The sequence below is a fragment of the Rhea pennata genome, chromosome 1 (genome assembly GCF_028389875.1).
Source record: "Rhea pennata isolate bPtePen1 chromosome 1, bPtePen1.pri, whole genome shotgun sequence".
Taxonomy (NCBI): Eukaryota; Metazoa; Chordata; class Aves; order Rheiformes; family Rheidae; genus Rhea; species Rhea pennata.
This window is the reverse complement of record NC_084663.1, coordinates 125,226,910-125,348,805: the sequence shown is the minus strand read 5'-3', so window position 1 is coordinate 125,348,805 and position 121,896 is coordinate 125,226,910. Positions and strand designations below refer to the sequence as shown.

The 121,896-nt window shown below is 41.9% G+C and overlaps 1 protein-coding gene across 1 annotated transcript; it reads left to right on the top strand.

The window, feature by feature from the left end:
• Positions 1 to 1,621: 1,621 nt before the first annotated feature.
• On the top strand, positions 1,622 to 107,929 carry TSPAN7 (tetraspanin 7). Its single transcript, XM_062573994.1, has 8 exons — positions 1,622 to 1,763; positions 86,328 to 86,516; positions 88,632 to 88,706; positions 90,939 to 91,034; positions 92,455 to 92,610; positions 97,156 to 97,239; positions 106,464 to 106,536; positions 106,838 to 107,929. Exons 1-7 carry the CDS (start codon positions 1,683 to 1,685, stop codon positions 106,530 to 106,532), a joined length of 750 nt encoding a protein of 249 aa, XP_062429978.1. The 5' UTR covers positions 1,622 to 1,682; the 3' UTR covers positions 106,533 to 106,536; positions 106,838 to 107,929.
• Positions 107,930 to 121,896: the final 13,967 nt, after the last annotated feature.

Here is a 121,896-nt window from a genome sequence, read left to right as displayed (position 1 = left end):
TTACAAATGGACTTGTTCGAGGCCTACTTTTTCTATTTTTAAACATTGTCCCTTGAATGGTAAAGTCCAGATTATCACCTTGATATGGTCTCAGCTGCGGGAACTACATTGTTTTCACAGCTTGAGCAGATATGATGCTTAGATCTGACTTTGTTTCTATTTTAATGTAATAAAAGATGTAGTTTGGAGCACTGCTTTGGGAAGTGGGCAAGCATTTAGGAGGGGAATGCTATGCTCCAGTGTTCCCTCCCACAAACACACAAGGTTTTCCAAAACATGAGCATCACACAGGAAAACCTGAAAACACTTCTGTCATACCTGCCCATGTTCTTCACACAGCAGTTTGGGCTATCAAGGTGCATTTGTGCACAAGATGCACTTGCACACTCATTCTGACCAAATTTTTTTTGATGGGAACTGTGCCAAAAGCCCTGACATCCCCACCTGGGGAAAGCTGCCACAATCTACACTGCTCTTCTGCTGCTAGGGCTCTGCTGGATCAGCTCCCTTTTGTCACCACATTTTCTGGTCTTCTTCTAGACTAATATGGCTATTTCTCTACCATTCATTCATCCCTTGCTAGATATCGCAGTGAAAGGATATAGCTATGGTGATAATGAGAAGTAGGTTGGCTCCAGAGGGACCGTGTTATCTCTCTGCCATGTTTGGTCATTCTAGGCTTTTTTGGGGCCAGCAGAGATGAGCCAGGTCTGCATCATCTGCAGCTCAAAGAAACAGAGAAGTAAAAGTGTTCATGTGAGTTTAGGCTGGGTTTCAATGCCAGGATGAGTTCTAGGGCAGGTATCAGACTTGAGGCTGAGGCAAATCTGAGGGCAGGCTGAGGCTCCAGCAGCAGCCCAGCTCTTGAAGAGCAACATTCACAAACCTTGCCTTCCTCTGCCCCTAGAGCTGACAAAGAGAGAAATGTCAGAGATGGCAGCGCTGGAGGAGTCCTGGCCCCTCAACAGCAGAGATCTTGTCTTTATGTATGTCCTGACTCATCCGTATTTTATGCCTGTTGCTGTCTTTCTTTCGAAACAGCGCTGTTTAGCAGCCAAAACTCGTGGCACTTGCACCCGCTATGGTTTCTGAATCCTTGCAGCTTGACTCTCCGAGGAAAACAAATTTTCACCACCACACTGAAAGCCATTTCCCTCCACAGGGGCAACTCCTTCCTGTCCAATTCCAACTTCCTGGGCCCACTTGAAGTCAAGGCTAGCAACAGCTTCAGTGGGAAAAGCTGGGGCGCAGGTCTTTACCTAAATAAATAAATAAATAAATAAGCAAGCAAGCTTTTTCTCCCTGCGGTGTATTCCAGACAAATTCAGCCCTAGGCAGAGTGCAGTGCGCCGGGCCCGCCCCGCCCGGCTCCGACCCTCGGCCCAGCGGCCATTTCCCCTCGGCCGCGGCCCGCCGGCCCCGCGGCAGGTGCGGGGGCGGCGGCAGGGGGCGCGCTGCCCGCTGCCCTCCCCGCGGCGCCGGCGGCCCGGCCCGGCTCGCCCTGGCGCTGCCGGGGGGCTGCGGGAGGCGGCGGCGAGGCGGGGCGGGAGCGGCGCGGATAAGCCGCACGGCGGAGCGGGCTGAGCGCTGAGCTCACCTCCCTCCTCCTCCTCCTCCCCCTCCTCCGCCCGCCTTCCCTCCCTCCCTCCCCGCGCCCAGCCAGCAGCCGGGATCTCAGTAGTATGGCATCGAGGAGAATGGAGACCAAACCCGTGATAACGTGTCTGAAAACCCTGCTCATCATCTACTCCTTCGTCTTCTGGGTGAGTGCGGCGCGGCGGCCGCCCGCCCCAGCACCCCCGCGGCGGCCGCGACCCCCCACGCCCGCCCCGGTCCCCGCCGCTGTCCGGCGGGAGGGCACGGACCGGGCCGCCCCGGGCGCCGCCGCCGGCTCTCGCTGCGCACCGGCGCCCGGGGCTCCGCGCCGCGCCGGTTTGTCATTGACTCGCCCCTGCAGGGTCACGTTTGCATTGGCGGCGGAATATCTGTGCGCGTAGCTGCATTTAAGGAAAAAAATATATAATCCTGTATTAATTATTTTTGGCCCTTTCTTGCGAGCCGATGCGGGGGAAAGTTGCCGGGTGGCCTCGGCTCCCTGCCACGGCCGCCCCCTTGCCGGCCGCCTCCCCGGGGCGGGGTGGGGGGGCGTCCCCGGGCTGGCAGCGCCCGCTGCCCCGCGCAGGACAGCAGGGCTCCCGCTGGCCGAGGTCGTCGCTTATCCTATTTATTAATGTTAAATTTCCCCCTTCCTCCGCCCCCTCCTCCTCCCCCCCCCCCCCCCAAGCTGGGGCCGGTTGGAGCCGTTGGTGCGTTCGCCCCCGGCCCGGTGCCTGTCGCGCGTTGTGTAACCCAACCCCTGGGCTCCTGTAAACCGTTTTTATGACCCAGATGCATTAATGGAGTTATAATGATCGACTGACAGGGTCCTGGTTTTTCAGGCGGCCCTGGAGGTTAGAGATTTTTTATTTATTTATTTATTTATTTATTTATTTATTTATTTATTTATTGCCCTCGGCGCCCGGGCCTGTTACTCAGCAGATCGCGGGCATAAGCGGCATGTTGTGGCAGCAGTCGGCAGATTAAAGACCTTTCTAATGGCACATGGTGACAGTGTGTGATAATGGCCCCACTGTGTGCCGTTACAGACCACGGTCTGCCCATCACCGATACAATAGGGTGAAGCGAATTTGTCACTTGCTACCGAGGCAAGCTTATTGTGTGTTATCATTTTAATAGCTTTATACCGTGCAAAGTGCCTGTGAAATAAAGTAACTCAGTTTTTCATCGTTCTGCTTAAAAATGTATTCTAAACTAAGATTGACCTACTCGTAGAAATAAAGCTTTACATCTTTAGAGTGCACCTGTGACTTTTGTCTTTCTAAATTCAACTTCATATGTCCTTAAAAAAAAAAAAAAAAAAAAAAGCACACCTAAAAGTCATCCTGCTAATCCATGCTTATGGCAGGTCCCCTATGTTGTTATCTTTCTCACCCCCACCCCTGCTCTTAGACATGCTTTTTTTTTTTTTTTTTTTTTAGGTAGGTAGCTAACTTTGTACGTTTTACCATGGTTTACAGACTCATCCTTTCCAGCGCTCAGCTCTCAGTTGGCTCTAGGCAAATCCCCCCTCATTCCTGTGATTAATGAGCAACTGCAGGGACTCTGGTGAATTCGTGGTGTGTTTTCAAGTGATGTCTTTTTAACAGTGACCGCTGTATCTCTCTTATATCCTGAATAAACGGAGGACTGAAATCAGCACGCCTGTCAAGCTAGCACATTTCATGAACGCTAATCTCATTAAAAAAGAGAGAATTGTACATTGAGACAAGCAGCTGGCTAAGGGAATTTGCAGTCCAGGTTGTACTGATGCCAGGCCAGGTTGACAGCTGTGACATCTTAGGGTAAATGACACAGCTGAGCTCTGGTTTAAGCCATAACAGTGTGTCTGTGTTGGTGGGGTCCTCCAGTGAAAATTCCCTTAGTCTAAACTGGCCCTTGATTGTCACAGTCTTCCAGGAAGGCATGGTCCACTAGCATGGACCTTCTAGGTACTTAACGCTCAACAGCCATCAGAGTGTGTTTGCCTGTTTGTCCTCTTCCTTGTGCCTGGACGAAGAAAAGAAACAGCTGGAGACAGATTACCACAGACATGAGCAAAAGAGAATTGATTCCTCTACCACCATGATTTGTGTTGTGTTTTCTCAAGGTCGTGTGGCACCAACCTAGAGAAACCTAGGCAGATCCCAAAGGGAAGAGTCAACCGAGGATCTGGTAGAGGTCCAGAGTATTTGACGGCAGACCCTATGTCTGTCATTTATTCCCATTTTTAGCACAGGAGTCAAAAAAAAAAAGTTATATTTTTGGCCCTTTCTGAGGTATGAATCACCCCACTGAGTATACATTAGAGTAGGCTAGACTTATTGCCAGGAGTATAGCAGAAATATCGTGTTCTCTCGCCACATCCTCTCCTTCTGTCTGCAAGTTTGAGAGCTGAGGGATGTGTGAAGTTGTCGCAGTCTCCTTCCATTATTTTCTGGGGTGCTGGGGTGCTCTCATGCTCCTGGCTCCAAATGCAGAGTCAGTGTGACTCAACGTTGGTCCCTGTGAATTCTCAGAGCTGAAAATATGAGAAGGAGTGAAGAAAAGGAACTATTTTTAAATTTTAATTTCTTGCATTTATCTAAGTATCAGAAACAAAACATGCCAGTGCCACAGACTATTGGTTTGCAGATTGCTTTGCCTTGTTTGTTTGGGCGGTTGCAAGCTAGTTTGTGAAGGAGAAAGTTCTGCATTGCTCAGCTGCAGTTCATAAGGATTTTGAGGAGTTGTCTTTTTCTTGTAACTGTGGAGATGGAAGTGGCAATATAATGCACACTACTGTATAACTACTTCTCTGTGGCTGAGAAGTAAGTGGTAGAAGTCCTTTGGATATCTTACCAGGAGGTTATAGATTGTGATATGACAAGGAGAGAAAATGCTGGATTGCATCTGGTGAGGTCCCCTGAAAAATCCACAAGAACTGTCTGTGTTTACATGGTTTATAAAAGCAGAAAATCCATGTATGTAGAGCATTCCCATCATGAGAGATAATTTGTCAGAGTTAAATCTTTTTTTGTATAAATGAGCGAGAGGTGTGTAGATGAAGGTTTTCTGTATAAAGACTAAATGAGGCTCTACTAACTGCATGGGAGCTGCAGGGTGATAATGAAGAGACTTACTCAGATTTTCTACTGCGTAGCTTGTTCCTTTCCAAATTGGTTTTATTTAACAGTATTTGTTACTTCTGCTCCCCCCCACCTCACTGTAGCTCCCAACTTCTTTCTGTAAATATGTGAACATGGTAGAAAAATTCTATAAACAGAGATAACAAGCTTTTTATGTGCTCATATATGTTGTTATTCATAGTACACATTAAATGCCTAGAGTTACCTCTTTTAGTCCTTAAGGGATGTAGTAATAAAAATTCAACAGCCATTTCTTTCCTAATCAGACTTCTGTACTAAATGCATCTGGTTTGGAAGTAGTAGATTAAAAAAGGCAGTAAAAGCACTGCTTGACTGTTAGCTATTTTTATTTGTCTCCTTTTGTGTATCGTAAACTACTTGCATAGAAGTCTTAGATATAACCTGCCTCTTATTTAAAGGAATGTGAATTTTGGATTGAAATCCAAAATTCATTTTCTATAGATGAGTGAAATCTTTAAACACCTACTAGTACCTTTTATTTATCTAGTTCTTAAGTTGTCTTCTGTCTTAAAATATATATATTCTTATATCTCAAAGCCTTTGCAGTGAACTCATATTATTTCAATATCAAATTGGCTCAGTTTGTTTTGGGAGGGGGTTTTGAGGGTGTGTGCATTGGTTGTTCGAGTTACAGTGCTACATAAAATGGGTTCTGTCTTATACTCAAAGCTTACTGTTGTCTTGAAAAGACACCATAGCAAGGTGACTTTTTTTTTTTTGGTCCTGTGAGGATACTTCACACTATAATGAATACTTTATACTATTGTGGCTGCTTTAGGGTTGCCTTGCTTTTAATTCATGTAATAAAACCTTATAAGCAGAATTTCCATTTGAATCTGAGAGGGATTGTTGAATTGAAGAACATCTTGCAATCAAGATCAGTTTTTCAGATATTAAACTAGGTTTTTGGTACATGATATGGTACATATTACTTGGCATGCGATAAAATTGAGACTAAGATACCTTTTTGCAATAATAATAGTTTAGTTTTTCCGAGGTTTTTTTTGCTGGGGAAGTGGATCTGCGCACCCTCATGGGTCTCCTTGCGGGTTAGCAGATTGCAGGAGGATTGTAGGCTGACTGGTGGTGTGTGCGTGGCAGGACAGGTAAGTGCTGCTTGGTGGAGCAGAGCTGGGGCTGTGGGCCTCCTGTGGATGGTCTGTCCTCACGCACAGGCTATCTGAATAGCACACACAGAGATGCCGGTGTGGAAAAACAGCTGAAAGTAGGTATTTTTGTGTTGTTAATCTTCCTTTTGGCCATTTTCTCTGATTGCCGTGGAAATGCTGCATAATCTTAATTGAGAGGCGAGATGGTTAGGAGACCATGCTGCATGCTGAGATCTGCCCAGCACTGCATGCAAGAGTGCGCCTCCCCAGCATAAGGGGAAGGTGGGCTTCTGCTTCAGGAAAATAAACCCAGCATCTCCACCTTCTCCTGCGCTCCCAGCAAATGAGGTCAGCGATGGGAGGGGTGAGTGGGGGTGGAGGACCGACTTTTCTTCCCTCCGGTGCCAGGGCTGCTGGCACCGATCTTCCTTGCTCTGTGCTTGGCGATTGAGGGGTCTCCTGCACCTGCATGGGGATGGCTAGAAGGGCAGTTTTTAGGGCAGACAATTTGAAGCCCTTCGGTCCCTCCAACACTTCTGGAATGTTCCTGATACTGGGATTTATAGTGCAAATGCTACAGCTATACAGATGAGCTATATGGCATTTGGTTACAATTTCAAGAGCTCACAAAGGTATTTTCTGGGTAACATTTGAGTCAAAGGATAAGGGTGGTAGTTTGCTCTGTAATGCAAATTTATGGCTGAATTGCTGACCTATCTTCAAATACAGCGTTCAAGCTATGCACTATAGTATGGAATTAACTTTGCATGTCCCTTTGAGTTACTAGTGGCATTAATAATCTTCACTATGAATGTCTGGTTGGATTATTGAAATTATTGTTTTCTCCTCAGAACGTCTTTCCTGTGCTTCTGTGTTATTTTCTGCGTGTGTCTGCTCTTTCTGATACCTGCTACCATGCTTGTGGTTTTCCTTCCCCCCCCCATTTTTTTTAATAACTGTTAGCAGACAGTATTAAAGGAAATATTTCAGGAAACATTTGTGCTTTCCTATGCGCTTAGATTGTTGTATCTTCTGGTAGTTTTGTTGACTACAAAAACATGATTGTTGTACTTTTGGAAAGAAAAGCTGTTGCAGGTACTTAGTTACCTGAAATCTAGCAAAATTGCATTTTGAAAAGCACAGTATTTTTGTTTGAAATTCCTGGTCATGATGGATTTAATGTGCACCACTGTTAAAGGACAAACCTCATGCATTTTTCTCCTTAAATAGGTTATTTCCAGTTCTGTGCTCTTAATGACACACAGGAAAGACAAAAGATAATGGTGTCTTCTTGTGAGCGCAGCCCTGGGTGAATTGTATTGACTAAATAAATAACAGAATTAAAAAAAAATGCCAAGTACTGTTTAAAAACATAGCTGCAGAGTCAGCTTTCTAAATTCACTGTTGGGGTGGTTACCCAACTTGGCTTAGTTTGAGTTTTTTTTTCCCCGCATGGAATGAAACGTGGACAGGAAGGTTGGGGCTGAAAGCTGTGGTGTTACATGCTGACATTGTGTGGATCTAACATTATTCCTTTTCTTAATAGAGAATTGGTTTTATAAGTTTAGTTAACCAGCTATGGAGCAGACACATTGGCAAATCTGTGTATGTTTTGCATTGCTGATGCCCCTTCATATCCTAAAAAATTTTGTGTGTATGATACAAATTAGAATAGTAGGAACAACTTGTTCAAGGGAGTAATTGACTTTGTGGTTGGTTAAATGCTCTGTTTTGTCTTGCTGTCTGTGTACCTGTGATTACATCTTCATGAGATACCTGCTACGCCTTCTCAGAGATGGTATCTCAACAGTTCTCTAGTTTGGGTAGTAGCTTGTCTACACCATGTCGGTTTGGACTGGTGAAGAAGGATAAGTGGGTGATGTGAAGTGTTTGTATTTGGGAGGACATGGGACATATTTGAACAAGCTGTGGCAGAAGTCCTTGCTCCTTGGCAGGTGATGAGAAAGGGGTGTTGTGGAATACTGTTGTTTGTGGGGTAAACACACTTGCATAGTGTCAGTACAAATAAAAGTTCTATGGAAGAGTGCTCAGGAGGTCTTGTTGCTAGCTCCTTTCAGTCAAGAAAACAGTATAGTTCTTTTTTTTCCTGAATGCTAGTATGGTATTATAGACCTTATTTGTCAAGGAAATGTAGAGAATTATCATAGGTAAAGTAAGATAAAATTTAAAATGGATCCATAAGCCTTATTTGATCTCTGATTATGTGACTATTTATCAATTCCAAGTGCTGTCGGGGTATAAATTAGATTACCTGGTACTGTTAGTCATCTCCATCTCTGGAATTTTATCATCTCTTCTTGTGTTGTTTTAACTGTCCTACAGATTTGTGTGCAGATAATAGATGAATATCCAGAAAGGCTATTTGTATATGTGAGCCTGTATAAACTTTTCTTTCAATCTTGCTCATGCTTCTTGATTCAATGAAGTTTCTTATGGAGATGCTGGCTCTCTTACAGTACTGAGTGTCTTCTACATCCACTGAATCAGAGGGTGAAAATAGTGTTGATCTCAGTGTATTGCAAATATAGATGGTTGAGTCTTGAGAAGGAGAGAAGACAGTAAGTCATCTGGGGAAGAAAGAGATGACAATTACTGTAAAGCCATTTTTATTTGAATATTGTCATTTCTTTAGACTCATCACTATTAATTAGTACTTAATCACCTCTCAGAGAATAAATCTTGTATCTGTACAGCAGACCTCTTTTATGTTTTAGCTTTCTTTCACCGTTATGGGCTTGTACTTTGTGCAGAGAGTGCCTTTAACAATTTTGGGGTTATAAGAGGGAAGTATTTAAATTTCTTTGCTACTGAAGGGACTCTGAAGCAAACTGCATTACCATTTTCTCATTGCTGAACTCGTTCTATGAGCTCTAGGAATAGACCACAAGGTTTTTAGGAGCTGTAAAGCACTACAAGTGCTACTGTTTAATTTTTCTGTAAACTCCAAGTAGTATTTTGCAATATGTTTTCCAAACATGCTTTTTTTCTCCCCAGATATCTTGTTTGGGGGGCAGTGCTGAAATGCTTAGCATGAACAACCCTTCCTGCAGCTCCCTGAATTGTCATGCAGAGTTCAAGCATTGGCTGTCCTTGGGTTTGGTTCCTGTTTAGTGTGCAGAGAAGTACTGCATGGGATCTGCAGTTGTGGTGAGGTGTCTCACTGCCCATGGCCACGCTGGGAGCGCCACTAGCATGGAGGATCCTGTGGAATAGCCAGGGCTGGCCAGAAGGCTAAAAATGGGTCTTACGATTAATTACATATATATATATACACACATATACATATACATATACATATATTTTCCCTTCTCCTCTCTCTCCTGGGAATTACTCACTGCTAGCTTTGAGGGTGGATTTGGGCTGTGTGTGACTTTGGTTGTATCAGGTTGAATATTATTTTATTATTAATCCAAGCATTTTTTTCCCAAGAGTTTTATTTGCTAGGAGAGTGTGAGGGCTTTAATAGTGAGGTGTTGCACACTTTGCAGGAGGGGTTCAAGGTAATTTTCTGTTCCCGTGTAATACTTTTTCCAATGTAGCACCTACATTGGACATTGGAAGGGACAAGTTCTTGAAGAACCCGTTAGCTTCATGGACGGCTTCACTCCTGTAGCATCCACAGGTCTGAGCTGTTCATTTATAATCAGCAGTATTAAAGCACTGAGTAGCTGCAAGTCATACAGCAGGGACTTCCTTCAATTCCTAGTTTCAGAGTAAGAGTAAGTGCTCTTCTCCCTGTGTTGTTTACAGGATTTCACCCTCTCCTGCCCGCTCATCCTCTTCTGTTGCACCGTATACACATATCATCTTTTCCTTCAGGTTTGCTCTCAAGATTCACAGACGTTTACTGACCAAGTCCAACACCTCACTATTAAAGTGCGTTTACAACTGTCCCCTAGCATACTAGAAATCAATCGTATTGCAAGGACCTGAGCACATTCCCTGCAACTAAAGTTTCAAGTAAACCTTGCTGATTTAATACTTTGGTAAATTTTAAAACGTTCATAATTTGGACAGAATTTCCAATGGGTTGCTCACTTTCTGGCAACAGCTTTGAAGTTTTTGTAAAATTTCTTATAGCATTTTTGGCAACATAAAATGAAAGAACACTCATCTCTGTTTCTAAAAATAATGGTGAGCTGAGAAAGTTTTTAGATACTCTTTTGAAAACGGAGCTATATCAAAATCTGAAATTCCTGATGGAAGTAGACCTCTCGGGGTGGAATCTTTCTGTGGTATGTGAAATCTTAAAAAACAAAATTTTCAAGGAAACAAGAATTTTCTCCATATGTCAAGTAGTGTCCACATCCATTTTTGTAGTTAGACTTTAAACTTTAAGGGAGTGTGCTCAACCAGTGGGATTAGGCAGAATCAAGGCTTGCTATTTAGTACATAAAGTGTGTTGGCTTCTTAGTCATACTTCAGATGTGTGTGTTGAGGAGTCTGTAGCAGGGATGGGGAACCTGCAGCGTGCCGTGGTGTATGCCTCATGGGGATTTTTGTGCCTCTTAGAAGATAACATGAAGGTGCGTAATTATGTGCAGCTTGCCTGGAGTTGTTCAGATGGCCTGGTCTGATCTGTTTCTAATGGTCATATTTAGAGGGTTGTCTAGAGGTCTAAATACAACCCCTACTGTTATAAAAACATAAGCAGAGGAATTTCAAAAGCTGTTTGACGTTGAGGATTATTGCGATTTTCCAGTATAATGAATGGGGAGGGGGAATGATAGATCTTACAGGTCATATTTTTACTGGGAATCTTATGCTTTCCGTTATAATCCATAATAGTCTCCAAGGTAAAGCATTTTCAGTACAACCTGCTACTGCCAAAAGACCAACAAAATACTACAAGTCTGTCAGGAAGGTTGCAGCTTTTATTTTTGCACAAATAAGATAAAATATAAGACAGAACTCTTTCCAGACAAGTAATAACAGAAGATGGAAACTCAGTCCTCTTACATGCCGTTCACTTCAATAGCACTTGACGTTTAAATGACTCTAATTAGGCTTGGAATGATAACATAATTAAGTGTATGTCACTCCTTTTCCCCTTTGAAAACAAACAGGAGACTGAAATACAAATAAGTCACTCTTGGTATCTTGAAGATTTGTGCATCTCATAGAAGTGATCAGTTTTACTGTTTCAGCTGCATTGGGCTGGATATAGAACTTCCTGTTTGGCTGTAGGCACTGACTGCAGACATAGCATGATGACATCTGCATGCAAAATGTAAGTCTTATAGGAACCCAACAGCTATTTTTTTTATAAATATTTAAAAAAAAATTTTTAACTTCCACTCCTTTTCCAGATGATTGATACTATTTTTGCATTTCATCAGAGCTGCTTTTTTGTATAGCTGTGTTTTTTAAGTTGGGTGAAGCAGACACAGTTTGCAGCAGCTAGTTAATATTAGCATCACCTTACATACTTTCTGGGACTGACCTTCTTCTAGTATTTTTTAGGAAAAACTGTTAAGTTAAATTACACAAGTGAAATGACATAGAGGCTTAAATTGATGTCTTGTCCCAGAACTTGTTACAGATTGTTTGTGTGTTACCTGCAGATTATAATTTTTATTAACATGCAAATACGGTTGAGAAACTAGTAAAGAAAGAACCAGAATCTCACCATGTCAAGGAACTGGCTATCAAGAGCATTTCAGTATTATTTTTTGGAAAATACAAGCCAAGCCCAAGTTGATTCCTTACTGCCTGTTCCCATAAAACAAGGAGTGATACAAAGTGATTGGATCAGGATTTACTAACAGAAAGCAGTTCCTAATGGAAGGTCACACCTCTCAAAAAGAAGAAAATGTATTTCGTGGGGACAGGATTACTGGTTTGTTTTTATCGTGGTTGGTATGATCAGGTCAGTGTACAATCTTTCTAGGAGGCAGCAAGGCCTTGCTTTATTTGCTTTTATTTTGCATATATTTTATATATGTAGGATCTTTGCACAGTTTTCAGAGTGTTTGGTGTTTGTGCAAGACTCTTGCTAACAGGATAGCATAACTGTCTCCTTTGCCCATGGGTTTGTAGGTAAATACTTTCTTACTGAAAACCACTTAAAAAAAAAAAAATCTCCCATTTGTCCTCCCTGCTGTGAAATGATGTTTTTGCTGCGTGTCCTTGCAGTGTGGTCTGAATTGCAGCTCAGTGCCCTCTGTCCTGCTGCATAGTGCTGAGTGGACGTGCTGTTGGTGGTGCGTGCCGGCGCGCTCGCTGGGGCAGGCGTGCGAGGCAGTCCTGGTCCCGGCTGTGAGTCGGTGAGCAGCCTGCCCGGTCCTCTGCGAGAGTCCTGCCCTGGCGGGAGCAGGCACAGAGAGGGCTGTCACGCTGTGCTTGCTGTCCTGTAAAATTACATACTGCGGGAAACATGCTGGATAAATGGAGTGTAGTGATAAACTGAATATTTCATCCAGCAATTGCTTTTCTTTTTTTTTTTTTTTTCTTTTTTTTTTTTTAGGGTGAAACCAGCAATGAAAATAAAACCTTCCACTTCCACAACTGTTGTGTTTTGTAAGCAACAGCCAATTGCTTTCTTATGTGAAAGATAGTCATCATACTTAAATAGATATATCTGTGGGAGAGCGAATTTTCAGCTAGTGAAATTGCCCCAAATGATATGGAAAAATTGCCTCAATTTCCATGAGCTTGTACTACATACCTGTAATATTAAAGCATATTCTTTCTCAGTTAAAGCAAACCTGATCCCTGTCTTACTGAAACTTGATCATGCTGCACCATAGCTATTTTTTAACAGAAGTGTCAGATTTAAAGTATTCCCTTCCCCCTTACTTGCTGACCTCAGATTGCCAGGGGACCAAAAAGGATTAATCCCTCTACCCTGAAGAATATCCAATATTAAAGTAAGGAGCTGGGCTGTTTCCTAGAACAGTGCAATCCCCAAATGATCAAAAAGATAGCTGAGCCACAACCGCTTAGATGATTTATTCTTTTAATTTCATGAAGTGTTCAGCTTCACAGTTTTGTGCCAGGTGTTGGACTAAAATTACTTCCTACTTTTTCTGCCCCTGCTACATATATAAAATACATAAGATGGCAGACCTCTGAATCTAAAGGGCACTGAGAAGATTCTTTTCTTTTTTCTTTTTTTAATTTCATGCTAAATCTTTACTCTTAGGCACTTTTTAAAGCAATTAATGATACAAAATAAAAGTTATTTCATCAGTGAGAATTAGTTAAATATTTTTTTTTCTAGAACCATCACGTGTCAAATCAGTTGTATACCCAAGCCTGAGTCTGGTGGCAGTAACATTTGCCTTCTGAAACCATATATTTTCTATATCAGATATGAGTGCAGTATTAGTAAACAAAAGAACATGATGAGAAATGGCGTTATGAGAAGGATGAAATTGACTGATGTTGATTACATGTGGGTAGGTCTGAGCTTTGTCCATCCAAAATATATGAAGTATTTTGCAGAGTCATCTTGCTCTTATTAAAATCATTAGAAACCATATATAACTAGGCTGTCTTATGCAACTGAATGCAGCAACAAACAATTTTTTTAAATTCGTTCACGCTTAATCAAGTGGAGTTTTCAAACTTGTTTTCTGTAATATTCAGGTCTGGTGAAAACAAGACTCTTCTGACTTGTATAGCATTGAATTACCGTAGCTTGCTCTTATTCTTTTCCTTTTTCTCCTCATTGCTCAAAGTATGACTGGTAAATGTAATCTTATGCCTGCATTGCCTATTGGTACCTAGTCTTACTCAAACTCAGACTATTTTGTGTTATCTAAATAGTTTCTAAGTGGTAGAGAAGTTTCTTTCCTGTTCTCCTCTCTGAGTGAAAATTATTTGGAAATCATATTAGTAGGTACAGAGGAAAATCTCTCATTTAAGATAAAGCAGCATGGGCATTATGGTTAGTTTAATAGTGACAGAAATAGCAAATGGAAATGTATGTTTATTTATTCTTAACGTTATTGGGTCTCATTGCCCAGTTTGCTGGGGCTTGTGATGCAAAGGTTCTTGCACCAAATATTAATTTCCTTGATAAACTGCAGCAGAGACCTGTGACTTGCTACAGGTTGACTCGAGTTAGTGGCAGGATTAGAGTTGGGAATGGAAGGGTTTCTCTCTCATTTGTGTGCTGTATATCTCAGCAGGATAGACCTTTTCCCACCTTTCTATGTGAGGACGGAAGACCTGTTAAGTTCTGTCTGCTGTCTCTAGATCTGCTTGTTTTAGTTGTCCTTTGATTTTGCAACAGCGTCATTCTGCAAGAATCACAGAATCACAGAAAGGTTGAGAGTTGGAAGGGACCTCTGGAGATCATCTAGTGTAATCCCCCTGCTCAAGCAGGGTCAAGGAGGCATGTCCTTTTCCAGTGTAGTGATCCACTGACTTGACCCCAGATACAGAATTGCTTTTAAAATACTGATGCTTTTTTTTTTTTTTTTTTTTTTTTTTTAAAGCCTAACTAAAGAACACGAGACTGAAATACTTTGTAGATGTGTTGAGGAGATATGGTCCTGGGAGGTCATATGTGAGTCAGCTGATAGGTGAATAAGTGCTGAGTACTAGGAGCAGAATTGGAGGGCATGGCAGAGTGCATGTTTTTTGGATTAAGATCGGAAAAGAAACGGAACCTGTTTGCTTCCTGTATGTTAATGAAAGAAGTTACTTTTGATATTGACAGCCATGCTTAATGTTGCCTCTGTTCTTTAAATTCTGTTGCTCTTAAGAAGCATTGTGTAATTACAGGAAAACTAAATCTTCAGATTTAAGTACCGGTGTTGAACCTCAAAAAATAATAGTCATTGTGCCTATTTTATAGAAGGAGACAGTTCAGTGGTCAAAATGGGAACAGTTTTGAATCCCCCCCACCTTTTTTCAAGTCTCTAACCGCAATCACTTTGTGTTTCTTTCAATTGCAAGAACAGCAGGTTGAAATAAAACTTGCATTTTACCTGCTATTAAGATAGCTTGTGGAGTAGGAGAGGTTTTTTTGAGAAATCTGGTGAATACTGTTTGTGGAGAGGAATTTTTGGGTGTGGAGCATTTGCCTGTATCTGAACATTCTTCTTTATGTGAAAGTTGTATACACATATCCACTGCAAAAAGCACTTTTTGCTTCTTGATACCTTGGGAGAGAGGAACACAGCTGGCAGTCCGTGATGACAGGGGATGTTCTGAAGTGCCCCAGTTGAGACTGCTTCCTTAAGTGGAAACCTGCCAGTCACCTTTCTTAACTTCACAGTTTGGGCATGCTGTGCTGTGGCAGAAAATCAGTTTTTTCTCACACAGAGCATAAGGATGGTTTCCTTCAAGGAAATTAGTGCACATTTCTGTAGATGGATATCCACCTCTCTTTTGAAAGGCCATTTGTCTACAGAGCAAGAAGGTTTTGTTGACAGGCTCACTCTGAAGGAAGGAAGGTTGATACGCTTACTTAAAAATGTCCTCATCCTCTTTGTGCTAAGTACTAGTGATCCATTACCTTCAGAGCAGTCTGTCCTAAGTGTGGCAAGCAGGCTGAAGTTTAAATGCTGGCTTCCAAAACAAGCTAGGTTGCTTAGTTCTACCTTCCTTTGGACATTAAGATATGGAGAAGATTTGCTATCATGGAGCTCTGGCTACAGACCAATATGCAGTATTTGGTGATTTATGGATTCTGTCACAGATTCTATGTATGAGATTGTCAAGTGCACCTAAGGGTTGCATTTTCTTAGTCAAAGAAGAATTTGTCTCTAATTTACTTTTGAAGTAGATGCTGTGACAGTTATGGAGACTTCTTGGTATTTTTCTATGATAAATTTGAATGCAGACAATCATGAAGTATAAGCTGTCCTGGCATGGCAGCTCTCAAGAGTCTGCTGTAAAGCATGAGAAGTGTATTAGCACCCACTGGGGCTCAGGCTGAGTTGTGCTGGGAAGGGCAGAATGAGGTTTCAAACCTGCTATTTAAGATTAGAATAGGCTGTAGGATGAGGGTTTCAGATAAGTTACTGGTTGGAGGAAGAATTTAGTTCTGGAATTTCTTCAAATTGAAGGGAATCTGATCATACTGAGAGCTTGATTTTTTTTTTTTTTTCTTTTTTCTTTTTTTCCACTCACACCTGTAGAGAAGCCTTTCTGGAAGAAATTAATACTCCGTGTCACTAGCTTTACATCAGAGTTAATCTATGGCTATGAAAAGCCTTAAGTTAAGTTGTATTTTGTCGTTTGGCCAGGGTGTGGTGGTGGGGAGGAATAGCTCTTGAAAGTGATGATCACTTCATCCTAGTACTCATTTCAAAACAGAGGAGATTTGGATGAATGGCAGCCTTTTTCTTTGTTTTTTTTCTTTTTTTTTTTTTCTTTCTTTTTTTTCTTTTTCCCTAATGGCCCCTTCTGCTACCAAGGTAGCTTTATCCTGAAGTCTATTGTAGTTTACTATTAGTTTATTTTTAAGTTGGTTAGACTGAAAAAAGAGCAGCCACTGTTTTGTTCGTACCTTCTTGTATGCTCTGGTGAACAAGAGGAAAAAAGTGTTCAGCAGGGACTCTGTTCAATTTGCAAAAGGTCATTAATTTCTCTGTCATTCTGGATGTTGCTACCTAAAGAGGAGAATTTGATGTAAGCTGCAGCACACTTTGTTTCCCACTCCTTTTCCATGAGCAGTGTCATGTATGTAGTAATGCAGACTGGCCTGTGGCTTAGTTCATGCTTTCGTATCTTTATCACCTTATTTGGTATAGTTTAAATTATACTTTTCCTGTGAGTGAATTACTAGTTGCTGTTCCTGTAGTTTAGACCAAACCTCTTAATGGTATTTTTGCTGGCAGTTTATTTCCTCCTTCTCACATAAGTAGGCAGGACTAATCTAGTATTTAGTAGAGACTTCATGCTAAATAGTAACAGATGGCCCAATGCTAGCTAGGACTGGGAGTATGCTAAGGATAGGAGTTACTGTTGTCTACATACCTGTTTTGGATCTGGATACGAATGTTTCACAGGAGGGAAAGCTGCTGGCACCAGGGGGAAAAACTGCTGGCAGTGGAATTGTGGAAACTTGTTTAGGAACATGGTTTTTGGTATTCCTTTTTCCAAGTCTTGATGTACTTGAAAATTAAAGTATGTGGTTTATGTTGGGCTATATCAATAATATTGAAATTATATCCCTTCTTGGATAAAATTGCTGTGTTTGCTGGTTTTCCCCATTTTGGTTTATCCTGTAGTTAAAAGTACTGTGTGACAAAGTAAGAGTATAGAAGAGAAGAGCCAGTTCCATTATGTAATCTTATTTCCATTTATGCTATACCATGTGATAACCTTAAAATGTTATAAGTAGTGCAAAGCTGAAAGAGAAGAAACAGAATTAGTTGTAGAAATTTCAGACCAGTTCTTTCATCTACTATCCCTGATCCTGTCCTGAAATGCTTAGATAGCCATAGCGGGCAGAAGGCCAAGTGGGAGAGGGTGAGGTATGAACTAGTGGTACTTCTCACAAAATGCCCTGAGGAATCTGATTCTGGGACCGTGTCTTAATGTTGGGCAAACAGCGTTGTCCAGACTCCAATGACTTTTTTCATGTGCAGCATCAGTAATTGGAGTGGGGTGAGTGTAGGGAAAGAAAGATCAGGCCTTTGTTGGGGCTCTGTCAGTATGTATCTTAATTGATGTCTGACTCATGGTCTACCATTTTTATTCATTTTCATTTATTCATTTCATTTTATTCATTTATTCATTTTCAAATGAATAAAAATGGTGGAAACTTTTTACTGAAAAATTGCTTATTGGACATGGGAAAAACTTTACTTTTTGTCCCGTTCCCTCTCCGCCTGTGGGAGCATCCCATGAAAATTCAGTTTCGAACATAAAACTTACTGCAGCAGGGGGAGAACTGCATGATAGAATGTAAATCCTCTGCCTTCCTTCTGGGTGGACAAAAGTGATGGGGTCCTTGCTTCATAAAGAATAACTAGAGCTTAAGTCAACTGTAGGATAATGTAAGGCTGTGACTTCTTTTCTCTGCAGTAAGATGATAACTCATAGTAGATGAAACGAGTTAAAACTACCCAGAGAATGATGATGCAGATGACCAAAGATGATCCTATCAGACCGACATCTTATCTTTGGGCAGCTGAGCAAGGTGAAGATGCTTTACCTCAGCCTGGCCTGGAAGCATTTCTGGCTCACAGCTTTGCTTTTGAACATTGGACTTTCATAGTGCTACATTGCTGAGGTGATAAGTAAGCAACTCCTGCTGTCATGATCTCTCTCTCTCTCTCTTTTTTTTTTTTTAACAGGAAGCAGGAAAAAGTTGGCTGTGTGTTGTGAAAAGATCCATGAGGACTGTCTCGTAGTTTTCATGGGAGAGGAGACAGTCAGTCAGTGAGAAGTACTTTTTTTTCTCTCTTTCCCCCATCCTTTCCCTCTATCCCAGTACTTGTTTGGGTTGATGATAAAGCCGAATTCTGCAGTTAGAAGTTATTGCAGTCATTCGTAGAGAATCGTATGATCATTCAAACAGAGAAATACAAATGGTGCATCTGGAGCCTCTTGCCGTATTAATGAGCGACTTCTTATTTTGGGAAACTACTTTTCCTCCATTAAAAACATTTTTATTGCCTTATTTACTATTAGAGTTGTCTCAAGGGCAACTAAACTCTTCTTTGGGCCATTATGTGTTTCTGAACTTGTTTTCTACCACAGAAGGTCATTTTCCCTGAGGCAGTAATTTCAGTGCCTAGAAATGAATAGCTTTCAGGACTCAAGTGGTCTTGTTACCTCCTACTGAGTTTTCAAGATGAAGGAAGGGCTGAGATACTTAAGAGATTTCTCTTCCAGGTGATTTAAGATTTTCATCACGAACAGTCCTTGTTCTGTCAGCTTTCTTCCCAAACCTGCTTGCTTGCCCTAACAAGACTCTTCTCCATGTGACTGGCCTTACGACATTAGTCTGTGGGCAGTGTTGTCACAAAATTAGCCATATTTAACTTTTTAATTTCATATCCTTTCACTTTCACCTATCTGGTATGAGACTGGAAGGTCATATCAAGGCTTGTTTTGTCTGAAGGAGAGTGGCCTCCATCAGCTGCCTTAGAACTACTCTCATTTTGGGCGCAGGCCAGACGACTAGATGGTCTTTGTGCCATACAATTGCAAAATACTATTGCTGGGTAGAGCCTTTAGAAAGAAATTCTATGCCAAGCTCTTTGTTTGGCAACTCTGATACAAGGAAGAGCAGAACTTGGAAAGTAGAAGGACTGACTGCACAGCCCAGTTCTGTGTAAAGACAGTGCAGTTGTGTCTCAGCTAGACCTAGCCCAGTGTAGTAGTGTTCAGAGGTCCTGGAAGTAACACAGTTGTGATTAAAGACATGCTGTTCCTTGCTTCTCTGGAGAATTCATTAGCAGCAGACCAGGGATGCATAGATTTGACTGTATGGTTTTCAGTTATATGACTGCTTCATGGTGCTGTATTGTGCACTGTAGATGTGCCGATGTCCGTAATCTAAATTATCCACAGTGTTTGAACTTACAGTTCTGTGAAGGCACCTTATAGACAGTTTGGAATGCCTCTGTGGTGTAGTGAAGTGATATTCAGCCATTTAGGGAGATGAGTTGTTCATATATATATATTTATAGATTTTCTTCCCATAGGCAAGCTATCCTCCAGCTCATTTGATAAATTATAGAATATTTTTGTTTTTTCATTTTTGCTATATGTAACTTTTGTACTTTATTTTTGCTATATATAATTGTGTTGAACATAGAACAGAAGAATGCCTGCACTATTCTCGCTTGGAATTGATTTTCTCTTATGAACTGACCAGATTAAGAATTCTGATGAGTTTGTCTCTCATGAAAATGCTAGAACACAGATATAGCACAAGATATTCTCAGAGCAGTGAACTTAAACGATTACCCCAGTCCCATGGCCTGCTGTTTCACTGATGGCCTCATTTGTGGAGATGGGACTAGAATTGCATCATTGGTATTTCAAGGGAAGAAAAGATGAGTTTTTCCTTACTTTCCCCAGGAACCACTGAACATATGGATGTGCAGAATGGTCCAAGGCACTTGCCCTTGGTGGAGGTGACAGCTGAGTCTTTTCTGGGTTTCTTATTTGTTAGGTATGTGGTAGAGTGCCACAGCATACCTTCTGGAGAACAACAAAGAAGGGAGCACTAGCTTTTGTTCCCACCTGAACTGCTGAAGGGATCAAAGTATTTAATTCCAGCTTTCCCTTGCACTCCCCCTCTCAGCTCTGCTCTTAATCTGAATATGTAAAATCCTTTCTTGATGGACATATGAAGTTATCTAAGAAACTCTATAAGCGCTCTGTACCTAACACAGATTCCTGATTTAACCCCTGCCTTCCTCCCAAAGCTTAAACCCTAGAGTCCAAATATAGCATCTTTTGTTTTCAAAGATCTCACTGCATATTAGAAGTTGTCAGGCAAAAAGATCTTTATAATAATACTCTAACCTCATAAGTCAGCCTTCCAGGTAGATAAAAATTGGCAGGTTCTTTTTTTGTGTGGACTTAGTTTGCTTAACAGGCAGTGCTAGAGAAAAAGACAGTTCATTACCTGTTTAGAAAGGAGAATATCAGTGTCATAACACTGTCCACTACTGATCTTTTCTCTAGCTCACTAGGGAGGTATTTTACAATGAACAGTGAGCTTTTTACCTGACTTTGAAACTGGCAAGAAAACCACAGGGTAACTGTGTGTTAAGATTTACTCTTGCTTTCTGTTGTAGAAAGAGGTTATGGATTTTCACGTTTCTAATGCATATTTCAAATAAGGTGTAGCTTTGGGCAAAGGAAGTGAGGATGCCTATAAAACTGAAAAATCTACTATGTTTGTGTTCCTGCAAGCAACAATGTGAAAGATGGTTCATCTAGAAAAACAGGAAGACTTTTCCTTCCTTATGTAACTTGATCTCTGGTGATGTAATAAGATTTTTTTTTTCTGTGGAGAGAAAACTCCAGCATCACTTACTTTGAAACTCTCATTATGAAGTGTCGTAGTTACTCAGGAATATCATACTACTGAAGTTATAGACATCTTTGTTCCTGACGTACCTGCTTGTGTTTCTGCAGCACACTTGAGTTGCACCTCCAAGGATGCCAATTTCAGTAGCGGAAAGAGAAATCTTAAACAGGTTGTCCTGAAACACTTAAAATGTTTTGGTTATGTATATTTAACCTAAATTATTGTATCACTAATTTTTAAAGAATGTCCTGGGAGTGATCTTGAAGTTCAGAGTTCACACTGAATCTGATATTGTGAATGTCTTTTGCTTATGTTCTGGTAGAGTAAAGCAGCAAAAGATGTATCACATTCTTTACACTTCTCTTTCACTACAGGAAAGCTCCTTCTGTCCTATTAGATCGTCACTTCCCCGAAGCCTACCAGAAAGGCCAACCTGGTGGCAGTGGGGCTGGGATGGATCTGTAGCATTTGTGCTTGTGATATAAGAGTAGCCACAGAGGTTCATCTGACTTTTTTTTTTTTTTTTCATGGTGACTGTTTTCTTTCAGTCTTTCTGATGCTTTAACTGATAGGTAGTATGCATTTGCACTGTACTTCCAGTTGGATGTATTAAACAGTCTTCCCACCATCCTCAAAGGTATCACCTTTAGTGCTTCTTCTTCTTTGTGGTTTCTTTTAAAACAGACCCCCATGGTTTGAGGTCATCATTCTTCCAGGTAACTAACGTTAGTGGATTTTTTTGGCTTTTATGGTGGACACTGCTACAGAGTGAATCTTTGGTAATAACATTGCTAAAGTAAGCTCTGAGCTCTTTCTGGTCCCTGCCTGCCTAAACTTGGGGCTTCAGTCTGGAAGAATGATGTGTTCATTACTTATTTGAGTGTTTTTTGCTTTGGTTGGTTGGTTGGTTGTTTTTAATCAAATAATAGCATTTCTCCACTGGTATGATCCAGTCTGTCTTTCCTGGGTAATTAGTAGCTTGGCTCTATGGAGTTTCCATTGCTATTTTTCTTTCACTTAATCCCTGATGCTGCGAATGTGTTTATATCCTCCTTTAAAACCAAACATTTCAGCTGCCTGACACCTTAGTCTACGTGATGCATTTTATACTTCTACCATCTTGTGTTCAAGTATACATAAATTCTGGTTCCCTATTTTCCCATGTCCTGTTTAAACAGGCCAGTTTATTCAGACTTCCCTGTCTTTTTTCCTCTGAATTTTGCCAGCTTCTGACCTGTCTCTAGCTTGAGGTTACAGAGCTTTTGTGTCTTGCTCTGTGGGGACTGCATCACCATAAACACTGTGCTATTGTACTTCTCCCTTATCTTTAGTTTAAAAAAGTCTTAATAAGATCAATCTCTCTTGCTTTCTCTTTATTTTTCTACCCAACTTAAAGGGTTAGCATCTAATTCTTGGCTTGGTTTAGATTAATCTGTTTTCCCCATGTGGGCTCCCTCTGTCCTGAAACTTCACCAAGCCCTTAAGGAGTCCAGACTCCCCTGGGGCTTTTAGGCTTCACAGTCCAAGACTCAGAGCGCTCAGTGTAGGCTATTTTCCTTTTGATTTTTGTCCCTGTTAATGTTTGTGGAGAGTTACTATGGTGTGCGGAGAGGGAGATCTGCGCCTTGTATATTATTATTGTGTATGTGTGTGTGTTGGTTTTGTTCAGTGCAGAGCTATTGGGAACGGAGAACTCTGCGCGCTTGGCAGTGTGGCCATTTGCAGGAGTGAGGGGGAGCTGTGCTCTGCATTTGGAGGAGATTTAACCGCGAGGGAAGGGAGATTGATACGAATGACAAATAGGACGACCATGCTAAATCCATACTGTGCCAGCTGCATCTTGGATTTGTAATGCTTTCGTAATGAGGCTGCAGTTATTTACTGTGCATGTTAAGTGCGGCAGCCTGCCCTCCTACGCACCTGCGGTTGGGTGGCAACTGCCTGACGCACTCAGTGCAGATCCTGAGCGGTTCTGCAGTCCTCAGTGTCCTGTGCGGCGTTTCTCTGTGTGTGGCTGTAATCTATTTATTGCCCTTGCAATACACCGGTCTTTTTTACGTTCAGCATTTTACTGGAATAATAATAACAAAAATGCTGCATTGCATTAAAAAAAGGAAGGAGAAAGAGTGAGGAGAGATGAAAACATGGAAAATGAAGGGATGTTGCCCCTGCTTCTGTGCAAAAGTATAAACTTTGGTGCAACGTATACTGACTCAGGTGGGAATGACTTTGAAGAGAGCACCCGAACTGGCAGAAATTGTTAGAAGTAGAAACTTGGCTGTAAGCCCTAAAAAGCTTTGTTGTCATCTTATTGGCAGCTAACTTTCCCCAGACAGTATTGTCTCTTTATGAATAGATGAGCCGTCACTTATTGTGTGGACATCAGCAATGCTGCCCAGATACAGCACAGATGTAGTGCAGGGAGGAGACTGCCTATATTGTTGACAGTGACCAACTGTCTCCTCCCATGCCCATGCAAGGTTAAGCTCACTTTGAAAGCAGCTCAAGCCCAGGGTCCTGTCACATTGTGCTTGCACATTATCCTCCAGTGCCTTTTGATGGGAATCTCCCATTAGTTAGTATTTTTCTTTCATTAAGTTTAACAGTTCTCTGTAGATATTTTGTGTGTAATTTTTTTGTTTGTTTTCTTTGTGGTGGTGCCACGCTGAGAGTGGCCACTCTGAGTGCGTGTCCAGAGGTGGTTTTGGCAGAGGGAAGCAGCTGCCCTTTGCTCACCCTATGTTCAGGGTGAGAGCAGTGAGACTGACTGCGTCAGGAGTCCCTGCCACATGGTTCCACAACCTATAGATGATCTCCAGAGGTCCCTTCCAACCTTACTGATTCTATGATTCTATCATACCATTACTAAAAGTTTTTCTAAGACACTCATAACAGTGCTGTGATCCCTTTGGAGTGGGGATTGTACTTTCTTTCTTTCTTTCTTTCTTTCTTTTTTCTTCCTCCCTTCCTTCAAATGGCTTCTTCTGCCATGAATGACTGTGGATGCTAGAGCTATCAGTGGCCTGTTTTTAACCATGTTAAATCTGTATACCAATGATTACTTGATTGATTAATTTTTGTTATGCAGGCAAATATGTTATGCAAGAGCAGAAAGGGTGGATTTAGTGAAGAGGGAGGAGTAGTGGAAGAGGAAGGAAAAATAGCTAGCAGAGAAGAGAAGGGCAGAGGGAACCTGATGCTTAAGGCAACCAACCATTCATTGGTTGGTCAGTAAAATAACTAAGGGGACAGATGGAATTAAATGGGTGGACAGAAGAGGAAATGGGGCTTGCAGGTCATGCTACCTTATTGCCATGCTTAGTTGCTTTCTGGGAGATGCCACTTTTGCTAAGGTTGTCTGCCTTAGTGACTTTGTGTATGTGTGTACATACAAATGATGACAACTGTATCAGCACTGTAAGAGTATTGTCATTGTAAAGGTGTGTGATACCAGGTAATTCTAAAATCTGTAGTACTTGATGTGTAATTTTTTCTGTTGGGCCATTTCAAATCCCTCTCTCCCCTATTTCGTTTCTCCTGCGCTTGAGGAGGGGAGCTGCTGCCAGCATTGCCGTGCTGGCCTGCGGCATGGGGTGGCGAAGTGGGAGGTGGAGTGGGGACAGGTCTTCCTCTGTAGGACCAGTGACTCTCAGAGGAGATTGTGTCAGGACAGAAGATCTCCTAGAAACAGGGATGGGGGCAGGGAAGACATCCTGTGCTGCCTTGCACTCTGTCCTGGTATAACCCACCCATCTGCAGACTGTCTCTGCAGCAAAATCAGAGTGGCTGATGGGAGAAAGAGGAGGTAAAATGTTAGAGTAGAGAGCTCTGAAATACCCATCAGCACCTTTTCCAAAAAGCTTAGTAATACCATGACTCTCAGTGGTATCATGATTCACAGTACTTCCACTAACAGAGAAAAATTCAAGTGACATCAATCATTAGCAGTGTAAGTGTACGGACAAAGCCCAGTACAAGGGCACCGATGCCCTAAATCAAGCCTATACCTTTGGATATGTCAGTGCTACAGTATTTTAAAACTGTGTTTTGTATTCTGACTGTGTAGGAGAAGGGAGTGCATATTGAGGATACCAAGAAAACTTCTCTGCCTGGAAGTACTTATGTCACCTTTTGAATAACTTGCTGTAAGACCAGTTATAGCAACATCCTGCTCTGTCAGTCAGTGGGAAAGTGGTCATGTTGCCGTAAGGAAGTATAGACACTTAAACCCAAAACATGCCAGGCAGTTTACTAGCTGTGTTGTGTGTGTGGCTGCTTAATGCACTGCCTCTAAATGTGTGCGTGCGGTGGGAGTGGGGACTTCCATGTAATCGTAAAGCCAAAGGACCCCATATTTCCAATTAGCTGCATGCTTGAGTAGACTACAGGTGTTTTACTTTTCACTTGGTCCCTGTCATCATCCTACTTCCTTGCCTTTCTTTTTCTGCTGTTGATTTATAAATCCAAGATCACTAATGATTCTATTTTTAAAAATAAGCTTCAGAAATTCATGAGCTGCCTGTGGGAGACAGAACATCTCTTTTGTTTACGGGAGTAAATCATTAGGTTTTTGCCAGAACATGCTTGCTACAGAATAGCTTAAAGAGACCTCCCAGATAAGAGGAGAGGGCAGAATATGTTGAGATGCTGAGGAACAGTGAAGCTGTGCTTTTTTCCTTGCGGTCAGCAAGACTGTGCTGGCAGGAGAATACTGTTTCAGAAAATTTCTACTAATAAACTTTCTTTGTGCTCTGCTTGTATATCTGCCTTGTCCCCTTTAATGATGGTGGATGATTTGTGGATAATTTCGCTCTCTGGTAAGCTACCCCCATCAAGTTCAAAGTTGTCTATTTTTAAAATGCCAGCTGCCTCTCTCATAAAAAAGCCACTGCTGATGTACTGTTGCTTGCAATGCATTATTCAAAGTCCTTTTTAGACTCTCCCCTATAAAGAGCTTCATTAATGTTTCAGCCGTTGCTGTGATTCTCTCCAAGGGGGCTCCTTTTATCACTTGGCACCTCTATATTTCTGTGTGTAGCAGAGATGCTTGGACTTTGGATTACCTTTGATAGAACAAACTCATTTTCCAGATTGAGTAGATCTTAAACTTTGAGATTGGTTCTAAGCAGATACCTGGTTTATCCAGATTCTTACTGTAGCCCTAGGAAACAATAGTGGCTGGTGGAGAGAATGGAGAGGTTATTTTTTATTGTTATTTTTATTTTTTTATACTGAACATGCATGTTTGTGCTCCATCATAAAACTTATCTTTCTAGTTGATTTTGCTAGCTGAGAGGGGAAGTTAGAAAGGGAATTTGAAATGGAGAATTGAAACAGGTTGGTTTTCTTTACTTAAAGATTTACTTAGTAACATTTTCTTACTTAAACATTAACTGCATTTGCACTGATTTCAAAACTGTAGTGAGGGCTATTTTCTTCCTTCTCTGTATTAAGTACAAAATCTATGGTGAGGATGAACATAGTGGTCTCCTCATCTGAAATTCTGGTAGCAAAGAAGTACTGAGGGAGTCTAGAAAAAGAAATTCTGGCTTTAAAGGAAAAAAGTAGAGACAAGAGACAAAAAGTACTAACCATTCTGAACTTGCTGTGTAAGTGCAGTTTTCTTAATCCATGGGGTTCATTCTTCTTTCCTTCTGATGCCAAGATAAAAGATTCCTTTGGCTTGATTATGCGTGACAGATTTTGACACTGGGAGATGGAAGTCTACTGATACAGAACTGTATAATAATTTTAAAAGGTAGTTTCTCAGTACCTCAAGCAATTAAGTGTTTGAGGGAAGACAAATGTTCAAAGCTATTGCTCACCCATGGAACAGGAGGGAGGGTGACGCTTGCCAAAAATCAGTGTTGCAGTCCCTTGGGTAAGTGAGAGCTACTGGCTGGAATATCCTCTGCAAATGGAAGCAGTGGAAGAACAACCCTTGAATAGTTTCCTCTAAGTAGGATTGGGATAGTCATCAAAGAAATGAAGTAACTACCAGCATCTAGAGGATTCTGATAGAGTATGACTAGCCTTCAGCACTTTTGCCCTGGTAGGGAGCAGATACTCTCTTGCATACCTAGAGTATGCCTGGTTTGCATGTTGGACAGTTTCTGCGTTACAAGGACTGTGCTTTGATTGTGAAATACTAGAAATGTGATGGTGTGAAAGGCAATGGTTGAGCCTTCCAAAAAGGTGACTTCTGCTCTTCTGTTTTGCTGTTGAAATAATGATTCTGCCTAGGCTTATTAAGAATAGCTTAGTATTCCTGTCATGAGGCAGCAGTAAGATGAAATTCTGGACAAGAAATATATATTTTTTTTCTCTTCACGCTGCTGTGATTTAAACTATAGTTCATATTTAGTTTTGTCATTCAATGTGAAATTAAATTGCACCTCAGATTTCTTGAAAAAATAATAATTTTAAAAAAACCATGATCCTACACTCTCAAAATGTACAGAGGGGTTGTTTATTCCCTCAGGAGGGAAATAACAGCTGTTGCTCTCAGAAGATAAAGATTTCTCCCCCCCCTTCACTGAAATGATTTATGACTTTCCCAATATAATTTGTTTTAACATTTGAAAGAGGAGCTTGGCTTGCAAGCTGTTGAAAAGGTACAGAAGAGCATATTGCATGGTGCTGGCAAGATGGAGGGGATACCAAAGCAATGTTAGTGTATTTTGACTGAAGTATGTGTCTCTCTAGCTTTTACTGGTGGGGATGGTGGTGGGATCAGACAGTCAACAGGTTCAGAAGTCCATTGAGGCTGTGCAGATCCCATGGATTTGAACCATGCGGTTGAGTTGACAGAGCCCCTCGGACGCTCGGTGCGGCTGGGCGAGGAGGTTAACCGTAGGACTGTGGGGGAGGCTATAAGCTTTGGCATCGCCATGTTCTTGATAACAGATGAAAAGTGGGGTCACCCTGCCCAGTGGCATCTGAGGAGCGAACGAGAAGAAGGGGATGCCCGCAGTGCCGGCCTGGCTGTACGCAGATGCAGAGCTTTGGAAGGACGCACTGCGGTTTTGTGACAGTCCATTTGGCCTCTACAGGGATTATTGTGTCATGTGCTTGTTGGCTGACCTTAATCTTCATAATATGGGATCACTGTCTGTGAGAGGGACAGCAAACAACCCAGATTCTCCTACTGATGGTAGTGCAGTAAGCAAACCCATGGCTCCGGGGAGGAAATGTTCTTAGAGCTTTGTAATGTACAGGAGGGAAAAAATACCCTAGGGAAAAGGGATAAGATACACAATTTCTTTCTGCTTTTCTTACAACTGATCCATCAGGACTGTCTGGATTAACATTCACTAAAGGGAAGAATGGGAATTTCATTCTTCTTAGGTTGTTTTTCCTGGGCAAAGATTTTTTCTATGTGATGCTGGGACTCCAAGAGGTGATTTGGGTCACCTCCATTTGCTCTTTCAAATCACGGCAGATACCTGCTATTTTGTCCCTATCCCAGGAGAGAAAGGAAGCGATCGTTTCTGTTGTCGTTGTTATTCTGCCTCCCACCCTCCACTTTCATTCAACAAACTCTTAATTAAAATTAAATGTCTGTTACCAGTTAGTTCTGTAAGTGTGGAATACGTGTCTCACTTTTGAAGAGGTTACATAAGGGTCCTGGCTCAAGGTACCTCTCAGAAGACTCTTTGGAGCAGTTGCTTCTAGATGCTTCTTAAGTAGTTTGTACTCATTATTTTGTCTGAATGGTGACTACTAGAGAAATTTAGCCCACTGTATTTGCAGGTTGACTGCTGTAAGAGCAGATGCTCAAAAGGAAGATGAGTTCATTCCTGAACTTGGGAATGGCTTAGCTTCGGAAAGGCAAACAAAGGTTTTCTTGCAAAGCTCTTAAAATTTGTTAAGAATATTTTTTTTTTTTCTGAGAGGGGAAATGAAGGCTATGTGCAGAAGGGAGGAAAAGGGAGTGACCAAAAAAGCAGAGGAAAGAGAGTGTGAATCTTCTGGACAAACATTTGAGCCAGTGTTTTAATGGTGTGAGTTAGTACGTGAAGTTGCTTTTGTGTAGCTTTAGCCACTTCTTTTCAGGGTCAAACATTTTCTGGAAATATGCTGTACCAGTCAATATTAGCACTAGTTAACTTTTCCCCCCAAATTTGAAAGCTTAAGATTAAGAAGTAAAAGGAAGAAGTGTTAATAGTCTTACTGTAAGATACACAGATGTTTTATTCCTGTCATCTTCCCTTTCCTTCTTCCAAAACAATCCTAAAGAAGTCCTCCAAGATTTTGTTGTTTGATGCCATTCCCGATGGGAGGCAGAGCTTCTGTGAGACTGTGATTCTTTTTTGCTCAGAAGAGGGACCAGGAAATTCAGATGAAAAAGCTGGTTTGTTTGGAAAAGGGCCAAACAAACAGGCACTTACACAAATCAGTGCTACTGATAAAGTGAAACACTGTTAGAGTCAACTCAGAGGAATTGGCTAATTCACCCTGCAGCTACCAAGCAGTATACAAAGCAAAACGTTGTCAGCAAAACATTTTATGATGCACTATGTAAACTTATTTTTAATGGAAACCAAGAAGTGAAGCTTGGAAAGCTGTCAGGCACCGCCAACAGCCTGTTCTTGAATATTTGTAAGACTGTAGTACTTATTTAAAAGTGGAAAGTTAATTTGTTAATTAAATGTTCTGTCAGTTTGTTCCTCAGTGCCAGCTTGTCTGAGTCACCACCTATCAGCCCAGCCTTCCTTGCTAAGTGTCAAAGACTTAATTTTTAATTTTTTACCGTAGCTAGTTCTACATGTACTAGAAACTGAACTCTGCTCATTTAAACTTGTGGAAATATAAGTATTAGTTGGAGCCGAAATGACGTGGTTAAAATTACCTCTTTTGTGTTAGAATTGTAAAGTTGGCTTAAATTTTCTTCTGGGAGCAGCCACTGTGCTGTTGGCTGTATTGTGGAAATAACTTTGGTTTGTACCAGTGGACAGGCAGGTAGAAGAGAGTATTGGCACGGTTTGAAGTGGCTGTATGAGCACTAGAAAACTGAACTGCTGCTGCATGAAGCAGTGAGGTAGCATATTGTATCTGCAGTGGAGTCTAAATTTTCTCTTTTTCCTTTTGCATAGTTGCCCCAGAGTTGGGGTTTTTGCCAGCCATTAGTGCAGTGTTGCACAGCTGCGGCCTCTTCATGCTCAGGTTCTTGGTGTGGGTCACAACAGAGGAGGCTTGTGGGAGACTCAAAAATCTGACTCAGCAACAGTAAGAAACCCCATTAAGCACCTGATGTGCCACCTTTTGTCTAGACAAGCATCTGTTTTTATGTCTCTAGAGGTGTTGCCACTGCTGAGCTGCTCTCGCTGAACTCCGGAAAGGCGCTGTGCTTTCCAAAAGGAGTCTGGGTTGAAGTGCTGCTGTTGCTTGTTGTTCTTGCAGAGGTGAAGAGGAAAGGTCTTTGCTTCTCAGGCTGCTCAAGCCAAGAGGCTTTTGCAGAACAATACTAAGGAGAGCCCTTCATTCTGCTGGTCATGCCATCCCTGCTTGCGGGTTCGGTGCCATTCAGGAGGTTTGTGCTACTGTAGGCAGGACCTAGCTCCCCTGCTGTGGCTGGCTCATGGCCTTTTGCAGGGATGCAGCCTGTTGCACTTGCCTCTAGTGGTAGGTGAGGTGTAGGCAAGTATCTGCACTGTTATTTACACTCTTTACAAGAGCATCCATAAAAGATTATGTATAATTTTGCTAAGCTTGTAGGTAGTTACCTCAATGAAAGGGTCAACTGTTGGAAGTTTCTTCAAAACAAAAAGGTGAGACTTCCCTGCAAGCTTTTCAGTAACTCCTTAAAGAGCACATTTCACCAGTACAAAAAGAAGTGTCTCTTTCTGCTAAATACATTAACAGTGTTACTGCTGTGTACTAAATTAGGTCTTGGGCTTGAAATTAAGCTATTGAGGCTCTTACGTCTGTTAGCAGGAGAGATTCAAAGGGTATTATCCCCATCCATCTACCTATTCTTTCTTCCCACACCTTTCCTCCTCTTGTTTATAGCTCTGAAATGATTTAAAAATGTCTACAGATAAGCCTTCTGGAAAGGAATTCAGAATTATCCAACTTCAGCTAAACTCAGACAGCATAAAGAATATTTTCTTGTGCTTGTGGTGTGGCTGCATGCATGTGTAATGGGATCAAGCAGTGAAACCCTTGGCCAGACCTTGCAAATGTAACTCTGTGCCTGTTTGTTTAGAGGATTTAGAGGCTTTGCCTTTCACATGTGCCTTCTGCTTTTGAAGGAACAGCTTGCTGACTCTGCTGAGCTGAAGCCTTGTGTGCTTATATTATAGGTGGGAAAGCTAGTTTGTCTTTCACAGTCACTAAACAGAGTACTCTGTAACTCTGCTGGCAGTGCAAAGTGCTCCTGAATGAAGTGTACTGTCCCTTTCTCAGCAGCAGCTCCTAGTCCAAGATGTGCAGAGAGCGCTAACTATTCTGCAGGAGAAGGCTGTTTTTTTTTTTTCTTTCTTCTTTTTCTTTTTTTTTCATGGCAGAGTCTGGGCTTTATGTTCTTCTCCTCTTTCTGCCTTCCTCCTGATGCGTGACTATTACTGTCATAACTACATGACTAAATGTGTACAGCTCCTTTCTTCCTTCTGTGTACAGGCCATCCTGCATAGCTGTGTTACCCTAAGTTTATTGAAATGTAGCTTATGATGAACTTTATTTACATATGAGTACCCAAAGTATTAAAATACTATTTTTTAAAAGCATGTTTTATATCTCTTTTGTAGTCTGTTTGGTTTTATAGCGTTCTTCCCATGCATCCACTTTCCTCCCAAGATATACAGAAGGCATGAGGAGTAGCATCCAAGAGTGCTGACTAATGGGACTGCCCCTGGGCAGAGCTTAGCACTCATTACTGTACCAGGAGACAACCACTATTGCTGTCTAGGAGTGAACTGCCTATTACAAATAGGGTAGTAAATAGAGTACTTTGACAAGGACTCCAAATACTGGATATCTGTCTCACTCTCCTTCTCCTCCTTTCTTTTACCAGTGCTTTCTTGAGATTTTCTGTCACCTTCTTCTGTAAGCAGTTGCTCCCTTTGTAAAAGATGTATTGTCCTTGTTTTACTGGTTCCCCAAAGAACCATTAAAGCTATAGATTGTCTGAAGGCGTTGAGAGGGAGGCAGTGCTGCTGCGCAGGCTCTTGCCCGCAGCATCTTGCGTCACATGCTTTTTGGAAAATGTGGTGCCTTGATTGAGGTGGCAGGGGGGTGGGGAGAGAAGACTGACTGCCTTAGAAAGCTGCACAAATGATTAGCTGGAAAATACAATATATCCTCAGTGCACTTTGCTGCAAAACCATACTTGCTGGCATAATTTGTCCTCATATGACTATTCCCATTAACTTGAATGGCTTGCATAATCAAGTTCTCGCATTATTCTACCCTTCATTGTGTTTTGCTTCACTTCTCATTCTTGTCCAAACCTCTGAGGAAAAGCATGAGCTGTTTCAGCTGGGGACAAACCCACACTTGTCAACACTGAAGTGCACAGGCTACACTACTCTTGCTCTTTTGGCCACCTAAGAACCAAGAATGGCGGTTTTATTATTTTTCCCTAAACAGCCTCTGGAAGTAAATTTTGTGTTATAGGTAATTTCAGGGTTCATATTTCTGTTTTCAGGCAATGTCAGGATCAGTTAAAAAAAAAAAAAAAAAAAAAAAAAAAGATTGAGACCGGTAAAAGATTTGTGTAATGTGCACCCAGCACTGGCAAATAATGGGAGTGCTGGCCATAGTCCAGGAGAAATGTGACCCAGTAAACTTCTTAAGACTATTCAGTTGCTCTCTTTATTATGCAGTAGAGTGCAGGTTATATACAGAACGAATAGTAGTTTCTTAACTGCTGCCAAAGGAAACATTTTCTACACCATGCATAATCATTTTCTCCACTTTGGTATCTCGCCTCGCAGGGGAAGAGAGCTGCTTCACATCTTGTAGAGGTGATTTGTAATGGTGCAACTTGAAATAAATTGCGGCATTCAGGGACCCTTCATGTGTGTTTTTCTTCATGCAAGCCTAATAACAGTTCATTGCATCAGTATCCTGCAGTAGAATTGCACTGGTTTTCAGTAGTTATATAGATAGCAGTGAAATAAAATTGTAGTAATTTCTTCTTAAAGAAAATTACTATAGACAATAGCTAGTTTAATGGGACATGAGGAAGGAAAGACAAAAATTGGCTCTCATTTTCCCTCCGTCCATCTCTGCTTCTTGCAGTTCTAGTAGTGGCTGGCACTTAATATGTGTGCTGTGGTGGAGGCTAAAGAGGTCCAGCCTGGTCCAGCTGTGCAGTTCTGCAGGAGATTGCACTGACCCCTGGGAGCTCATATTGTAAGAGCTAGGAGAATTGCAAGTGCTATGGGGCTGTGTTTGTGGTGGTGAAGCTAATTTTGCTTTCAGTCCTGGGAACTTTGACTATAATTTTCCCATGTGGTTGCTTGGCTGGAGGTGGAGTGAGACACCCTGGCACCTGGGGACTGTGCACTCCTGGTATAGATGGAGGCTGTAGATCATAGCTCCTCCTTCAGGTGCCTTCCAGTGAGCTCCTCAGCTCTCCTTCTCCTCCCACTGATAAAAGTGATCAGAGCAATCCATTTCACTTCTGTTTTGGTTTCTCTGCCCCTTAGAGGGAGGAGAACATACAGCTTTGGCTGCTGCCTGAAAAGTGCTCCATTTGCAAATTGGTGTTAAAATTGACACCTTTGATGATAAGACAACTGAACAATCACCCCCCCCCCCCCGAATAACTTCATAAATAGTGCAATATCCCCAGGTGTAAAGGCTTTTTTTTTTTTTTTTTTTTCCCTAGTACTTCCATCCTTTTTTATAGCCTTTACTACTTGTCAGTGGCTTTGGCTTATTACTTCCCCAAAATAGGTTTCCTGGGAAAAGAAAATTTCCATTAGATTTCTTTTGAAGCCAGAGTGACAAGATGTTTATTTAATTGATTTTACCTTGAAAACAATAAATTAATCTCCTCTGTGTTTTATTTTTAAGTGAAGCAAAAGGAAGGGGGAGTACATACCAGAGATGTATACCAGAGATTTTTTTCATGCTCTTCCAGCCTTTCGTTTAAATAAAAAGCTTAATTAAGCATATCTTCCTCGTTACAGTCTGTGTAAATGTAGAACCTAAAGAAGATGCATTGAGCTTAAGAGTAGTTTACTATTTCTATGTAGCCCATCATTTTCTTTACAAAAACAATTCTTGCATGTAATTATTTGGTTGTCCCAATATATTTATGATTTGCAACTTTGTATGTGACTTAACAATTTTCCTGGCATTCTGACAGTCTGACCTTCTCCAGTAAACAGACTATATTTTTCTCTCAAGCTTCTAAAATTGCATTAGAGTGGATTTTTTTTTCCTTTTTTTAATCTAAATTTATTTTTTATGCTTTGTAGGCCACAATGCTCATACTTGTGTTTACAGCCCATCTGCTCACAGTACAAGAATAAAATATGCAAGGTTCGCTATTCAGATACAGTGAATGGCTTGAAATGTATAATTAAAAAAAAAAATAGAAGGGACTCAGTGAGTCAGATGCTCACACAGTAATAGAGGTTGGGAAGAAAACTTTGTGAATAATATGATATTTGAGGTATCAACTCTCTTATTTGCCCGTGAGTTCTGACCAATATCTTTCTGCAAGGAAGTTCATTCAAAAAATACACTGCTTCCTCAACTTTTTATTTTTGTGGAAATTCTGTTCTTCTATTATGTTAATGGTAGACTTTCTGTCCTCAGTCTATTTTAATGCTAGATATTTCTGCGGTTTGAAATGTACCTTTATTTAAGGATAGTTTAAGGATGAAATGCACAAATCTTGCCAAACAGTGGCAGGACACTTTTGTCTTAGAACAGAAGCATAAGAAAAGTCTATTCCCACTTAATTTCTGCAAAGTAGCTTGGATGAATAGTCAAACTTGTGGTATCCTTGCTAATCAGATAATCCTTGCCAGATTAGGAAAGCACATAGAGAAAGTAAGTGCTTCGTTTGTCTAGATGATGCTGTAAAATTTTGATGCATTTTAAAACTGTCTTGATGATGCATACTTCTTGTGAACTTTTCATCAGTAGAGAAGTTGAACAGAATAGGCATAATTTCAGATAATTATAGGATGACGTTATAGCTTGAAATGCTGGGTAAGGAATGAACAAACACTTCTGAGAACTCTAAACCTATCGCACTCCGTGCATGCCTGTAGTAGCTGTATCTGCTAGTACGTTTTTAAGGCTGCGTTCAGTCTCAGTCGAGTGATGTTTCTCTGTGAGCCTCCCTCTCCTTCTGCTTGCGGCCAGTGTATTTCTTTCTAACAATGCCTGCACTGTCTCTGTGCCGTGAGCCGAATGGACGACTTACAAAGGGGACTGAAATGTTACAGTCAGTTGACAATGATGCTCTTCATTTGTATTCTGGTCAGGGGGCTAAGCCACTGAGGCAAAGACCTGCCAGAATGCTTTTCTTAGGAGATCCTTTGGCCTCCTTAATTTTTCCTTGGACTATTTATCTCAGGGAACCCCAGGTCCTTTTCTTTCAAGATGTGGTTGTTGCTGTAGCATAAACTTTGGGATAGGCAGTGAAGCAAATACAATTTGCAAGACCTATAAACCTGTGTGTTGTTTTGAGGTTTTATTTTTGTCTGTGAAATGCAGCATTAGGAAACAAAACTGCACTGAGAGCAATGGGTGCCTCCGCTCCTCCTGGTGGTGTGGTGGGATTCACATGGGCAGAGAAATGTGAAGTGTGTTGTGGGAGTAGGATGCAGTACAGAGCTGCTTATGAAGATATAGCCATTTCAGCTGTTTAGGGAAAGGTGAATCTTTGGGGCTCATAAATGTGATGTTCCCAAGCTGCTTTTCCTTTAAAGAGCTATGTTTATCTCTTAATCTAAAAGGCTGTATGTTTGGGACCTGACCTGCTAATACTATATGTACTTCCTAAAATAGGTGATACGGATCTTCACGTGATGTGGACCGGACCTTGGTGATATGGACCATCATGTGTAGGAAAAGCACAGGGTGCCAGTGTCCTCACTTGCTCTGCAACTTGAGGCAGTGGTAGCCTTCAGAGAGAAGAAAAGGCTTTTCAACAATTTGAAGTAATTTTGCACTCAAATACCTTCTTCTTAAAAGTCTTCTGTTTTCGTTCTGTGCTTTTTGGGGAAGTGAAGGGTGCTGGGTTACATACTCTCCTCCTTTCTAGCTCTAACTGCAGCTGTTTGCAGCTCTGTTGTGTGACAGTCCCATTCAGAACAGCTGATTCAGCACTGTTAGTGCTGCAGCTGCAGTGCTGGAGCTTACCGCCGTCACAGGGGAGACCAGACGCCCTTGAATGATACCCCTGTGCACAGTACTGATGGGGCCAGAGGGCCATCATCTCTCATCACTCCGTGATTAAGTAAAGCTCAAGAGCACCAACTTTCATCTTCTGCGATATGTGTCGTCCACACCAGTGAGAGAAAGATCTGGCTGTTCTGGTAATAAGTCTAGTCTGTGCTGCTGTCCGCATGCTGGTGCAATTTTTCTCTCCTCCATCCTTTTCTGCAGCTCCCTTTTGCCCCCTGCCTTTGAAAATTCCTGTGTAAAGGCCGGTTCAAACATTTGTCGTGAGAGGAAACTGCAGAACAGAGAAAAGGCTGTTTCGATGAGGCCTGCAGGTCATATGTCAGGTCAGATCAGTCCCTGATGGAAACAGCAAAGAAAATGCTATGTTGCAAGCAGTAATGAGAACAAATGCAGTTTGCTGAGGCAAGGCCCATGGTGGTTGTTATTTGCTTCAGAGTCATCTACAGGGATGCTTACAAACCCGCTCTGCAGTTAGATTGGTGTGTGATGTTGGACTTTTCCAACAGAGGAGGATGCGGATCAGAATGAGGTTCCTGGACATCAGCCAAGGCAAATGCTTGACCATTTGTGTAAGCCTTCTTAGGAAAAGGACAAAGCTGTTCCTATCTTGAGTAGCTTAGGGAGCGCTGGGACATAAATGAAGGTGCCTGTCACTTGTTATACTGTACTGCTCACTTCTTCTGTGGCTCCCTTTGTCTGTCCATCTGTCCTCAAAGATGAAGGTCTAATTCTAGGTTTAAAGAATCACAGGTGGAATCAAGGTCAGTGAAAAACTGCAGGATAAATGACTCGAGGAAACATTTTCTTAGTGCCATTTCCCAAACCCTTTTGCTATGTTTTGAAAGCAAAGCTTGTTTTCTTCCTGAGCTTTGGCAACTCTTGGTATGATAGGTGCTTTCGGAGCCTGATTATAGTACTGCTGATACTAGGAAGAGGGAAATTCATGTTGTGTTCCTTCTTGAAGAGCGTTTTGGATGAAGGCTTGGTAACCAAAAGGAAGTCTAAACAAATACAGAGAATAATGTATCCTGGATCCACAATAAATAAGCACAGATGGCAGCGGAGAATAGAAGTGATACATAATTTCAAAAGAAAGGTGGCTGCAAAGAGAGAAATAAGTGCTGCTACAGTCAGAAGGCTGTGTTTGTTTATTGAATGCTAACAGGGAATATGGATTCTGTATATAGAGCAGCAACAACAATACAATATTCATACCAAGCCCTATGCAGTAATTTTCATTATTCCTTAGCATCATCATAGGTTGATAGAAAGCAAAGTCCTAATGCCCCTTTTCCTCCATCAAGAGTGAATGCAAGGCAGAAGACTGCTTAAAGGAAGCTGTGTCACAGCAAAAGAGATGAGCAGTTCTTTGGCTGATGCTGGATAGAAATAATAGATGAGACTTTTTTTGTCCTTGATTCAGTTGGGAGTGGTTATCAGAAAGGGAGGTCACAGCATCCTCTGAACAGAATACTGTGATCTCTTGAGGTCCCAAGGCACTACTGTTTCCGTATATTATGAATTTGTTCCTGTCGTGACAATCGCTGCGACAATATAATTTTCGTAAGTGATTAGGAGGAACTGGATCACCTTGAACCCTGAGAACAAATTAAATTCTTCAACAACAATTCCCATTTGTTTGTGAACTGCATATTGATGGGAAAATGAGTGCTGTGAATTTTTTGTGACTAAACAGAATACAGTCTGCAGCTGGAAATACCCTTTTTTAAAAAAAGGAAAAAAAAGTAATTTGATGTGTTGGCTACTGACCATTTTTCATCTGAAATGAGATATGTCCCTTAGCCCCTCTGCATATCTGGGTTTGAACTGGTGAGCACTTTCTCACAAATCTTTGCATTGTCTCTGTTAGATATCTTCCTTTTTGGCTTTTCCCAAGACCATACAAACTGATGGCAAGAAGAGAGTATGACTCAAATTACTGTCAAGCCTTCTCTTTTTCTCTCATACAGGAATCTTACTACTTCAAAGCTAATCTTTCAGCCACAACTAGGCATGTCCAAAACTGATGAATAGGTAAAGCAGTCACCCTGCTTATGAGTCCTAGCATAAAGCCAACAGCTGTAGTTTGTGCTACTGATTAAGCAAAGTCTGTAGCTTAACTACATTTCAAGCATGTAAAATTTAGCTTTGGATTGCTCTGAAAGCTGTGCGGTGTATCTAGATGTTTGAGTAAAGGAGCAACTCTCCGTACTGTAACTTAGGAAGAAATCCTGAGAATTAAATAGGCCACTTTCCCTAAACTGCTCTCCTGATTGCAAGTTTTAAAGGCCCTTAAGGGTGATCTTGCCACTTCTTTTTAATACTTTGCCTAGATTGAGCCTCTGGTGAAGATGTCGTTGTGTTCTGGATTATTATGGCAACATCCTTGAGTTCTTTGACTGATGCTGGATAGAAATAATACATAGGACTCTGAGAGCAGCTATCTACAGTCAGACAAACCTATACAACTGGATGTGATGAAGTGTTGTTTCAACCCCTGTAAGGGTTATCTTGTATTGACAACTGAAAGACACAGCTGAATATGAATTTTTCAGATTTCCTATAGCTATCTTTCAGTTGATGTTGAGTGCCATTTTTGGCAGAAACCTTTTTTCTGGTATCCGTCTATGGGAAAAGAGAGAATCTCTGACTGTACCTTTTTGGGAGACTTCATATTTAGAAGTTTGTCTTCCTTTCATTTTAAAGCTAGTTGAGCTTTCTGCCTGGCTCTAGAAATTTGCTTGTATTGTATCTGTTGGATTTATTACACTGAAGAACAAGAAAATGTCTCTGCTTGCTTGAAGATGTTCTTTTGTTATGAAGAAATTTTGCCAAATGCAGCCCAACTTTTATTGCCGTATGAAGTTTCTAGAATAGAGATGGTCACTGACTTCCAAAACTTTTGATTTCTCTAATTAGAAGAAATTATCTTTGTGCTCAGTTTAGGCACTGAAGTATATTTAATGAATTTTGTAATGTAGGAAAGTGGGGAAAAAAAGCAAAAAAAAAAAAAAAATCTCAGAATTTTTGCTGGGTGTGTAAGAAATTCCAGTCACAGAGCATCAGGAGGCAGGTGCCAGGTTGTTGGTCTGGCTTTGCCCAGAGGCTGTAAGCCTGAAGTACTGGTGAGATAGACTTGGGGCTCTTATTATTCTAAGAAAGCAAGCTTTGAGGTGAGCCTATATACACATCCGGTCTTGGTATTTCACACAAGAAAGAGATTGCAGTACAAGAAGCCTGCAGCTGTGACTTTTTCCACCACCACCACCAGTTACTTGTACTGTCACTTCTGGGGCAGGAGTTTATTTCTGAACTGGTGGCGATGCCATTGTAGTCAAAAAGGAGGATAACACTGTTAGTTTTTATGTGTGATCTTTACTCAGAGCAGAAAGAGTTGCATCAGTGCTGACCAGTTACGCTGTTTAAGATTGTGCTATTTACAGTGGTAGAAGTAACCGTGCTGAGAAGCTCTGCACTGTGCAAAAGGCCCATTAGCCACAGGGTTATGAGATAGCACTGTCTGATCTTTGTAATGTTTGCACACGGTATCAGTGCATGTTCAGTTTCTTTTATAATTTATAATACACAGCCACAAAGCTAAAAGTGGACCCAAACCTGAAATATGATCTGAAGCATTACACTTCTAATAGAAGAAGTTTGGCCTAACATATCTGTGAGAATACAACATGAACTGTTCCTCTTCAGTAGTTTCCCAAAATGTATTTTAAGGAAAAAGAAAAACCCACCAACACTCAAGAGTGAGGACTAATGATAAATTTTTCAAACAAATTTTACCTAAAAAGTATGCTGATACCCATTTTGGGCAAAGATGAGTAGAACCCTGAAGTATACTGAAGTGTCATGCTCCTGTATGCAGTAAGGGATGTGGCCACAGTCTTTTTAAGAAGAGAAATCTAAAATCCATCTGCCATCTCTTGTGTCGGTGCTGTAGACCATCTTCTTTCTGTGGCCTGCTGTATCAGTCAGGAATCAGTTAGGGGACTTATTCTAAGTATAGATTTCTGGAGGAGTTGCAGTTTATACAGTATTTGTCACAATGCACATGCACAATGTTACCTGTGCAATAAGTCGCATGATTCCAGCCAACATGTCAGAAAGGTTTGAATAAAGTAGTCTTAGCACTGTAGTCATGGCACACGCTCCAAACATGTGAGAAGTGTTCTCTGTTGCAGGAACAGAACAGAAAAGAGACTTGGGAATCAAGAATGTATGTATTAGAACCAATATGTTGCTTTAAAATCTGTATTAAAAAAACGAACAAAAACTTGTGTCCTTTAGGAATCATAGAGGTCTGATCAGAACAGTCAGTTTTTCGTAGAATTTAACATTGGAAATGTTTGGGACTCTGGAGTTTGCTTGCCTAAAATGGAAATTTAAAGTTCTACACCGTAAATATAACAACATCCGCTGAAATGAAACCCTCACTGCAGTTGTAATGTAGGCTTCTGTCGGCTGCGCGTACTGCGTGGAGTGTGCCTGACCAAAAGCAGCCTGTACATTTGAGCTCTTGAGGCTCCCTTTTCTTGCCAGGGGAAATAATTTTTACAACGCAGGTTACATCATCCTAAAGCAGACACCAAACACAGGCGTTTTTGGAATGCATTTCTCTCTGTTGACTCTGCTGGGAGGTTAGTGAAATTGACTGAAATTGGTCTTGTTCTACTAAATTTAATGGAGTTGAATCCCGTCCATAGTAAATGGCACTTCCCTATTATCACTTTGACCCAAATGGTACAGATGCTTTGTGACTCAATTTTCAGTGTTGATCAGGTACTTGCTACATGTAAACTATAATAATGCTGTGGTCTGTTGCAGCTCATATAGCTATAGTATTGTTGTAGCTCTTAGTGCTTTCCGTTATTAAGTTTACACTCGTAGAGAACTAGGAAGTATTGGGTTGGGGATCTCAGGTGGTTATCAAGTTAATCTCCCTGCTTCTGGGTACAATCAGCAATACTTAGGTCATTCACAAGTACTGATTTTTTCTGTATTTAAATAACTTTGGTGATAGACACTCTGCATACAATCTATTCGTGTGCTTCATTATCATTAGATACAGCTTTACAATGTTTAACCTGAGTCTTTCTTGCTGTAGTTTCAGCCCATTATTCCTTGTCCTGTCTGCCATGAATATAGAAGAAAAAATCCATTTGCAATGTTTTTATGTACTTAAAAGTCTTTCATTATCCCACCCTTAGCATTCACCTTTCTAGATGAAAACACTATGATTTTCTTTAACCTCTCTTCACCAGTCATTTTCTGGGTATTGTTCTTCCTCTTCTCTGGCATCTCTCTGTACCTTTTTTTTAAGTGCTCAGAGCTTGGCCTTAGGAAGCCAAGTAGCGAGAAGGATGACTTGTGTTCTAAGTGACATGTGCTGCTGTTTGTACATTCCAGTATGTCAGTCTTTAACAGTATGACTTCACTGAATCACATTCAGCTTATGATCTCTTCCACCTCAAATCTTTCTCTGAAGAACTGCCATCTGAACAGTTTTCCCTAACCTATATTTATACAGTTGGTTGTTTCTGTGTATGTGCAATACTGTACTCCTACCATGTTGAATTTCAAAGCATGTCTTCAAATTGTTGAAATAATCTTATACAATCATGTTCTCCAGTATACTTGCTGTCCCTCTAGACTTGTGTACTGCAGATTTTAACAAGCATGTCTTCTAGTCTTTTCTTTCACTAGTATCAGTATGGAATAGAGCAAGGCACAAGAAAAGGGAAAACTTATTAGACATCCCTTTTCACTTTAACAGTGACCCATTAATAACAGTTTCTTGGATCATCCATTAATTATTAGTTTCATCAAGAGTCTGTTTTCTTGATTGCTTACAGGAATATCCATGGTGGCATCCCCTTAAGAGGTGTGGTTATGTGGGTAGAAAAAGCTAACTTTTATGCACAGGGATCTGGAGCTTTCTTGCACACTCTGCCGTCAAGTCGTTCATGGCTATAAAATCTAGACATGAAACGCATGGGATGCTAATATATTAGTGTTCTTGCCAGTTTGACTACAGTGGAGTTGCAGCAGTGAATGATTGTCGAAAGCAATGCTGGCATAGTCAGTCTTCTTGCTTGAAAATCTTCTTAATCTCACATAAAAATCACACAAGGAAATGGAGATTGGTCATAAATATAATGATTTTGGAAGCTGATAAGTAGTAAATATAGGTATGGCCATATTTCTTGATTTTTAAATGTTCAAGAACATGCATCTAGATACTGGAGTTCAAGAATGTTGACACTCGAAAGCCCCATTGTTAAGTGGCCCCATAGACTTGAAAGCTAGTATAGTTCTTAAACTGAGGTAAATGTAGTTTCAAGTAAAAAAAAAAAATACACACACACACACACACACACACACACATATATATATGTATATATCCCTAAATCTCCTGTCAAAGTGTGGATTTCACAGTAGATTTTACACACACGCGCACACACACACATATATACACACATACATACATCTTCTGCACAATTTTTTTTTTCTTTTTCTCTCTCCTTTATGTTTCTTAGATGCAACAGCTGGGGAGAATGCAGATAGCATGTGTGGCACTGACAAATGCTTAAGCTGAAGTAATCCTGAAAAAGAGTCTTCACACAAGTTTGTCTTCGGGTTCCTGATAGCAGATGTCTGCAGTGATGGAAGAGGCAGACTCCTACTGTGAAAGACTCTAATCATTAGAAGCATTTGATGAGCTGACTCTATTTCATTCTTCCTGATGAGTTGATACTTTAAGAGTATAATTAATTACTGCAATGGTGATCAGATTTAGTTTAGGTACAACTGGAACTGATTGCAGAAGATGCAGCTTGCATGGACTGAGAAGTAACTAAGATGCGATATGGCTGGGTGCACTGTTGCATTGTTTTTTCTCTTGTTTCATCTTATTTTCTCCCTTCTCTACCTATTTTGGTATCTACTTATTACTGCTTTTCTTTTTATTTTAAATATCTTCTTAGCCTTGACTTGTTTGGGAGTTTTTAAAGTTCTGTGATCTTATGTTGGTAACATGAGTTGCCATCGGAAGTACATTAAACCAGTCATGTCTCTGTGTATTAGTCTTACAGAATGATTCTACCAGAGTAGACCCCCTTGTTGCTGCAAACCAGGAACCAGGTGTGCTTCATTGCCTGCTTCTGACTGTATTTGAAGGAACTGGGAGGGTGGCTCCAACTAACACTGCGCTTCATAGCAGTCATTCCAGACTAGTGGACTGGAATATTTCCAATGAAAAGGGTACTGATACCAGAATATCTTCACACATCGCTGCTAATCATGGGAAGGCAAGTGCCTGAGGGAAGGGCAAAATGCAGTAAACAGCTTTGAGATGGAAATATGTGCTGCAGTCCCTTCAGTTGTTTTGATCCAGGGTTGACCAGCATGTGGTCTTCAGGAGGCCCTTGCTTTGTCCTGATTAAGGATAACATTTTGGAAGTAATCTCCCTCTACTTTATTTTCTTTTTAATTCTTGTTAAATATTTGGAATTGAAGAGTAAATGGGCAGTGGTTATTATTTCATAGCCAGCACCCCAGGGAAGTGGGATGACCACCTGGTAACTGTTCTGTTAACTGGTTGCTGGCTTTCCTACAAAAATTACATGCGGAAACTGTTGTATGTAGCAGGTGTCCCACTGCCTCCGACAGCTGCAGCTGTGCTGTCTTTGAAAGACCCAGCTCTGTAGGGAATTAAAATTAATACCCTTTTCCCCTCCCCAAGGTCTTGCCTTGAGGTCTCTTTTGTTGAATATCCCTGGTGCCACTTACGCTCTCTTTGCCGACATGTGTGTGCTCAAGTGGCCTCACCGCGACTGCTGGCCCTGCGACGTGGAGCGTAGAGGAGGCCGGCTGTCACGTCTTTGTGATACTACTTGGCTTCCTCCTTCTGACTGTCAACGGCAACTGGTTTTCAGATAGGCCTTTCCTATGCTTTAGGGGTCGGTGGTTACCGTGATGATCCTTATGCCTCCCAGCTTTGATTGCTTTGCCTCCACACATTTTTGACCAGTCTGCTTCCCGTTGCCTATGTTTCCTCACTTTGAGTCTCTCAGGGCTGTAGCCTGGCTTTCTGTTAGGCCAGTAGAAGAAAAAAAATGGGCTGGGATCTTACCAGAGCTCTGGGCCATCTGGGCTTGATGTAAGCAAGCCTAACTCAGCTTGGCTGCTGTTAGCTGGGCCCATGATCAGCAAGACAGGCCACCTGCATATGCCTTGCTCTGCTCTTTATCCTTGTGCTTCCACTCACACCCATTTGTGTTTGTGCTTCGTTCAGGCACGACCGCGTACGCGTTGCAAGGCTGTGCAGTTTGGGTAGGTACGTCTCAGGGGAAGGTAAGGACTACACTGAAATGCCACAGCTCTGCCTTGGGTACAGCTCCGCAGTCTCGTTAGGGGCTATCTGCTGTCGGTGAAGCACAGTTACTAAGATGTGAGGCTGAAGAAGTAGAAAGTGGCTGCCAGTTTTGGAAGTGTGTGGCATGTGCAGGGAAAGAGACAGATCATTGCTCTGATTTATTTCCTGCGTGGCAGTCAGCAGTTAAATGGTGGTTGTGAAATTCGGGCAGATGAGAGCTGGTCATTTTTAGGCTCCCGTTGGTGAATGTGTCGTGGAGCTGTCTCTCTTCACACAATCCTATCAGCAGGGTCTCAAGAATGAAACCTGCTCTATAATTAGCCAGGTGGCAATGGGGAGCTGCACACTTCTGTCTCATGGATAGAATATATGAAGTGGTAAATATAAAGATTTTTTTTTTCTTTAATGACTCTGTCTTCTCAATTCTTTCTGCAAAAAAACAACAGATTCTTTTTAAGATGGATATCAAATTGATTTTTTTAAAAAAATTTTTGTAGTTCAGTAGCAGATTGAGCTCTGTTTCCTGAGTGGTTGTAGAAGATGAGGTGAAACATTAAGAAGCCTTACTGATATTTCTTTGCAAGCCCTTGAATTTATAGTAAGCTTTGGTCTAATCAAAAAACCCTCACTGATTAGCATATATGGAAATCTCTTTCCAGAGACTGTCTCAGTGTATCCCTTCGGGTTTTCTCCTTACCCTGTCACTATGCTTTGATTGAGCCTCTTGGGAATACAGGAACTCATATGAGGCTGGAAGTTTCCTTTACACTGAAGACTTTATCTTTACTTTGAGTGGTAAAATCATGGGGTTATTTTTGTCTACAACTGTTTTCCCACTGGTAGATGGATTAAATATGTAACCAGTCCTCTCTGACTTGGACCATTTACCTGTGACTCTCTCACAGAGAGAAGATTTGTCTCAGTACACTCTGCCAAACGTTGTTCATGCGAGAACTAAAGCTAGGGCAAGATACAACATGCTGTTTGCTCTTTTTTTCTTTTTTTTCTTTTTTTTTTTTTTTAAATCAACAACATGATATGCCACTACATCAGGATTTGTACCAACTTCTAATAGCTTTTGAGGGGGAAGGATTATAGTTAACTTAAATGGTACCTGCCTCATGGAACAGGTTATCGATTCCTATTTTTGCTGTGCTGGCAGAGAAAGAGCTCCAAGAGGGTATTCAAGCCACTGTGAGTTGATAGTTCCACTGAAAGTCCTTAGCATTGAATCTTTCTTCCCCTCTGTCTTTGCATTCAAAGTTATTAACTCTTAAAAACAGATGGAAGCCATGGCAAAGCCCATCAATTGGCAAAGTGTTTAATTAATTTAAAAATTATAATGTGCTTGTGAGGATTTCTTTACACAGGTTAGTTAATGTATCCTCTGAGTTCAGGGTGTTTCTTATTTTTAAAAATATTTCTTTAATTTATGATATAGCAACTGAGAAGTTTTTTATCAATCAGCTAAAGATGCAAACACTTGTTGTTGTTATACATATTCACATATATATCACTTGTTTTAAGAACAGAACAGCTTTTCTTTGGAACTGGAAGGCAAAGGTTCCTGTTGAAGGTTGAACAGGACGTCTTAAATTACACCCTCTAAGTCTTACCATCTTGTTTAAGGATTCACAGCTGTTCTGTTTATCTTCTGAGTGGAAGCTAGGAAGTTTCTTTTTATAACGTAGAGGCCAAGGACTAGCCTAACCTCCTCTCCCTTCTCAGAAAATGTTCACCATACTTCATTTTTTTATTTTTTTTTGGCATGTCGTGCTCCAGCATTAGCACTTTGCTGGCAGTACGTACCAGCATAACTCTGGGAAAGGAGAAGGGGGCCTTACATCTTACAGTGTGCAGAATAGGATCCAGCAGTCTGCATTTTATCAGTCTGAGCAAGACTGAATTTGACTTTGTTCTGTCAAACTCAAATACTGACAGTAAGAGCTTCAAACATGAACGCCTTTTGGTGCCTGCCATTACAGGGCATGATTGGCCTGCCTTGCATTTGGGTAAAGAGATGGACAAAAAAAAATTAAATATACTGGATTGAAGACCCCCCCCCCCCTTTTTTTTTTTTTTTTTTTAATCAAAGTTGTCTGTTGTGCTCACTGCGGAATTTGGGTTGTGCTCTGATAGTCCCTTTTTGCAGCTGCGATCAACTCCTTGTGAGAGGTAGTGCGCAGCTTTTCCAGACTTTGTCTCGAGTTCAAGTTAATGGTTTGTATGGAGTCTCAGCTGATGTCTCAGTGCTTTGCACAGCCTCCCACTCTCTTAGGCAAGGGGAAGGCCATTCCTAGTAAAAAGTACACCATGAGCTCAGTGTGTCTGTGCCTGGATCTGTGTGGTGCTGCTTTGAACCATTAATCTTTCCTGCGGTTGTTGATGCGCATTTGGAAGCATGAAGTGACATCATACGGCTTTGAAGCCTACACTGGCAGATAACTTTGCAGTGTTATCTTTCAAAGTCAAATGTTTTTTCTTCAAATCTGTACATATGTTCTAATCCAGAGCAGCTTGTTTGTCCCTCTTTCCTTTGTCTGCCCTGTTTTATAAATTATTCACTGCTACATGAATAAGTAAGGAACTAAGTACATTTTTGGAGATTTCAGAAGTGCTGTTTAATAGAATAAATTTGAACAGTACAAAAGATAGCTCTAAAAATTGTTGTACATCAGGTAACAACTGTAATCGTAGGCCCCTGCTTCGTACCTGGGTTGCCATATCCCAAAGGATCAATGGACAGAACAGGAGTTTCTAGGGTGAAATATTGCTTGTAAGGTACCGTACTGGAAGTGTCTGCTGCCTAACATATTGTGGAGCTGATACACACCATTAGTGGTTGTATTTATAGCATGCAACAACCAGATACACCACAGCAAGCAGAACTGCGCTTCATTATCGTGGGAATTCCCTAGTGTTATGTCTTAACAGAAGGATGGGGCCATCTCATCACTGAGACATTTGGTGCTCAAACCCTCCAAAGTAATTTTCGTTAGACTGTGCCATGTGCCTCGTGCGCTGAATGTTTCATGCCGAGGCTGGCACGCACCAATTTGTTGAAGCTCTGTTTACCTTATGTGCCATACTGCTCTGTGTTCTAGATAGCAACCGGCAGCATAGCGCCTGCTGTCCTCATTGCCTCGGAGAGGGATTAGGGTAGCGATGGGAGCATCCGCTGTAGCTGCCGTTGTCGCGCGTCTATTTGTTACTTGCATAACTGCTAATCTCCTGTGTTCAGTACGAAGCATCCGGAACAAAGTGCTGCCCATTCCGTTCCACTGCTGCCATCCATCCTTCCCGTTTTGGTGTCACTCACAGGTTTTTGGGACGCCAGCTGTTTTGCAGCCGCTGCCCCGCTTGCATCGCGCTCGGGCTTCGTGAGAAGCTGCCCGACGATTCCATACCGAGGTCTGTCACATTGCTGCTTTGATATGTGGTTTGTTGGGATTTTTCATATTCTGATACAGGTGTGTATGTATATTTATAAAACCCTCTTCTAAAATCACACATGTGAAATCTATAGAAAAATAATTAATTTACCATATTCAATTGACCACTTTGCAAGGCTTCTCTCTTCTCCTCACCCAGTGTGCTGTCTTGTTTCAGTCCTTAAATGGTTCAAGTATTGGACATATTTTTCAGTCAGTTAATCTGCCATAGAAATATTTTTCACCTGCCACAGAAATATTTTTCACCTCTGGACCTCCAGATTTCTCTGCCTGAAGCCAGTTGACAGTGTGATTTAAACAGCCATGACTTCAATCACATTTTTGGATTGTTCCTGAACAAAATTTATACCATAAAGGAAATGGGAATTTACCCTTTCTAGCCATACTTTTAGCATTTGCGGCTTACCTTGAAAAGGACCCTTGATACTATTTTTTAAAAATCTTACTTTTTTTACAAGAAAATGCAAGTATTTTACATCTTCCGAGAGACTGCTTTGTTATACTTGAAGTCTTAAATCCATCATGTTGAAAAGATACAAAAAGTTACTTGTAATAACATTTAAAAAGCTCTCTCATACATTTCTAGGAAGGTGACATATGGAGAAGGCAGGTTAGTGTGGTATAAGGATAGTTTCATCTTGCAATCCAAACCCAACTGTGGCTTTACCACCTGTGTGCAATGCACAATTCCAAATTCATGCTAAAATCACCTTACATGCCCTGCTTCTCTATCATATATTCCAGTCCATACTCTCAAACCTTGTTATGGAGTGATTTAAAGAGACTCTAAGTTTGGCAGGAAGAATGTGTCTGCTAAAGAATTTCCAGTGCATCCTTCTATATTTTATTCATCACTGACACGGGAATTGGAGAAGGGTGAGAATGTGAGCGAAGTGTGTACAATATGCTGCCAACAACATGATAATTAACGGAGAGAAGATGACAGTATATGTAATAATATAGTTACATATGCATAAAGCAGAGCTGATCTTAATGTTGCAATTTGGGTATTTCTGAGCTATTTGCCTTCAGGACCTACATAATGCTGCTGCATTACCTTAGGGTTTTTCTTTTGAATTTCTAGCTTCAGAAAAACATTTTTTTTTATTGTTTTTTTTTTTCTTGCCTGATGGCACTTTCAAAACCTGTGTGTGTTTATGTGAAATACAGACTCGCTGCATGTGAGATATTATGAGATGATATGGAGTGATAAGCCATGTTGCAGCAAATACTGGTAAAATCATTTGGACTTCACTGTCACGGAGATGGCACGGTTGAGCTGACTTTCACTGTTACCTCCCCTTTATAATGCCAGCTTTTGACTTCAGGACAGCTATTACTGAATTTTCTGTATTGCTCTCTGACATCTGGTGGCAGCACCAGGTAATGCAGTTAATTTGTGTAAAATCTTGTCCAGGGACTACCCTCAGACATTAGATTTTGAACCTTCAGTAGCTTTACTGGAACAAAACTGACTTGGCTCTTGGTACTGCATTTTTGAGTGTTTTCTCTCCCTGGGTACAAACACCTCTAGAGGATAGGATTTGACCAGACCAGACCTTTCAGTAAATTTTGTTAGTATATGTAACTTTAGAAATTAAATGGTAAGATTGAGTTACATAGTGAATCTCTTGATCAAAAATATTGTCAGTGAAATTTCATTAAGAACTACTTTAATGTATACAGCATAAGCTTGATGACAGCAATGCTGCAGAAGAGATGAGCGCTTTTGGCTGTCTCTCCAAATATTTTCTTGCTCTAACAATTTGCCTAACTGAGCTAGAGTTTGCCAGTTAGCTCTGAGAAAATGACCAGGTCTGGAAACAAAATTATGCTGTCATCCTCAGCTGCAAAGAGAGTTATATTTGCTTTTGCTAGAAACCATGGAGTCTTTTTTTTTTTTTCTATTCCTTTTCCTTTGCTTCTTGTCTAAATGCTAGCTGAATAGAACCAGAAGAGAGGATGAAACAAGCAGAATGGGTGGCAGATGCACATGCGTGTGTTGCAGGGGCAGCAGGATATGAACTAACTGCAGTGCCAGCACAGGGACTTGAGCTTTGCAGGTATTACTTTGTAATGGTTTCTTTCCTCTTCTCTGGTTCCTCTTGTAATACTGTTTCTGTCTTGGTAGTGGGTAAGAGTGATGAGGCATCACTGGGAATGTAAAGTGATAGTGATTATTTTTTCAAATTATTTTTATATATTGCCACTGTAGTTCCAAATTTGGGTAGAGTGCTTGAAAAATCTGTGTTTCTTTTCCTCCCTAATTTTCAGAAAGAGAATATTAAACTAACCAGCCAGTACCTGGGAGCATACTCCCTATAGCTGCTATGCGGTGCCGTAAGAAGTACTGTGTTCAAGAGGGGGACTTTTCTGCCGTAGCTCTTGTTCTTACGCACTGCACCGTCTTGCCTGTTTGTGTATGTGGACTGCATGGCACTGTAAGCGGTTTCTCGCATGTCTTTTTTAGCAACAAAATGAACCTATGGCTATGAGCATCTCCTCTTTGTTCTATGGAGTTTTTTGTTTGTTTATTTGCTTTTTCCAAATCCCTTTTCTTGTTGGAGTTGTCTAAGAGATTGCACAGTTCTTACTTCTTGGGCACAGTTGCCATTTCATCACTGTGACTTTTCTGGTACAGTAGATTGTTGCATATTCTAATTCTTGGTTTATTGCTAGACAGCCTTGAAGCAGGGCAGAGCAGAAACAGGGATGGCTCTTTGAACAGTCGTGCTGGCTGTGCCCAAAGAAAATCTGTGGTAAGTGCCAAAGTTCATGTCCATCAGCATTGCAGGATTGAACTTTGAATGAAAGAGACTTCAAAGACCAACCAGGCTCGGCAGATGGGACAGTTTTGTTGCAAAAAAAAGATTCCACCGTGGCCCCACTGTTTACTGTTTCCTGCTGGTGAAGAAACTACTGCAGCTCATAGGAAACACTAAGCAGAGGAATGGAGGTGAAATTTAGGCTGCAGCTTGGTGACTGGCTGAAGATGCTCAAGCCTCCTTTAGGCTTAAGGTGTAGGAAAGTGTTAGCTTTTGTGACTGAGGAAACCTATTGGGAGGCTACTGTCAAAGTGGAAGAGGGTTTTGCCGTGGTGCTCTGGAAAGTGGCCATGCATGCAGACAGTTGTTTCTCGCACAGCTATTTACAGGGTAGTAGATGGTAGTGCTGAAGCAACACACTACAACTGTGCTACCCACGGGATCAGTCACTGCTGAAATCACAGCTTTAGCTCTAGCTGAAGTTGACACTGTCACACTCTTACTACAGCCTCTGTCTTCTCCCAAATTGGCAAAATTTTAGAGCTATGAGCTATACCATGTCATGCAGTAAAAAATGGGGTCACAGAGGGTGTTGGAGAAGAACAAACTTGAGTTAGCTCTGGCAAGATTTACAGTGTGAAAATATTAGAACAGTCCTGCATTTACATGGATAGGGAGAATGTTGTTCTCCAGGACACGAGGAGAAAATATGGTCCTTCTGGGCTAGACGTTTTCTCTTCAAGGGCAGTTGTACATTGTCTCTCTTGCTCTGCCTGATGGAGCCAGCCATAAGGCAAAAGTTCTGAAAGCTCTGGAAAAGATGTCAGAGTAGAAAGAGAAAATAACATACATTGTGCTTACCATCTGCATCCTTTGTCTTGATGCTGTTTGCTTAGGAAAACTGTAACGAATCACAAATATGAATGTGCCCAAATTGTATTTCCCTTCTCATGTAGTAAGCATCCATATGCCTTAAAGGTAGTCTCTGTTTACAAACTCTATCTGCTTCCTCAGTGTTCCACAAGGAACTGACATTTTCTGCAAAGCACTGCGGATTTTCTAGGGACATAGCTGGACTGTCTGCCACAGGAATCCAAAGTACCTGGATATTTCAGCCATCTGGCTCCTCTCAGTGCCCTCAGAGCAAGTGTTGTCCTTCAAAAAGAAGAAATTGATGCCCCTGTTCTGTCTTTCCTGTTGATATATGACAGCTTTAGAAATGTGTTTGAAGTATGTATATTTTAGGAGGATGTTATGTCCTGTCTTGCTAACATGACTGTTTCCTGTTGGCAGTTTATCTTTGGTTACTGCAGGCTCCTGGAAACCTGTGTCTCTCATCATAGCCTCTCCTAGGGCTGGTAGCTTTTACTGCCTAAGGCCACTCTCATGACAGAAGAAAAGTTGATCTTCCCATAGTTTCAGTAGGCCCATCTTGTCCAGTCATTGGTAAGATGATGAGTTTAAAGCATTTTTTGGAAGTACCTTACACAGAGACTTCTTAGATAGCATCTGCAGAACCTTTCCCTAGCTAGACTGCTACAGAGAGGTTTCCCCTATTTTAGCCTCATCCTTGTTCATAGGGTCAATATACCTTCCCGTGTCACATAGCAGAAGCCCCTAAAAATGAAAAACTCAATTTTGCAAGAAAGTTTAGTAGATTGAATTATACCCAAGTCCATTATAGCTTATTGTGTAAAATATTTCCCATATGTGTTCTCCCACTATGAAAGACGGCCAGTTTTGATTAGTTTTTTTTAAATGAGCCTTCAGAATGAAGAGTTCAAAGGAAACTCGTGGTTTTTGGCAGAGGCAGCATGAAGGAGAATGTGAGCCTATGGAAATGCCACAAGGTCTCCCAGGTGATAAAACTACTCTGTTTTATTTTTCATGTTCAATATGGCTTAATCTTAACTTAAAAAACAATAATTTGCTGTTCACCAGAGAACAAGTGGTCATCACAAAAAACTCTACTCAATTGTTTTGTGAGAAGATTGCAGTTGCACAGATTTGGAGTTTTCGCTAAACTCTAGGGAGTCTTGGCCTACCCTTTGTCTTGGAGAATGGTGTCCTTTTAACAGCAGCTACCATCTCCATGTGGCAAAGAATAATTTCTGTTCTTCTTCCTATGTGCTGCCTTTTGTATGGATGGGCAGTGAACTTATGATAAAATGTTGGGTTTTGTGCAGCATAGTTTACAAATTCTTGTAAAGACCACACCTAAAGGGAGGGATTGTTTTCACAAAACTTTAATGTTGAGTAATGCCCTCAGAGTAGTTACAGCAATCACTTCTATATGAAAGTACTGATATAGTGTATTTTAGCTACATTTACTGCAATTTAACAATTGGGTCTAAGTAGTGAAATAAGCCTCATGTGACAGGACAGCTCTCTGCTTACTGTCACTGTACATGGTATATGACTTGAGAGCCATAGGCTTGCGTAATTTTAAGAGATGTCCCAGCATTTATTGCTTTTAGCATAGCTCTGGGGAAAATGGGCTTAGGAATCTGCCACCACAGAGCTAGGAGGTGCTGGCAGTTGTAAGTTTTTCCTTTTGTATATAAAATGTCTCTGCATTGAAATAGAAAATTTTAATTTAAAAGCTTCGTTTAAAAATTGAGAGAGTTTTTTTTCTGTCCTGTTATAATTGTTGAAACAGGTCAGGGTTGAGACCCAGACCATCATAAATCACTTCCCTTTAAAGGCAGATGTTTTCCTACTTGGCCTAGGGGACTGAAATAAAGTCTGACAGGCATATATGCCTGCATTTTGGTCTTGACTTTTCTACACTGTTGTATTTATTTTTCTCCATCTGGAAAGCATTGCTTACCTTGCACTGATGTTGCAGGGATTAATTAATCTCTGTATTTGCACAGTGCTTTAAACATGCCAAAACTAAATGCTTTTACTTTAATTGCCTCGTGGATCAGCGCGGCCTGCCGTGACAGTAGGATGTGAGTGCCAAATGAACTGGCAGAGTGAGGCCCCTCTGCTCCCTGAGCAGCCTGAGCCACCCTGAGGGCCTCCTCCCAAAGTCCAGCAGCCCTTTGCCTGCCCTGGGTTCCGGTCAGCTGAAGCAGAGCAGGAGCGTGTCCTTGGAGGTCTCTGCTGTCGGATGCACCTCACTTGCCTTCTCAGACACATACATCCTCCTGGGCTGTTGGCTGTGCCTTGTCACCAGAGCAGCCTCTATCACTTTCTTCTGGAAAATCTGTCTGGGTGCTGGAGAAAGGTTACCAAGAGAAGTCTTCTTGAACAAGGATAATATGCAGGTTGTTGTGTGTGAAGACATAGCTAGCTGGAACAATCCCGCACAGACTGCTAGAAATTTGGACCTAAATTTAATGTGGTTATGTAAAGTCGTTTGTTGCTATTTGGAGCACAAAAGAGGAGTTGGCCTTTGTTAGAAGGTGTCAAACCATAGGTTGATGTGTATGCTACATTACATGCAAATGCCTGAAGACAAAATGGTGACCAATCCATCTTAAAGATGATTATCAACTTTATCTCTGATCTTTGAGGCTTTTAAGGCCATAAACTAGATCCCTAGTGTTGTCTTTAGAGGGCAGCAGGGTTTGTATATTTTTCTGAAGGAGAGCTGCCTTACATGTTTATGCTTTTACCTCCTTGAAATTTTCTTGTTAAATAGCTAACTATATTGTTTTGGGTGTTTTGGTTTACATTAAAACAGTGGTAGTTTACAAGCATAATAAAGATATTAACTGATTGTAGTCACAACAACAAGCATGTGCCTACCAATGACTTTTTCTTTACATTTCTTCTTATAAAAAAGATGTACTAGTAAAGCGTATAGGGCTATGCAAATGGGCTGTGAAATATCAGTAGAAAAAATGTGGTACTGTTCGTCTTGTTTCCTTCTCTCTCTTCATTTCTTGTCTTACTTCATCACTCTTCATTCCTTTGTCATGTTGATCCTCTCTCTATTTCTCCAGTTTCTTGCTATCACAGTTAATTCCAAGAGGAAGTGGCAGCAGCTTGGTGAAGTTCATGCATTAGTAAACCCACTTATTGCCCACTACCTGTGGAGTATAGTTTTGGCTTGCTTGCATTTTTCCTGCAACTCCCATACACTGGCTATATGGGAATTGCAGAAATTGCAGTATACTAGTGGACAAGGGTCAGAAACAAGAAGGCAGAATTTTTCTAGCTCTCATCACGATGGTGGATCATTTTCCGCTAATACGTTCAGGACACTTGGATGCCAGTGGAAAGAAATGCAGTGTAAGAGAATATGGAGGAAGAGGCCTCCAGGAAGAAAAAATTAAGATTACAGCCAGTGCTGTGTGTACGGTGGTGGGCTTGCCTGTGATGTCTTGCTAGAGCAGGGATGTAGACTTTTCCTTGTGAGGAGGAGGAGGAGTACAGAAAAGGCTTCTCTCTTAAGTTACCTAAGCCAAAAGTTTTAGGCATGTTGTTTTGTTTTTGAAAGGAAGTGTGTTGAACAAATGGATGTAGTTAGGAACTGAACTGCCACATAGATGTAGCCATCAGAAAATTCAACTTAGGCATGAGGGAGGAGTTGTGGGGAAGGCTTGAACTTGTCCACTTCTCTGAAGAGGGGAAAGCAGAATGTGATTGTAGCTACAAAAATCCATCCAATTGCCATATTGGTGCGACATTTTTCTTCTTGTGTGTGTTTCTGATATTAATGCCAGTGTGGTGGTGAACATGCTTACTACACATTGCCTAAAAAGATCTATTCTGGTCCTATAAAAAGAATGTAATTGAATCCAGCTTTATTTTGTCAGATCTGTGCTACATTAAGCATGCCCGCTTAAGCAGAAGGTTTGTTTATAATGGAAAGCCCCGATAACTGTGATGTTAGGCCTATGTGTTTACTGGAAAGTCAGAACTTGGAGCTGAGAAACTCGAATCTCGTGCTGGAATGATACAAGCTTGTTATGAGGTGTGGATTAGTGTCATTTCCATCTTTCTCCATATGCTTTGCCACAATGTAAAAGGCTTATAAGTGCCATTTGATATAAAGCACCATCTGTAAGAGGATCAAGAATAATGATTGATTAGCAGCACAGCTGACAGCCTGCATATGTGTCACTTTAACATGTACTGACCTGCTTTCTTCAGTTAAAGCTATAACCCTTTGCTGTCCTCCTGCCGTGGGTTACGTTTCACAGAATAACCTGAAGCCCTCTTGAGGGCACTCCCTTAGTAATCAAGTTGCTTTAGGCCATCCCTGGAGCTATTTTGTGACTTCTTGACAGTGTCCCCAGTGCTAAGTGCATGCTAACTACATTGATGCAAGCTCCTTCAAAAAAAAAAAAATTAACACAGTAGCCTTGGGTAATGTTCATTCTGCTAATGTGCTTTGCTGCGATAAGAGGAATGAATGTCACTTGAGATAGATGGCAAAGGAAATGAGGAATTTATTCAGCAGAGTGCAAATCATACTGCTTTCTTCTCTGAGGAACCGGCAGGTACCAGTGGTTGGTGTAAGGGGGAGGATCGCATGATATCTGGGAAAAGATCGTATTCCAAACCACATAGATGCGTTCCATTTGTTATTCATTCCTTGCTCCCGTTTTCCCTTTTGTCATCCCAAGGGTTGGTTTGCTGTGGTGTGAAGGATGGGAAGGGGCAGATGGAGTAGGGGTAGAAAGGCTTACTACTGCTGTTGGAGGAAGGATGGGAGCAGCCGTTTAGCAGCTCAACCGAGCAGCAACTGCAGCCACACACAGCGCGCCTTGGCAGCCTTGGTCATTTGGTCTCATGTCCCCCCTGCCCTGGGCAGCTGTATGCTCTGGAGGTGCTTTCAGCCAGCCTTGGGGACAGTCCTGGGTTGTGCTGTGCACCTCCTTCGCTTGTTGTATTTTGGTGGTGCCACTGAGGCGGCAGCTGCACTTTGAGTTTGCTTTTTGTTGTCGTCTTAATAGCCATTGGTGCTGGAGGTTACAAGCTCAGCTGGAGTGATAGACGTGCTTCCTTGCAGAGCTTGCCTGGTGTGGTTCAAATGCCTCTCCTGCTCTGCCATTTACCCCTCCATCCTCACTATCAGGAGAAAAGCAGATCACCAAGAAGCTAGGCTTGTATGTTACAAAATGCACCTGTTTTTGTCTTGCTTTGTTTTTCGCAGGAGAGAGAGGAGAAAAAATGAGCAGGGACCAGAGAAAACATCCATTGGCTACCTAGTAATCTATTGGCAGGATGTGCAATTTTCTGTGGAGAGTGTGTTCTCCTGTTTTCCACGTGCGGCCCTGAGGTGCTTGTAGAACAAATGCAACCTACTTGGGAGCTAACTTGGGAATGAAGGATGAGAAACACACCTGTGTTTTTCAAATCAGGGGACAGAGCTGAGGAAAGGACTTAAGTTGTTTTAATACACTGAATTTCTGTCCAGGGTTTCCTGAGATAAAACCACTTGAGTAAAACATGAAGTTTAGTTGTGAGTTTGTATAGGGTAAGGGGAGTAGGTTAGTGTTTAGTTTTGATTAAAATATATAAAAAATAGGTTAATTGATGTTAATGTTTCATTGTCTTCCTATGAGGTGCTTTTGTTGTTTTTTACTTGTAAATTGAAATAAAGAAAATACATTTAATCAAGAACTGCTTCTGTTCAAATATTTACTGCATTTTCTTGGTATGTCTTAAATGCTTAAGCTTAGTTCAGACCTAAGTATTAATAATTGCATTGTATTCATTTATTTTTAACTTAACTCTAAGCCTGGAAGCAACGAAGCGGAAAAAGTATTTAATAATAGAGAAATTTAGAGGAACAGTACACACAGCCCAGTGCTGTTAGCATCCTTCAGCAAAAATGATTAAATGCTACTGTAGTCAGTTAAGCTTGCGGAGGAGGGGGCAGAAGGGAGACGTCTCATCCACTTAATGCAAAGTATAAATTGATGTCATTTTAATTTTCTTACAAGATTTACCACTTTACATGTAAATACCAGCCAGTGATGTGGCTATGTTGGATTTTCTATTCATAAGGCGAATGTCTTCATCTGCTGGAACTTAACTGATCACACCGAGTTAAGGAGAGGATAATAAAAAATTATTGGGTGAATAATAGAAGGATTTAGAAATGAGGTATGGGGGTTAGAAGATAGTATACAGTGTAATTTTGGAGGTAAAACTAGAGCTAAGATTAACTGTATATTTCTGGACATCTGGCTGATCTAATGTCTGCATGACAGTTATCTTGTAATTGTTAAACCTGCTGTCCTTACGTACAGGATTAGGTTTGTGTGAAGATGCATGCAAAAAGTTAATAGTTAACAATTCTGTGCATCATAATTTATGTGAATCTTAGTTTGGTGTTGAATGTTTTTTTATTTCTGCTTTAACTCCTGTGTATTTGATTCTTGTTTTGCTCTTTCTCAGAAAGTAATATCAAAATATGAGCATTTATGAGAAGCTTAGTTAATGATAGGAAAGAGTTTAAAGTAACAAACAATTACCATTTTAGAGGAACTCTTTTAGAAAGGAAAATTAGGCTGAAATGTGTCTTCTGAAAAATTGTATGAAAACTGTCATCTAATAATGATTTTATTATTAGATCCCTTTCACTATAACTGATTCTTAATTTAAGTTTTTTTTTTGTCTTAATTGCTTTGAGATCTTAATCCTTGTGCTTAGCAAAAATGGTTGCAGGAGCTCTGCAGACATCCTCATGACTATTTGTAAAGAAAGAAAATAACTAGGAAAAGCACACTAGTATCAGCTTCATTAGAAACACTCAGGCATTTCATTAGCAGTAGTAAGCTGGAAAGTCAACAAGGAAGACTGTGTTAGATTAGAGATGGTAAATGGAAAATTGCAATAGGATATCCAAGTTTGATAAGGAATAATGCCTCACAACTGCACCATCATCTTATTGTTTGTTTATTTGTTTGCATTTCTATCATGCTCTGATCGTAAGACCACATAATAAATGAATAAACCAACCTCAACAAGCAAAAAACCCAGTATGATGGCTCAGTGCCAATGAAAATGCTCTGCAGCCATCTGGTCCAAATCAGCACCACACCAGCCAGTGCTTTATGAGCAGGAAGTACAGATCATTCCTGAAGGCCTGATGGTCAAAATGTCACTGATTCTGTGTTCTTTGCAGGGTACATTTAATGTGACCTTTTCCTTACAGGAACAATCTTTTCTGGTGTTCCTAGTTATACATCTATATTAAAAATCCATTGTAAATGTATTGTTTCTATATTAAAAGACTGAGGGTAAGGATTTGAAAGACTAAATAGTTTGACATGTTATTTTAAGACAGTTTAAATGATAAAAAGACACATTTCAAGGGATATGGGAAAAGGGACAGAGTAATGCAGGTGTGACAGTGGTAGAAATGGTGATGTTTGTGTAGAGCCAGAGTTCTGCAGGTGTTTAGGTATCTAAAGCTGCAGGTGGGTCCTGGTGTTTTCAGATGGTCTGGTTGGACCTCAGTGTGATGAAGGACAATGTTTGGAAACTGGGTGTCTGTTTTCTATTGTGCTATCTCCTCTTAGTTGAGTGTTAGTGGTTCTTTTGAAAATTTCCCTATTTACATGCTGGGCTGCTTAGTGCCTGTGATAGCCTGGTTTGTAGTAGTTACGAAAGCTGCTGCCTCACTATTTTATTGTCTGCCCTGTGCTGTCCATTGTTGGGTGAAGTGTTCGTGGGTTATTAGTTAATGCCGACAGTCACGTATCAACATGGGATTTGTGAACTAAAAGATTAATGAAGGGGAAAAAAGGGCATGGGAGTTCACAACTCTAGCTGAGCGTTTAAGCACCTAGCATCTGTTAAAAGAAGTGAGTTGTAGTCTGCCAAGTGTGCCAGTGAGTTCCGACTTTTGAGCCTTTAATTCAGTGTCTCTGCAGATCATTTGTTACATGAATGTGGGTGCTCGTTGTACTTGGAAGAGCTAAACATTTACTTATATATTAGAAAAGGAAAAATGAGATCTGAAGACTCTGCTCAAGTAGTGCTGAATGGATTTATTTAGTGAGCCATCTGCTTGATGCTCCTGAGGCAGGGTTTCAAAGTTCAGCAGGCATTGTCAGGTTGGAATACAAAACCCGTAAACCACAATGAAATCCTCCCCACAAAAATTCCTACATTCGTTTTTACAGACAGATCTAATTTAAACTGGCTGTTACTCATAGTAACATGGGTCATGCATGCTTGCAAGAAAGAGTTAGAGCATGACTGGAGAATAACCTTAGACCTTACACTTGCTCAGCTGTGAGCATGATTCGTGCCACTGCTGGAGCAAGAAGAGGAATCTGCTAGGCAGCTTGAGAAACTTCAGTTGTGAAACACTCGCTGGGTTGATGGAGGCTCTCTGCAGGCACCTGTGACCCCAGTGTATGGCTGCACACTTGGTTCAGATGATTCAGTCCAGGGAGGGATGCGGATTTGAAGGAAAAAATTTAGTATGAATTTACGGATTGCTTTCTTGTGCTACCTTTGTTACTTGTCTAGGTTCTGCTCCTGGAAAGTGAATGTGTTAGACTTGATGCCCAAACGGCTTTGTGGGAATTCAGTGTCATGTAGTGTAAACACAAGATTATCCAGGCTCCTCTTAAGCATGGACCTTTTCAAACTTTGACATATTTGAGGGCTTAGGTTCTTCTTGGTGTTGCCTGAAGGTCGGGGAGAGCAGAAGTCTGTTTCAGAAGACATCTAGGCCAGTCACATTAAAAAGTGACTTATCCATATGTTTTAAAACACTGAAAAAGATCTGACGTGCATACAGATTTTGAGGTATGTAGATATTTCTAGAACTGTAGGAAAACAGGCTTAGAAAGTACATCCTGGGAGAAAGAATCTAATTTGCTGTGACCACAGGAAGATACATTGCCTAATGCCTTAATATATTGACCAAAATCTATCTCAAAGCTAACTGGCCATTGCCCTCATCAATCTTGTGGAAGGCTATTCAGACGCTGAGGGTTAGACATCTGGTTTTATCCCCACATGATGCAGTCTTGTATCAGTGTAGTTCCCTAGTATTTAAAAAAGAGGGAAGCTAAGCTAATGAACAGTCAAACTTATTCTCAGATGTGTTGTGTGGCTTGCTCAGCTGTACACTCTTTTGATCTTTCCTCATACAGCAGGCTGATCAGAGATGGAGGAGGTTAGCACCTCTTCTCTGCTTCTCTTCTCTTAGCATCACTCTCATTTTGTCGTATTTGAACAGGGCAACCAGAATCGTAGTCTGTTCCAGAGGAGTTTTCACTGGTGTTTCATTCTATAGCAGTCATATTTCCATATACCTGCTGGAAATAGCTGGTTGGCAGAAGCTTTTTTTCACACCTGTGTCACATTGCTAGGTACTGTTTACCCTCTGAGCACCTGGTAAGTTGTCTTTTGTCTATAACTCCTGACTGTCGTCTCCACCATATTGCAGAGATCTGTATTCTTATGCAGAGGACTTTGCACTAAAACAATGAATCGTACTGCTTCTGTTTTGGTCTGAAAACACTTCCATTTCCTCCAGTATCATGTGATATGTCTGTGTGACAGTGTTGGCCAGTTGCATCACCCATAAACTTCCCTTAGGATACTCCAAATGCTTTTGCAACATTCCTTCTGTGAAATTCAGGAATTTTTTGCCTAAGACTTCTGAGAGGGGTGAAACAAAACAGTGAGGCAGAAGATACTGAGCATTGTCCGGTCCTAAATGATACAGAAGACCAGCCCAAAAGTATTTGGTTATCTCCTATCAAGAAAAGCCCAGGAGATGTCATAAGAAATTGACAGGCACTTTCCTGGTCTCTATGCTGTGCACAAGTAATCTTGCTTGGAGCGCTTAGACATGTGCATCTTGGTGCTTTTGATTTGGTATTTTGATTTCTCTTCCATAAAGTCTTGCACTGAGTTTAGTTACACTAATCTCGTACTACTGCATGCAGGATCTGGAAGTCCCTGACAAGCTCCTAGACTGAGGACGTGAACGATGATGTAGACTCTGTCAGGGCTGGCCTGTGTTGTCTTCTCCAGTGGTTGATCTTGGAGCACTCACTGTCAGTAATACTTAAATGGAAATATGATGCTCTTGAAGACCTGTAATGAACCTGGACCTACCAGAATCTGAGGCTATTTGTCAGGACTGTCATAGCTGGAAGCAGATTTTGTTGCACATTTTCTCCCTCTGACTCCTAAGAAAGTACACAGCTCCCTAACTTTGTCTTCAGCAGTGTTTGTCAGGATTGCTCTCCAATTAGAATTGGAATGTTTGGGAGCTGTGAAATCCATTTATTGATAGAAATCATACATAAATTCAGTCTCTGATATATTTATAATTAAGTAGGAGGACGTACTCCTTTTCTGTATGAGTGGAATGTAGCAGTGAAAAAACGCTTGTGTGTTAAGAATGTGGTTGGCAACATGAAATGAAAAACAGATAACTAGTTTTTCCCAGTAGTGCTTTTTTTTAGGGTTATTATTATTTATTATTTTATTATTTTATGTAGGTGACTGTTTTGTGTAGCAACTTTATTTGCTGTTACCTTGCTTGCTGATACTATAGGTGTTTTGTTCCTGGGTAGCGAGGCTCCTGTACCGTTACGTAGCCCATTCTGTAAGCCACCATGTCTTTGGTGGGTTATCTTGGATTAATAGTGAGCATCAGCTACAGCTAGATATGATGGCAAATTTGAGAGTCAGATCCCCTTTTGAAGCCAGTCACAGCACAGTCTTAGTCACAGCTGCTAGGAGCATGTAGTAAGAGCTGGTGACGTGAAACAGGAAAGGTTGTATGTAAAAGAGAGGGTAACTAGGAATTTGTATAGCTCCTGCACAGCCTTTTAATGCCTTCCATTTTCTCTTGTTAGTAGATGGCTCCCCAAATTGGAACCTTCTGAGATCATAAATGAGGCTTGAACAAAAATGACTGACAACAATGCAAACATTAATTTTACAACAGTCAGTCAAATGAAATAAAACAATGATTTGTATAATGATGGTAATATTACCTTCCCTTACTGTTAATATGAATACTAATAAGATAAATATTGAACATCAGTAAATAAACCGTTATTATACTAGCATGAAGCCTCCCTTCAAAATGTAATTCTTCCTGAGAAAGAGGTGAGGTTTTCTTTAATCTTTTCAGTAGGAGCTCTGCACTGAATCATTTCCTTTAATTGCTGTTCTAAAACATATAACAGGTTTTTTAATGCCTACTTTTTATATTTATCTTTTTACTTTCCATTAATTGCAGTACTTCCATTCAAGCTTGAAAATGAAATTGCTTCCTCAACATTTTTCTTTTCTGCTATGTGTAAACATAGGCTTTTTTTATTAGCCCCATTTCCAGTGAAGCTGAAAGTGCACTAGCACTGAATGCACTGAGAGGCTTTCAGCAATTGTCCTAGTTGCAGACATTTTAAAAGAAACTCAGAAGATCTGCCACATAGGAAAAGCCTGATCTCTTGCTCTTGTTAAGGAGAATTTATCTCATGTTTTAGGAATTGATCTGCAAAAGCTTCATCCTGGATTTTATCCTTAATTTGGTGGAAGAATCCAGTAATTAAACCTCAGTTTTTCACTTCTGTCTGGAGGTGTCTGATTTTGGAAGACTGAGGCAGTGATTATGTCAAACTGCTTCTGCCATGCTTTTAACAGACTGCTTTGCAGTGAAGGTTGTAAACCAGAACAGGGGTGAAGGCCAGTCAGCTCTGCCTTTTCAGCGGCTGCTGTGGGTAGCTCAGCAAGGCTTGCCGGTGCCTCAGTCTGCAAGTTAGAGCCTGCAGCTGTGTGTTCCCCTGCAGAACTGGGACTCTCGATGAAGTCTGCCTCTCCCCCTCCGTTTACACAGTTCATCTACTTCAGTTATTTGCTTTGATTTCAAGTGGGTTTGGTTAAGAAGTATGTTGGTATTACATTAAAACCTGGTCAGAGCTGATGAATAAAGAAGGAAAAGGTGAATAGGAATAAAGAAGTCTTAAAATATTTAAAAATGAATCATCTTTAATAGCAATAAGATATGCAAAGTCTGGTATAATTTAGTACATCATTTGAAAACCTTTCATAATGTGAAACACCTTTTTTTTCATTAGTCTGACATCTTTCTGACTTGCTCTTCTTCTTCCCTTCCCATGATTGCAAGGTATTACGTTGCTTGCTTACAAGAAAAAGACGGTGTTAAAGAGGCAATGTGAGAATAAAGTTGAAAGATGCTCAGGAACAGGCTTATTAAACTCGCCAGCTTTGGGAGAGGGAGAGGACTGTATTATTTCAAAAAATGTGAAGAAAATATGAAGGGGAGAGGAGCAAGTGAGCTGTGCATGCTCTGTGTAGAAACATGCTGTGAGTTTGAAAAAAAATCCTTCTGCAAATCTTGCATTGCATCTCAAAAAGCAGGAGGATTGATGCTTAGAAATTGTTGTGTATTTTGCTATTATTGACGAAGGAAGTTTTGTGGACCATGTGGAGTTACTTCAGAGGGTATAAATGGCCCGCATCTGAAGGCACCAGCCATTGCATCAGCAGACATCTGAGGCCCTTTTGAAGGGATTCAAAGCAGGTTAGCTAAAAGTAGCTAAGAGAGCGTTAGTCCTTGGGACTCCCAGAGGAGCTGTAGCAAAACTTCAGGGTGGAATTAGGAAATTCTGTGTGTGTTCCATGGCTTCTGAAGCCACACCATAATATCAAATAAATTTAGTTGTGGGAGCACTATGATCAGAAAGCTTTTCTAATGGCCTTACAGTTCTGACACAGGAAATACAGTTCCAAATCAGTTTGTCCATTTATAGTGGGCTATAAGATGTGAATCAGTATCTCTTACAGATAATCACTATCTCTTATAGATCTCTCTTTCTCTTAAAGAAAATTATAACTTAAAAATTGTGGAAACTTCCAATAAATAGAGTCTGTACATGTATGACTGGAGATTCCCGAGGGTCTCCAAAAAAGCATTTGGGTATTGAAAAGAGCAGCTTCTGGCTTCGAGTTGGACTTCTTTGATAGGAGTGGCCCATGAAAAACAGGGCCATAAGCAAATGAAGAGTAGCAGTGTGTAGACACAGAGCCAGAGTGCTGTATCCTTGACTGGGACAGAACTTAGGTTATCTGAAGGTCGAACAAATAATGCCTTTGTCCTTCTTAGCCCTGTTCGGTTACCTTTCTTGCTTGCTTGGATGTGTAGCTACCTTTATCTGGAAGAAGAGGCAGTAGCAGAGATATGAGTGTAAGCAAATACAGATAGTTATGGAGAACATTATTTTTGATAGACTGACTTGAGGACGCTGATATGGCAACACTTGATTTCTCATGGTGGCCCATTTCAGCCATACAATGCGTACACTCTCAGATCTTTGTCCTCTAGAGAAGTTCACTGCAGCACTGTGCCTGAGAGAAAGAGAGGAAAATGCTGCTAGTGCAAAAAGAGAGAAAAGAAAGCGTGGAAATCTAAACATAAAAGAAATATGTCCTTCCTACAAGAAAGCAGCCCTGTGGTAAGAGTGGCAGCTCTCCTCTAATAAGCGCAATGTAATGTAAGGATGTAAATAACCTGTGATTTTTAGATATAATGGGATCAGTGCATTAGTGGTTTAGTTGCAATAATCAGATGCTTTTTAAACTTTAAACAGAGCCTTATCAGATTATTACATGTGCTGCTGAGCTGATTTTTGCACGGATTGAGCTAAAGTGAACACTGCAGCTGCCAGCCTTCTTGGCAGAAGAGGCCGGGTGTTGAACGGTTGGAGACCAAATACCCTCTCCCCCCCCCCCCAAGCTCCCTCTTCACAGGTCCCAGCCAATTAGGGAGTTTATCGGGGCCCCCCTGCCTTCCACTCGTGCCGTTGCCCAGCAGCCTCCCTCCCGCGGATGAATGGATGAAAGCTGCCCATCTGTCGTCCTTCGCAGGCAGCGATTGCGTTACCTGCTTCACCTCCTTCCCGCCCACTCTCCCCTCGCGAGAGGCAAAGGCTGCCGCAGAACCTCGTTGCTCTCGTTTGCAGCCTGAACACATTCCGGGCCAGCGCGTGCTCGTTTCGTTCTGGTGCGTTTGTGCTTTGGCTTGAATAGCTCTCTCTTGTCCGTGGTGTGTGATCTCCTCATGGACAGATTCATATCCGCCACCCCTCTTCAGCCTACTTTATACAAGGCTTTAAAAGCCGAGCAGCTCATCTCCTGTTGGTGAGACTTCCCATTCCCTGATCGTTCTAGGAGTCTTTCTCTGTCCCTGTTGTGTGTTCACCTGTTCTTTCCTGAACGGAGGTAACTGGACTTATACTCACCACTGCAGATGGGGCAGAGTGGTGCCTTATGCAGTGGCAGTCTGTTCACAGCCTCTAGAGGACATATCTTGCCTTTGGAAATGTATTTTTGGGTTGCATGTGCCTTTTTCTCATACTTGTGTGACATGAGTCGTTCCTGATGGTAAGCTTGAGGCCAGCTGCCATTCCAAAGTCCTTATCCTCTTCTATTAATTGCAAATGCAACTTGAAATTTCTGGCATTGGTCACAGTAGCATGACTTTGAATTTGGTACTGTTGAATTTCATCACGTATCTATTATTGAGTTTTCAATGCTGTATTCAGCTATTTCTGTAGGATATTAGGGGCATAGATGCTTGAATACAAAATGGTTCCAAGAGAAATTCACACCAGTGCTGTTGTTTGCTGTGATTAATGAGCTTGCTAATGAGCACTTTTTAATTCCTTTCAAGTTTTCTTATTGCTAAATCTTAACTTTGTAAAAGCAGCAGATCTAAACCTGATAGATCTGGTTTTCCTCCAGTTCCCACAGTCAGCAAAGTGAGAAATCATTCCGAGTCTTGTGCTGCTATGGACATCATTATCACCTCTTTTTATATTAAGGAGGAAACTATGTAAGTCTGGTGAAATCATAATTAGAGAAATTTCATAGCCATATGGACAACGGCAGAGTAGTGCCTAGGGAGGATGGGATTGGACTGATATTACTCTGCATTTGCCCAAGAGTTTCTCTGTGCCCAGTAGACCTGTTTGCTACCCTCTGCCTCTGGAAATGCTCCTTGTGATGGTGCAACTGAGAACCTTTTTTCTATATGCAAACTATGTGCATTTGTTAGATGGATGCAGTAGTTCCCTGGAGCAGCTTCCACTCCTAAACTGCTTTCCAGCAGCTCCCATGCAGAGAATCTGATTTGCAGAATCTTTGCTGGCTATATTTTTTCTGACAACTTTTATGGTGTTTGCTGTCATCCGATATTTGTGCTAGTGCAAAAGGATGTATTTCTTTCTGTGTGTTTGACTCAGAATACATATATTTTCTTCTTCTCTAGAACTACATGAACTGCACCACATTGTTACTGCATGTTCATTGCATCTTCAAAGTTTTTTTTTAATCTTTATAAAAATTTTTATTCCTGTTGAAAACTGAAGAAGTTTAGATGATTCACTTGGGTTTAAAGTGGCCTAGTCATGTCTGAAAACTGTTACATGTGCAGAGAGGGATTTCTCTGCCGAGTAATTTGCTGAAACTACCAAACATTCTTCATTAGACTTTCTCAGCTTCTTTCCTAACCCAGTCAATCCCAAGGTACTCCAAAGTCTTTTCATTGGAGTCTAGATCACACTTGCGCTAACATGGGGTTTGACTATAGTACAGGTCTGATGGTCATAGATAGTGCTAGATGCTGTTTTTCAGGATATTTCATTTTCCTCCATTCATTTCTTCACGTAAGGAATATGGAAGTTTGGATTTTGCATGGATTTATGAGGAAGCAAATGATCTACAAGAACATTTAAGAAAAAAGAAAAGATTTAAATAGAGGATACTCCTGTTTCAAGGCCTCTAGTTTGAGGTCAAACTTTATTATGCGATGTAAATCACATTTCTGTTACCTTTGTGTATTACTACTGCAGAGTTTAAAAGTGTGAAAGGGACAGCTTAGTGTCTGGGAAGGAGACACTGAATTTGAGCTTCCAAAAACGAGTCCCACAGAAAAATATTCTCTGGCTGTATCAGTTTACTGATGAACAAGTGTGTCTTTTCCGTTCCTTCTATTCTATAATATATAGTACTAGATCCAGCCTTCCCTAAACATTTGTAAAACAAGCAAGTAAACAAACACAAAAAGGCCACAAACTTCAAACTCGTTTCAGTGGCAGTGTGCTGCAAGGTGGAAAAGATATGCCTTAGCAGCTCTGACGTGATCAGTGGACAAAATGATTGGCCCGTCTTATTTGAAGAATGAACTGTTACATGGCTGCTTCGCTTGAATATGAAAATCCTTGAAATGGGAAGTTCCCATCCTTTGCCAGAGATGAAAAAGGAGAGAGAGACTAGAAAGTCAGTGTAGAGGCTGAGAGGCCGGCACTGGAAATCACTCCATATGTTGAAGCTCGCCAATGACCAGCAGAAAGGAAGAGCTTGAAGTGGGCCATAGCTTCCCTGAGGTGTGGCTCCTACAGGAAGAACCCACCTGTAGTCTTGGATGGTAGTTTGCTGGATATCAGTCTAGGCTGCGCTCCAGCAGTTGCTGCATTGCCAGAGAAGAGTGAGAAGAGAGATGTAGGCACTGATTTTCGAGAGCAACAGATCTAAGAAGAAATCTTCACTGGTGAAACAGGCACTGAGGCTAGCTCAAAGTGACTGGTGAATTAGGACACTTGCCCTTCTGCATTTATCTGTCTGTATATAAAATGCCAGGCCTGGAGACTTTTTTTAGTTTTCCTTATACATGTTCTGCCCTTCACACACCACAGTCCTTCTGTCAAATGTAGATGGTGACTTCATTTCCTCTCACTGACTCCTCCGATCCCAAATGATGCCTGGACCTTTAAGTCTGGTTTTAGTAAGGTTTAATGTAAGTACCAGAAAAAAATTTTTGCACCTATAGGAAAGCTCTTTCCACTTTCCCATTCATTAGCCTGTTGCTGGAATTCTGGGGCACTACATGTTGTGGTGGATTTGATGAAGACTCCCTGAATGTGAAGAGTTTGGGAGTCATTAATAGACAAGCTGTTTCCAGGGTTTGGTAGCAACACCTGGTGTCTAGCCAAATAGCAGATAGACTGGGCCCTCTTTAGAGAACAGATGTGATAAAGGAAGAAAGATACTCAAAAGAAGAATCAAGGAAGGAGCAATCTTGCTGCATCTAAGGCTTCAGCTGCATGAAGCAATGCTGAGTGCAGCATCTGCAGAGCAGCCTGTCAGAAAAAATGTGTTGGCAGGTAGCAGCACGCTGCAAAGACACTGCCTTGCTGCTGCATTGGGTCTTAAAACTCGGTTGTTGGCCCCACGGTTGTCATGTTCCTCTTGGGGCACCTGGGGACAGGGAAGGTGAAATCGTAATTGATGAAACATCAAGCTTGAGCTTGCCCATGGGTGGCTGGGGAGGCTCTTGCAGCACATCTGGCTTGACAGGCTCAGAGACAGCAATGCTGGTGTGTTGTACTGCAAAATACCATCCCTGGTGCCGCGTGGCAGCAGGGCGTCCACCTCTTCGCTGGCCTCCAGCCAAGGCTGGAACCGTCTCCTTCCTCCTGGCCTGTGATCGGCAGCCCACCTTTACTTGAGTCGAGCGCATAAACGTGTGCGTCAAGATAAGTACGCTAAAATGCTCTGCTGAAGAGAGGCCTTAATCCATAAAGACATGATGGGATTTGCGGTACGCTGAGGATTGTGTGTGCCTCGCGCCCCTGGAGGTGTTTGAGGAGGATGGAGAACGGCCCAGCCGCAGGCACCTGTTTCTGCCTGAGGCCTTTCGCCAGGCCTGGGGAGCCTCGTGGAGGACCAGCGGGTCTCCTTGTTCTGCGCTGCAAATTGTCTGCATGCCCCAGTAGTTTGTATAGTGCCAAATATGTTGAAAGCAGACTGGGGAAAGCCAGATTTTCATTTATGAATTTTTGACCGGTGCTGATTTTGTGCCTTAGCCTTTGCTTGGCTCCCGCTCCTTGAAAAATGGGATTTCTGTGAACCTGATGCATTATAGGGCAAAACGTGGCTTCCCCCTGTCTCTAACTATAGCTAGACAAATGCGATGCGGGTAAGGGAGAGGTGAAGCCCAGACCACTTTCGTAACCATTTGGGCAAACGGGTCACATGCGGCTGACAGCTCGTGGGAAACGTGTGGTCCTGGCTGACGCAGATTTAAGCTCTGCAGAGACTCCTGTCTGCTGCACAGATTTAAGCTGCAGTGGTTGAACAGCTCTCTGGAAACAAGCCTGCACCCCCGCAAGGAGGGCCTGAAGCAGACTTGTCACTCACTCGGTGTTCTGGTTTTTGTTCTGGCAGCTATGAACTTCTGTGCAACTTCCTCACGAATAACCAAAATTTACATGCGTATTGGTGTTACGCCTGACGGAGCGGTATTCAGAAAGTGCTAATGGCTGCGCCGAACCACCCTCGGCAAACTAGTGATGGGTACTGAAGGCACCATCTCTCTCTAATTACACGTTTTAGTTTGCAAAACTGGATGCTGTTTTGTTTTGTTTTTTCCAAACTGTAAGTTCTTCTTCCTTAGACGTTCATTTATGTATATTTAAAGCTAAGTTTCAAGAGATTAGCTCTGAAAATTCCCAACAGAAGTGCGTATTTGCATTTTATTTTTACCCAAAGATGACCATGTTTTTGTCTTGGCTAACTTAAAAGATGCATCAATTAATAGAGCCACTGGTGACTAAACCATCAAACAGAATATTTTCTCATTTAATGAAGTATCTTGTATTAAAAAAAAGCATAAACCTCAGAATGAAGAGCTTAATATTACTGAAATTTCTTTGCACTTCTTTAAGTGCAAGGTAGAAAAAAGCTGAGTTTTTACCATGAGAATGTGAGTGTTCATTTTAATCATTCATTAGATATGTTAGTGTGGAGATCCTGAATCTTCCTGTAAATGGCATATAATTAGTGATTTCCGTATAGGAAAATTCTATAAGAATAGGTTTTGCTACTGTGTTAGCAAAAAATGATTGATTTTGAGCCACATTGCAAAGGCTGCTGTGTTGTGTCCTCCTAACACTGCACTTTTTGTTAGTGCTTTTAGGATTTCTGGGGTTATATCCAATTCTTTATCGCAAAGCAAAATAAATCTTTCTCCCTACTGTTAATTATAGGAGCATCTACCTGTCTTTATGGTTGCAAGGAGGAGCTATGGGAAGGCTGTTATCTTCTGTGTGATTTTTAACCTCTCTTCCCTACAGAGTTTTTGACCTATTTGATTGTTGTTTCCACCCCACCATTTCAGCCTGAGTGGAAAGTATCATCAAACCTTGGTGTATGGTTAGTGTACGGATGGGTAGGGATGCTGTATATACCATGAGGACTTTTAATGAGAATTCAAGTTAACTCTACTGCCTTGTTGCTAAAAAAAGCACTCTTAAAGTTAGTGATAAACACACCATTTTTTCTGCCATCAGTGGTGAATAGCCTGTTCAACTGAATTCTCTGTGATAACTTAGCATTCATTTCCAGGATCTATCTGAGAGCAGGAATTTTATTTCCTTTTCATGAATTTTTTAAGCAGCACTTCAATTTCATCTCTGAGGATATTAATCTGATAGCAGCTCACTTATGACATGTATTCATGTGCTTGTAATAGTGTTACAGCAGGTAAGAACAGTGTACCTTTACAAATATTTTTGAAGAAGTAGGATACCAGTCCACTTAACGAAAGTAGCTGGGAAAAAACAGATTTTTAAGCTCTGCATGAGTATGTCTAATAAAAATTTGGTCCGCTGTATCCCAAGGTGATCATATCTGCTGGCTGTCCCCTGATCCGGACACATTAAATACTGCAGCTCTCACCGGATGAGATATGGGAACTTTGTAGCATCCCCCTTACCACTGTTTGCACGAGCTGGTGTTCTCAATGACAATTTCAGCAGAGAGCGCATGAACCAGTGATTTTAGTACATAGGAATTGCAGTTTTGAATGAAAACAGCAAGAACTGTAGTACATAACCTGTTTTCTGACAGTGGCTGGTACTAGATGGATGGTAAGTGGTGTAACTCAAACATACTGCGGGGCAAAGGCGCAAACTGAGAGTCATCGTGCTGGACATCATGCACACCTAACACCAAGAGACAACCCTGACCCCAGAGAGCTTCAGCCTATCTAGACAAGACCAGCAACAGATAGCAGGGAGGAACCTAGTGTAACGAATTAATGTCATGATGCTTTTCTTTAAATTCTGTGAGCAGAATTTTCTTGGAAGGGGATTTTTTAGAGGGGGAACTGTAAAGGAAAGTAGAAGAAGAGAACAGGCTTAGGTGAGAAGAGAAGGGAGATAAGAAATTGTTATGTCGGGCACTGGAGGATGTACTAAAAAATGCTGAAGGGAGGGATTGGAAGGAGCTGGAGCAGTTATATTCCCAAATGGTTCCTGAAGATGGTTGCTCCTAATACAGAGTTTGCAAGTCATCCAGGTATTAATTGGCTTTCATCTTTTTCAGGAGTAGAATGTTCACTGAGTACAGAATAATTATAGTTGATTAAAAAAAAAAAGGAAGGAGATTTGGCCTAAAACGTTCGTTTCAGTCATTATTCAGGAGTCCCTTTTTGTGTAGCTTTTTGGGGTTTTTTTTTTTTTTGTTTTGTTTTTTGTTTTTTTTTTGTTTTTCAGATTTCAAGTAAATTCATTTTTGGTGGTAATATTGGGCAATAACACGGGTAAGATTACACCTTCAATGAAATTGTTTTTTTCTTTTGTCAGTGTGCATCCTTTTTTATTTTTATCTGTTTTGTTGCACCTATGTAGTTTCTTCAAAACTGACAGTTTGAGTATTTCCTTTTTCAAAGGCTGTGGGGGCCGGGAGCTACAGCTGTTGGTACTACTATTGATCTGATATGAGACTCCAAACAAAATTCTAACTTTCTGCCCTTTGACACCTATGAGTGATGGTATAAGCATCATCATAACATGTTTTCTAAATAAGTAAAGGGAATTGTTTTGAAATGTGGCATGAAAGGCATGAAAGAGTTATCCTCTTCCAAAGATGCAGTGAATAAGATCTTGCTTTCTTATTAGCTCTAGCAGAGGTCAATACTTTGCAGAGGTAATTGAAGGGTGTTTTTTTTTGGGGGGGGGGGGGGGGGGGAGGGGGTCTAACCAGGTTCACCCAGTGTGAGAATAGAAACTACAGCTGTGTTTCTGGCATACATGCAGCTCCATTTTGCATCATATCTTTTCTTACTGCTGTGTTCCTGTCTATGAAGACCTGACATTGAAGCTCAAAGGAAGAAGATAATATATTTGTTTTAGTCCTCTGTCTGGCTGATTAGAGCCCAGAGACTGAGACAGGAAAAGATTCAAAGCCAGCCACTCCCCTTGCTTGGTGGATTGTAAAGCAAGAACATTTTGAATGTGATTCCTTGCTTATTTTAAGAAACTTATAAAATTTTCAGAGGTAGGCCACTTATTTTTAAACCTCTCTGGACATGCTTTTAATGCATGGTACATTTTGGATTCTGTCAAGGTCAACCATTTTCTTTGTGAAAAAGTTTCCCTCCTTTGGGGAAAAGTCTGGTAGATCTAATTAGCTGTGTGCCTTGGTCCTCTCTCAGTTCTTCACAGCCTACTAAACCTATGGGACATCACTAGACCTTTCTGTTTCAGCCAAGATGAATTGCTTTAGTTCTTTTCTGCCTTCCCATGGCTTCATCCATTTTATTACAGACTTTCTCTAACTCATTTTGAGAAGATTGCAGCAGAGCTGTGCTGAGACAGCACACCTCAAAACCTGCAGGATACCAAAATGTGGAGAGTCTGGTATTTGGAAAAGAAAATACTGGAATCGAGAGATGAAAATACCAGAAGCATATCCATTTGGCTCTTTTAATGCAATTCTGGATCTCATTTGAGGTTGCACACGTTTCGCATTCATTCAACAAGATTTTTGAATATGAAATGAAATAGAAAAATGATCCCTACAATGAGATCCTGCTTAATGAAGCTGACCTTGTGTTCCTAAGTTCTGTGGATAAAAAACTGGTCCAGAGAAATACTGAGTTCTTCCAGTTACGTTTGAAAGCAATAGGAATTGCTGTGTGCCTAGCACCAATCAGGATTGGGTTCTAAATTGTATTTTGCCAGAACTTAGGAAGCAAAATAGCTGACATCTGTAATGAACAGGAGGACATGAATTATGTAGACAAATAAACTAGCAATTACTGCTGCACATTTATCTTCACCTCTGTAAATGATAAACGTTAAATGTTCCATATGGAAGCCCTGCATGAAAATTAGGTTCCTCTGCATTTGGGCCTCTTGAAATCCCTGTGGATGTGAGACGTAGTAGCTCTTGTTTTTCCTATCTTAGCTTAAGTCAGTAGTTCCCTTTATACTGTGCAACAAATGCTCTGTGATTTTTGGGTTATGAGGAAAGCAGATTCAAATAGGATGTAGTATGCATTTTGTTTTGAGGACTATGTAGTGTTTTCCTATGCAGTTCTGATAGAACTAAGACCTGTGTGCTTTCAAAAGTTGCTGTTTGAATCCTTTTCTTTTATTTATGTATTTCATTTCTCTTAGCCCAGAAGCGGGGAGTTGATAGTTTAATCTTTGTGCTGGCACTATTAAATTAATTAATTCTTAGACATCTTTGTATTATCCTCTCTTTAGAAACTAAGTTTGTTAAATATTAGTTCTAATTTCAAAAACACATCACAGTATCAGAATAGCATTGTGCCTGGCTCCTATAAAGTTGCAGCACATACCCTTGTATTAAAGCTATTGGCCCTGTCTTTGCTTATTTGTCTTTTAAAAGTGCATAGTTTGTTGAACAAGTGAAATGAGACCTAACATTCACTCCAGTCATATTTCTCTCTGTCTGTAACATGTTAAGTTTTTCATCACAGCCAATCAGTTCCAGAAATGGGAGCAATATTGTAGGTGACATTAGGAATATTAGCCCTGACTTGGGCCTGCAGAAGGCTGGCCTTTGATTAGAGTTGGTTGACTGGTGGGATGTGTCTCCGGTACCATGCTTAAGGAGAGGTAGGACGAGACAAGGAAAGATGCTTTGGTGGTCGGTGTTTGATTTTATAGAGCTACTGACAATCCCCAGTACTTTTAGAATAAGAGTATATGTAAGATGCGCCCAAAGGTGATAATCGGGAAGGGGATGGGAAGGATAGAGGTGCATGGGATTGCAGTGGCATTTGAATATGAAGTATGTGATCAGAGCAAGAAGGGTAGAGCTGATGGGAACTTTTTTCCCAGATCCTTTTTCTAAGCCAGAAAATGCTGATTCATCTGACTTGAAACACTGCATAGGAGCTTCTTGATTTCACTGGAGTTTTTTCTTGGAAAAAGACCAGGTTGCCTACCTGCTTCATTTCCTGCCATCCAGCCCGTCAATAGCTTTAGGGGTGTATTTGCCAAGTCCAAGTTCAGAAGCAATGAAACGTGAGTCCTTTTAGCGCTAAACAATACAATTCATAGTTGCATGTAATCTTTAAAATCCTTGCTCTGCTTGGATATCTGCTATATATTTTTTTTTTCCTTTAAGACATTTGACCTAAAAGAAAGGGCAGGCCTAATGATATTTTATTAAGTACACCTCAGGTTTCAAGGCTGAAGAAACAAGAGTCTAGGGGCTTCCACAGCAGTGAATACAGTTTTGTAAGGCCCTGGGACATGATCTGCGTTGATGAAATCCAGGATAAAATAGCTTTCTAATAACGGTTATGGCTGGAGAGAGAGCACAACAGAAAACCAGAACTACTACTTTTTTTTCTTTTCTTTTCTTTCTTAGACTCTGAAAAGGAATAACTAGTGATAGAAGGCTGCCTGTTTTGAAGAGTCAGTGCAGTTAACACTGTATCAAAGGGTTTCTTAATTTTTTTTAACTTTGCTTTGTTTGGTCTGTCTCAGCCTATGGATCTGGAACATGTAACGAGTAGCTTGCAGTCCTCTGTGCTGCTAGGAGACCAGAGTAAGTCCTGCTTACTGAGCGAGTGCAGATGGGGAAATGGAGTGGAGAAAAGGGGATACCCCACTATCCTGTTTGACTGTTCCCTCTCCTTTTGTGTGAAACAGTTTATTCAGCTTCTTAGTTCCAACAGTGAGGGCTGTAGCATATTAAACACATATGGAGATATTCACACTGTCTGTCCTAGGTTACTTTAGCCTTCTGCCTCATGTTCTCTGCGTGGCATGTGAAGTAGACTATGTGACTATCCTTTTCCCATCCTGTCCTCCTTCCCATTATATCAGGTGTGGAGAGAAGTACAGTCAGCACGAGGAGATAAGATTAATGAGGAAAAAAGATGTTATTTAATCGGGAAGAAAAAAAACATTTTTGCAGAAAATATAAAAAGGCTTCAAGCTTGTGTTGCTTATGGCAAATTTTGGATCTTGAGGCACATTTTACTTTTTTTTGTCCTTTTTTCTGTAGTCGCTTTTGTTAAGCAGACTGTTAGCAAAACATGTTGATGTATTGTTGTTTGAAAGGCAGGAGGACTCTGGTGAAGCCTGACAGGGAGCTCACAGGCTGCGCTTTCCCACGTGCCTGCCTTTTCTGCACAGGCAAAATGGTAACAGACAGACTAAAAACGCAGTCTAGGACAAGGCAGAAATAACATGACTTTTCCTACCCAGTGACGAGCACGAGAAGGGAGTTACGTGGTGCCATGTGATGAAGGCTTGGTGGCCTGGTGCAGTACAGGGAGAGGGAGCAGCCTGGGGACTGCTCCAGCCCCTGTCGCAGTCTGTGCCCACATATCGAAAAGGGCTAATGACAGGTTGCCCTTGTGCTAGAGCAGCAATGCAACATCGGCTGTAGCTGGGCAGTTACCAAAGGAGAAAAAAAATGTGGCTATACTTACTTATCCTTACTACTGTGATAGTGATAAACTCTCACGATAGTGATATTTGTCCCTAAAATACAGTCTTGTAGAGATAGTAGTCTTTCTTTGTCCTGGTATGCATGTTGCGTCAAATACACCAATGCCATTCCCACTTAGTAGTTTTCAGATGAATTTTATTGCAACTTAAGAAAAACTTTCAATCTGCTGGGAAAATAAAGACTGTTTTTCTTTACCATCCGAGACTTTAGGCCTTCTCTTTGCTTGCAGCTGCTGGGTGGAAATGCTGTGGGTGGTTTTAGGAGTGAGGGAGTTCTTCAGGCAGGCCTGAAAGTTTCAGGCCTGGGATGTTTTATTGCTAGTTGGACTCTGAGGCCTAATGCTTTCTTGACGGCAGCTATGTGTGAGGCTGGAAGGAGAGAGCCATACATCAGGAAATGAAATAAAAGTGCTTCATCCTGGAAATATATGCAGAAAGTGAGTATCCATCAAAACAGATTAAACAGCCTGCTGTATGCAAGAGGCAGCACAATTTGCAAGCATTAGAAAGAGCTGACAAAAATCGGCACTAACAAACAGCTTGCAAGCTCATTCATGGACATGAAGCTTGTCTGAGTTTCTGAAAGGCTTGTTATGTAAACTGGACTTGCCCTGAACACAGATAAATCAGGGCTTCACTGACAGTTGGTGCAAATTTGTATCTCTAATGATGTCATCTATTTGGGTATGAATATGTGGTTTGACCATTTGTTACGCCTCCACATTAAATCCGAGCTGTTAATTTTGGATTCTAGTCATAACTGATAATGTTTTTTTAACTCCTTTTTTCCACACGGGTCTTAGTTTTTGAAAGCTTAGCTTCTTCTGCAGTCTTTGTGTCGAAGTCGTCATTGCTGTGTCCTCCCCTGCCAGCTCTGCCTCCAACCCCTGATCCCGAGCCTTGCGTGCTCCTCAGCCCTCACTCCACCCCATTTCTTTTCTCCCAGAAGTCCAATCCATCAAAGCCCCTGACGCTGTATACCTTCCTCTTCCCAGTGTGGTCTAGATGCCCTTATCTGGCATTTGCCTTGCTGGCACTGTACCACACAGATACTGCACTTTAAAAGTACCCAAGGGGAAGGGAGGAAGAATGACAGAGAACCTGAAAGAGCATCCTGAGAATGGGAAAGCAAGAGTGATATACCTGTTTGTGGTACTTTCCCTCCATGATCAAGCTACTCAGTGAGCTCCCTCTGAAACATGTTCCCCAACTGATAGGGAAAAAGATAAAAAAAAAAAAAAAAAATGGTTTAGACATTTTTAAGTAAATTATGAAACTGTTAATTGGTAACTCAGCTCTTCAGATTAGCAGCTCCCTTTTAAATATCTGTGTGCTATCGCAGGTGAAGATGCAGCACTTCAGGCCCATGCAGAATTTGTGCTGTCTCTGCCAACTTTGATGTTGCCTTGTCTTTTGTGACACGGAGCAGTTCTTCTCATGGTAACTCTTCACAGCAGTTGATTGATCAGATGCGTATGCCCAGCCATCTGGTAAAACTAGCTATGCAGTTACTTGGTTTTCAGTGAAGAGGATTTGCAGTGCGTATGTAACACTATGGGTTGGGCTAATATTGGCCTCAGATGCTTTAGGAAGTTTAGTATGTGATAGCTCCTCTTTGTGAGCAGAAAGTAATGAGAGATGATTTTTGTCCTGCCGGAAATACGTGGTGGGTAGTCAAGCCACACACAAACAACAAAAGCCTGGCACCACATCCCAAACTTTTGTAGACTGAGTCAGTGCTCTGAATTGAATTAGGAGATGTGCCTACTAGCAATGAGTAGAATGAAGAGAATTTCAGTGTTCATGAAATAACTGGGAATGATAACAGAGGAAGTGGATTTGCAGGACTAGTCCACATGGCTTAGGTCGCTATTTCAGAAAACTAATTCTTGTGGCCTTGACAAGATGATCCTCATCTGGGATCAGAGCTGTGCAAGGTTTCTACCAATGTTAAGTCTAAGTTACTCTTGGACTCAGTAGACTGGTTGAGTATATGCGTGAGCAGTCTTAACTGCTTTGTTAAACAGTATATTACTTTGACGTCTTGCTCCCACCTTCATCAAGGTATTTGGGTATGTCTTGCCTGCCGTAGCAGTTACTTGTTCAGTAGGATTTTCTGGCATCAGCAGCACTCGGATGGATGTGAACCCGAGGTCTTCTGTGTTCCTTCATCCAATCTATTTCCACCAGTAAAGACTGTGGAGTCTGGCTAGCTTCTGGAATTGCTGCATGTACATGGGTGGCTGACAAGGCAGTCTGGTGGGAAAAGGCGTCTCTTGCAGCAAAGATTTAGAAGAGTTTCACATTTGGAAACCTCCTTAAAGGAGCTGGCAGCGAAGTGGGCCAAAACTGTTGGCCCTTGGCAAAGCTTGATTAAGTCGGTGGGAATCTATATCAGCCCGATTTTGTCAGGGCCGTTCAGACCAGCTATCTTCGTAGAGACCTCCTTGGATGGTGCCCTAGTAGATGCTATGCTGGCTTATCCTACTCCGGCACTTTGTTTTGTCCTGAGATACCACACTTGCAACAGTGACCATAACCATGTGCTCTTTCTGTCTGTGTTTGTTCTCCTGTTACTCTGTCTTCTGGAAACAGTGGGCACGTTTGCCTTGCGTGTTTAAAAGTGTGGCATGTGGAACTGCTGTGAGGCACAAGGCTCCTAATTACAGGTTAGTGAGCTGAATTTTGTTCAGGAGTGGGCTATTACTCTTTAAATCAAGGTTCTTATAAAGTCTGAGGAAAACTCTTGGACTTCTTTTTAAAAGTATTTGATGTGTTTGTAAATGACCTTGAAACACAATTATTTTTGTTTTCTCTTGCTTTCTTTTAAACACACTAGAGGACAAGACAGCGCAAAATGCCAGACAAACTCATCACACAATAACTGCTTTTTTTTTTTTTTCCGGTAATGCTTTAGATTCTGTCTGCAAGAACTGAGGGTGAGATTCGTCTGCTGAAATATGGAGATCCACACTGTAGATGATTCTGCCTCAGCTCTTCACCTCTGGCCTCTTTATAATCAATGGAAACAAATGCTATGGATGATGAGGGAGTGTGCTGGCCTAGCTAGAGGTGTACTGGAGGAGAAGGAGGGTTTCCACGTTAGGGATCGCAGTGAGACCTCCAAACAAGTCAAGTCTCCCTGCTGCAGCTCAGAGCTCGGGCGCTGCTGGCTTGGTCCTCTCAGCATTTCTCTGTGGCTTAATTAGTCCTGCCTCCAGGGCAGCCGCATGCTGGCGCAACGCTGCTGCGGGTCTGCTGCTTGCCCAGGTATTTGTGCTATGCACTCTGTTGTGCTGTGGAAATGGATCCAAATATTTAAAATGTCTGAGTTATCTAAGCAGCCCTTCCCTGTGCATCCTTCCTCAGACCAGCTAGCTCCGTTAGGAATTGCAACTTGTCCAAAGTCAAAGATACTTCTTGTGCTTGTACATTTGGGGGGCTTCAAAGAAAAGGTTAGTGTGGTGGTTTAGTGTTCCTGATTAAAATTTGCGTCCATATCTGCGTATGGGAGGAGAAGAGCAGGCTTGAAGCAGGCGAGAACAGCAGGAGAGGACGCTGCTGCCTTTTACTGGCTCATCAGCTGCAGCTTTCAGGCTTTCACTTTTATTGAAGGAGATTGGGAATCAAATCCCCAGCCTTGTATTAAGTTCAGAAGTGAGAATAGGAAATGACTTCTTGAAGGTGACGCCCTCAGAGAGCTGTTTTAGGGAGGCTGTGAAAGCCGAGGCTGCCTTCTGTCACCTTACGCTTTTCATGGCAGGCATATGTGAAAGGGGGCCACGGCCCTGGCGCAGTCGGTCGGACCCTTCTGCTTCCTCTGAGGGCTGGGAAGGAGGGGGCAAGGGGTCCCAGTCACCACAAAGAGCAACTATTTTCTCCCACAGCATTGTATATTTGGGCCATATCTTTGCTATTGTCTCCTTTTTAAAAGCAAATCTCTCTCTCTCTTTTTTTCTTTTTTTTTTCTCCCCCCCCCCCCCCCCCCCCCCCCCGTCTACAAATGCTTGCTGTTCTCTATGGCTCCAGCCTCTCTGATTTGGGGCAAGGCAGGTGGTACAGCTTCCAGTTAGTTTCTTCTGTGCGCTCCGAGCAGCTCAGGCACGTTTGTGCCCGGTGATGGATACTGCTGTCTTTGTTTTAGCCAGGCCTCAGCAGTAAATACAGGTTGACGGAAACATCATCTGGTTCCTGAAACCTGAGTTCTTTTTTACGTAGATGAAAGGCACAGACTTGTTTTTTATTGTCCTACTGTAATTGTGCTGCTTTTTTAGCACAGGCTGTAGTCTTCAGGCTATCTCCATTTTGCTTTAGAAGTTGGTGGGTGTAGAGTAAGACTGTTGCTTTCTTGCTGTGCTTATACAGACTTTGGAAAGTGTTTATAAACAGAGCTGCTCTGGACAGTGGATCTCGGCTCTGAGGGATTCTAAAAAATAAAAAGTTTGTAGGGACTTTCCTGGGTCTGTCAGGATATCTAAAATATTTTGTACATCTCCAAGAGAAGAAGTATTGATCATATCTGTTTATCTGCCGCTGTTTTGTGTGATGGTTTGGTAATCATGACTATGCCAGGGTTAAAAAATATATACATGTAAGTGCATATACAGGTAAGGCCTGATGTCCCAAATGAAAACACTTTTGTTCTTTTATGAAATACTAAATTTTCTAGGGTGCATACAAAACCTGGATCTCATAATGCAAAGAGCCATATCTGAGCCCATCTGAGCTTTAGTGAATAAAAGCTAACAGAGCCAGCCTGAGTCTCCCGATGTGAAGACTGTTTCTCTTCCTTTAAAAACAGTCAAGTCTGAAACATCAATAGCCATACACCACTGTTGTTTTGGATTTGCTGAGTGTAAGCAGTTCTGTTGTAGCTTTTGAATGACAGAAGGAAGCTGTCATTTTTTACAAATTTCTCTTGGATTTTTAAGCCTTTTGCAGATATTAAAGCTACACAAGATCTCTGTGAAGTAGATGGCATTAACCTTGTTTTAGGGAGGCATCAGAGAAGTTAAGCAACCTGCGCAGGTACAGGAGAGGCTTGCAAGAACTGTTTAGATGAACCCAGTGATGATTTTAGGTAGCTGAGTATGGACTAGGTTAGTCTTGATATCTTTTTATAAAGATGGTCTGATTGCACAGCTTGTCTTCTTGTAGATCTCTACTCTGGGATGTGAACTGGAGTGCAACAGGTTGTTTCAGAAAACGTGTTTTCTGAATGTTTCTGTTGTTTAGTTTGTTTTATTTATTTTTAATGGGAACCCTAGTTTTCCACAGTGGTGTTAAGATGTTCCAAGGGAATGTAAACGGCGAGGTTTAGAAGTGTTAAAGAAGCTTGGTATGCTGAGATGTTTCCTAGCATTCACCTTCCCAGTGTTTCCTGTTTGAAATCTCTTTTAGATGCTCCGCTATCTCTCCTGTGAGCTACACAAGGATTGGCGACTTACCTTGCCTACTGCTGCCAGAAGAGCTGCTGGCTCTGTGCTGGGGAGCGATGCATGCAGGAAATGATGCTTGGCTCCCTGGGCTACTCTTGCGTACCTTCCCCACAGGTAGCATCTCTGTTACAGCAGTGCCTTGTGGCACTGGCCAGGATTGAGTGCCACTGTAGGACACGGCTCAGACACTGTGCTTTCACTAGAGAGACTGCAGTGTAAGAAGGCTGTTAGTGGTAACATGCGCTTGTGTCACCCTCCTGTGATCCTAGCACCTGTGATCTCTACGGCAAAATGAAGTTTTCTTGTGCAGGATAAAAGGTGCTGAAATAAGCCAGCAGCATACATCGTACAGCTTTTCTCCTCAAAAGGAAATAAAGCTTACTACAAATTGGAGTTTAATTTGGATCAGCCAGTCTTCCTGTAGGTGACTGCTGTCCTGGTCTCCTGCAGGATTCGCCTGCATGGCAAATCTGCTTCTTAGACTACATCCAGCAACAGCATTCCGCTTTCTGCCTTTCTACCTCTCTCCAAGCCAGCCCCACAGTCTCCATCACACTCGTTTATATAAGTATATATCATCAGTGGTTTATATAAAGTAGTTTTGTAGTTTGCTTTGATTACAGTACATTCAGCCTTTGATTTTTACATTGGAATATACTGTAACGGTCATGGATTAACCTGAATTAAAACAGTGCTGAGGGAAAGGCAGGAGGCGGAAGACTAGGAAAGGGTTGTGCGTAACAGGAGGTACTTCCAGGTTTCTTCTAGGTGTGAATGGACCCACATCACCTTGCTGTTTCAGCTCTTGGGTCTGACACACAGGCCACCCTGGACAAGCTGGTGTTGCAGTTTCAGATCAAACAAAGGATTTGCTTAACAGTCAGGTCTGCTCTACAGGGCTGCTTTTCACCGCCTATTGTGGGGTGAGATGCCCATCTGCTGGGCGCTGGGAAGGTTGGGATGGTAAATGGTGTGACAGTGGAGATGTCAGATGGAGTCTGTACCACAGCATGCCTGCAGGTAACGACAGCAGCGGTGTCTCTGCCTGGTGCTGTCTTTGCAGGTCAGAAGGCTGTATCCTGGTCTTCTCACCGTTCTTGTACCTCCCACTCTTAAAGAGAACAAACAAACCAAAAAAAAAAAAAAAAAAAAAAGCAGCTAGTACATTAACTGTTCCAACAGTTTGGTGATGGAACAATGGAACAGAGAGAGATAAAAAGCACATCTTGAAAATAAGGAATGGAGGTTTCACTTCAGGTGGAAGTCGGCGTTAATGAGACTGCTGCCCATGCTCTGTTTAAAAAAAAAATCATTAAAGGATTGGTAGGAAAAAAAGAAAGTACCGTGATTTTTGTCTTCAGGAGCAAAATTCTGAGCTGTGCTGTTGAGACTCTAGCTATATCTAAGGCATTTCCTTGTAGAAACCTCTTTTCCCATTCCCTATCAACACTGTGCCACTAGTGGAGATTTGCTAGAATTTTATACCTCACCACAAAGTGCAAGATTTTCTAAATCCATGGAAATAAGTGTTTCATTAAGAAACAGAAGTGGGATAAGCCATCAGTAGTCTTGGCTCCTTTCTTCCAAAGACTTTATGCATCATAGGTTGGTTAGGCCCCCCTGAGATATAAGAAAACCAAACTTTTAAAATGCCTAGTTCAGAGTTAGTAATTGTTTTAAATAGCTGAATAAAAATGCTTTTTTATTATAAGGCTAGAGTTCTCTTTCAGCTGTGAAGCCGCTTGTTTCTTTTGGCAGTGAAGACTGATTTTACTTCTCCCTGAGGACGATGGTAAAACTTTCAACAGCTCAGGCACAGAAACCAGCGCTTTGTCTAACCAGAGGCCAGAGACCAAAATTTGTTCTTTGGGTTTTTGAGTTCCCCATAACCTCGCTTTCTGACTTTGTTTTTAACCTATTAATTTGGACCTTCTGGGAGAATTTTTGTTAGAAGAGAGACAGAGGTTAGGATATTCTCTCCTTTCAGGGGCTTTGTATGGGGACAAGGCAAAACTCAGATGGGATGTTTGATGGCTGTGGTTGTGCATGCTACTTGGTAATTTTTTTGATGTCAAATTATTGGCTGAGGGATTACGGGAGTGAAGGAATCGGCATTTTTCAAAGGGTTGCATTGAAAGAGAAACAGAAGTTGGATTTACTCTTCACTCCACCCTGGGCAGGAGAGCAGAAATCTGTACTAATCCTGCTCTGAAGGTGTGACCAAAATACCAACACTGAGGGTAGCTGATCAGAAGCAAGAAGGGGAAGTGTAGAGAAACAGGAGGAATTGATGTGCTTACCTGGACAGTGCTGAATGCCAGTGTGCTCTGAAGAGGAGCCAGCGAGGGGCGTTTCTGTGAGGGAGACATGGAGCCCCCCGCCCCAGACAGCAAAGAGCTAGCATGAGAAAGTGCCGCAGGTGGGGGATGAAAAGAAGAGAAGGGGCTAAGAAGTGTTAAAATTGCCAATGATTAGGTAATTTTCTCTAGTATGGAAAAGATCTTCTCTCTGCCTGTACATTCATTCTGTTTCTCTCTAGACTCTCTCTTTTGTGTTTTCTTTTATCCCCTGTGTCCCTCTCCCCATAAGTTTCTTCAGAGCGCCTGTTTTGTATCATCCCTCCTACTGGTATTTTCTTTATGAGGCTCTGATTATTCAGCAGTTCCACTGAGTGTAGCTCCCCCCTCCAGAAGGGGAAAAGCACTGCGTCTGAGCAGCATTTGCTCTTGCTCTAAGTATGCAGGTAGGACAGAGGAAGGTCTCCTTTGTCCAGGAGTACAGAGCAGCAGGACCTGTGGACATGACTGAGAAAGGAGCAACAAAGGTGCACCCTTCTTAGTCCTTCTTGAACCAGCATAGGGAAAAGAAGTTAAGCAGTTGTTTACCTTCTTCCTTTGAGAAGGCTTTTCTGGAATTATTTTGTATCACCCGTTACAAATAGAGGCTGAAAGAGAGATCGTGTGAAATAGCTCAGCTGGGGAGGAAATTTTTGGTGCAACAAAACTGTGAATGCAGGTCCCCTCTGTGAACAACTGCAGGGCAACCCTGGTGTAATAGTGTTGAATTTCCAAGATCTCACAGCAGTATAAAGATGCTCACAAGAGAAGATTAGAAAGCAAACAAAAGAATGCCGGGACGTTTCTTCTATTTCTGCCTCTCATTAGCAGCCTTCAGGAGCTAATAAGCAGTTCTGAGAGGTTTCAGGAAGCATTTGCAGACCTGACACTCACAGGTGGCACTTCATGTTTTATCTTTGGGTCATACCGTGGGAACAAATTACATGTGTACAGTGCTGAAGCAGATATGTCAGCTCTGAGCCATGTTAAACCTACGTGGTGAACTAATATTAGTAGTGATTAGTTTAAGCTGCTTCACAGCTGCAAGGAAACCAGGAGTATTTTCACCTGCGTTACTCCTCCTTCATCACAGTCATCCCTTCCCTGTATTGCCCTCCCTATCTCTGCCATTGTATGGGGGCTACAGTGAAGACTACCTTAATGATTTTTTGAATTCTTTTTTTTTTTTTTTTTTTTTAAATCATGATTATTCTTGTTAACAAGATAGAGCCATTGGGCTCTCAGCGCAGAGACCTGTTGTGGCCTTCCTAAGCACCTGAGCAATACAGGATTGGCTGCTGCCTGATGTTGGCATGGGGCATGGCACTGGCCTCCACTGTGACCCAGTCGGCACTAGGAGCTTGCGCACACTGGCTGCCCTGCAGCATGACTGTCTCTACTTGCACATCTCAGGCAAGAGGCTGAGCACTCCTCCTGAGGCCCACTGATTTCCTCCTGCTCAGAGGCAAAATTTGTGCATGACCAAGATAAATCCATGAATACATTGAGGAGGTAGAGAAAGACTCTTCTTCTCGTGTCCCTGAAATTGGGTACTTCCATGCTAAGAAAGACAAGACATCAAGTAGAAGGTTTTGGTTGTTCAGGTAGTTCTCAGGGCAAAACTCAGGACATTTGAGGTAGCAGTGGTTATTGTTGGCTTTTGTAAGTGTGGTTTAGTTGGCTACCTTTCCCAGGCATGCTGTAAGAGTAGAGAGCCTGTTTCAAGCGCTAGTGGTGGTACCTGCAGGCAGAACGCTTTATTGTCCCTTAGCAATGGTCAGCATTGTAGTGATCAGTCCTTGTGCACCTTTAATGCAACATCTCCAGATACTGGATATTAATTTTCTCAGTCAATCCCATTGGAATTAGTGAGAGTCTTGAGGCTTCCTTTCGCTGTGATGACAGCAACAAAGAATTTCTTCAGGGTCACTGTGTGCTGAATTTGGATGTCTTTACTGACACCTCTTGACTGTTTTCTCCTTCTGCATTACAGATCACAGGTGTTATCCTTCTTGCAGTTGGAGTGTGGGGCAAGCTCACTCTAGGCACATACATCTCTCTCATTGCTGAAAACTCCACCAATGCCCCTTACGTGCTTATTGGAACGGGTACCACGATCATCGTCTTTGGGCTTTTTGGCTGCTTTGCCACTTGTCGTGGCAGCCCATGGATGCTGAAGTTGGTAAGTAAGCCAAAGTGCCTTATGGTAATGAGGGAGAGGTTTCATGAATGTATTGTGATTCTTTCCCCTCCCCCCTAAGTTTCACCAGATGTTAACGTGGTCTTTAGACATAGAAACTAGACTTTATTGACCTTAATGTTCAACATGTGTGTCTTTCTGACAAAGAAGAGGAAAAAATGCTCTTGTCGAAACCATTTGGTGACTGAGTATGAATGAATTTTGCGACTGCGCAGCATACACGCCCATGTGTGTTTGGGAGCAAGGTAAAATGCTGCTGCTGAATTACTCTGTGAGTAATCCTGTGATTGTTCTGATGTGAAGTCTATGGACAAAATAGTTGGTACCTTCTAAATGCACGCCAGCTTTTTTTTTTCCTTCCTAGCATTCACTAGAATAAAGTAAGTCAATTCCAGAAAACTAAGCTCTATACTGTATGTTTGTCCATATCTGAAAAGAAGCATGGAATTGAGGTACACTAAGCATAGATACAGCAGCCATCTCTCTCTGTATAATTTTCTATATTCTGAGTTTTTCAGTCTACCATAAAATGCAAAGTAACTATAGGTGATGAACTAGAGAATGATAAAAGAAACTGTTTCGAGATGTATTCAGGAGTAAAATTTTACATGTGTAATGATTTAAAGGGTGGAAATATCACTTGTGAAGCACTGAGGTAGTGGAAAAGGGCTTGACAGTACAATACATTTCCTGTTAGGATATTTTGTGGCTTATTTCCTGGGGTGATGAGATGATTCTTGTCCAACTCCAACCAGATTTGAAAAGGGACATCCTCAAGAAGTTTATTTCCTAAATTGATGTCTCAGTAGGGAAAGAACAGCAGATGCAGATGGGTCACCAGGTGTGTGCTGGCTGGCCAGTTGGTGTGGATCTAGCACTGTCTTGGGCATACCACTGTTGTCTCTTGCTGTCAGGGTGCGTGTAGTGGCTTATCAGAGTTATCACAGTCCAGATGAGAACAGGATAAAGGGCGAAAGAGGATATAAATCCACAGGAAATCAAGTTCTGCTAGTTGCCCCATAAGTCACGTAACTTGTTTATAGGTAAATCCTCTGACTTACTGTGGCACATGCTGTTCCAAACACATGGTTTTATTTTCATTGTACACATAAGAAACATTTCAAAACTGTGTTTCTATCCTAAAAGGAATATTGACAGTGATGTGACAGCTGCATTAATTACAGAGAATACTTTTTCTACTTCTGCCTTTGTTGCTGTCCTCCCTTTCCCTTTCCTAACAACCTTCCATTGAAAATAAATTTCCCTTTTTCTGTTAACTCCTACAAGCACTGAATTTAATTTAAAGTGTTTCCTTTTTAATTAACTGTTGAGTTACTTAGTATGTGAAGAAAAAGTTGCCCCCCGCCCTGCCCCAGGAGATTAAGGCCCAACTTCAGATGTGATCAACCTACTTAGCATTCTCTTTCTTTATTTTTTTATCATATATATTTTTAATAGTCTGTGAGCAACCATACTGCAGACTCTCCTGTCTCCAAGGTTCATTTAGTTCTAAATCCAAATGCTTCTCCAAATCCAAACATGGACCTTGACTCAGCAAAGTGTTTGGGACATCTGTCTAGTACCACTATGAGAATATTTCCAGTGAAGTCAATGGTTCACTGCATCCATTTAAGAAACTTCTAGAATTAGGCTGCAAGTCCCAGTCTGGCAGTGAGATATATATATGCACCAATACACCTGGATAAGCCTATTTACTTTGGTAGAGTGCCATACAAATTTAAAGAGTCCATTTGTATTCCTTATGAGCAGATCAAAACCTTAGTGACTTGTGATCCATTTCTGCCATGTAAGAATATATATTTTTATATGAGAATGCTAAGAAATGTAGGTACAGAAATGTCAGGAAAACTAGTAATTAAAGAAGGCATATCATTTGTGAGTTATATAAAAACTTAACAATATATTCATATAGTAACTTAAAGGTCTTTGGAAAGAGTTGTATAGGTTTTTTTAACATCTTTAAAGAGGATCTAGAACAGACAGTTAAAATCAAATTTCTGTGTGATACATGAGCAGTATTTGTGCTGAAACAAAAGCATGTCCTGTTCAGACTTCTCTTGCCTCTTTCCTTTTCAGTATGCCATGTTCTTGTCCCTGGTATTCCTGGCTGAGCTAGTCGCTGGTATTTCAGGATTTGTGTTTCGCCATGAGGTGAGTAGAAATGTGCTGAGGTTGCATACAGCAGCACCTCTCTGAGCAGGAGTTGCTGAAAAGTCCTTTGGAACATAGAGAATTTGTAGATTGCAGAGTTCAATGGTTCCATGTGCATCTCCAGGGTTGCAGCTGATTTCAGCAATAACACATACAGCTCTTAAAAACTGATATGTTCCAAATGAACGGATTTAGTCAAAGCTCTTGGCCTCTGCTGGTTGGTATTTACTCTGGAGCTATCATTTTTTGTGCGTCCATCATGTACAATCTTCTTTACCCTTTGAATATGCTGAGGGCTGCAGAATAGATTAAATACTTTTCTTAAATGCAGCTTCTTTAGCCAGGCAAGCAGTTGTTTATATAAGGCAGAGAGTATTTTCTGAGAATACTTCTTCAAACCAAGCTCGTTTCCTTAAGTCTTGTAAATCATGTGCGTGTGTGATTGTTTTTCTATTCTGAGAATAGGGAGAGGTTAGAAATAGCATGTGGTAGGAAAGTGGGGCAGAAAGAAGCTTTAAAAGAGCTTGACGATCTAGATTTGTAGTAGCACTTCTGCTTTACCTGCTATAATTGTGACTATCTCTAATTTTTAATCCATGGACCTACATGCTATTAGTACTGAACCAGGACAATCCAAGAGACCTTTTCTGTCTCTTCTTTTTGTATTAGTTGATTTTATAGTCTCCTCTTCCGAGCTTTCTCTTGGTATAAACTTTTCTGGGGTCTGTCTTTACAAGTGGTGGACAGTTTTTAATTTGATTCTGAAATACCTGTCCGTTTGTTGAGGGTTACCATTTCACCTGGCCTCACTGGTGGCATCCTGGGCATCATGCTACTGTTCCCTTTTGGGAGAGCCTGTCTTTTGTGAAGGTCACGGCAGTCAAGTTGCTCAAGTCACCCCTCCCTTTTGCTGCCCAGTTTGAATGCCTTTTGTGGTGATGTGCCTTGACCTTCTCCAGCCTAGAGAGCTCTTACTCCTTACCTTGGATGCTGTGAGCCCAGCTTGCTCCCTAGTCCAGCGAGTCACTTTTTCTTATGATACTACTGTCCTCTGTTTCCTGGCTGGGTCTGTGTCACAAGGAAGTGCAGGCTGCTCCCTTTCTCTGCTCAGATCATCACTCTCAGCTCTTTGACATAGACCTCCTCCCCTCCACCAACCCTTGCTGTGCTTAAAAGCTCCCAGGCGCTTGGAAGATAAAGGTGAAGTGCAGCTGGGAAGATAATTCAAAACTATTTTTGCTTTTGCCCCCTATCTTATGTCTATTTGACATTGTCTTGTGTTTCATGAAAGACCTTGTCATTTGCCATTGTCATGCTCTCAAGTGACACATTCTCTCCTGGCTTCCCAGAGTGTTCTTGGCCAGGACCCTGGCATTGGACCCCCCCCCCCCCCCCCGCTTTTCTGTCGTGGTAGTCTATGCCCCCTGCCATGGACATTGGCCTGGTCTGTGGTACTGCAGTCCCTGCCACATGCTCTGCCAGAGTGTGACTCAGTTCAGGCTCCCTGTGGATGTCTGTGAAAAGAGATGAGCATAGAGCCTCCTTCAAACTCAGTGCCAGAGCAAAGTATTTGGGAAAAAAGCATCAGCAGATATCTTTCTTACAGGCTAACTCTCCTGTGCCATCTTGGTCATCTGGCAGGCTTGACTTCCTCACCTCCAGCACATCCCTATATGCATCTATCTGCTTCCTTTTGACAGCTTCCCTGTGTTTTCTAAGGGACTTTAAAATGTAATGGTTTTTGTGTTCCTTTAGTGGTCATGTTTTTATATTTTTTCTGATTGCAGCTAGTTTTGTTGGTTAGACTGAAAGAGACGGAAAATGATTTTTCTCTTGACCCCCCCCCAAAAAAAAAAAAAAAAAAAAAAAGCTTTAGCTGGATAATCTGAAGCTATCAGTTTGCAATTCTGTTGCACAGGATCTTCTCTACCCTGTTATGTACGCCAAGGATCATGACCCTGAAGCTTTTGCTTTGAGATAGGATACGTGGTGCCATTTTTTTGCCATCTGCCTTTCCTTCTAGGCAACCTCTGTCAACCTGAATGAATACACTCATGGCCTGGACATCTCAATAACTGGCTTAATGTGTAGTGTTCCTACATTAACACTCAAATCATGAGAGTTGAAATGTGCCTTGTTAGGGTTGGAAATGCATTTGTTTCCTGCAAAGACTGTTTCAGATTTTATGCTTTTCATTGTTGACATCAGCTGTTTTTTTTCCTGCCCTCTTAGATCAAGGATACTTTCCTTAGGACATATACTGAAGCGATCCAGAATTACAACAAGAATGATGAGCGAAGCCATGCAGTGGATAATGTCCAGGAAAGTGTAAGTTTTAAATAAGATACTAAAAATGAATCAATAAAAAGACAAAAAGCATGCATTCTGATTAGGTCACAGAACATGAAGTGCTAATGGCTTGATCTGCAAGTGATATTTTTTGTAAGCAAAATGCAGCATTTAAGTTTGAATGTTCTGACTACTTGCCTTGTCTGGCTGCTTGGCTGTTTTATGCAATAACAAATCAGGTTTCTGAATGCCTGAGATAGTATGTTGCCCTGGTAAAGTCAGTAGGAGCTTTCCTATATGCATCAGTGAAAACAGGTTTTGTGTTAGTCTTTCTAGGTGGTCTTGTTTTGTTTGGCATGTTCATTGGTTACCATGCTAAGGCATCAGCCTTAATGTTTTAGAAACAATACTGTAGCAGCATCTTTACACTCTTAATGCTATCGCTTTGTCAAATCAGTTGAGATTACCTCTAATCTATGTTAGAAAAATTGTAAATTGAGATGGAAATGTCTTATAACTCATGAGATAAACTCATATAAACCCAAAACAGAGACTGGTAAAACTGATCTTAAGAAAAGTATTTCAATTGATATACTTGTATGAGAGTATTTAATTGATGAATTTGGTGCAAGCTGTCTAATAAGGTCAGGGTCTATGGTACTTGCTAGTTTTTTTTGTCCTAGATCTTGAATTAGATTTAGAGCTGGTTCCATCTTTAAGGATGGTGTAAGGTGGGCAGCTTTATTCTTAAGAGAATCTATCAGTAAGATTATAAAGAGTTAAAAATTTGACGAGGATCAGGCAGTTTATAACCTAGCATCCTTTATGGATAAGCAGCGGCAGTTCTCTTCATAAATACAGTGAAACATTTGGCATGGAAACCTAATGAGTTAAAGTCAAGGGGAGAAACAGTGTATTCTGCCTGAAGCAAAAATGGGAGGACAAGTGTGGCTGTTTGCCAGTACTCTAGAGAGATATGTATAAAATAAATATTTTTCCTGTTCAGAGGTTGAAACCAAATAAATATGAACATGAAGAAAATAGGTGACTGTTCTGAAGGACGTTTGAAGAGAGACTTCCGTGTTCACTTCAGTGAAGTAAGGCTACCAAAAGCACAGTGTTTTATCCATAACATGAGGTAATGAAGGTTAAGCTTGATGGCCCCACAGTAGTAAGATGCTACCTTACAGTGTTGGAGAGATGGATTAGGTACTCCATGAGAAACCCTTTCTGACCTGAGAGGTGCTATGACAGTGAAATGGGAGGTTTCCCAGCCTTCCAGTGGAGCGTAGAGCATGAGCAAACGCCACAGCATGGCTAACTATCTTTGTTTTGATTGAGTTTTAAGTGAGCAGTCATGATGATTTAAATAATTTATCTGAAAGGGAAAGGCTTAAGCTGTTTCTGTACTTGTTTTAATGCTGGTTCCTTTTTGTTATCTACCTCTTTTTCCTCATAGCTGAGCTGCTGTGGCATTCAGAGCTACACTAACTGGAGCACTAGCCCTTATTTCTTCAAACATGGCATCCCTACGAGCTGTTGCATGAACTCCAGTGACTGTAATACTCAGGATCTGCGCAATATGACTGTGGCTGCCACTAAAGTAAACCAGAAGGTAATAGTAACTTTGTGCCAGAGGCAATGGTTATGAAACCATCTAGCAGATCAGTGGAGCATATGACTGCTTCTAATTGCATTTTGTTTCAAATAGTTGATTGATAAGGATTGTACTGTTGATGATAAGAATTGATTTTGCATTCAAATCCTTTAAGCTGACATTTCTCAAATGACCAGGTGCAGGGACATTTCTGATGGGATAGGAATTTGCTCTCCTTTCTCATCACATTGGTTCAGGTACAGCAATGCACACCGAGGCACTGCTGATCAGTACAGCATGTGCGTTTGGCTGCCTTTGAGAGTTAGGGCAATCGGCACTTCTCTGCTTCTTCCTGCTGAAGGCTGTGGGGTTTTTTTGTTGAGAACCAAAATGTAGTTAGAGGGAAGAACAGGTTTTACCCTTGCTTCGTTCTAACAGAAGTTTCAGTGCTGGAGCCTGTCATCCCAAAAAGAGAAAAGAGGGGGGGATTGAAAGCAAGCATTGCGGTTGGCTGGGTGTGTTTATGATGTCTGTTAAGAAACATGGGTGTGTGCTGTTGCAAGCATCATGAAGCCAAAGTGAGCCATCTCCTGAGGTCATCTGAAAGAGCAATTTGGAAGAATAGAATCAAGCAAGAGGAAGGAATTGAATAATAGGGGAATAAACATACAGAAAACAAAGAAAGGGAGTAGAGGGAAAATAATGCAGCATATACAGCAAATACTGCACTGCAGAAATACAATTCAAGTTATTCCTTTAACTTCTGATGCACCATCAGTTCTTTCCTTCTCACTTAAGATTTGCAAGCGATGCAACAAGACAGTTTATTGATAACAGGAATTATTTTGCAGGCAAATAGCCAAGCTGAATTGCAGCACAGATCAGTCAGACTTACAGATAATTTCCTTTGTCCTTGATATTTCCAGAGTACCTGTTGAATACAAAAAAAGAAAAAACATGAGTAGATAACAAAGAAAAGATGGAAATACCTGCTTGTCTTCTGTTTTAGTCTTTTTTACCTCAGTCACTTGTGATTCAGGAATTTGGACTGGTGGCTGAGCACAGCTTTAAGGATTTTTCCTTGTAACCAGTCAAGTGGATGGTGTTTTCTAATATGTACTCCCCCCACCCCCCAAAAAAAGGATAATAGAGGATTATCTCCCACTAACCTTTTCTTTAACCACAATAGTGTAATGAGGGCCAGTTGTTACAAATATATTTGGAACAGTTGTGACTCAATCTGTTACAGAACTCACCATAGTCATCAGCCAAGTAATCTTGCTGTGTTGCAGGAGTATAAAGGATAAGCAGTTCCAGTTGTTGGCACTTTGTACAATGGTAGTGACTTTTCATTTTTGTAGAAGTGGGAAAAAGGTGAGAGGCAGGATGGGGAGTGAATCTACTGGATGTGCAGGACAGCTGGCATCCCCTGCAGGCAGAAGTTCTCCTGGGCAGCCTATGCTTGAGCCCATATCTCTGCCACCTCCCCTTCAGATAGACTCTCTGTTGCATGTACAGCTTTGGGGATTACTCTTGTACTGCACCAGCAAGTCCCACCTTCCCAATTTGGGACAGCTGTGCATTCTGAGCCTTGCCGAGCTGCATAACCATGCAGATGCCCTCTGCATTCCCACCACGGGTCTGACATTTCCCCAAAGTGTCAGACTTCCTTTGCATGTTCTGCGTAGCATATATGCACAGGTAAATCCCCGTACACATGTGAGTTCATCTTGTAAAAGCACACCTCAGAAACGTGTATGGAGCAGCTGCAGGATGAGTGACCTTTTCCAGTGGTTGTAGCTCACTTCTAACTGTGCTCGTTCCTGAGAAGTTGTCAGCCTCTCTCATAACAAATGCACAAGTCACCTGACAGAAGAGGATTGCTGGTTCCTCAGGAAACAGTTGAATTAATTACTAGATTTGATTACCCAGAGGTAGTTTGAACATCCTGCTACATCTGAGAAACCCTGTCCTATTTCCCGAGATAGCCATTTCTAAACAAAGGTTGGAAAGAATCCTGTTTAGCAGTTGTCAGATCTTGGAGTTATCCCAAATGCTTGAACACGATAGGATGTTTCTGAAAGGGGCATGAGAATAAAAACAAATTGGAAGGAAATGTTGTTTGGCCTTACGCCTTAACTTTAGATAAGGAGCAAACATCATTGCCTCTGACGCAAGTCCCATGCTCTCTTGGAAATAGATTCTTTGCTCTGTTATGCTTTGGGGAAAGCGAAAGACGTGTATGTCTCTGTTGCAGAAAACTTTTATTACAGTTTCTGTAGAAAAACATATTTGAAATGCATCTTTTTGGTGGATCTTGCAAAACTGTAAGACAAGTTCTCAACAAGCTAATCAATTTACCAGCAGTTTATGAGGTCTAATGATGAGTTATCCAAAGAGGCTTAAACTAATGGTCAAATTGCAGGACTAAAAGACAAAAATTCCTGGACCTTTTTTGCCAACTCTACCACTAATTTTCTTAGTGACTGTGGGTAAATCATTTGACGTCTGTGTCTTTTTCTTGATCTGAGATCGAGCTAATACTTTATTTTAAGAACTGTTGTTAGGGTTAGGTGATTCATCTAATGGTTTTCATCTCCAGTGGTGATTACCAACAAATCTCAAGAACTTACTTTCTCTAAAATCTTAATAAAGGAAGAGATGTGTAGTATTGACGGTGATCAATCACCGAATCAGCACCGAGTTGTATGCACTGTACTTTTGTACATTGTTGCATACTTTTGTACTGTATGTGCAACTCTTTGATGTTTCTTGCACTCTTATTCATGTGCACAGTAAGGACTGAGCAATTAAGCCATGTCTGTGCAATACATTTCAGGAAGCAGACTACTGCAATTTGGGAAAACATAGTCTTCACATGAGGAAAGTGATCAAAACTATCTCATTCACATGTCTCTTTTTAAGATCTGTCTTCCTCAAATTGCCATTACTGTTAGATGCTGCATCTTTTGAAAACCGTTGAACAGATTTCAGAAAAGCTGAGAGAAGATTAAGCCACAGCAGACAAAATGAAAGAACTGATTAAGAAATCTAATCTCATTTCGTAATACTTAAACACAACTATGGTTGCTTGATGTGTTAAATAAGTAAACTTGAATCTAACATACTGTATACTGTTGTAAGACATAATTAAGTATTAATATACATACTTAAACATTTCAGAACTCAATTATGGCTGTGATGGTCCTGAGTTACGATTATTTTTACCACTTGGTTACTCTCAGGATTAAAAAAATGTCTTCTGATATTACCGAAAAAATTAAAGAAATGATATAATCTATGTCATGAATGGCCTAACTTTAACAAAGGACATTATCCTTTCCTTTCAGTTATTTTATGTGCAACATAATGTCCTGAAATCACACGAAGAGTTGCTAAAGTGTTTGCAGAGTGGTATGTGTGTGTGTATGGTGGGGGAACGTGGAGACACTTCTCACTGGTAGAACTGGACTCCAAACTGGGAAAGGGAACTCACTATTGCTTCTGCATTTCCAACTTCTGATAACGTAGATAAAGTTATAACCTGAACTAGAATGCCTTGGGACTGACTTTAGGCTGATAGTGTTGTTGGTCATTTTGGTAAGTGCGGCCAAAGGGACAGAGAAATGGGTTTGTATTGTACAGGCAGATAGGTTTTTAAAGAAATAAAAAATGGATGTTACCTTTTTTCTTGAAGTTGTATGTCACATATTTTGTTTCATGTAGGTACCACAAGGTAGGAGAGCTAATTACAAATACTTTCTCACAGAAGATTATTTTTTGGAGGAGGAGGAATGGGAAAGATGAGGGGAAAAGCTTGGAGAAAATGAACATACTGAGGGAGACATCTCAAAAAAGCTTGTCCAGGAGAAAGGATATGTATGAATTTTCTGGCCCTAGTGACTACTGTGTATTGAGGTACAAGGAAGTAATTCAGCCGATGAAATCAGTGTCTGATCTAGAGATAGAAATGTGACTTGAGCAAACAGGAAGGGGATTTTTATGTCCTTGAGCAAACAAACCAAAAAAACATTACAGAAAACCTGTGACAACTTTGTTAAATACTTGAAAGTTATGAAGTATTCCTTGCTTGCCTGGTGTCCTTTGACATACAAAGGCAAGCAGAAGACTTCACTGTACACTGAAGCATGCTTGCATGAAGCATCTGGAATCTTAGGAGACTGACATCAGTTATTCATTTTTGACAGCCTATATTGTGTTTTATTATTACTTGATAGTTTGGTTTCAGACCAAAGCTATATTAATGCTTTTTAAATGACTGCATGCTGACTTTTTTAATTTGTAAGACCTATGAAAATGAGTGCCACATCATATTTAACTTTTAAAAATATCAAAATACATTTGCATCAAAAGGGGACTATTTTTGTCACCACATTTCATCATACAGTCAGAATTGGTATTAAATAAAAAAGTGATGTTTTTGGAAATTACAGCAAAAATACCATTCAGCCTAAGTCCTTTTTAAAGAAGGGGTAAGTATGTATGTGTATGTGGCAGGGAAGAGCTATACAATGAATGATTATATTTGTCTCTCTTTTCCAGGGCTGTTATGATTTGGTGACCAGTTTTATGGAGACAAATATGGGAATCATAGCTGGAGTGGCTTTTGGGATTGCATTCTCACAGGTAAATGAATAAATACAGTATGGGGGGGTGTTATTCCCCTCTTCCCCTCTCCCCTTTTCTTTGCCTGACTTCAAGGAAGGAAGGATTATGGTAAGGGACTGAGTGCAGTATGTTCATTAGTCTTGAGGTCATCTGTTCATTGATTTTCTTTTTTTCAACTTAAATGAAGTTTCTCCTTGGGAATATCGGTTACGGTTCAGCTAATGACTAGCTCAAGGAAAACAACTTGTCCCTCTACTGGGTCAAATAGAGGTTAACCCAATAAAACATTGGCTTAAATGGAGCATAAACAGCTAAGAAGACAAATAGCTGATCCATTGTTTGGATAGGCTTCTCTCTTCTAAGCACTCTCTTTTTTTTCTTTAAAGGATTCTAGGATTCAAATAATATTAAGTTCAGGACTCCCCATTCTGGAGAAGGGAAAGAGAGAGCCTGGAAGTGGCAGCTGTTTTTGATGGCTGAATTTTTTCATTGTTTTTTTTTTTCTCCAATTTATCACTGAACACTGAGCAGAGAGCTGACAAAACCAGAATTTTAAGCCAGCTTCTTGCTTGCACCAAAATGAGTTTGGTGTGGAAAGAGAAAGAGAAAGAGGAGAGCTAAGAATTGGTTGCTGCTCGCTAATATTCAGCCTGCCTTTGCCTAAACATAAGTTAGGGAAACAAAAACATCTGTTGAGAATCTTTTAATCAAGAAGTGGCAGGAAAACACTTTCATCTTTCACCAAGTCTGACTCTCTTATACTATTCACTACTTCTGCACTGGCAAGGACTCTCCAGGAAATGTGCAGAAATGAGAAGGGAATGCAGGCAATGCAGAACTGCTGGCAGGATTGCGCAGCAAAATGCGTAACAGCGTGTAGGATGCCGGAGCCACTTCCATTTGAGAGCAGTCTGTCCTCTCTTGATGGAGAGCATGTGGTGTGACTGTGGATGTTGTACTTAAAAAAAAAAAAAAAAAACTATTCTTTGCAGTTTTTATTTGCTCCACTCTTACAATATTAAAAATCTTGGACCTGAGGCACCTCTTCAAAACAAGTATTTCTTTTGAATGATTTAAGTTTATCCAGTGTTTTGAAGAAATGAGGTGGTAAGACAATTTATTTGACTTCCCCTTAGAACTTACCAGTCTAGTTATCATGCTGTGTGTTTACTGCACCGGAAACAAGTGATTTGCCAGTGCTGTTGCAGGAAATGGGCGAACGGATTAAGGGGAGGGCTGTAGTGCCCTTCTTCCCCCTGGTGCCCCATGCAGTTAGTCTGTGCTTGCCTGCGCTGTAGATCCAGACAGAGATTTCTCTGTGCTGAGTCCATTTTTGTTAGGGGCAGTGTGGTTGAGCATTACTGAGAAGGCTGCCGTGCTGTGCTATCTCGTCTCATTTGGTTTTAGTCCAATCTCTTGTAGGTTTAATTTGTTCAGCAGTTACAGTAGCCTTGAAGTTCTTCAGTGTAAGTGCCCTGAGCTCTGAGGAAAATGGTCCCTGTGTCTTCTCAGTCTCTGTATGGACAACCTTAAGCAGCCCTAAATATGGATGGGCTCAGAACAGCTGCCTTCTTTGTTTTGGACACATCTGGAAAAGTAATGTCGTCTTGCCTATGTTTTGATGCAAGGCCTGTTGTTCTCTTGTCTGTGAACCACCTTAGTTCATCAGACCTCCAGCCACACAAGAGCTTGCATGTGGGTATCAGGTCATTGAGAGCTAGAAGTGGTAAAATCACCAGTTTTGAGTTGCAGGGGAAGGGAGGTTTTTGTTGCTGCTCTATTGTTTTTTTTAATAGGCTATTCTCATTCCTGTTGACTTGTCACAGTTGTCCTGAGACTCTTCTCCAGCCTCGATTGTGACTTAATTGCTGTTACAGGGCTCTGCTCTTTATTTTGATTTGTTTTTTAGACATCCAGAAGGATATTTGAAAATGTCTCTTATAAATCTGTACAAAGGAGTAGAACTTTACAGATAATTTGTATGCTGTTGGGGCAAATGCCTCACTCAGGACTGACGTTACTTGAAAACCTTTAATTGGTCTACAGTATGTATGGTAGGTAATTCAATGTCTTAACTTACCTGAAAGTTGTTTACACTCCAGATGCAGAATATAGGAAGAGTTCAACTGGAATTGTTAGTATTTTGATGCATGTCTGATGTTTAATCTAGGTCATCAGTCATTTGTAAACTTGGTAGAGGAAGGCAGGAAATGCTGCAAAGAGGGAGAGCAAAGCCTGTAGGATGTGGTCTCTGCAACAGGAGCCTTTTAGCATGAGGCAAGATTTATCACGATAGGCTGTGGGCAGCACAGTGGGACACACACTTTGCTGCTGCAATTCCAAGTAAAATCAAGGTGTGTTCTGATGTTGTGCTGGCAATTCGCTCTGCCTAATGGCAATGTGCACTCTCCTACAAGCTGGCCATGTCACTCCCTGTTGTAAATGCAAGGCTCTGGCACACTGAGCAGATATTCTAATGCCGGAAAAGTCTGCTTGGGTGTACGTGAATGTTTACAAAAGAGAGGAGATGCAGAGGAGAAAATGTACCTATCCTGGTGTACAAAAAATAGAAGACAGCTAGTTTTCCTTTACTGATGAATCTGTTTTGCTGGACCCAATTAAGAATGGTATTTACAAACTGATTTTAGGTTAACTGTGGCTGGCAGTAATGCCAGGCAGTGTTCCAGCTGCAGGCAAGATTTCACTGTTCCTACTGAGAACAGTTTTAATCTAAATAAACGACAAATTAGATCATGTGGCTCTTCTGCAGTAAAGTAAGCTCAAGGGCCTTTCTTCAGATGATTTGTTAGGTGTTGAGTAGCATGAGGAATGTGCTGATTCTCTGAAATGAGAAAAGTGATATAATGACCTTAAACGTTTCGTAGCTCTGGCATAGACATCTCAGAGTCAGAGTTTGAAAAGCTGCTGTGTTGCTGACATTGTGTGCATGTTGAGAGACAGGCATTGCTTCTCGGGTTTGAAATAATAATAAAATACAATTTGATTTTTATTTTTTTTTTGAATCTGATGCCAGTGCAGACTTTCAGCTGGAATAATTTCAGTTTAGCAGGTGCTCTTTAGAACAGCAAAATCTCTACCTTTTGCCCAGCAGAGAATAAAATTATGCAAACAGTACAGCTGATGAAGAGTTTTGCCTAGATAAAACTACAGTGCAGGCGTTGGCTTAAGGGTTGCAAGAGTCAATGGTTGGAAGTTTAATAGATCATGGCTGCATTAGGTGGGTTTGGGTGCAATGTTAAGGCCAAACTTTTCCTTTTGTATTGAGAGATGGGAGACAGGTGCTCTCCACACACTGAAAACTAGTCTTTCAGCATGCACAGTTCCCATGATATGAAGACGTGTTCTTGTGGGATAAGTTCTCTTTCTCTACAATGCAGTGTCCACCTGGCATCCTAGTTGTTAACATAAATATGAGTAGCTCTGCCTACTTGTGGACATAGTTCTGGTAAAGTCATCATCCACCTTGTCTAGCGCAGCTCCTGGCTGTATATGGGTCAAGGCTGAGACTTGGCATGGCTCAAATTCTCCTTCATGTAAGAAATATTTTTAAGATTTTTACCTGATTTTGGCCTGAGTCTTCATTACTGTCTGAAAAGAATGAAAACTTGACTCACAGTAGTTGTGTGTGGACGTGCTAAAGATGAGGAGATCTTTGGCTGGTGATCTTCCTTGCAGATGCTGGTGAACCTGGAAGAAGAAGTGGATGATGGGGGCATGCTATTCTTTCACTGCTCTCTTTTCTCCTTACACCTGTGGTACACAGGCTAGCAGTGACACAGACAGTTATTTTCACTCATCTGTTCTTCTGATCTGTGGAGGGTGTAGGCTTCTCTCTGACCCCTTGCACTATGGTTAGGGAGTTGGAGACAAGCTTTGGCATTGTATGGAAGTGAGAAAATGGGATCCAGTAGGTAACTTGAAATCTAATATATGTCTAAGTTTGTTGCTCCAAAAGACTTAAAACTGTTCATTCAGTATCAAGATAAGACCTTTGCCAGAAGCATACCCCAGCATGTGAGGCTGACTCAGGTAAGTGACATGTGATGTGAAAAGTTTGCTGTCTCCTAAAACGAAGTCAGGGAAACTGGGTGCTTGGAGCTCTACATACAGAGAATATGGCAAGAAAAGTCATTGACCTAAATTATTATTCCTGATAGAGGAAAAAGCAACTTTAGCTTACCTGATCCAGTGATGAATTTCCAGTTAGTTCAGTGCAGCAGCACTCACATTTATAGACTTCAACAGAGTTCCACAGAATGAGGGATGGTGAAGAAACCAAGATCTAAAATGAAACGGAGTTTCAAATTGCGTTTCCGTTTCTCTTCAGTATAATAAGATACAGTGAATATATCATGTGGGACAGCTTCCAATCAATGTCAGATAGCTATAAAAAGTCAGGCATCATGTGTGTGATTGAAATTAAGATTGTTAGAAGTTGCTGTGAATGGATTTGAATGGTCAGATCAGAGATATACCAGGGATTACTCCTAAAAGCCACTGTGAGATGAACAACGCATGCACTGGGTTATGCTCATGAGAATGAACTTGAACCAACAGCATGGTAATAAAGAAGACACAACTAAGGGATATTGGTTTCCCAGCCAAGGATTTTTCGGTGTTTCTAAGTTTTCTGCAGTAAGACCAGGCAAACCCTCAGTTTTGCACAGAATAGTTTAGGAGACTAAGATAATCTTAAAAAAAGGAAGAAAGTAAAAGAGAGAATACCAGCAGAACCAAGCTTAGCACTTCGCATGATAGAGTGATATTTGAGCGTTGTCATTTTTAGTGTTCAAAAAACTGGGACTATTTAAAAAAAAGTTAATAAGTGGATAAAAATTGAGAATGCAGCACGTGAGAGCCAATGGGAGCAGTGGGATTGAAGGGAAATGAATGCATCGTCTAGCAGCTAGTTTCTTTGCTGGATTCCTTTTAGGCTAATTCCTCTGCTTTTTCAAAGGAGCTGCAGGGACCTGCTGCACAGTGGGAGCAGGGGCTTCCTTGAGGCTGAAGAGTAGAGGTTGCAAGTGAGTGAGCAAATCCAGTGAGCAAGGGAGGAGCAGAGAGAGCTCGTTTGCAGTTCACAGACTGGGAGCCTCTAACCTGATTTAAATACAGAGAACTGTAGTTATGACTGTAATGCAAGGCCACTGTGAGGAGATTTCAGCGACTTACTATAATACCCCTCTTCTTGGCTAGAGAAAGGACAGTACTCTTAGGTGGTTAAATGTGGAAGTCTATATGTCTTGTAAAATACATATTTTCATATGTCCTAAAAGTACTTGTAAGATATTTATTATAGCTCTGCCAACTTCTAGTGATAGCTAGAAGAGCTGTATAAAATCAGTGTATGCAATGGCCTGATCTATGTACCATTGCTTGAGAAATAAAGAAGTTTAATAATAAGATACTATAACCACTTAAAAGCATATACCAGCATATAATTAGAGCCAAGAATTAATACCTGGACCAAAGATCAGAAAGATACATTTTTATGTAACCTGACATTCATCTTATGTTTGACTAGATTAAATCAAAACATTGTCAATAACTGCAAATGCTACAAAACTTACGCACTTCACTTACTAGAGAGTTATAGGTTGTATGAAATGTAAGAATCTCTAGTGAAAGATGATTGGGAAAGTCTGCTACCATCTTTTGGGGAGGAGAAAGAATGGCTTGCCATTCGTAAGGGTTGCAGTATCTTTCCATATAAAATCATTCACCCCAAAATCCATTCTGGTAGGGGAAAATGATAGCAGTAATCTGGATGCTAACTGAATACTTCTGTTTTTCAAGATGTTAGTGTTCTCATTTTCCTCCCTTCTCCGTGGAATTTGCATGAGAGTTGCTAGCCTGGCTGGACAAGAGTTAATGGCATTGAATATAAAAATGAGAGAATGAAATTAAGGTGCCCATGTGTTTTGTTTTCAAAGTGAATGAAAGTGTAATCCTTGCACTTTTGTGGTACAGGGGCTCTAGGAATTTATGTTGTAGTGCACTAATATTTTTTGTTTCTTTCTGAATAATACCTAGCATTAAATTTGTGTGGTTTTGGCCATTGTTGAGCAAATGTTTTCTTGAAATAATTGATTGTAAACCCAGGATCTTGTGCCTGGGTGGTGAGAGTCAGCTCATAGGTGCTGTGTATGTCAAGCTATGCTATATGTAAACGCTGCGGGAAACCTTTCAGGTCATGATGTCTCTTGGCTGGCCCTGTGTGCTGATAATGTTTGTATGGAGTCAAGGAGAGCAAACCCTTCCTCTGGGTTTGTTGCTGGGTCCTATTACAAAGAGTAGGTATGATATCAACTTAATGTAGCTTTGATTTCCAGTTGATTGATCTCTGTCAGTGTGACTGCCCTGCCTGCTGTTGCAATGTTGTACTTACTGCAGAGGACAGCCAGATCATTTCTGGCATTCACCGAACCCAATCAGTGTAGCTAAGACTGGTGTCCAACACCAGCAAGATTTTGCTGCCTAAGACCGTGCAATTTAATACTGTCTGAAATAGCAACAAATAAAGACTGAAATTCTAGGGAGGAACAGGAAGTAATAGGTATATTGTGGCACAGGCAGAAAAAATATTAAAATTGAATGTACTTACACAGTTGACCATAGAATGAGTGAGGAACTGATTTGGGTCTAGAGTGGAAGTTGTTCGGTGAAAATAAATAGGATAAAAAACACAGTGAAATCCATTGTAATGGAAAAGGTAGTAAAATAGGAGCAATTCTCATGACTAGCTGAGGAAGGTGGAAAAAAAAAGGTTACTACAAGGTTAAAAAAGGAATAGAGAAGCAGGCAGGACAGTGCCCAGTCAGAATTGCTTATTCTGTTCTGTATGTCAAAGCACAGAGAAGTATATATCAGAGACACACTATAAGGAACATCATTCTCAAAAATGAAACTGAGGTAAAGAAACATCGCAGAAGTAAACAGCGGAAATGTTAAAGCCTCTCTAGTAAATATGCAGGATATGATGGGTTTTCAGCAATGCTTTGCAAAGTGCCAGATTGATAAAATCACCATCCTAGTGACTGGAATATTTAAGCAGTGAAATCAAAGCACAGTGGGATAATGCTGACATCATCGCTATCGCTGGCCTAAAAATGCCTGGGCGGGTGCCCAAATACTCCACTAGTGCTCCAGCTCCCTGCAGGAATACTTATCTAGGGAAGTGCAGCGGAAGAGAAGGCAACAACTTTGCTAAATGTCTTCTTGGTATTGAGATTTTCAAAGCTGAAGGAGGGCTTTTAGCATCTAGATCTCTTTGGGCAGCTATAAAAAGCCCTCTAAACCTCATAGCTTAGATTTTTATTAGAGGGTGTTTGGGGAATGCTATCTATGACTTAAGCCTAGTTATAACTAAGGCAATATCATCTTTGTTACTTGGTGCTAAAATCTGAGTTTGCTTGTTGACAACACTGGATGTTCAGACTGCTTTTAAAAATGACTCTGTGCCCTTTTGAGGTGGAGTGATGGAACTGGAAGGATGCTGGTGGTACATGGTCTTGCACACGTGCCTTTCTGCTAAGACAGGCTGCACCCGCTTGTGTCCTGCTGCTTACAGGACAGCAGTGCTGGGTGGGCCTCAGGCAGGCACTGAGGAAGGACAAGGGGAGGCTGTGGCAAATTTCAGACAGACAGTGTGTGGTCTGGCCAGGAATACTGACATCCTAGGGGCACGAAACATCTGCATTTCAGATGCTTCAGGGTTTTGCTTCAAACGGATGTCAGCTCACCTGTGATGACAGTGATGTATCACAGAGTTGTGCTTGTTACAGTGGTGTCCGGAAATTTTGTTAGAGAAGAAGTAGCACTTTCCAGCCTAGAAGCAGTTCTGGTGTTCAGATACCATCTTAAAGGGTGTAGCAAGAGGTGTGGCATAAAGCAGGATCAAACAACTGGCTGGTAGAAAAGGTGACTATTAGGGTGGTGATTATATTTACAGGGAGCACTGATTTTATAGGGAAAATAACAAACAATCCTAAGTGTAAAATAAAAGAATGAGCCAGTTTGGCAGAAGAGCCAGCCAGGCGTTAGCTGTGTGCTCTCTGTGAGGTCTAAGGAGGGGAAAGGAGCTGCGAAGTTCCCAACCGGTTATGAGCTGCCTCTTTTCTGATAACACTATCGCTGCAGCAAAAAGAAGCGTGCAAAGTGAAATGCCTGGTCTCCCCTAAATCACTAGACACCCCCTCACGGGCACAAGCGGATGAGCTGGAACAGCTGCGACACCTCAATCCTTGGCAAAAGCGGCTGTAGTTGTTTGGAACGAAGTCAGTGAGCGGCTGGTGTTTCTGCAGAGACGGCCTCCCCAGCTCGCCCCTGGAGCTGATGATGAACTGTAACAAGCTGGATGTGCTCATGAGTTAATTAATTGACCAATCCAGATGAGAAAAGCAAGGTGGAGTTATTTATAGCATATTAATGCTGTTGGCATATACAGGAAACCCTAACGTTAAACTGCAACAGGCGAAATGTTAAAATGACTGAGAGCTTATGGAAGAATGGAAGCAAGGGATCTGTTTTCAATAACCTGAGTGATGTCCCAGGGCACAGTGAAAGACTGGTTTTTGGTTTGCAGATTTATAACATTCATTTTTCAAGTAGTGCTTCATTTGTAAAGAAAGCACAGCTGCTCCAGGGAGCAGGAACCTTCATGCCAGCATACTGTTAACACAACTTTTTGGTCCAGTTTGTAAAAGTTTAAGCTTTCCTGGCCTGCAGCTCAAGAATTGGATTTGGCAGCCGAGCTCCTTCCTTTCCTGTGCACTGCTCCTCAGCAGCGATGTTAGTTCAGTGGGCTGAGTCCTCCCCTGGGCCCCAGCGTCTGTTAGGGCAGTTGGTAGCGGTGAGGGACCAAGGTGGATCTTGTCAGAGAAACACCATCAGCAGGATACTGAACGTACCAGTTTACCCATCCATGTCTGACTTGGCCAGGCCATGAAAAAAGGCTTGAAAAGTAGTAAAAATGTATGCCATCCCTCAAGTAAAGAGGTAGGGCTCTGACAATAGTCAAGAGGAAGACCCAGTGAGGAAGAGCAGGACATCTTAATGCTATTTTTCTGATTAGAACTGTCTTTAAATTAGGGCATAAATTCTGTTGTGCACAGTAACTCCTGAACGTGAAACCTTGGCTCACCATGGTCTCTCCTGGCAAATCTACTTTGTGTTCCTTTAACTTAATTTCTTTCTTTCATTTCTATTTTTGTCTGCAATAGTTGATCGGAATGCTGCTGGCGTGCTGTCTCTCCCGGTTTATTACTGCTAATCAGTATGAGATGGTGTAACACGGTGAGTTTTTACCACTTTCTGCATGACACGCTGTCTGGTAATCTATTACAGTAGCTGCGCTCTCCCCATGAAGATAGTTGGCAAGTTTTAGATGCTCAGCGTGTTCGTCAAGAATTACGTCTTCCCATGTGATCTTTAGTTTGGATTTTGTGTGCCAGTATTGTCTGGTGACAAAAGGGGGAAGGATATTATTATTTCAGATTTTTTCTTAAAAAGAGAGAGCAAAATATTTGTCGCCAACGCTGTTAGCAACTAAAACATTTCACCTCTTTTCTCTCCCCCACCACCCCTCATCTTTCAGAAGTGAGAAATCCAGAGCCTGTCTCAGGATCAGGAACTGCAGAATTCGAGAAAGACTGAAAAGAATGTTATAGCACACACTCTCGCCCGCACGCACACCCACACACACGCAAGCACGTGCGCGCGCACACTCACACCCCGTCTCCTGAAGTCTGTCCCATGCGTAGTGTACCATCCTGTGAAGTCCCGCGGTGCCACAGAGAGTAGCCTGAACCATTCAGCGTCTAGACCCGACCTCCATCGTCAAGGCTCTGCGTATGATGGCACTGTACGTATGTTCTTGGTCACACAGTAGTTGCATTGTAAGATAACAAAAGTAATTCATTAACAACAGCATTGATCAGGCTGTGCATGTAGTGACTGGAGGGCATAATTAGCCTTTCACCATGGTTAATAAGTGTTGCACACATTCATATAAACCGATATATGAAATATATATTCTTTTGGGTTTATCTTAATTTCTTTTGTTTATTGCTTTACTAAGGTTTTCATCCTTTCCCCCTTCCCAGCACCTGCCTTGCACCCGCAAAACAAAGAAATCAGTAACAAAACATAAAGATACTTGAAAATGATGTTAAAATATTGTGCTTGAAGGGAACCATTATTCCTGATGTTCTTCTACATCTTTGATTCTTACTCAGTGTTGTATGCCTAGTGCGTATCCCAGTAGGCTTTGTCTAGTGCATTTTGCCTCTGAACCTGAACCTGTGTAATACTGTTATTAAGCTGTGTTGTTGCTTACTGTGAAGGCAGTAATTTTGCTTCCTTTATTTTTATTAGATAGTTACGAACTAATTGAACTGTGCTGTACTGCGGCCTTCATACTTTTTCCTGTTCTTTCTTTTTCTTTTTGCATTGAAGTTGCAGCCACCAAATACATTGTTGAATCAAATCAAAATAAAAACAAAAACAAAAAAAAACACACAAAAAGCCAGGCATATGGAATATTTTTGGGGGAAAGCAAAAGTTTAAAACCTTTTTAAAAAAAATAGGACTTTTTTAATAATGCCTCTGTCTAGCATGCCAACGAGAATGCGTTGATATTGTGAGTATTTGTGATATACGTATTAATAAATGGAACCATTACAGATTTCTAGCTGCTTCCTTTTTGTTCTTTGGTCTTAACAAAACTCTTCTCAGGGGGGAAAAAGGAAAATGAAACCCAAGTGCACAGCTTGAAGTGACATGTTTCTGTATGCATATTTTAATTTGCGACTTGCTTGTGAGGGGAAAAATGTTATTACCCTGGAAAAAAAGAGAAAGCTGGAATTGTTTCAAAACTCCAAGAAAAACCTTTCACAGCTGGTTTCACCATGTGACAAATACATACCCTCTGCTTTGCAATTTTTCTTCTTGTGACTGATGAAATCTGCAGTATTTAATTATCCTGTCTTAGTGCTGTGCATGATTTTGGCATTAGGCATTTCTCTCTATTTGGTTTTGGTGAGTGTGTGGGTGGGGAGAGGAGGGATTGGGGGGGGGCTATAATAGCTGTCTTTACTGCATTCATGGAAAGGCAAACACATGCCTCTTTCTCTTTTGAATTTTGCGAGGAATTGAAGATCCGATCGAAAGCCCCTCTGGATGTTTTGCCTCAAGCCCTAAAGTTGGCAGCTTCAGCAGGGGAGAATAATTGAGGGAAACTCTGTAGCTTTCTTGGAAGTAAACTTTCAAGCCTTGCTAAACGCAGTGAGGCAAGCGCAGGAGACAATTGTACCAGGCCCTGGTTGGGAAGAGCAGCAGTCTCTCCGCCTCTCAGTCCTCTCTGCAGCTCTTTGGCTGCAGAGGAGCTCTGCCATGTAGGTGTCCACCCTGGCCCTCAAAGTGCAGGAGACCCTGCCCGCTGGCCGATGCTGCCCTGCCTCCGCACCTGGTTATTGCAACCCTTCCTCCATCTGCTTGCCTGGAAAACAGCAACTGCCTGATGTTAGTGTGCAAAAACACCCAGTGCTGGTGTGAAAGTTATCATGCTGAGGTCTAAGAGCTGATTTTAAAGTGGAATAGCGCATTGATCTTCATTAACATGGGCTACAAGATGATACAAACTCTAGTCATGGCCTGGGCGGTTATTTTGGCGTCCAGCTGGCCAGCTAAGACAGAGGAACATCCTGACATGTCTTGGATTAACTAGATGTCTGTGCAGAAGTTGCACTTCTCACTGCACTTTCACAAAAGGCCAGGTGTTGCTCCAAACACTGTCCCCAAGATCTCCCTGCCCAACACCAATCCTCTCATTTGCCTTCTTCTTGTGGGGGGTTTTCCCTTGTCCATCCCACCCTCCTGCCCTTTCCCAGCCCATAGCAGTAATGGTCTTGAGTTCCCTAATTACAGTTGGATAAACAGCTTGGATCGGATCTCATGTGAGGTCTTTGGGGGAAGCTCTAGGTCATTTTGTCGGCAAGCAGGATGCCTGAGGAGGGCTGCCCTAGGTGCCAACATGCATGGCTTCCCATCTCAGCTGCCCATAAACCTTTCTGAGCGGTATCAGTGGCATCTTCGGCTTTATTCAAAGTATTTGCGAAACAGGGAGATGTGGGACTCTGCTTTGCCAGGGAGATGGGAAGTCAGTACTCTGTGTTGATCTTGAAATATAAGTAACATTCTCCTATGGATTCGATCCACTGCCAAAACAAAAAGCTCTCATTTGCTGCTCAGTCTCTGCCTCTGTATTTGATACAGCTCAGGGCTTCATGTTTGGCTTCTATCTCAGTCAGCATTTTTCAACAAGTTCTGTGTTGATCCCCACTATAACGTGATCTTTGGTGCAGTTTGTGTTACTGTGGTGCCCAGGAGTGTGCATGCTGGCTGTGCTAAGAGCTGTGCATATTGAAATGCATGTCTGTAGGCTTGTTTTATTTCATACCCCTTGAAAAACAAGAGTATTTCATATTTTCTTTATCATCATTGCTTTCTGTACTATAAATTGCCGGTGAAGGGAACAAAAAAGCTTAGTATGTGTGTGTGAGAGAAGCATTAAGATGTGGGGCTCTGAAGCATATTTTGTTTCAGAAGTCTGTTCTGGCTGGGGATATATTAAAACTTTCAGTTGAAGACCCTTTTCCACAAGATCTTTCATATCTGAGATATTCTATAAATGAAAAGCATATAGAGAATGTTGTAATAGTTGTCCTGTGAAAGAGTGTGGTTCCCCCTCCCGCCCAACACACACACGCACACACACACACACACACACACACACACACACACACACAGAGTCCCTCTCTGTAAAGACTCACATGTAGCTGAAAAACAGCTGAACTTTTAATATCTGAACACTTCAGGTTAAGTTGGAAGAGCAGAAAGATTTTTATGCTTGCAGGGGAATAGTTCCTTTCCTAAGCATTTGCACAGTTATTACATGTGAAAGAGTTACTCATAACTTGTACTAATTTTAGAAGCTGTAATGCAAAGTACAGCAGTGCTCAACAAATCCTGCTTATCTCACTTAAGTCATTTTACTGATTTTTTTCCTACCAAGTAAATTACCTCAGAGCAAATAAAGTGCTCACACAGGCAATTTTTATGTCTCTCTTCTCTTTCTCCTTCTTCCCTGCCATAGTCTCTCCGTGAAGTTCAAAGCTGCAGTAATTTGAAATAGGGACTTGTAAATAAGAAGAGAAAGCTGGTTCATGAATTTAAATTTGTCCTGCATGCAGTTGCCTTCTGCTGTTTTGCTGCTCTGTTTTTCTGCAGTCTGTACTGAATCCAGAGCAGGTCTCTGCTAATTGCATCGCTGTCCTCAGAAAGCAGCCATTGGCGGATTCTGCTTTGTGCTAGGGAGGTGGGTATGTCCGTAACCGTTGGAGAGCAAATGCTGCAAATACCAGTCGGTTCATCTGTGCCAGCTGAAGGGATCAGTTGAAACCTGGAGGGCTCTTTTAGATTCCTTTAGATCAGCGCCTTCCAGCACGGCTGCTGTCTGGCTGCCTCGCGTGCTGCGTGCTGCATGCAGCAGATTGGGAGCTTTGCTTTTGTGCAGGGCTGATGGCCCGCTTGATTTATTTGCTTTGCATTCGTTTATTCTCACCCAATTGCAAGTGCTCGGGGTTCAGACTGGGGTTCCTCACATGGCCTGTGGGTTCAAGCTTTGTAGTTTGGTCCACGGTTTGTGCCTTTGAGGTTTTTTTTCCCTTTCTTTTTAATCTCCTTCACCTTTGCAGTGCTACACTGCTGATTCTCTGCTGCTATTTCTGTGCTTGGCTATGCAGCAGAGCAATGTTTGTGCTTAGTTAAATGTGGAGAATGCCAATAGAGTATCTGCATAAATGCCGGGCAGTTTGCATGCAAGTTTCCAAGGCAATGCAAATGGTCTCACTTGTTCACCCCTTCCTCTTCCTCCCTTGTCTCTGTCCCAGCAAGATGTTTCCAGGAAACCTGTTTGTCTCCCAGCAGCTTTGCTCTGCACCTGCAGGACAATGCAGGCTCCTGAGCTGCCAGCCAAAAGTGGGAGATTTGAGGACAGTGCCTATAGGCTGTGCCTTTAGAGATCACTTGGGTTTTGAGGTACGCAGGACCCATCAGGCCCAGTACTGTGATTTTTTCTTTACTTTTGGAAAAGCCCCAGCAAAGCTGAGGGGAAAAGGATTTCTGAGTTCAACTCTGTTGTGGTAGAATCACAGCTCTTTTGTTCAGCCATAGCTGTATATTCTCCCTCTTCCTGCTGAAACAGTCCTTTCCCTCCCAAGCCGAATGGAACTGCAAGAACTGAATTTGATGCGAGGATTTTGAGGACGAAAGGAGGAGCTGCTCAGTGCCAATCACCGCACATCTCATCTGCAGTTCCTTCCAAGTGCTCCACAAACTCGTAGTTGCTCATTCAGTTGCTGGGACTACGAGATGCTGGAGCAATGCCCTCTCTTACAAACACAGGAAGTTTGTAGAAGAACATTTTTCCATGCACCAGAAAGAACTGGCCCGCAAGCTGTCCCAGTTTTCCTCTTCTATTCATCTCCTAGGATGTTTTCCCTGTTACATGTAGGGGAGAGAGGAAGGAAACACTGCTGCCTTCTCCTGCAGGAGTTAGTAATGAGCTTCGGGAGTGGAAAAGCACCAGGCTTTCCTCAGTCTTTTTGTTTTTTTTTCGTCTTGAAAGAAGGAGATGTTTGTGCCAAAAGCTGTTTCTTTTGAAGATACTGACGTTGGGTGACAGTTCGGCAGGCCCCCAACTACTCCAGCTTGTGTGCCCCCCTTCAGTAAAGTATGTGCTCAGCTTTAAGGCATAAGCAGTGAATTAAATCCATTCAGCAAAACCCTTAAGTATGTGCTAAAGCACTCATGCTTGTATGGGCTAGGTGTGTTAATTGGGCTCTCAACAGCTTCCTCGGAGAGGAACAGTCTCTTGAGTGACCTGCCAAGGACTTCTCTCATAAAACCCCCTAGGGCAGGCTAGAGCCATGCCGCAGCTCCTACGGGGACCCCTGCGCAAGTCAGCACTATGACATCCCCCGCGGCGGCTGGCTGATGAGCCGGAAGGCAGAGCGTCCCCAGAGCATCCCCGCATCCCCTCCCCTCCGTGGAGATGACAGGGAGTGACTCCACTGCTGCCGCGGAAAGGCTGGGAGTGGGGTTGGCGTGAAGAAGACCAAACTGCTTGGGATTTTCCTTCCGAAAGCAAACTGGTGCATGACAGTTGTTGAGGGTGTGGGGTGCCAGGGGCACTCTGCTGCGGGGCTGGCAAAGCCAGGTTAGTCTTTGCGTTGTCCTCAGCCTCCCGTGGGACCTCAGCATGTAGCCCCTTCTCCATCTTGTCCGTGACTAAGATCTGGGCTTCCATCCCTGCATACTGACAGGACCTATCACTCAAGGGCTTCAGTTTTCTCTGAGGGCAACAGTTACTACAGAGCTAGAAATAGGAAAAATAAGCTCTAGGGGAAGTTTGCTTTCTAATATATCTGGATTTCAGCCTGTTGCTCCTCAGAGAACTTAGTGCAATGGCCAAAATTATTTTATCCTTCATAATTTTTTTCCATTGACTTTAACAGCTTATTACCATTCAAGGTAATTTTGAGATTAGCAAATTAATTTACTATCAGCCAAGCCCCATGTAATATTTAGTTAATGCTGTATAATACAAATGACATCCCACTGGAAGGTCTAGGTTGATGAAGGTGTGCAGTTCCACCAGGGCTAATTTAGGGCTACTTCAATATAAATGCATGTAGTAAAGGTGTAAATCTTGATGACTTACCATATAAATGGCATTCCTGCTTTTTCATAACAAAAAAAAAAGTGTTTTGCTGCGTTAACATGTAAAATCTGGTCAACCAGCTTAGCCTAATTTTTAAGGAAAGCTGTTGCTTTTGCCTTTTGCGTGTTCATTGCACCAGTTTCTGCTGCAAGAAAGGTTTTATTTAAGTAAGTCATTTTTGTCCATCATAATTGCAGACATTTGGTTTGTGTAAGCTCATTAAAGCAAGCTGTGCTGAGGCAGAAATTCTTCAAGCTCTGAAGTCTGTTCTACTCTACACTAATGGCAATATGGCTACTTTTGGTCTGGGCTGAAGCTATTTAGAGGTGACACTGAACACTTTTAGCTTGCAGTCCTTCCACAGTATTGATAATTGGGGGGTGTGTACACACACACGTAGAATATTTCTTCTGTGCTATGCAGTAACATAGCTTTTAATGTGATGTATATTCCCAGTGCGACTACTGAGCCACCAGAATGCTATCTTTTATTCATCATACTCAAATAACAGAGTATCTTGGCCAAGATTTTCAGAAGCACTAGATTTTGGGTAACCCTCCTGTGGTATTTTCAAAATGTTCTCACTTTCAAAAAATGCTGAATGACATGCCTTCTGAAAATCAAGCCCTTTCAAAACCTCTTATGGTGCTCAGAAGTGAAAAGTCACATTTGAAAGCCCTATATGTTCTTGAAAAGGAGGCTATTCATCTAAGTAAAAGCCATTAATATTTTTTTAACTGCAGTTATTTCCAGAGGGGAAGCAAGAACAGCTTTCTGGCTCATGGGGCAGGAAACCATGGTGTATTTTATCTTCTTGAGAACCAGAAAACATGATGTGAGAAAAGGCTGATGTTCAGTGGGAGAAACCAGAGTGGGATAAGGAAGGGAAAAGAGGTAAAAATATATATCCTTCCCCCCTCCCTCGAGTCAACAAGGTTTTAAATAGGAAGCATTTCAGCCTGATGTAGAAACTGCAAGAGTACCCAGGCAGAGGAACGGGAGCAGCTATGTTGGCCTCGGACCTGACACTGAGGTGCCGCAGTCTAAACTTGGAGCTGGGGCAGTTCCTATGTTTAGGCAGACAAAACAGGAGTTGGCAGCCTGGTACCGGAGTGGGGGACTGCTGCCTGCCGGGGCAGCTCTCATGTCTTGATACGTGCGAGCGGCCTTTTGTGGAAATCCAGATGTCAGACTGGGAGACACTGGGCTTGGTGCCTTGGTTCGTCCTGCACAGGGCAGGGTCAAGCACCCAGTAGCTCTTGCTTCCCGGTCCCTTCCTGCCCACGCATGTCTTTGCTGCTGCGAAGCTGAGGGAGAAGAATCCAGTCGTGCCTGTTTTATCAGCTGTATTTTGTTTAAGCGATGCTGAAACCTACTGCGGTTCACACGCAATGAGCTCCATGGCCAGCATAAATCCATGGCACTACTTGAGCACTTCACGAGAGTGGTTTGACCCTGAGAGTTTCTTACTCTGGTTCCCATAAGGCTATTGCGCTTTTGTGGGATGGGCCGCCTTTATTGTTTTTTGTCATTGTATTTATAAGGTACTGTGTGGTCAAAAAACTGGTTGGTGCTTATTTTGATTACTAGGTATCTCCGGGCTTGTAGTTATATATGTAATTAAAAACAGACAAAAAATTGCCAATAATTTGCTTCATGCTGGAATTCTCTGTGATCCAAATGTTAAATGTGTAAGGCCTTCTTCCAAATATAGAAACCAGTACATTGAACCACTGGGTTATTGTTGTGTGCCGCTCCATTTACCTTTATAGAATATCTAGTAATTACTGGACTGAGGACTGCTTTGTCTCTTCACACAAGGTAAAATTCAGCCCCGCGCAGAGAACTGGCACAAGCCCTGTGTGCTCCTTGTGCTCCCAAGCTTGCTTGGGGGAGAATAGAAAACAGGCCTTACCCTGTTGCGTGAAAGCAAGAAGCAGGGCAAAGGGTAAGAAATTCTGAAAATCCTGGCCAATATTGTGACTAGCTCTAACACTGAGCCAAGAATACAAAGACTAGCTTAGTCTGCCTATCTTTATAATGCTAGGATTTCCTCCTCATGCCTATCTGGATAACCTAGATGTTCCTGATTTGTTTTGACTAAATATTTTAGATGTTAGAATGTGACAGGGAAATCAGAAATGGCTTTACGAGACCAATTCAATAAAAAAGTTATTGGCAATTAGCATAGGTTTTTTAAAAAATTAATTAGCCCTCCTGCCCTGAGAATTAATGAATGCTTTTCATTACACCCCCAGGGGTAGTCAGCTCAATAATAATCCATTTCAGATTAATGTTGTTCTAAAACTACACTGTTTGAAAATGCAGGCGGTAAGATGATCGCAAACAGGAGGCAGTCATACTGTGATGAACACTGAAGTGGGTTGCTTCCAAAATGAAAGGCCATTAATAACTTGCTTGGCTTAGTGCAATAAAGGAACCTCTTATTCATTAAAGAGATGAAGTAAAGCACACAAACAGACCAATGCCTAATTCGTCCCTGAATGCAAACTTTATGAAGTCAATAGAGATGTACTAGTTATTACCTTTTGAAGTTTGCAGGATAGTCTATGGCTTGTCTAGTCATGGTGATTTTATCATCCGAGAGATGTTTGGCAGCCAAGTGGCAGAGGGTTGTGTGTCCTTACTCCGCTCTTCAGCACATAACTTGCTGAAACCACCATGCGATGGCACTCCTTCCCCCTCATCCCTATTTGATTGTCAGCATTTTCAGTGAGATAGGCTTTTGTGTGGGTTCAAAATCTGTGTTGAATTTTCAATTCAATGTCTAAGCGGCCTTATTTTGAGAAAACGCTGTTGTTCTGAGTCTGAGAAACCCCATCGGGAAGCTACGGCACGTACACCAGGAATCGGTATTTACAGTGTGCATTGCATCTCCTGCACTGACAACCTGTTTGTGTTCGGCACTGTTGTCTCCTCCGCGCTGTAAGGCACAGGGTGAGCAGGTGCTCTCTGCTGGAGGGAAGCCCTCAAACAGATCAAATGATGGTTTCCCTTCTGCCCTGCCCTGAGAGCATCCTTCTCACTCACTGGTGCAGCACTCACCCTGACCCATGCACCCTGCATGGGCCTTGCTCACCTGAAAACCCAGGGCTGGCAAGGATTCAGGCGGCTGCTGCTGGCCAGGTGGCTACTGTCACAGCTTCTCATAACTAATTTTTAGAAGCTTTCTCACTACTTTTGCAAGCCTGAGAACTGAAATGCTGAATTCTCCCTTCCAAGATGGGCTACCACATCAATGACGTGTTTGGGATTGATGCTGAGGAGCATGGCCGCAAGGACTTTCCCAGTAGGAAGAAAGCAGGTAATGGAGGCCTCATTCAGGAGGACAGTACATCATGCAAATACCCTCTGTCCCCACATCTCCCACTTGCTCCTAGGGGAAGCCCACCCCAGCCTGAATCCTCTGTGCTGCTGGATCAAGGAGCACCCACACCATGGATGATGGTGCTGCAGCCCAGAGGGCAAGGTGTGCATGCTGGAGGCCAGCACCACAGCTGGCTCTGGAGCCGACGTGGAGTTTAATAGACAGTTCTGCCAAGCACCTCCATGGTGGCCCCATCTCTGCCACATCTCCTCACTGTGTACAGCGAGATAAAACACCCAGATTAGTGAATGTAATGATTGCTTAATTGGCATCATGCTAGTGCCTGCAGGTGATAGTGCAGTATCAGAGCTGGGCATGGCAAGAAAATACAGTCCTGTTATGGGGCTGTGGCTGTAAGCATACGGGTAGGAACAAGCAGGAACAGAAAATAAGGAGAAGAGAATGAGGCAGTGCTGTTTGGGCTGGAGAGAAGGGGAGATAAAGGCAATAATTGCCCAGAGCACATGGCCTGCTGGGGAGGCCGATCCCTGTGCTGCTTCATGATTTTAGCATTGGTAAAGAAAATGTTCCTCAGTGTAATATTGGCCAGAGTCCTGTCACCCTCATTTGTCTCAAAGGCTGATAGAATTCTGAAGAAAGTTTATAAGGAAAATAAAGATAAGTTTTTCCACATAAAAATCTTGAAAAAAATCCACTAGGTGTAATTAGTTTTGAAACTTGAAACTTTGAAACTTGAATCACTTAGCTGCCACTTTTTAAAGGATCTGGGCTTGAAGACTACCTTTTTTGGTACTACAGTGATACTTTAAATTAATGTATTTGTATTCGAAATTTTCACTTTTTAGAGTGAAATTTTCACCTTTGGTTAATGTTTGAGGGTATTCCCTTAATAAACTACCTGATGAAGACCTGGTGTGATATCACTATACAGAATTGAGGAAGATCTGGACTAGATCTCCTATGGATTCATATCATGCTCTGAAGTCTGTTCTCCATTATCCATTTTCTTGCAACAGTAGGAAAGGCAATTTTGCAGGAATGTTTGTAGCTTGAAACCTGCTTTGGAAAGGAAAGTATCCTTAATCACATCACAGCCACAGGGCCACTGGTATTTGCAGCTAGGACAGGTCAAGAAGTCTAAGGCATCAAGACAGCTACAAGCTGAAAACAGGCTATGCCAATGACCTTACAATGGAGTTATGAGAGAACTGTGTTTTAATTCTGTAGAAGCTGTGAACAATACACAAGTATCCTTATTGAAGTGGGTTATATCCATAAATCCTCCCTTTAAATTTCCTGTCCTTCCAAATTCCCAGGTACTAAAGCACATAGTGGACGTGTCCCACACAGACAGAGCAAACATGCAAAGCCTTGACATGTAGTACCACGTACACCTTGCAGTCCCCAGGCTCTTAATCACCGCCCCCGACAAGGAAAGCAGTGTCACCTGCCCTGCACTGCTGTCCCACCATAAATGCCATGGCCCTCCCCATGGTGCTGCTCGCTCCTAGAAGACGCTGTTCTCCCCACTGCTGAGGTTACTGTTGAAGGGAAAGCGTAGGGTGAGATATCTCCACCTAACTCCTGTTTGTGTATCTCACCTTGGCACCATTACCTCTGGGAACTGCAGATAAATAAGCAGATTGTTCATTTCCTTGTTGAGTTTCTCTATCCCTCCCCAGGTAAGCACAGAAGTTGGCAGAGTTTCGTTTCGGGACTTTTTATGGAGTCCCCGAAAAGCACTCAAAAGACATTTGCAAGTTCAGCCTTTCTCTACGTGCCAAGATGGCATGAAGAGCAAATGGCAGAGGGCCTGGCTTTGCTGGCATGGTGGAATCACACCAATCCCCCTATTTTATTAAACCAGCATTATGCTATGAGGGTGGTGGAGGAAAGGGAGCATGAGACCCACATGCATATCTGCAAGGATCTAGAAAAACCTTGTTTCTCAATCCTGGCAGTCCCTCCTAGACCCATGTTGGTACAGACCATGCAGTTTTCAATATTGCATTCAACCTGCTTCATCAGCTGTTGTGTTCTCCCCTGCAATTAACATTCTCACCACTCTGATTCCTTAAGAAAGATGAAAATCTGTGATGCCTGGGAAGTCAGAGTGCGCATCTCTGCACACGGCACAGCCTCCAGATAGCCCGGGAGCCAACAGCTGGTTGACGGAACTGAGTGTGTTAGTAGCAGCCTAATGAACTGACCTGTAAAATCTCTAAATTGGAAGACACGTATGAAACACCAGCCCTTCATGTGAACCATGCTTTCTCTGTTTGTGCAGGCAAATGAATAGAAGAATCCCTAACCATGAAAAACTCTATCTGGACTTATCAATTTATCAATATTTTTTATTTTTACAAATTACCCTGCAGTGAAAGAAATACTATCAGATAAGCTATGCTTAGGTGGCATTTCATATACTGAATATTTTATATAAAAATTGTGTGTGGAAGTACACAAATCTGTGTGTTTATGTATAAAAGGTAGTTAGATCATGTATAGTAATAATAACATTGTATGTATATTTGTATATCTTATACTCTGACTAATCTTGAATATGTTTTTTGCCTTATGGGAAGGGAAAGTATATGGCAGGTGAAGAAAAAATGTAAAAGTGAACTAGGTGCTTTAAAACCTACAGATTGTTTCTGAGAGGTAGTTTTCCAGGGCAGGGGAGATGTATTTGGTAGGCACACAGAGTGGTCCGAAGCACAGAGGTCTCAGACACTTTCCTTGGGGTTGTCCTCATCACAGCAGTCCTCTGCTTCTTCTAGACTGTGAGCAAAGGGGATGCTGAGTTGTGCAAGCTCTGGGCTTAAGCACAGGATTGTTGCATCCTTTAATGCCACAGTGGAGCCATCAATGCAATATGACATTGCATCTCCCGCACACCCACATGCAAGATAAGGAGATCTAATTTCAGGTCTGCAGACTTTGGCAGTGGTCCTTTCAACACCACTGTAATTACACCTACACCACCACCTTCCCACATAACGTATGATGGCGCTTGCAGTGGTGTTACAATGACAGCTGACAGATCTCTTACCTTTCCAGGTCTGTTCCTGTCGGTTGCAGGTGCTGTTAATCAGATAACGCTGTTGTTTTGGTTGTGCTCACTTTTTTCTCTGCTAAATGGCAAGTAGTAGCTTGTACGCTGCTTTCTGGTGCTTCCCTTTCAAGCTTTGCAGTTGCACTTGCTGTTTCACCTCCCCGGGGGAATCAAAGTTGTTCTCGCTGCTTTGTGTTCCGATGGCAGTTCAATCATGGGGACACACTGATAAGATCCCCCTCAGGCTTCTCTTCCCCAGGCTGAAGAGGCCCAGCTCTCGCAGCCGTTCCTCCTAGGGCAGGTGCTCCAGCCCTCGGATCATCTTCGTAGCCCTACACTGGACTCTCTCGAGGGCTCCATGTCTCTCCTGTCCTGGGGAGCCCAGAAGTGGATGCAGTACTTGAGATGAGGCCTCTCCAGGGCTGAGTAGAGGGACAGGATCACCTCCCTTGACCTGTTGGCAACACTCTGCCTAATGCATCCCGGGATATCATTGGCCTTCTTGGCCACAAGGGCACATTGCTGGCTCATGGTCAACTTGTCATCCACCAGCACTCCCAGGTCCTTCTCTGAAGAGCTGCTCTCCAGAAGGTCAGCCACCAGCTTGTACTGGTGCCTAGCATTATTTTTCCCTAGGTGCAGGGTCCTGCACTTGCCCTTGTTGAACCTCATGAGGTTCCTCTCCGCCCAGCTCTCCAGCCTGTCCAGGTCTCTGAATGGCAGCACGGTCCTCTGGTGTGTCAGCCACTCCTCCCAGCTTGGTATCATCAGCAAACTTGCTGAGGAGGCACTCTGTCCCCTCATCCAGGTCGTTGATGAAGAAGTTGAACAGGATGGGAGCCAGTACTGAGCCCTGGGGGACACCACTGGCCACAGGCCTCCAACTAGACTCCACGCCACTGATGACAACCCTCTGAGCTCTGCCTTTCAGCCAGTTCTCAATCCACCTCACTGTCCACTCGTTTAACCCACACTTCCAGAGCTTACCTAGGAGGATGTTAAGGGAGACAGTGTCAAAAGCCTTCCTGAAGTCAAGGTACACCATGTCCACTGCTCTCCCGTCATCTACCCAGCCAGTCATTCCACCAGAGAAGGCTATCAGATTGGTTAAGCAGGATTTCCCCTTGGTGAATCCATGCTGGCTCCTCCTGATCACCTTCTTTTCCTCTGTATGTCTGGAGATGACATCCAGAAGGAGCTGTTCCATCACCTTACCAGGGATGGAGGTGAGGCTGACTGGCCTACAGTTGCCTGGGTCCTCCTTCTTGCCCTCCTTGAAGACTGGAGTGACATTGGCTTTCTTCCAGTCCTCAGGCACCTCTCCAGTTCTCCATGACCTTTCAAAGGTGATGGTGAGCGGCCTGGCAACAACATCTGCCAGCTCCCTCAGCACCTGTGGGTGCATCCCATACGGGCCCATGGATTTGTGGATGTCAGGCTTGCCCAGAAGGTCCCTAATGCTATCCTCAACTAAAGGAAAATCTTCCTTTCTCCAGACTCTCTCTCTCGTCTCCAGGCTCCAGGATTCCTGAGGGCTGCCCTTAGCAGTGAAGACTGAAGCAAAGAAGGCATTCAGTAATTCTGCCTTCTCTGTATCCCTTGTCACCAGGGCCCCCGCCCCATTCAGAAGCGGGCCCACATTTTCCCTAGTCCTCCTCTTGCTGCTGATGTATTTGAAGAAGTCCTTCCTATTGTCCTTGACATCCCTTGCAAGATTCAATTCCAACTGGGCCTCAGCCTTCCTCGCCGCATCTCTACATACTCTGACTGCATTCCTATAATTCTCCCAAGTAGCCTGTCCCCTCTTCCACAGTCTGTGTACTTTCTTCTTCTGTCTGAATTTGGCCAAGAGCTCCTTGCTCACCCATGCAGGTCTCCTGCCCCTTTTGCTGCACTTCTTACTCACAGGGATGCACTGCTCTTGAACTTGGAGGAAGTGATGTTTGAATACTAGCCAGCTCTCCTGGACCCTCCTTCCTTCTAGGGCCTTTACCTATGAGATTCCTCCAAGTAGGTCTCTGAAGAGCCCAAAGTCCACTCTCCTGAAGTCCAGGGTTGCAATCCTGCTTGTTGTCTTACTTCTTTGCTGCAGGATCCTGAACTCCACCATCTATCTCATGGTCCCTGCAGCCAAGGCTGCCCCCAACCTTCACATCTCTAACCAGTCCCTCTCTGTTGGTAAGCACAAGATCCAGCAGGACACCCTTCCTCGTAGGCTTCTCCACCATTTGTGACAAGAAGTTATCATCAGTGCACTGCAGGAGCCTCCTGGACAGCTTGTGCTTTGCTGTGTAGTCCTTCCAGCAGATGTCGGGTGGTTGAAGTCCCCCATGAGAACCAGGGCCTGCGATCTTGAGGCTACTTCCAGCTGTCTATAGGAGGCCTCATCAACTTTCTCTTCCTGGTCAGGTGGCCTACAGTAGACACCCACAACAGTGTCCCCCCGTTAACCTGCCCTTTGATCTTTAC

What these genes read in the sequence shown, in the direction of transcription:
- TSPAN7 (XM_062573994.1), top strand. Translation starts at nt 1,683, where the DNA reads ATGGCATCGAGGAGAATGGAGACCAAACCCGTGATAACGTGTCTGAAA. An exon ending in TGGATAATGTCCAGGAAAGT is followed by an intron (nt 91,035 to 92,454) that starts GTAAGTTTTAAA and finishes TTTTCCTCATAG; the next exon opens with CTGAGCTGCTGTGGCATTCA. An exon ending in CCACTAAAGTAAACCAGAAG is followed by an intron (nt 92,611 to 97,155) that starts GTAATAGTAACT and finishes TCTCTTTTCCAG; the next exon opens with GGCTGTTATGATTTGGTGAC.